Genomic DNA, 144,179 nt, shown 5'->3' on the forward strand with positions numbered 1-144,179 from the left:
ATTTATGTAGTTGACATGTTTACCAGGCTCCAGTTTACCTTATTCAGAATCGCAGTCACTCTTCTACTGCTCTCGCACTTTGTTTCAAAAACAAAATTTCTTTTTCAGTTTCAGGAGGATCCTGCGTTCCTTACTGCATAGAGCGTGGTCTCAAGAAATGATTATAGGCATAGACAATATTTTTTAAGAGTAGTTGACGCTGACGTGTCCCAATGGCAAGAACTGAAGACATACATGAATATTTAGGAAAATTTTACGATAACTGTTATTTGCAGTAAGTTTGTAATCTTATTCGGAGAACTTATAGATGAATAATATGTAAGGTGAATGTGCTTTTCCGTCAAAAAACATGAAATGTAAAGATCTATGGCAATTACGTGGAACATGATATAATTAACACCCAGCAGTCTCGGAATCTCCACGATGTCCCATATTTTTTGCTAACATGTAAAGCACGTGAAGAACGGCGAAAGCTACATTCTGATTGCGGCAATTAAGAAGTGCCTCGCTTTTACTGCTGTTCTTCCTGAATGCAGACAACGTTTAACGGATAAAACTGTAAATCAAAATCAGAATGTAAAATGCGTGAAATAAAGGTAAGTTTTAAAATGTTAAAAAATGAAATCATCAGTGGCCTGGGAATGTGAATAAATCATAGTAGCTTCAGAACAATTGGTAATTAGTTCCATTCATATAGTAATAATAGATACAGAAAGCAATACAATGGCCTCAACATGGAACGCGTGGCGCACTTCCATCACATAACAGAAAACTGAACAACGAAAAGTTCCACGTACGTCAGAAAATTCTGAAACATTTTAATAACAAAGAGCGTGATGTATTCGATAACACTGCAAGTCCAATCAATTAATGGAAATATGCTTATGCACTATGTGCACCGAAGGTTAACTATCTCAACGAGGAATAAAGGCATAAGTTTGAAAAGTAAGGATACATTAGAGAACTTAAAATCCTGCAAACAATATTGCGCCAAATTCTAGGATGCGAGCAGCAGTCTCAACATACACTTTGTGATCATAAGTACCCGGACACCCCCAAGAAACATACGTTTCTCATATTAGGTGGATTTTGATGCCACCTCCTGCCACGCACTCCATATCAGTGACCTAAGTAATCATTAGACATCATGAGAGAGTAGAATGGGGCGCACCGCGGAACTCACGGACTTTGGACGTGACCCGGTGATTGGGGGTCACTTGTGTCATACGTCTGTACGCGAGGTTTCCACACTACTAAACATCCCTAGGTCAACTGTTTCCGATGTGATAGTGAAGCGGAAACGTGAAGCGACACGTACAGCACAAAGGGGAACAGGCCGACCTCGTCTGTTGACTGACAGAGATCACCGACAGTTGAAGAGGGTCGTAATGTGTAATAGGCAGATATGCTACACAACTTAACCACAAAAGTAGTTTACTTTTTCTCTGCACGTGGTTTGATGGGACAACATTCAGTTTTAAAGGGCAGAGAGATTTTAGAAGGCCTTGAAGAATACTACTGCTTTATAGGTTAGGTGTCCTTGTCTGTGCCTTATGTGTGACTCCAAACATCCGAAGGAGAACTTTCACCGTTATAAAACAGTAGTAGTTTGCAGATAGAGAACGATGCCCTCCCCTTGGGTTGGCATCTTCTCAAATACTGTGGGATACTAAACAACGACACATTAGGTCAAACAGTATGAATTTAGCAACTTGGCATGGCTACACAATATCGTATCAAACTGGGGAAACAAGGACCATCTTGGTTCAGTCCTTTGCTATTAGGTCAGTTCTGTACACCTGTTTGAGAGTGGAAGGCTTGGAGGGTTCGCGACATTCTTCGAGTTGAATGCTGAGTTTCCCTTTACAAAACCACTAAAGAATGTTGCTTCCGTGACCTATTTTGCTTAACTTTATGCTAGTCTGCATTGACAATTAGTAGTCATGAAATGTATGCAACAATTTCGGAACTGTGGTGTGATGTCAAGTTTTATAAGCAAACAAAATAAACTGACGGGTAAAAACACCAAAACACTAAGAAGCAGTTGTGCGTCATCAACGAAACTTTGTGGGCGCTTTTCTTCATCTGAAATATGATGTACATGGTGATTACAATTAATGTTTAAAAACGCTGTAGAAATAACACCACTAGTCAGGATGACGCCAAATTGCAACGGAATATTATCGGAGAAGGGGGAAAACGTATTGCAAAAGAAAAAAAGTAGTGCAAAAATTTATGAATAGATGGCCTTGTATGTGTCAGAATACATAGTTGAAAACACCTGTCATGCTCACGACCTATTGAAATTGGTATGAATATGCCGGGTACAGGGTTTTTAGTCCTTCCGTGTCTGCTACGTTTGCCGTGACTGTCTCAATGCAGGATCGCGCTGTGCTTGTAAAGCTGTATTACAAGAATGATGACTCTTCAGACATCGCTCTGCAGAATTTCCGGACACTGAAGGGTTTGTAAAAAAGGCGTTGGTCCTATGACTGCCGTGGTTCTGGGGAAAATGATTCGGAAATTCGAAAAAAATGGGTGCTTTTGGTGGGCAACCTGGTAGAGGGAGGAAACCAACTGATTTGACGTCAGTGGAAGCAATGGCCACAGCAGTGCAGGAGGAGACGAGTGGTGGTGTGCAAACGTGTAGTGCACAGGGAAGTGTCTAAACATTGTACGTACCTGTCAGCACGGTGCGTAAAATCCTACGAAACATCCGTCTTTGCTATCCATTCAAAATTACCCATGTGCACGACTTGCTTGCTGTTGACCTGCCAGCTAGAAATACCTTTGCTTTAGAATTTCTTGCTCGCATGAAAGTGGACAATGACTGGCCGTGGAAGATTTTGTGGGCAGACGAAGCCCACTTCCATCTGACAGGATATGTCAGTACACAGAATTGCCAAATATGGGCAATGGAAAATTCACACGCAAACCAATTTACTACCACTTCATCCCGAAAAGGTCATTGTGTGGTGCGAATTTACGGCATCATTTATCAAAGGGCCATATTTTTTCGAAGAGACAGGTGCCAACGGTCCTGTTACCTTTACCGTCACTGGCAAGCGCTCTGTCTTTTGCGCGACCACGTCTTTCCAGCTCTACAACAGCGTGGATGTGTGGATGGGATCATTTTAATGCAAGATGGCGCACCTCCGCTCATTGAAAATCCAGTTAGACAGCTGCTGAAGCGCCATTTCGGAAATTCTAGAATTATCATCTGCCTTTTTCCTACAGCCTGGGCGTCCCGATCACCTGATCTTAATCCTTCTGGCTGTGGCGCTGTCTGAAAGATGTCGTGTTCAGTGTTCCGATTGCAAACTTAGCTGCATTGAAGGCACACATTGCGCAACACATTCTGAACGTGATCCCGGAGACATTTCGATCAGCTGTGGAACACGCTGTGTCTCGATTGATTTCAAATTGTTGCAGAAAACGTTGGACAGCATATTAAACATATTTTGTGCCAGTCACACGGATATTAATAATAAGATTTGATTTTCATTGATGCTACTTATGCGGTTTTTGGCCACAGGACAGCTAAAACGCGATGCGATTGATGCTCTTCATGCGGTTTTTGGCCCCAGTACAATTAAAAACCGATGTGAATGACGTTTTGATGCTGATTTTGGCCTAAGGACAATTAAAAACCGATAATTCTCATCTGATGTCATATGACCTTGCCGTGGTGGATGGGCTTAGTAACTAACAGTATATCACCTCTACACCCATGCACACTGAGTAGTAAGTTTGTTTAACATCTAACGTAAACCTTAAGCATTGCTGTATGATTCATTTGTCATTTTTAGTCGATCACTATTAAATTATGATGCTTACAGCCCCATCTGTTCTTACATTTTAAAACTGTTTATTTTTATTCTACCATACGTTTTCTCCCTTCTGGACAATATTCCGTTGCAGTTTCACGTTCTAACAATACCACCAGTCGCAAAGTAGGTTAGAGATAAGGTTAATAATGTTGCTCACGCAGTATATGTTTGCTTTATCGGGCAACAACAAAGTTGCTGACTGTGGATGGTATCGTCATAATGGAAATAATTAAGTCACTGTGAAAAAGTCATTAATTTTGGCACTTACCTTGAATGGATTCCCACGTAGGTTTCGTCGAAGTTGTTATGGCTCATCTTCTTGATTCTAGAGTGATTTCACTTTGACTGTTAGAAGGTCCAGATCTGTATTTTAGCAATATTTGAAGACCTAACAAATGCGTTTTTCAGGAAATTCTTAATGCTCAAACAATCCCAGATCAGAACAATGGTATGGTAGAAATAATTTTGACTTGGTGTTCACAATCCACATTTTTATTAAGCTTCTTGTAAATTCACATATACTTCTTCTTAATTGTCACATCATCAAGAAAACAGTTTTGTATCAGTCTTCATATATTTAATTTGCACTTTAACCAAACACAAGACTTGACTGTTCGTTTACAAAGCGAAATAACGACTTAACTTCTGCAAAGTGAAACAAATACTGCTGTGTGCGCTTTCGCGCCATAACTGTTACAAGTAAGTCAAAGATTATGACAGTATCACAGAAATGAATACACACAAGAACCATATCACTGTAATACACTCCTGGAAATTGAAATAAGAACACCGTGAATTCATTGTCCCAGGAAGGGGAAACTTTATTGACACATTCCTGGGGTCAGATACATCACATGATCACACTGACAGAACCACAGGCACATAGACACAGGCAACAGAGCATGCACAATGTCGGCACTAGTACAGTGTATATCCACCTTTCGCAGCAATGCAGGCTGCTATTCTCCCATGGAGACGATCGTAGAGATGCTGGATGTAGTCCTGTGGAACGGCTTGCCATGCCATTTCCACCTGGCGCCTCAGTTGGACCAGCGTTCGTGCTGGACGTGCAGACCGCGTGAGACGACGCTTCATCCAGTCCCAAACATGCTCAATGGGGGACAGATCCGGAGATCTTGCTGGCCAGGGTAGTTGACTTACACCTTCTAGAGCACGTTGGGTGGCACGGGATACATGCGGACGTGCATTGTCCTGTTAGAACAGCAAGTTCCCTTGCCGGTCTAGGAATGGTAGAACGATGGGTTCGATGACGGTTTGGATGTACCGTGCACTATTCAGTGTCCCCTCGACGATCACCAGTGGTGTACGGCCAGTGTAGGAGATCGCTCCCCACACCATGATGCCGGGTGTTGGCCCTGTGTGCCTCGGTCGTATGCAGTCCTGATTGTGGCGCTCACCTGCACGGCGCCAAACACGCATACGACCATCATTGGCACCAAGGCAGAAGCGACTCTCATCGCTGAAGACGACACGTCTCCATTCGTCCCTCCATTCACGCCTGTCGCGACACCACTGGAGGCGGGCTGCACGATGTTGGGGCGTGAGCGGAAGACGGCCTAACGGTGTGCGGGACCGTAGCCCAGCTTCATGGAGACGGTTGCGAATGGTCCTCGCCGATACCCCAGGAGCAACAGTGTCCCTAATTTGCTGGGAAGTGGCGGTGCGGTCCCCTACGGCACTGCGTAGGATCCTACGGTCTTGGCGTGCATCCGTGCGTCGCTGCGGTCCGGTCCCAGGTCGACGGGCACGTGCACGTTGCGCCGACCACTGGCGACAACATCGATGTACTGTGGAGACCTCACGCCCCACGTGTTGAGCAATTCGGCGGTACGTCCACCCGGCCTCCCGCATGCCCACTATACGCCCTCGCTCAAAGTCCGTCAACTGCACATACGGTTCACGTCCACGCTGTCGCGGCATGCTACCAGTGTTAAAGACTGCGATGGAGCTCCGTATGCCACGGCAAACTGGCTGACACTGACGGCGGCGGTGCACAAATGCTGCGCAGCTAGCGCCATTCGACGGCCAACACCGCGGTTCCTGGTGTGTCCGCTGTGCCGTGCGTGTGATCATTGCTTGTACAGCCCTCTCGCAGTGTCCGGAGCAAGTATGGTGGGTCTGACACACCGGTGTCAATGTGTTCTTTTTTCCATTTCCAGGAGTGTATATCGATACATCGGAGTACCTATACATTAATGAAACCAAATGTGAATATTGTCACAAAAATATGTCTGTTACTTCGCAGAAAAGTAGTTCGATATTACTGGTATCGAGAACTGGGGTCACGTAAATAAAGAACCATTACAACGTCATTCTGACCAGTGGTGTTAATTCTTCAGCGGTTTGAGAGTTTAATTATAATCACCCTGTATCCACTGTAATATATCGATACATCGGAGTACCTATACATTAATAAAACCAAATGTTAATATTGTCACAAAAATATGTGTGTTACTTCGCAGAAAAGTAGTACGATATTACTGGTATCGAGAACTGGGGTTGGAGTGCCGTAATGGTCACGTAAATAAAGAACCATTACAACGTCATTCTGACCAGTGGTGTTAATTCTTCAGCGGTTTGAGAGTTTAACTGTAATCACCCTGTATATTCAAATTTCATAACAGACGCGTAAGAGTGACGCCAGTAGTGCCACTAGGATGCAAATCAGGGTTGCCTTAAAAATACGCTGTAACGGCCGTGAGCGTTAGTTACCTTTCAGCTCAGACGTTGTGAGTCGATGTTGGTCAAGAGTGCGTTACGGCCACAAAGGCGCCACCATCAGTATCTCACTGAGTATTAACGAGCGAATGTAACAGGCCTAAGAGTATCTGGATGTTCCTTATCCGATAGTGCAAAAAGACTTGGCACATTACAGTACATGATAGCTGGAACTGGCGGTCACGAGAATGTACTATCTCAAGAAGACGGTCACGTGGAACTAGTAAAAAGATAAGACCATTGTATTCGGCGTATGGCTTTGCCGCATCGTACTGCATCTGCAGCAGCAATCTGAACAGGAGTTGCACCGCAGTGACACATGGAACTGTTACAAGTGGGTTACTTCAAGGACAGCTCCCAGCCAGAGGCGCTGTACCGTACATTCCACTTACTCCAAACCACCACCATTTGCGACTTTAGTGGTGTCAAGCGAGAACTCATAGGAGGACAAGGCGGAGGTCTGTTGTGTTTTCTGCTGAGAGCTGGTTCTGCCTCGGTGCAAGAGATGGCCACGTGTTGGTCAGAAAGAGGCCAGCTGAGGGCCGGCAACCACGGACAAGACACAATGGACCTGCAACTGGAGTTCAGATTTGGGGCGCTATTTCGTATGACAGCAGGGGTACTCTCGTGATTGTTCCACGTATCCTGACTGCAAAGCTGTACGTTAGTCTGGTGATTCGACCTGTTGTGCTGCCACTGATGAGCAGCATTTCCGGGGATGATTTCCAACAGGGTAGCGCACGTCTGCAAACCGCTTTTGTATCCCAGCATGCTTTACAGAAAGTCGACATGCAGCCTTGGTGTTCTCGGGCACCAAGTCAGTCCAGTACAGCACGTGTGGGATAGCATCGGACGGAATCTCCGGCTTCATCTTCAAAAGCATTAATCGTCCCCGTATTGATCGATCAAGTGAAAGAAAAATGGAACTCGATCCCACGAAGGGTCATCCGACACCTGTAAAACGCAACGCACGCAGAACTGCATGCTCGCATTGAACATTATGGACACCACACCAGTTATTAACGTGCCAGTATTTCCCATTTGCAATGGCTTATCTCGTGCTTACATTAATTTGTAATGTTGCAATGTGAATCACTTGAATACGTTATTTAAAAAGAAGTATATTTCCTGAAATTTCATTGCCCTACGTTAATTATTTTTTGTTGGTGCGATTTTTTCCCGTCAGTGTGTTCGATGGGTTGAAATGTTTATAAGTGAACCCCTACAGGTAATTTCCTGTTTCTCCACTTTCACTTGTATCGTTATAACAGTATTTTTTGTTGGTTAGTTATGGTGATGTCAGCAATATTTCCTTTATTTTTTTGACTCGTTTTGCTTTCAGTGCCATTATCACATTACTAGTGTACGATGACAGTACTTTTCTACCTCTGTCTTCAGAATCTTTCGCTACACTTGATTTAGTCAGAGGAGATTGTAATTTTATATTAATAATTCAGGGTGTATATTGAAAGAAGTTCTCGTCTTGTAGTCTGTCATCACGTGCTACCCTCGACGATATTTCGACTAAACATCTACCAGTCATCCTAAGGTGAGCCATCGAAGGCTGACGAAGGTATCCCCCGTTCTGGAATTAATCAGCGCACTGTGTCTGTTTCGTGCGTACGTTAAGATCGTGGTGACACACTGACCACACGACACAGGGGGCAGCGCCCTCGCTGGTGGAATTGCGGAATTCAGTTTTTTTCCTTTATTGTATTTCAATTCCCGAGCGGGGCGGGCTGGCAGCAGGCTATGCGCTGCTCTTCAGCAGAAGGACATAGAACAAATAGAACAAACAATAGAAGACATTTAAAAATATACAAAGGATAAAACATGGTGTACATAGGTATAACAATGGGGGAACATCATGGAAGACAATAGACAAAAATGGGGCGACTGTAAAATGGAGATTAAAAACCGTAAAAAAGTAGCGCACACAAAAAACCACACACTGGTCCAATTAAAAGAGCACAGGGCACATTATGACCGGAGCATAAAAGTATCGATGGATGGCGTAGCACACAACAAACAATGACAGTAACACTAAGTACACGGCCAGCACACAATTAAAATCACGCCTCTCGACACACAGGAGAAACAGCACTAAACACGACACTGACGTGGCACACTGACGATCACCAAAACGGAGGATCTGCCAGGCGCAAGCAGATGAGGGCAGAATTCAGTCGTACTCTGGTGTATTTATTTGGAAATGGCGGCGTTCCACGTGTTATAGAGGACAGCTGGAAGTTCCGAAATCCCACCAGCGACGGCGCTACCGTCCGGCTAGTCTGGTCAGTGTGTCAGCACTATCCTAAAACAAGAGCGGAATAGACTCAGTGCTCTGATTAATTGTTGTGTGCGGAAATCTTCGTGCCACATCCTATTAATTTCTCATTTTTTTATCGCAAACATTTTTAGGAGGATTACTGTTTTCATTTGTGCAGTCCATTGCCGGTGTTGTGTCTAGACCATACAGCCTAGACACAATGAGGTAGCTAGGGCACGCTAAACTAACGCAGACGGGCTTGAAGTTCTGGAACATGAGACTTATTAATGAATAAGAAGAAAAGTACGTTGATGTTACTTAACTTTTATTCTCTTGTTGGAATACATCTCTTGAATAGTAGTAAGCTATAAGCACTGATACAAATGGCGCCTTGCTAGGTAGTAGCTATGGACTAAGCTGAAGGCTATTCAATCTGTCTCTCGGCAAATGAGAGGAAAGCTTCGTACGTCTGGTCGCAAGCTATGTCGTCCGTACAACTGGGGCGAGGTCTAGTCCGTGTCTTGTGACCTGCCATGTGGTGGCGCTAGGATTGCGATTACACAGTGGCGACACGCGGGTCCGACATGTACTACAGGACCGCGGCCGATTTAAGTTACCACCTAGCAAGTGTGGTGTCTAGCGGTGACACCACAGCCGGAATATCTATACATAAAAACCAACTTACTGACTGACTGATGACTGACTCATTATCGCCCAGCCCAACACGCTAAGGATAGAAACTTGAAATTTTGGTGGATATTATACTTGAGGCGTCGTATAAGGAGACCTTTTTCGAAATTCCCACCCTATGAGGGCGAAATAATGGATGACGGGTTTTATTAATGTCGCTCTTAAGACTAGATCTACGAAAAGTTGTATTTGGTTTCTCGGTCAGAAGTAAAGAAATACATGTCATAGCATTTTTGGAAATCTTACCCTACGGGGGTGAAACAGTGGCTGAAAGCTCTTTTTTAAACGTATTGTTATTAAAGAACTACTAAATTATTTTTAAAGTTACATCTTTTCGGTTACAAGGGAAAAAATACGTGTTTCAGTATTCTTGGAAACTTAAACCCTAAGGGCGTGAAATAGGGTCAGACTGATTCACTGACTCACTATCGCCCAGCCCACCCGCCAAGGATAGAAGCTTGAAGTTTGGAAAGGGTGTGGATCTTACACTGTAGGCATCGCTTAAAAAGGGATTGTTCGATATTTCACTTCTATTGATATAGGGGATGAAAGGCGTTTTCGAAGTATGATGCTATTAAAGGAATTTTAAAGTTATAAATACAAGAACCCAGTCAGAAATTTTAAAAAAAAACTATGTGTTAACAACAATTTCGGAATTTCAACCAGTGGGTGAAAGTTTTTTTGAAAATAAACGTTTACTATAGATCTACTGAAGGATTTTTAAGGCTAAATGGTATTTGATGGTTAGAAATAAAAATAATACGTGTTTCCGTGTTTCTGGAAACACAAGCCTTAACGGACTGCAATAGGGGATGAACATTTTTAAGAAAATACTTCGTTACATTAAAAAAATCTTAAAGGTAAATTTATGAAAATTGATATTTTATATCTCAGTTAGATATAAAGAAATATTTGTTAGGAGATGATATTTGCTATGGTAACATCTCAATATGAACGCGAAAGAGATGATTAACAAAAACTTTGGACTCCAGCAACCAGAATCGCTTTTTGGTCAGAAGTATAAATGGAAAAGACCATGTTCATATGGCTTTAATTAGAGTGAAAAGCCAAGAAGGTGTTGCAGTTAGTGAAAAACATAAAAATTCTGTTGAATAAAAGCAAAAAAAAAAAAAAAAACCTGAAGGACTTACAGCCTACGCGAGAGAAGCAGCGGGCGCTTAGATACTCTAGAACAAAAATAAAGAAAAAACACTACTATCTATTACAGAAAATATAAAGCAAACACAATGTCTTCTGTTTAAACGAGTATGTTTTCTCACCGTTGTTTTTAATCTCTTGTTGTAGTGAATAGTAATGTTTTTTTCACACTTTTATTGTTGATTCTGGAGATGGCTGTTGTAAACTGTAGACGAAACCGTTGCCTTTGTTCAGAAAAGTATGTGATCAAGACAGTTATATAAAAACGATGTACAAAATACGATCACTTCACATATTGTCATTTTATGTCAAATTCCTCAACTCCTTCTCTTTTTGGATCACTATCGGACCAAATACATTAGCTGTAAAACTCAATACCGGCACCCCATATTCTACCCACTAATAACCAATCCTGTTATCCTGCTGTGACATTACATGTAAAACCCATCTTCCATGCACCTTAATGCTTATCCGTACATTCCTGACGCAATTTCAGCTAAATCCCTCTAATCAATACTGGAATCTGTCTCGACATACACTTTTCTCTCCAGCTCCAGTCACTACTGACCACCTCACATAACCCTTCCATTTTTCCTCGCTCCCCCTTCCCCTAACTCAATGACTTTCAGTCGCTCTCAAAACTTCCACAGGGCTCCAAAGTCACACTCATCATTCCATCTTCATTGCGACCAATTCCACACACCGCGACCACAATTATACAATAGCGACATTAAAATTACATTAGTTATTATATTTTAACACCAGTATAAAAACATCTAAATAATTTTAAAAAAATCGTAGAACTGGTGATGGGTGTATTTTTAAACACATTAGTTATTATTATTACATTTTATTTATTTAAACCTATTGTTAGTATCTATAACTTTTCCTTAAAGAGCGGTTTCTTCCGCTTCCAGCCCACCGCTTGGTGGGATGTTGAAACAAAATGTACAAAATAAAAATGATTCGTCAGTGTTCAGACGAAATATCGTGTAGGGTAATAAAGAACAACCAGCTGCAAGCCCAAAACATATCTTTGAATGTTCAGTTCATCAGAAAAAAATTTCAAATTCATAAAGAAATATTCTGGCCATTTTTGTAGTGGTCTTTAGTCAGAAGACTCGTTCGATGTAGCACTTGATGCTACTCTGTCCTGTGCGAGCCTCTTCATGTCCGAAGAATTACTACACCTACATCTTTCTTAATCTGCTGACTGTGTTCATATCTTGGTCACCCTCTACGATTTGTACCTTCCATACTTCCCTCTATTACCAAGTTTACGATCACTTGATGCCTCAGGATGTGTCCTATCAGCCAATCTCGTCTTTTGTTCGAGTTGTGTCTCAAAGTTCTTGTCTCCCCGGTTCTGGTCAGTACTCTCTCATTAGTTACAGGATTAGTCAACGTAACCTTCTTCATTCTTCTGTAGTATCATATTTCGAAACCTTCTATTTTCTTTTAATCCAAACTTCTTATCTTGTATACATGTATACACTCCAGACAAATGCTTTCCGAAAAGTCCTCGTAATACTTAAATCTATAATCGATCTTGACAAATTTCTCTTCTTCAGAACTTTTTTTTTTTTTGCCATTGCCTGTCTACATTTTATATCCTCTCTACTTCGACCATCATCAGTTATTTTTCTGCCCAAACCGAGAAACTCGTCCACTACTTTAAGAGTCTCGTTTCCTAATATGATTCCGTAACCATCAACTGATTTAATTCGACTACATTCCAGTATCCTTGTTTTGCTTTTGTTGCTGTCCATTCCGTTCAACTGCTCTTCCGTCCTTTCCTGTTTCTGACAGAATTACACCTTCGTATCTCTTCCCTGATCTTCAATTCCTACTCCAAATTTTTCTTTGGTTTCCCTTACTGCTTGTTCGATGTACATATTGATTAACATCGGAGATAGGCTGCAACCCTGCCTCACTCCATTTACAAGCGCTGCCTCCCTTTCATGCCCTTCGACTCTTGTAACTACCGTCTGGTTTCCGTACAGTTTGTAAATAGCCTTTCTCCTCGTGTATTTTACCCCTACTTCAGAGTTTCAATGACAGTATTCCAGTCAACATTGCCCAAGCTTTCTCTAAGTCCTGGGCATATGCTAATTGTGATGTCACCGCCAGACACCACACTTGCTAGGTGGTAGCTTTAAATCGGCCGCGGTCCATTAGTACATGTCGGACCCGCGTGTCGCCACTGTGTGATCGTAGACCGAGCGCCACCACACGGCAGGTCTAGAGAGACTGACTAGCACTCGCCCCAGTTGTACGACGACTTTGCTAGCGACTTCACTGACGAAGCCTTTCTCTCATTTGCCGAGAGACAGAATAGCCTTCAGCTAAGTCCATGGCTACGACCTAGCAAGGCGCCATTTGTACCATTGCATGTATCTCAAGATAGTCTCACTTGTATCATCAAGAATGCTGTATACCAATGGACGATATAAAAGTTAAGTGTTCTAGTAGCTACGTTCTTTTCTTTATCACATTCTTTATGAATCCTGTTCCAGACTTAACGCCAGTCGGCGTGTGTGTACGTGTGCCCTTTCGGCTACCCGTCTCTGTGGACTGGCTGCCTTGTCAGTCCACTACATTGGCGACGAGTCTCAAAAGGGACTTTAGCGTTCGTATTGTATTAATTTGCTTGTGTCATGGCTTCGCCACACTCTCCAGATGTACTGTCCGAATTTTATCGCTTGCAGAATCAGCAGACGCAGGCGTTGTTGGATGCCCTTCGACAGCTCGTCCAGGGTCAACGTGCACTGCCAACCGATGCGGCCGCCGCCGCTTCATCGCTACCACAGCCACAACACGCCGTTGCACCATCCTTCCGTAGTTTTGATTCAACCCAAGAAACATGGCCGGAATGGTCTCGACAATTTGGATTTCATCTCGCCGCCTACAGAATTCAAGGTAATGAGCGGCAGCCGTTTCTGCTTTCGTGTGTAGGTGTGTCCACCTACCGTGTGATAGTGAAATTGTTTCCCCGACGCGACGTAGCAACTCTGTCCTACGAAGAAATTTTGTCGGCTTTAGATGCCTATTTCAAGGAAACAGTCAATGTCGTTGCAAAACGGTATACGTTCTTTCGTACAAAACGTACGGCCGGTCAGACTAATAGGGAGTGGGTTGCAACGTTGCAAGGCCTTACTAGGGATTGTGCGTTTGAATGTGACTGTGGACTCCCTTATTCAGATACTATGGTGCGTGATGCAATAGCACAGAACGTTTCTGATGTTCGCATACGGGAACAGATTTTGAAACTCGTCAATCCCTCCCTTCAACAAGTGATAGACATATTAGATAGGCAAGACACACTTGACTTTGCTCAGGACTCATTTGCAACTTCGCCGGCCGTGTGTCACATTAACCGGCCCGCCGGGCCCGCTGCACGGAACGCTAACCTGCCCTCGCGCACGTCCGCGCAGCCACGTGTCCCGCGCAAGCAAGCAAATGCAGTGAAATCATGCCCGCGGTGTGCAACTAGACATTCGCGTGAGAATTGCCCGTCACGCCAAGCTATTTGCTTTTTCTGTCATAAGAAAGGGCATGTTCAAAGTGTTTGCCAGAAAAAGCTCAGATCCGACAATCACAACCATTCCAGGTCCTTTGCTTCGCGCCGGAATCGAACCAAGGACACTCAGGCTCGGCAACCTTCGCCCATGGACATTCATGTAGTTACTGCCACTCCGCCCAGTGTTCCTCTCGCTAACAGTGACTGTGTTCGTCCCACACAAAATGTGCGTCGACGTCGACGCAAATCCCGTCACGTCGCACGTGATACTGTACCAGTGTCTGTTCACGTTGCACAAAACAGTCGCTCTTGTCGTCCGCAGGACAATAAACTTTTTGTAGATTTTGACTTTGCCGGACAAGTGATACCATTCCAGCTCGATACCGGAGCTGCAGTTTCATTGCTCAATCACGCCACGTACAAACAACTGGGCGCACCTCCGTTGCGTGCAGCAAATATTCCGCTCACGAGTTATTCCGGACAAGCTATCCTTGTATTAGGACAGTGCACTCTTCTTGCAACATACAAGGGACAAAGAAAACTTGTGTCTTTTTACGTTCTTCGTTCTCCTTCGGCAGTGAACTTGTTTGGTTTAGATTTATTTCAGTTGTTTAACTTGTCAATCGTAAATCAGGTCCTATCAGTGAACGAGACTGTGCCTTCCGCCAGTGTTTCTCGTCTATGTGAAGAATTTGCGGACATTTTTGCACCGGGCCTTGGTTGCGCTAAGAACTATGACGCACATTTGGAACTGTAAGTGAACGCGCAACCGCAATTTTTCCAAGCACGCACTGTTCCCCACGCATTGCGTTATGAGGTCGCCAACCGCTACGATTTCTTGTATGGGTCCACTGCTAAGCACGGCAACGCTGATGCGTTGTCCCGTTTGCCTGTTGCTGAGGATAAAGCATTCGATTCTTCCGAACTGGCTTGCATGTTCATTGATTCGGAAACCGATGCCGTGGTCGAATCGTTTCCGATTGATTTTCGTCGTGTAGCTACGGCCACAGCTGCTGACCCTGTCCTTGCTACTGTTTTGCGTTTTGTTGCTACGCAATGGCCCTTGTCAAAGTCACGGATCGAGGATCAGTTGGTTCGCCGATTTTTTGCTCACAAGGAGAGACTTTTTGTACGACGTGGTGTTTTGTTGTTGCGTTCTGATAATGATCAGTCCAGAGTAGTGGTCCCACGTTCGTTACAGTCCTCTGTCTTACGGCTCCTTCACCAAGGACATTGGGGTATAGTGCGCACGAAACAACTTGCTCGTCAGCACTGTACTTGGTTCGGAATCGATGCTGCGATTACGAATATGTGCTCTTCTTGCATGGCGTGTGCCGAACAACAATCCGCACCGCCGCGGAAATTCTTTGCATGGCCGAAAGCCACTTCCCCTTGGCAACGTTTGCACATCGATTTTGCTGGTCCATTCTGGAATGCTCGATGGTTGGTTGTGGTAGATTCATTCAGTAATTTTTCCTTTTGTTGTCTGGATGTCTTCCACGACGTCATCTGCCACCATACAAGCGTTATCCGCTATTTTTTTGCGTTGAAGGTCTTCCGCAGACTATTGTTTCCGACAATGGCCCACAATTCATGTCCGCAGAATTTGTCATTCTGCAAGGCCAAGGGTATTCAACATCTGCCATCCGCGCCGTTCTCGCCTCAGTCAAACGGTGCCGCTGAACGGTTGGTCCGGACGTTCGAGTCACAGATGTTGAAGTTGAAAGAGTCGCATTCTCGGGAGGACGCGTTGTTGCTCTTTTTGTCCTCGTATCGCTCTCAGCCCCGCGATGGTCGCTCGCCGGCTGAGTTGCTCCACGGTCGTCCTCATCGAACCTTGATGTCTTTGCTGCATCCGCCGCATCAGGTTCCTGTGCAGCGGCAGACTCCTGCTTTTGCTCCTGGCGACGTTGTCTTCTATCGCACCTATCGCGGTTCACGGCGTTGGCTCGCAGGGCGCATTCTTCGCTGCCTCGGCCGCGCGATGTATTTGGTTTTGGGGGCCTCTGGTGAGGTGCGTCGGCATATCAATCAGCTGCGCCTCTGCCGTCGCCTGGGTTCTGCCGCTCCCCGTCTGCTTTCAGCAACGGTGCCGTCCGGTCAGCGCCCTGGGGACCCATCTACTGGCTCGCCTCATCCCCAGGTGTTACCGACGATGCCTTCCATTTTGCCCCATGGCGTCGCGTCGCCGCCGCAGCCGCCGCCGGCGCCGCCCGCAGTGGACGCTTCGCTGCAGCCGCCAAGCGCCTCCCTGGGTCACGCGCCGCCGCTCGCTTCCCGTGACCAGCTGTCCTCCGCCATGGAACTCTTGCCCGCTCGGGACCACATGGCATCATCGCGCGTCGGATACCCCGACGCAATGGAGGTCGCCCTTCGGCCCCTCCTGTCTCATCACGGGCGCATACACCACATGTTGACGTGCACCCTGGATTAGGTTTTCAGGCGTTTCCTAGCTCCCCTCGGACCGAATGGCCGGGTGCGGATGGCACAGCCTCGCCTGTTGTTAGGCTCCCCACCTCATCGCATACGTCAACATGGGGTCCTCCCCACGGCGGGCGGAAGCCTTATCACACGACCGTTCGCCGATTTGCGGGGGAGGAATGTGGTGTCACCGCTAGACACCACACTTGCTAGGTGGTAGCTTTAAATCGGCCGCGGTCCATTAGTACATGTCGGACCCGCGTGTCGCCACTATGTGATCGTAGACCGAGCGCCACCACACGGCAGGTCTAGAGAGACTGACTAGCACTCGCCCCAGTTGTACGACGACTTTGCTAGCGACTACACTGACGAAGCCTTTCTCTCATTTTCCGAGAGACAGTTAGAATAGCCTTCAGCTAAGTCCATGGCTACGACCTAGCAAGGCGCCATTAGTTACTTCATGAATCTAAAGAGTCTCACTTGTATCATCAAGAATGCTGTATAGCAAAGGACGATATAAAAGTTAAGTGTTCTAGTAGCTACGTTCTTTTCTTTATCACATTCATCACGTATCCTGACTTCGCGCCAGTCGGCGTGTGTGTACGTGTGCCCTTTCGGCTACCCGTCTCTGTGGACTGGCTGCCTTGTCAGTCCAATACACTAATGACATGTGATCACCTTATAGGTATCAAGGTAATCTACCTTCAAAACTACAGGGTGCTCTTCATTCCATATTACTCACTTCTAGCGGTTGCAAAGTGGGCTTAGTACATCAAGTTTTGCGTGGGAACCAACGTCCAGAAACGTTACCCAACGACAGAACGTCAAAGTTACAGATGCCGTGACCTATAAATGTATGTATGTGCAGAGGGATTCAGTGACGATGTAACACACTTTCAAGGATGATGGAAAAGGATAAATGTAACAGTTTGAGGTAACAGTCGCTGCTGCGTAAACGATGGAGTCGAATACTATAAGAGAAAACCATTCTGATACCTCTGACTGTGGAATACATGCACTGGTACTGTTGTCGCTAACGTTGTAGTGAAGGTAACTTTCCGACGTGAAAGTATAAATGAAAACAAGGACATAGGTCCAGTAAACATTGGCTCTAAAAATCATACCTTAAGAGCCATAAGTACTTGTTCAATAGACGAGATATGTTTCACAGTTTTTTTAGAGATTAAGTTAATTGCGTATTTTTTCCTGTCTTGATTAGTATTACCACCTCTGAAAGATACGTACGGTACATTTTTAGCTACAACAGTATCGGTACAAGTATCAGAACGAATTGCCGCTTGTAACTTTCAGCTTGTTCGTTACCGGAACAGGGATCCTTACTAAAATTGATACATTCATCCTTCTCCATCATCTTACAACATTTGTAACATCATCACGGAATCACCCCGTATACACATTAATAGGCGCCGGTGCCTGTAAATTTGACGCAATGTAGCGTCGTTGGATGAAGTTTCCGGATTTGGGTTCCTGTGTAAATTCTGATCTACTAACTCCCCTTTACGACCTCTAGCAGTGTGTAACATGAATTGTGAAACATTCTTTTTATGACTTGACAGTTAACGATTGGTTGAGGTAGTGCACTTCTTGTCAAATGTAGTTCTTGCCGCATAATACGTCTTCACATTAAACGAACCAGTTATATCAAACACGACAATTTCAGAAACTTGGCCTCTCTTTGATTAATTGGCGCAGACACGCATGATTATATGATTGTTACGTTTGCTGGCCTCTTACAAAAAAGTTGTTTAGAAATGAAGGGCACTGAATGTAGCTCCTTCCGATGCTTATTGTCCTTGCTGGAGACCCACGTAATGTCTTACCTACAAACTGTTGTTCCAAAACAAGAGCGGAGCGTGCAGAATAACGGGAGGCTCGACGCCCATGCGCCATAACGGTGATTTCCCACGACGTTATCACCCGGCAGCTCGTTCGAAAGGTCGCGCCGGGGGAAATCTGTGTTTCCGTGTGGAGTGGACGCTGCCATTGTTTGCGCAGCCCTCCACTGCATGGCGTCTCTCACGGGGTTAAACGAGAAGGTTCAGAGCCGCCATCACGTGACCAGATGCGCCAGCAGCAGAGGGTTCGTGCACGAATTATGAAACGCTGTGACGGACAAGGCCTGATGCCTGTCCGAGGTGCGAAGCGCGTTCAGTCGCTAAAAAGCCGGCGCGCCGGCTGTTGTGAATTAATTACCATCCAAATTAAGCAACTGCTATTCCGGCAGCGGCTCCCACACAAAACGGTTTTTTGTCCTTATTCTCCACGAGCTAACTGCCACGGAGAGCACACGTGGTTCACAAATGGCATTCAAATTTTCTCATATTTTGTTCGTGCACTTCTTCATTCCTGTAAGATGTGCGAACGTAATTCATTCAGGTTCCTGCTCGGGTATTCGATTCCTCCATTCACTGGAAATCACAATTCCTTAGAAGTTACCATATTTCTCCCCACTACAACCTCTGTTCCTACACTTTTACGGTGTTCCTTATACTCATTCTCTCTACCGGTATTTTATGGGAATTCATGTCCATCTTTTGGTGGTCATCTGTTGTCCATAGCTGCCCAAACGTGTTTCAGCAGCTTTGTGCGATCATCAGTGAGTACTTCTGTTCGGTTCTTTAAGGGAACATGGACGTCATGTTTTGTGGTTTTTACTAATATTTTGAAATTTAGTAACTCGAAAAGCTTAAATGATTTTGGAATGAAACTTCAACCGAGTAATTAGCATATTGTGACCTCCAAGTGAAACAGCTTTAAAACTGTGGAACACACAGTGAGTGAGTATTTATTTTTATCAAACGTGCTGAATTATATGCACAATTTATTTTAACTACACGGCATTTTTGCACTATTCAAAATTAAAGGTAAAAATGAAGTTTATTCTCTTAAATATTAACTTTTTGAAACAGTAAACCAGGATATTTACCAATTTGTTGTTTTGTGTACTAAAAATTATTTTAAGAATTTTTTCTCCTAATGTATAAGAGCATATAACATGCTACAGCTTTAAATATTTAAAACATTTTTGAATAATGTAGTTCACTGTGTAGGCAAACACTCTATTATTGTTCGTGCAAAATTTTGTTTTTGTACCTTTAATACAGGATGAGATAATGATATCGAAGTACGCCAAAACGTTGATTGGCGAAAGTGAACCTAAAGGTTTGCGTGTCATTTTCTTCTCAGTGATAACATGTCAAAATTTCGAGCTCCATAATCTTGTTGGATCTGAGTGTCCTTTTCATCTTCTTCAGTTTCCTTCCTGTTCTTTGTTTTTCTGGTCTCCTTTGTCGTGCTTTTGCGACACGCTACCTGTCAACGTGTAGCAGCCCACTCTTCGCGTTGTCCCCAGTTTTAATGACTACTCTGCTCATGTGTTTTAATCTAGTTACTCCATCATTAAAACGTATTACGCCAACCATCGCACAAATCGTATGTCAACAATAACAGTATGTAGCAAGCGTTCCCAAAAGCAGCTATTGAAGTTTTCGTTCGCATTCTGGGCTTTGCCATGTGAACATTTTTGTACAGTGGAATCTGACATATCTATATATGTATTGACTTTAGTTCTACCACAACAATTTAAGCCACTGGATTTGCATGTGTATGTTTTTGTCCATTTGCTTCACACGTGTTATATTTGCACCGTGAAGTGTTCACTTTGAGCAGAGGCCATGCTGTAGATACTCATCAGTGGAAATTTTGTGAAACATAGTTGCCCAAATTGCTTTTCTGATCTCCCTAACATTTTAGGTGTTTGTCCGGATGTCTAGGCTATAATATTCTGTTAAGATTCATGTTTCTGATTTGGTGAGTCTGACTTTTCCACCAATTGCTTTGCCATCAGACAGTGTTTTTTACTGTCATGTCCATGCAAAGTTTCCGAAGTCTTTCCCCCATTCTCTTCTGGTTACATCCTATACGTTGCACATTTTTTAACTTCACTTTCACCACATGGTTTAGCAGCCGCAACACTATAGAAGCTTTAAAGTCACCATCATCAAGGTAGTGAGTATATTGCAAACCACGTCTAGCAACTGACCTATTAAAAAAAGAAATTGTCCCCTTGCTTTCCATACCACCACTGAAACCTTCAAAGTTTTTGTCACATTTGTGTTCAATTACCTTATTGGGCTAAACTTGGCGCTCTTTTGTTAGATATTCCTAGTCCATCACTTTGCCTGTATCTACAGAGGCAACTTTGCCTACTCCAAGCAGCAATGTATGGTCTCTCTTCTGTCAAGAAGTCCAGTGCTGCAACACCACCAGTAAATTGACAAATATCTACAGTTTCTTTCGCTCTGCATAGAGGCTTCACTGACTTCTGCTAGGACATATGCAAACGTTTATAATACCTCTCAAATTTGACAAGTGCCAATAGGAGACCCATCACAGCACAGAAGGTCAGGGTTGTTTCTCATTCTTATCCAGTACACATGATGGCATAAGGAAGGCGAACATTGACTTCACTATATTAGTTGCATGTTACAGATGTCATTGTACATTTCTTTAATTTACATACTTGACGGTCCGCTACAATTTTGCTGGATAGGCCTCTTCTCTTACTTCTTTCCTCGCTGAATGTAAGGGATTTTCACCACAGGAGATGTCATTCTGCATTTTATTACTTTACACACTTTACGTTCTGCTACAATTTTTCTGGACAGGCTTCTTCTCTTACTTATGTCCACGCTGAACATGAAAGATTTTCCCTATTACAGTATTTGCTCTGGCAACAGACGAAAGCAATTCTGGAAACTTGCACTTACTAATGAAAACGTAACGGTTATTTTCATTATTTACGACACCAACATCTTGTTCAATTTCAGTTAGATATTTCAAATTGCGTTTCTAAGAACTGCCTGGTGACCTTTTAGGCCTAATCTCATTTCACTGCAGTGTAACAGTTTCTTCAATTTTACGATCTTCAACAACAACAAAAATGGCTCTGAGCAATATGGGTCATCAGTCCCCTAGAACTTCGAACTACTTAAACCTAACTAACCTAAGGACATCACACACATCCATGCCCGAGGCAGGATTCGAACCTGCGACCGTAGCGGTCGCGCGGTTCCAGATTGAAGCGCCTGGAATCGCTTGGCCACTCCGGCCGGCTCCAACAACAGGCGTGTGTTGATTACAGTAAAGTTCATTACTGCGACCAAACTTTTCGCGCTGTACGATGAAAAATGTGCAGTCACAACAATAAGTTTACAACACGAACGGACGCTAGAAACATAAGTCAGCACAAGTACTCCGTTGGAATTGACAGAAGGATGGAATGTAACAAATCACTGCACACAGGGCGGTCGACATGTTCTTCAAGAATATTAGACAAGCGCCGGCCAGAGTGGCCGGGCGGTTCTAGGCGCTACAGTCTGGAACCGCGCGACCGCTACGGACGCAAGTTCGAATCCTGCCTCGGGCATGGATGTGTGTGATGTCCTTAGGATAGTTAGGTTTAAGTAGTTCTAAGTTCTAGGGGACTGATGACCACAGCAGTTAAGTCCCATAGTGCTCAGAGCCATTTGAACAATTTTTATTAGACAAGCCAGTTGGTATGGAAATAGCGGTGCCAAAAGTAAACAAAGAGACACTGTAGATATGGTTTTGTGTTTAACAGTAGTGTGACAGCTAGACATTCACGCACCGCATCTGCTTTAGAAGTGCATTCAAGCGCGAAAACGATGAGGTACTATACATATGTTTTTTAACTAAGGATGAATAACATAATTTTATTAAATAAAAAATCAATTTCGTTGGTACTCATGACGATCAGGGCCCCTTAAAGCATAAATATGTTTTATCTATTACGACACACACAAACACACACACACAGACACACACACACACACACACACACACAGAGAGAGAGACAGAGAGAGAGAGAGAGAGAGAAAGAGGAATTGCGTTTCGTGAAATATAAATTGTAACTTAGGAGTGGAATTCCTCAGTAAAATGTACGATGCTCCACTGCGCACTTACACAACAAAGGGGCGTGCAGATGAGGACGGATTCTTCGCAAAAAAGCTGTAAGTGATGGCAGAATACTATCATGCAACAAAATTAAATTGATACATAAAATGATTTCCGACTTGCCGACCACATCAAAGTAAAAACATTTAGTTGCAGATTACAGAGGACGTATGTACAGTAATATAAGGAGGGCCCTACAAACGCAAGAATGTAGGAAATAAGGTAATAACCGCAAACGTTTTGAGACTTAATTTCATTGAATAATCATTGTTTACATCATTATATATTTTAGGCATTTGAATAAAAGTATCTACTAGTAATGGTATAAATCTGCTGAAATATGTTTGGGACATTTACACTGCTTAATAAGAAAGTGAAACTCCCGTAAGAAATGGTCGGTGGTCAATTTAACTTCGTACATATAGGTACCGTCGGCGGGTTTGTAAATGATTCGAGTTGCAGTACCATGTGACAGGTAGAACAGCCACCAGACTGCATTAGTGTTTCTCGCGTTTAGTGTAGTTATCATGCCTGACAGTATGTACAAGGAGCCGGAACAGCTTCAGATGTTCACTGATCAGTATGAAGGACGAGGAGATATGGCGCACTTATCCAACACAGAGTTATGGATGTTCCAGCAGTTCGTACTTAATATCCCTCAGTCACAGAGTTATATTTGTGGACACACACATTGTGTTGACAGATATTTTTAATAATATTCTATACCTATCATTATGTATTTCGCAGTCCATCTGTTTGTAAACACCAGTAACAGTCCATTTGCTCCCTCAGTAAGTAATTAACAAGAAAAAATTGCTAATAGCTGTCAGGCAACAGCAGCCATAATCTTGGCCACATCTGAATTCGGTCGCACCTTCCCCACAACCTGAAAATTTGGTTGTGGACTGTTTTCAAACCGACACCTCATTTGTGGGAATTTCCTTTGTCAATGACCCACATAAAATAAAGATCTGTGCTGTGCAACTATTTTCTAGTTTATCCATCCTAGTAAAGCAGAAATCGCGAATGTTTTAAGTAACTGTGTACGTGAAATTGTTCCACAGAATAAACAGACATTTGAAATGCGGTAAGAGATTCGTATATGAGCAAAACCTGGCATCACTGAGAAATGTCGGGGAATTTTCTCTTTGTATCTGATACGCTGGAGGTGGAAACAAATGGAACAGATATTGCTATATTTGTTGAAGGTCAGAACGAGCTACAGGTTATTACGAGAAACGTCATATTCCGAGTATATTCTGCAAGACATTTGCATTAAAAGTGGTGAAGGTGAGAATGGTTCAAGGACAAATGTACGAACTAAGGCGAATCGGTTCTTTCGTGGTTACGCTCATTCACTGTTACTAAGCCATGGACTTGCGCGTGACTGCGCAAAAGGTGAGTGCGGCGAGCTCTGCGCCTTTTACACGAATACCGGACTCGCGTGAATGAGTCTGGGACTGGCGGTAAAGAAGGAAATTTGCGAGTGGCAGAAAGAGGGCCGTCGCCATTCACAGTGGACAAGCGTAAACATCAGGCGCAGGTATCGTCGGATTGCGGTAGGAGTACCAGTAACCATTTGGAACAGCGCCTGTTCAACCAAAGGAACGAAACTTAGTGGTGAAGTTTCTGCTGCTCGACTCTCTGCGGGTTGCATCGTCGCTGTCGCTCGTCACACTCACCCGACACTTTCGCAATCATGTCCAGACGTGGAAAGGGAGGAAGAAGCAAGATTGCTGCCGTGGCCAACGTTTTGTTCAAGTTAGCTGGGGACGGCCGCCGCAGCAAGAAGAACAGGACGACGATGAACCAGGATCAGTGCTACCGTTGCCAAAAGATGGGGCACCTAGCCAAGACATGCAAGAATACAGTTGTGTGACTGAAGCGCGCAAGAGAGGAGTGGCTGCTACTTGCGCAAACAGCAGCGGCATGCACGCTGCTAACTCACGCTAGTGCAACTACGTGAAGACTTGGATGCCGCAGAATAGGGTCACCACACGAGAAGATGTGGCCCATGAAGACAAGGCGACCGCCCCGCCCTCATACCGAGGACGGGGAAGCGGGACGCGCCTCTCAGAACTGCCTTCGCGGAAGAGAGGGCAGTTCTGAAAGGTGAGGCGGAAAATGTACGCCGCCTGCTCGCGGAACTACGCGATGAGATGCGCGCTGCCAAAACGACTTTCTCTCTCCCCGCCCCGGCGACGCAGACAGAAGGCGCTGCGGCCCCGGCTGAGGCACCGGGGCTCTTGGAGGACGTCACGGAGATGAGGCCGCCTGCTGCTACGACTGCAAGTCAGGTTGACGACCGGCAGCCGCACGACGCTCCACTGGAAGTGACGCAAGAACCGGCGTTCACCGATGAGGAGGATGGATTAGAGGCAGTGCCGTCTTCGTCTGAGCCGGACAAGACAACCGTGCAGCAAGTGCTGGAGGTCATCGCACAAGCATTACGCGATAAAAAATTCCCATTTCACAACTATCCTTATACCCCACTAATATCGCCAAACATTCTCTTCCCCGTAAGACATACGTATTCGGCTCAGAAATCGCCAACTTGACAGCCATCATCCCCAAGGAGGACCTGTGCCTGATAAACAGGCATCCAATTTTCACAGAACGCGACTCGTGTCATATCATCGATTTAACGCCGAGAATCAAACAGAAGAAGAATAAAACATCTTCCTCATAAGCCCTATAGCCTCTAGCACTCCTAGAAATTCTTGTTGGTCAGACTAGTCCAATGACACTCCAATAGTCCCAGGGACCAAACGCAACCAGTACCTGTGGAGAAAATGTCCAAGGACAACAAACTCCAGCACATAGACAATCTCTAGGGAGGTTGCTATCACTAGAGCAGAGAGAGAGACTCTCTGGACGCCCTTAAGGTGCAGTCACCTTCCAACCCTGGTGAACGCTCAGCACAGTCACTGCACCAAACGTATTTTAAATGATTCAGTTCATATCACACACAAAGATAAGAGTCACATAGTCAATTACGTATCCAAATACATATGAGGAACAAGAGAGTGTGATGACCATATGTTCTCATTCGTGGCTCGATGAAATTGTAGGCTCGGGTTTACGGTAGAACTTTGCAAATCTGAACTATGTATGGGAAGGAAATAAATTGCTTTTAAGGAACACATTTGCTTCATTCTGGAATATTGCTCAGGAATTCGTGATTTGTATCACATCGAGTTAACAGACAAAATCGACAGTACACTGCGGAGTTATTTGTAAGAGGCATGCGTTGAGTTACTGAAGAAATGAACAGAAAAAATGGAAAATCTGAACACGCAGTTTCTCCAAAAGAGACGATATATATATGCCTGAAAATCTGCCTAGATATTTATAACATCCCGCTGTCTTTATAAACGGATAACTAGTTTCGGACCTTTTCAGCACATTTCCAAATCGTCCACAAAATAGAATGAAAAATTCGAAAACTAGTACTCAGTTGATAATGACAAACTTCTGTGAAACCTGGACTGGCTTTTATAATTTGTTGAACCAGTTCAAGTTGCTGCCTTGTTGCCATATATGCTAGTACACCACCAACCACAAGCAAGAGGGTTGCCATGCGCCACCGCCTCCGGCAGACATTTATGGTCTGAAGATGATCATATAATAAGATCGAAACCGGCCACCAGATTAAAAAAACTTTTGCGATCAAGACGGCTTCCAGTTTATTTGGAGAATGGAGCCCTAGGGTGCTAGCGGAAGTAGGCTGTGAGACAAATCACAGAGATAAATAGGACCAGATTTTAATGACAACTCGAATGCTCTCCTCGCATTTAAGGGTGAATTTTACAACAATTTCTGCACGAATTCTGCAACTATAGTCTAGAAAAGTATCTTTTTAGTGCATATAAATTCATATTTTAACCATATATTGTCAAACATCATATTTTGGTCAACTTTTGCAATAATAGGTCATATTGTGGCTAACGTTTACCAAAAGTAATTGTGTTTCTTATATCTTTAAGGACACAAGAGTACAAACATGGATATCTTCCACACACGACAGTGTTTCAATTGTATATTGTCACAAACAAATACCACCAGAGCTACAAAGATTTACTTATCGGTACCATAGACATGTAGCCTAACTCACTAGACGGTTCGCTGACGGAAGACGTTGTTGCTCGGAGTCGATATAAAGGTCTCGAAAGCCACAAAGGCGACTTCAGACTTAGTGAACATCACATACTATTTAGTTTCAATACAAACTCAGTCAGGGTCGACATGCCGAAAGTAAAGTGCTCCAACAACAAGAGGTTGCGAGATTTTTTTTTTCTTTGAGATTTTGGAAAGACATTCTTTCAGCACTGACGGGCAATATTTTTTTGATAATGTTGTAAAGCTGCTGCAGTAAGGCGCTTTAATATTCCGTAACACTGTAATACTACCAAACAAAGCATGTGTGCGAAGAGGGGTGCTGAAACGACAGCAGAGAAACACTGTTATTTCACATGCAGTTCCTTCTTCAAATATTCAATCAGTCTTCAAGAACTTGTGTGATTTGATGGCCTTTTGAAAATATCCCATTGAATAATCTGGAGAATCCACGTTCCTGACAGTTCTTTGAGATGTACACGACACTTTCAGTTCCAGATGAATCAGCACTGAGAAAAGAATTCTATAGTGCTTACCGGAAGTGCTCGACTAAATACGAAGTAATGCTCTGATCGAAAGGACTGGGTGTCCATACATGAAACCACCTACACAGGTGGACATTATGTTGCCAATGTTCTTGTTGGTGTTCTTAAAGTTGAAGGACCTGGAGAAATTTTCCTCCAAAAGTGTGAAGCGCTCGCGACAGTAAAGACGTCGACATCTACCATTGTGATTGACAGTAGGATCGTTGTTTTCTAATGTTGTGGTATTACCACGAAGACTAACCTTCATATTGTACAATTTTAAGGATTCCTCTGGATAACATTTTGAAATTAGTTGTTCGTTTTGCCAACCCCATGACGACGATTTATATCCAATTCACTCTGTCAGTTTTGTACGGTATCCAGTGATTTCACACTATTCCCTCGTACACATCTCCGCATCCGTCGCTCCCTGTCATCCATGGTTCATGGTGCACCACTGCCGCCAAGGCACTGTTTTCCCATCCACGGTATACTTCGACGACAGCGGCACGCGAACAGTTTACGAACTAAGCCTTTTCGGAAATACTTCCACCCCTGGCATCAATGATCGTGCCCCTGTGAACGTCAGGTAGATCACTTCATATGCTGCACTGCTTTCCACGCCCCCCCCCCCCCCCAAGCGTTTTATACTATATATCCTCCATCGATGGGGCTGCCACTTGCCGACTGTTACTGGTAACGGCACGTCGATTTCGAACTTAATAAATGGCTCTAAGCACTATGGGACTTAACATCTGAGGTCATCAGTCCCCTAGAATTAAAACTACTGAAACATAACCAACCTTAGCAAATCACACACATCTATGCCCGAGGCAGGATTCGAAACTGCGACCGCAGCAGCAGCACGGTTCCGGACTGAAGCACCTAGATCAGCTCGGCCACAATGCCCGGCATTTCGAACGTAAGAGATGGTTACGTTAATTTGAGTGAATCTTGTATGATGTAGCTGTATTATACCATTTCTCGAAGGAAATTTCGATTATGTGGCTTTGCATAACATGTTATTCAATGTTATTTCATGGAACTGCTGAATATGTAAAGTAATTTTAGCACTTTTGTTTTTCATTTGCAAAGTATATAGTGAAATATAATTGTGTTAACATGTAGTTTAATCATGGAATATTTCCCTTCGATAAAAATAAGAGTTTTGTGCAAGTGTTACTCATTTAGCGCAGGAGCAAATATAGTATACATTGTTATCCTTTGATACTGTAATAGAAATCTAATTCAGAAGTTGACCACACCGATATGTTTTAGATAAAAGTTTATAAAAATACCCGTCTTTTTCTCGATTTGCTAAAATTACAATATTTTCTCGTTCGCCTTCAATATTTAGGAACACCGAATCCATTGTTCCTGTAGACACAAATTCAGCTGAATTACATATATCTGCTGTCTTGGGGAGAATGCGCTAGTGGCACCAAGTGAACGGACCAGTTCCAAAATTTCCCGGGAATTATGTGTCGTCGATCTGACAGATTAGCGCAAGATGGAGAATGCACGCTTCAGCACATTTAGTCACAAAAGGCAGGAAGTTTAGGATTTTACGTGCTGTCGGTGACGAGGAGATCTGAGGTGGATCGTACACTCGAACTAGGGAGCCCTGCGGAAAGAACCACCACGGCACTGGCCTTCAGTAACTAAGAAAAAGCTACACTGATGAACTAAATGTACTGAACATTTGCTTTGTATAGTGTTCGGACTATGTTTGAAACGCTACACACTAGCGATTTCGCACAAGGAATCATCAAGTCCCTCGAACATTTTCGGAGGTATACGGCACCAGATGTCTAGGAACCGGCCAGATAATCCTGCAAAGTACGGGTCACTGGTTTATCGCCATGAAGCTGACGTCCTATAGCCTCCCACAAGTATTCCATGGGGTTCAGACGAGGCAAACGTTTGGCTCATATATCAACGTGAGTTCCTTACCAACCTCTGCAAACCACTGTAGCATGATTCAGGGCCTGTGACAACGAAGGTTATCTGCTGGAAGATGCCTTCTCCAGTATCGATGACATCAGGGTTGAAGGTATGCGAGTGGTCCTCACTACTTGAAATGTGGCTGCTATCTTCATTTCATTATTTCATTACGACGATACAACCGTTTCACGCACTTGTTTACTAGCGTGTATCGTCTACAAATCTGAGGGTCATGGTCGATATGTGACAGCCTCGCGCGGTACTGTTTCAGGCGCCACGCAGCCGGACGATTATAGACCTGTCTTTTTCGGGAGTGCTTCTCGTGCCGTGACAAAGAGCAGCCCGCAGATACAGTCGAGTTGCGGTAGATGTCGCTGTTGTTAGGTTGCACTATTTGGAGGTGCTGGACGAAGACCCCTTCGCCACGTTTACGCTTTTCTGTGGTGATATGTAGCCGTGATATGCATTGCAGCAGATACTTTTTATACTGCTAATTGGCTTCTTCATTTTAGTGCCTCGACGAGAGCGTGTTGACATACCATTCTTCGTAATGATCCCGATTTTGTGTGCGTTAATAATTTATAAATTCTCTGGTGGACACATGGATGCGTCACATATCAGTCGGAGTTCGCGATGCCGACGAGCGAGGACGATGCGCGCGCGGCCGGGGCAGCCGCCTCGGACGCGCTGGAGTCGGCCGGTGGTCGGTCGGTTGGGCCTGGCCCGCCGGACGCTCCAGCGGCCGCTCCACACAGGACGGATCCCAGGTTGACGACCCAGGCTACGGCACCGGTTCATGACAGGATAGAACAACGATCGACAGGCGCTATTCGACCGCAGAAAACTACACACCACACGACGAAACCGTATTCGGACGTCGGCCATACATCACATCACGACGGACGCAGCAATGAAGACGACCGCCAGGACTACGCCAGAAGACTCGATATATGTCGGGAGGAGGACAAAGAAACGCTGAAGGACATACAACGCCTTATCCGCTATTCACGGGAAACGCAAGAGCAGGATAACGACACCTGTCTGGCATCTCCATCTGTGGACTCAGATGTCGAATCACAGCACTCCCACCAAACGGTCGACGACGCGGAGATGGCAGCGGCCTTTCCAGCAGACAACGACAACGACTCCCTACACGCAGAGGGGGACTTTTCGCTCGTACACAACAAACGGCGCAGAAGCAACGCATTAGCCAAGGACTTAGCCAACCCGGCTAAGAGACGAACGGAGACCATCCCCACAACGAACCGATTCGCCCCACTGACACCTCAAGCTGCGCCTCCATCAACCACCAACAAGCCGCAGGCACAAACTTCTAATGCCGCAGAAGCCGTGGACAGAGAGAAGAATGTGCTTCGCAAAGTGCCCCCAGTCACAAATTATTACACAAAGGATTACGTTCACCTCAATGAAACGCTCAACGGACTTCTAGAGGGCAACCTTAAAGCTATATACCAAAAGGACCGCATCAAATACCACTTTGAGTCCTTCGAAGACCAAAGGCGTGCAATAAAATTCTTCACGAACCACAACTTCTCGTATTTTACTCATCAAGCACCAGACGACAGGGAACTGAAAGTAGTTGTCAAACGCCTTCCGGCGGAAGTTACCGAAGAACAACTTTACTATGCCCTCAAGGAAAAAGGCTTCAAAGTGCTACAAGTCTACCAATTTAAGGAACGCGACGAGAAGACGAAACAATTGATACCGCAACCTGTGTACCGAGTCACCCTCCCATCCGGAAAAGACAGTGACAAGATATATGATGTCAAATACCTGCTCTACACACGAGTGATAATCGAAACCTATAATAGTAAAGAAGGACCAGTCCAGTGCCGACATTGCCAACGTTTCGAGCATACAGCGAACTACTGCAGCATGCCAGCACGCTGCGTCCGCTGCGGTGGATCCCATAAATCATCGAATTGTACCCATCCTAGGACGGCGCCCCCAAAGTGCGCCAATTGTGAACAAGAACATCCAGCGACCTTCCGTGGTTGCCCCAAATTTCAAGAACTCCTACGGAAATATACTAGAAGGACACCAAAGAAGTCGACCCCACAACGGCCTATAATTTTTAAGAACTCGGCCATGGCAGCGATTCCGGCCACCCAACAACAAGCGGCACCTCTCCCTGTGGAAACAATCGCCTCTCGACCACAACCGGCACCCCGAGCGACTCTACGACAGACAAGACAACAGCGCTCGTACTCCGAAGCACTACATGCCCATCCGCCGACTCCAACACCAGCGGAGACGTCATCTGCCTGGTCGACCACCTTTACACCAGCGTTAACAGATATTCTTCAACTACTCACCGCCCTCCAGCAGAAGCTGACGTCTATCCTCTCGCTTGTAGAAAGCGTACTGACAGCTTTTCAAACACCCTAAATGGATAGACGGCATCACGCGAGGAATCTTAACTTCTGCATTTGGAAGGCCAACGGCCTGAAACTGAAGAAAATAGAATTGACAGACTTCTTACATCGCCACAAGATAGACGTAGCATTTGTCTCCGAAACACATCTCCGCGAGTCAACCGACCTCCGCTTGAGGAACATGCACATCTACCGGACGGACAGACGGGACCAACGGGGTGGAGGGACCGCAGTTCTGATCAAAAAATGTATTCGTCACCACCAAGAACGTTTACCCCCAACTCCAGACTTTAGAGGCCACGGCAGTAATAATCCACACGACGCTCGGAAACATTACCCGTATTGCGGCTTACCTTAGCCCAAAGAAGCCTCTCCACCCAGAAGATCTTTACTCCGTTACAGAGCGTTACGACAAGATCCTCCTTGGAGGGGATCTTAATAGTAAACATGTTGCCTGGAATTCCCGTAAGACTAACCCAAAAGGACATATGTTGTTTGCACTGGCTGAGAATTTACATGTTTCCGTCCATGGACCACGGGAACCGACGAGGATACCTTACGTCCAGACACAAGACGCTGATCTTCTAGACATCGCCATTATCGAGAACATCAACCCGAATCTCCATCTGCGGACGTTGGATGATCTTTCGTCGGACCACAGACCGGTGTTAGGACTCATAGAGAGGGCTACTTTGCAACTCCCACTGCCGACGACAAGAACTTACGACTGGCAGCAGTTCCAAGCGTACCTCAACAACAATGTGCGACCAACCCAGGTTGTTACTACCAGAGAAGCGATTGATGTGGCAGTCGCAGTACTCACGAAGAAGATTACCAGTGCGAAACAACGAGCACTCACGGAGCACCTGCACCCAGAAGTCAATTATGACGAGTTTCCACCACCACTGCAGTAGCTTAAGACAATGCTGTCGGAAACGATGGGTCCGTTACCGCCATCCGGACGATAGACGGGAAACTCACAGACTAACCCGAGAACTCCGGCGGAAGGTTCAGGACAGGAAGCAGCACACGTGGGAACTCAAAATGGACAACTTTCTATTACGCACCAAAGATGAATGGCGAATAGTTAAAAGTCTCAGACAGCAACAGCCCCCCAAAAGGGCAATTCGAGGACCCCATGGCCTCTTGTACGACTCACTGGCGCAGGCGGAGCTGTATGCGGATACATACCAACAACAGATGACTACGCCCCCCACGGAGGATGGAGATGATGCACTCCACCGTGCAGAGGAGGACACAGTGGCGGAATGGGAAGCTATTCGGGACGCCCCGACTAACACTATGCCCCGGCTGACAACGCCGGAGGAAATTCGGAGGATTATCAAGTATAGCAAACACACCTCACCTGGAGCAGATAGAATCAGCAATACGCAATTGAAACACCTCCCGAGAAAGCCTGTTGTGCTTCTCACCCGGATAGTGAACAGCTGCCTCAGGACTGGATACTTCCCAGAGGCATGGAAGATTGCCAGAATAGTACCAATACCAAAACCGGGCAAGGATCTCTCACACCCTGACAGCTACAGACCCAAAAGTTTACTGCCGACGCTGGGAAAGGTACTGGAACGTGTCCTACTGAAACGCATGCTGGACATCCTTGTGGCACACAACATCATCCGACCGGAGCAGTTTGGCTTCCAGGCGAAGCTATCGGCTGAGTTACAACTACTGCGCATCACGGAATCTATCCAAGACAATTTCAACAAGAAACGACATACTATTGGAGTCTTTCTCGATATAGAGAAGGCTTACGATAAAGTATGGCGACGCACCTTGATCGTCAAGCTCCGACGTACCACTCCCCTACCAGACTGCTATTTGAAACTTCTTGACAATTTTCTTCAGGATCGCAGATTATATGTTCGCATTGATGACAAGAATTCAACAACACGGCCTGTCCTTGAAGGACTTCCACAAGGATCGGTCATCTCTCCACTGCTGTTTAATTTATATATTAACGACCTCCCGACGGTGCCACATGTTACTGCCAGTTTCTATGCCGACGACACAGCGCTCCTGACTGCAGGCACCAGAATGGACCACCTCGTCACACGGATGCAGCGCCAACTAGATTTAGTGGACCACTGGACCCACATGAACAAAATAACGGTCAATGCAGAAAAAACCAAAGTTATTGTCTTCACACGTCGGAGACCCATCGTCAATGACCGCCTGCGGATATCAGACCAGCCACTCCCCTGGGCAACAACTGTAAAATACCTGGGAGTGCATCTAGACGCCAAACTGTTGTATAGTTATCACATTATGGAGAAGAAGTCTGGCCTCAAAATGCTGGGAGCTCTCCTCCCCTTTCTGAAAAGCTCATACCTCAGCCAACGCACGAAACTCCAGTTGTACCATGCCACAGTCGAACCATCTATTTTGTATGGATCGACCTCTTGGGGTACTACGTGTGCCACTAACTACAAGAAGTTACAGGTTGTACAAAGCAGATGCCTACGATGGATCACAGGAGCCCAATGGTGGATCCGAAATCATGACATTCATCGAGCCTTAAGCGAATCTTACCTCTCAGACAAGGTCAAGGAGAAGGCACGAACCTTATTTCGGAAGTTGGACATGATACGTGACAGTACACCACAACTCACCACAGTAGGTGCGGTAGAACCCTTACGCAACCACAAATATAAAGTACCGAAGGCGATAGTATTTGAGCCTCCGTAAATGATATCCCTACGTAATTCTCCATTATTTAAGGACATATCGTCCTTTAGCACTTCTACACACATGTTTTCAAACACACACCAAAAGCAGCGAGTTAAAGGACCCTTCTGTGTGCCCAAACTAAAGCTGAAATAAGAATAAATAAATAAAGAGAAAATTTGTACCCCTTCCATTCCCTACAGAAGTAAAAATGGACGAAGTTGATCAGACTTCAGCACCACCACACACAATTAAAAAAAAATTAACATGGATGCGTGTAGCCATTCGCTATTTGTCCACTAGCATTTGGATCTAGTCTTAATTGTTTTCTTTTCAGGTGATATTTTGTTGGGGTAATTTGTGTTTTTTGTGTCAAATTTGTTTCTGCCACACAAATAACTCTCCTGTAATTATGGTAACAGTTCTTAAGTATCCATTAGTAGAGGCAATGCCAGGTCGTGATTATTCTTCAGTTGAATTGTTTAACCTTTTCATGCTATCCTCTTCGTATTACAACCTTCTGCAGCAGAGGAGCGATATCTGTTAAGTGCTTAACAGCTGCGTCAAGGTAAACTTTTGGAGTTCTAATCGCGTGCAGTACGAGTTCTTTGAGTAAGTCTGGTGAGTCTGTATTAAGGATGTGTCAACACAATTACATCCATGCTTTCACTTTTCTCTGAACTCGAGTAAAAAAGGAATATTATTACTATGGTCAGACTTATAATACACATTTTATCAGTTATGAATACTCACACTCGTATTCTTCGGTTTGTAGACGGATGAGTGAGATATTGTTCTTGCAGTCAGATGTAAATACAATTTCTTGCCTGTCGTTCACAATAAATACCTCTAAGAAAACGGTTTACTGACACACAGTAAACATGAGTTCAGAAAACAAAGTTCTTGTGAAACACAACTAACTCTTTATTCGCATGAGGTGTTGACTGCTATTGAAAGGGATTACAGATCGATTCCGTATTTCTGGATTTTCGGAAGGCTTTTGACACTGTACCACACAAGCGGCTTATACTGAAACTGCGTGCTTATGGAATATCGTCTCAATTATGTGACTGAATTCGTGATTTCCTGTCAGAAAGGTCACAGTTCGTAGTTACTGACGGAAAGCCATCGAGTAAAACAGAAGTGATGTCCGGCCTTCCCCGAGGTAGTGTTATAGGCCCTTTGCTGCTCCTTATCTATATCAACGATTTGGGAAACAATCTGAGCAGCCGTGTTAGGTCGTTTGCAGATGACGATGTAATTTATCGACTCATAAAGTCATCAGAAGATCAAAACAAATTGCAAAACAATTTAGAAAAGATATCTGAATGTTGCGATAACTGGCAGTTGATCCTAAAAAACCAAAGGTTGGAGGTCATCCACATGAGTGCTAATAGGAACTCGTTAAACGTCGATTACACGATAAATCAGTCAAATATAAAGGCCGTAAATTCAACTAAATACCTAGGAATAACAATTACGAACAACTTAAATTGGAAGGAACGCATAGAAAATGTTGTGAGGAAGGCTAACCAAAGACTGCGTTATATTGGCGGGACACTTACAAAATGTAACAGACCTACTAAGGAGACTGCCTCTTTTAGAATACTGCTGCGCATTGTGGGATCCTTAGTAGATAGGACTGTTGGAGTACATCGAAAAAGTTCAAAGAATGGCAGTTCGTTTTGTACTATTTCGAAGTGTGGGAGAGAGTGTCACTGAAATGATACAGGATTTGGGCTGGCCATAATTAAAAAAGGCAACGGTAACTTCTCAAGACGTGCCAATCACCAACTTTCTCCTCCGAATGCGAAAATATTTTGTTGACACCGACCTACATAGGGAGAAACCATCACCACGATAAAATAAGGGAAATTAGAGTTCGTACGAAAAGATATAAAAGTTATAAAAGTTCGTTCTTTCCGCGTGCTATACGAGATTGGAACAATAGAGAATTGTGAAGGTGGCTGGATGAACCCTCTGTCAGGCACTTAAATGTGATTTACAAAGTCTTCATGTAGATGTAGATGTATTGCATACAGCAGAAACATGTTCCCTTTCCAGGTTATTTCTAAAATTTGATCAACATTATCACTAAGGGGTGATCAAACCGTACGTAATTCGAGCACTAGATCATTCCTACGACATGATCAATTCAGTGAAGAGCTCAGACAGTAATTTTTACATATTTTAGTTAGCAAGCAGTGTCACGATTAATCCTCAATCATTCTATTCAGTCACTATAATTTTTTACACACAAGATAAACTCTGCATATTCTTACAGCATTAGCAAAGCAACAAATTATTTATTAGGTTTATACAAACTCGTTTCATTTGACAACAACTGCAAGAACAGTTAACCAGTAAGGTTAAGCAGGTTAGTTCCATAAAGTTCACGTAGTCTACAGACATCATGGGGCACTCCATTACTTCCGCAGGTCCTTTGGGGAACACGGTGACTGTCCGCCATTGCGTGATACTGCCTCCAATGGCCTGCGTCTTCGGCTCGGTGCACGCATCAAGCTACCTTTCGCCTGGATGAGGGCGTTTCCGTTCATGACCGTCAACCTGGTGTAACAAGAAAAGTGCTGCACGTTTCCATTGATCCATAGTGCAGTGTCGGTGATCCCATGCCCAGGGCGATGAAAGTGTCGTTCGGTCATCGTAGGAACTAAAGAAAACAAAGATCAGGATTAAATGTCCTATCGATAAAGAGGTCATTAGGTACAGAACATAAGCTCGGATTATGGAAGAAAATTGTTAGTGCCGTTTCACAGAAACTACTTGGCTTTTGCCTTATGAGATTTAGAGGTATCAGGGGAAACCGAAATTTTACGGCCGGACTATGATACAAACCATCTTCCTCCCTAAGCTAGCTGAAATCCTAAATTGTACCTGATCTTGATATGGGCAACTGCGCTCACGGTCATTTTTAGCAAAAGGTGAGATACAAATTAACAATAGTCTTCCATTTAAGATAAAAATTACTTCATCTTTATCACTTTTTATAAAACACTTAGGTCATTCTTAGTTGATCGCTATTTCGATTCAACAGCAGTTTCTATAGAATATGTGAAATAAAAGACTAAACAAGAAAGTGCAAAACATCTTACTGTTAACAGCAGATGAAGCCTATCGAACACGCATACTCATGCGGGAGACGCCCTTCTTATTCATAACATCGGTTAGTATAGAACGTACTTGTATTAAACCAATAATAAAGTCACAGAACTCATACGCGAATGCAAGTTACAAAATTAATTAACAAAACGGTATGGGTGCAGTAAGAAGGGAACCTACAACAAATCAAACATCACTTTTTAATTCTGTATCTCTATTCATTAAGGTACACTAAACTTCAATGTTCTCAATGTTACTTTCTTCAGAAGGCTTTAATCGCAAGTATCTCATCAAATGACATTTAATTACAACAAAACTCAACAGAAGAACGAGTTTCTGCTAGTTCAACAATGTGCCTTTGTCTTCAAAATGCATACGTTCATAACACGCAAATTACAATTCAAAAATTATTTAGCCACCACCATAATTTTCCCGTGGGTAATGATAACAGTGATACCAATAGTTCAGTGAAAAGATTACCAAGTAACAAACAGAACACACGCGTGCAGTCGACGTGTATATAACATACCTCATCGTCCATTCGGGGTGTTTCATGAGGTGATGTTATATCTGCTCTCGCATAGTAGGGTAAACAGTAAATGTTTTCGCCCACAATCTATACCCGCATGGTGTGCTAACCACTGAAGAACGCCGTTTCGTGTGGACACCTTGAGGCCGTCTTTATGCAGAGCCTCATGTTCAAAGTTGCCTTGTATTCCAAATGGTGCCTGCAGTATCACATCGATTCCTATCTGAGCCGTGTGTGGGCTCTCAACGTATATCGCGCTGTAAAGATTGTTCTGAGTCCTTCCATTCCATCGTTAATTGATTCTTTCATATTTACCGTTATGCTGCTTACGATTCTGTTGAGATTCCCCTCTGGCGGCGTGTCTGGTCTTATCGATCTTCGAGTCGTTGCTTCCTGTTAGCCTTGTGTAAGGGGATAAGATCTTTGGGGGATGGACGGTTGGTTGCGTAGCGGTGACGAGTCGGTTGGTCGGTATTTTAAAATCTAGAATTAGAGAATGTCGTACAATGAGACCGCGTCGTGCGTGGCGGTGGAGAGTTGGCTGTGGTTCCGAGAAGCCGCGTGGTCTATTCTGGCGGTGCGAGACGAGTGGGGCGAGCTGACGGGACAAGGCTGTAAGCTCTTGATGTGAGCACCCGGGGGCCACGGCTGTGCTTCCGAGTCACTACTTCGTGGGAGTGGCAACGGATGTCTTTAAATTTTCCGTCTGGAGGCGGGAGTGATGGACTAGTAACTCGCCTAACCTGAGGAGTGGTATTTCGCCGCCGTGGGTGCAGAGAAGACGAGGGCTCCGGTGACAAGAGCGCGTGACTGCGTGACTGTGCCCAGTTGGGTACGCTGGCGACATGTACACGGTCGGGTGTGAGGAACCTTTGCATCGGTGTTCACCTGCTGTTACTCTGATAAACTGCAAGTTAATTAAAGGTTTAGATGTCAATGGAAGAATTTAGGTTTGTGCAACCAGCGTCTTTTCTGCCGTGTGGCCCCTGCGTTCGGGTTTCCTGTCCCTGTCGCCGGTGTATTTATAGACAGAGATCTTTTGGCTTCTTATTAATACTGCATGGGAGGAAGTGTATTTTTGGGCAGGGATTATAGTTCCTGATTTGATTCCTTCTCCTCCCCAGGCCTCGCGTGAGGTCGATGTGATGGCTGAATGTGAGGCGTTGTTGGTCTGTTAGTCCGCTTCTAGCCATAGCATCCTTCGGTTAATTATTTCTATCCCATGGTGGCAGGACATGGTATTAAAGTTGTTAGTTATTGCAAAATGTTAAATGGTTGTATTTTACTCTGTTTTTGGCCACCGTTTAAAAAGACTGAGTTTGCCTTTCATTGGTGGGTTTTTAAAATTACGTGGCTTTAAAATTGTTAGTTATTGTAAAAGGTGAATGGCTGTATCTATACTTTGATTGTTTTAATCTACTTGGCATCCTTTGAAAACAGTAGTTCTGCCTCCCTGTTAGCGAGCCCTTGTAATTTAATATCTTGTTGTGTCAAAGTTTAAAAGAAGTAGGCTCCCTACATGTTCGGTAGCGAAATTGTATGCAAATTGGTGGTTTTTTTGTTTCGTTACTTGGAAACATTTAATTTTGTTATTAAATTCTTTATCAACGTCTGTTTTAAGGCCCGCATCTCGTGGTCGTGCGGTAGCGTTCTCGCTTCCCACGCCCGGGTTCCCGGGTTCGATTCCCGGCGGGGTCAGGGATTTTCTCTGCCTCGTGATGGCTGGGTGTTGTGTGCTGTCCTTAGGTTAGTTAGGTTTAAGTAGTTCTAAGTTCTAGGGGACTGATGACCATAGATGTTAAGTCCCATAGTGCTCAGAGCCATTTGAACCATTTTTTTCTGTTTTAAGTAAAATGGCTTGGCTATTAATGCTAAAGTTTCTAATTTCATTGCTTAGAAAATTTTTATTTGTTTTCAAATGTTTTATCAAAGTCGGTTTTAAGTAAAATGGTTTGGCCGTTAACCGTAAAGTAAATTGTTTGGAAAAGGCACTCATGCCTAATAGCTTTTTTGGATCTGTTCCTGGTCAAATGATAAAGAAATGACTTAATGGTTGAAGTAATCAATAAAGAAATTTTAAATTGCAACTCGACAGTAATCAACTAATTTTCGCCCCGTTTCCCAACTGGGGGTTTTCCTTGATTAATCGTAACACCCCTCTCACTATCCCACTTTATAGAGCGGGAAAGCCTCTAACCCTCATGTTCTGTGACGAGGCGTCGAAGTCCAGCACTTTTTCACCTCCTTCATCGTCCTACAACCACTGTTTCCGAAGTTACTGTACCTAGTCGGCCCGACACAAATTCGTTCCTTTTGTGAAACTAAATTATATTGGTGAATGTCCTCCCTTGGGGCCTGTATCGTAAAAGCGACGATTTCCCAGTCACCTTCGCTGCGTTTACAATAGATCATTTTCGAATCGGTACAGCTTTCCACATGGCATCCTGAGTACCGTGATTATCTGGAAAATGGGTAGCTCATATTTGCTACAGAAGCCATTATCGACTAGCACGGATGTTTCCAGCAGCGGTTGTCTGACATCAGTGAATTAATGTACACAATTCTACGATGAACGACAACAACCGGTTGAATAGCCATATAGTCCACAGACAGCTCCTCGCCATGAGACACAAACGCTAGTAGACCATGGTGCTACATCGTAGCACAAAACAGAAAAATTGGAACCAGAGCAGAAACATCGCCAATCGAAGCATCATATGAGATCGATTGGAACACACCAATGGCAGGAAGAGAGAACGTCGAAAACCTCAGGTGGCGATGTATTCCACTTCCCAATAGGGCTGACGGCCATTGTGGCCTAGCGGTTCTAGGCGTTTCAGTCTGGAACCGCACGACCGCTACGATCGCAGGTTCAAATCCTGCCTCGGGCATGGATGTGTGTGATGTTCTTAGGTTAGTTAAGTTGTTATATGTTCTAGGGGACTGATGATCTCAGATGTTATGTCCCGTAGTGCTCAGAACCACTTGCACCATTTGAACCCAGTAGGGCATTATTCACTCGTGTACTGGTGAAATTCCCCAGTGGTGGTCAAACTGAACTTGTGGTATGTGTACCATCGTGGCCAAATGAGTTTCGTACTTCCGATCAGAGATAGCAGTTCGTCTACCTCCATCATGTTACAAGAGACTTATTCTTTCCATTAGTCAATACACCACCTCGCCGTCACATGACAAGGCTATAATTTGTCTGATATACCGTACAATAGGAAAAGCATCTACACTATGAAACTGAAAATCGCAACACGTTCCGCCCAGACAGCCGCTACAGCGCAGATCTGACGCCCCGTGTCTGGCTAGAGGGAGCATCTGTCGTTTCGAGAGCATCATCATAATCAGCAGTAGCAGTCACCGCTCCAAGATTTCCTGGGGTACAGCGACACAAATGAAGTAAGTTATCTCTGTCAGGGCAAACTGTCGACCTTTATTTAGTGGCCAGCTCCGCTGGCTGACGTGATGTCGGAAAGTTGGTCGGGAGCTATCCTGACTTAATTGCACCAGCGCAGATGGACAAAGAGTCGCTGACAGCCAGTGAGAGGACCTCGTCCTGAGCTAGCACCGGAGGCTGCTGTCGTAAAGGATGTTAACGTATGCCCCTTTTTGATGTGGACAACGTTTTCTTTTAAACAGATGTGTATTTCGCCAAATATTCCGACAAACAGCTTGAAATACCACACACGGTATAACGGATTAGAAACGAGACTTGTGTAGAGAACATCAAACAGGTGGATAAAGAATAATATTAATTTTATTTTTAGCCGTTGTTCACAGAATTTGTTTCAGCATAAGCACTGGTAACGCCAGTGACATACTGTACAGCGCCAGATTTTCACCAGTTGGCAAAAATTGGAACTAATTTTTTTCCAGCATAGATCGGTTCTGCATTAATGCATTAGCATATCTACCAATCATTCGCTACTATATTATAATTATAGCTCACATTGGACCTCCGTGAGTAGCTGCACTTTAATTATAAACAGGTGGTATTTTACTGAATTTTGAATTTTCATCTGTTGCAGAGATCGTGAGTCAGTCACTGTACATAACGATATGTTTTCTCTGTTGTGCTGCTTTTCTTTGTCTGTATATTAGATAGCTGTGTGCAGTCATATTCTCCTTGACCACTGATTGAGTAGTCGGTTGCTTCTGGTAGTTTTGTGGCAGTTAATCAAGTCTTAGTTTTACAGCGTGATTCCAATTGCCCTGTAGTAAAGCAATTATGGGCTGATATAGCGATATTTGTCTATTGATTGATGCTGTGTTGTGCCCGTTCCGACTGAGTAAGATTATTATTTAGGAATACTAGGTTCCCTTTAGATTGACTTTTCATTATAATTGTGTTGTGTCCATTAAGTAAGAATAATGTTTACTTCTGATTTTAACTGCTGTAGATACACTCCTGGAAATGGAAAAACGAACACATTGACACCGGTGTGTCAGACCCACCATACTTGCTCCGGACACTGCGAGAGGGCTGTACAAGCAATGATCACACGCACGGCACAGCGGACACACCAGGAACCGCGGTGTTGGCCGTCGAATGGCGCTAGCTGCGCAGCATTTGTGCACCGCCGCCGTCAGTGTCAGCCAGTTTGCCGTGGCATACGGAGCTCCATCGCAGTCTTTAACACTGGTAGCATGCCGCGACAGCGTGGACGTGAACCGTATGTGCAGTTGACGGACTTTGAGCGAGGGCGTATAGTGGGCATGCGGAAGGCCGGGTGGACGTACCGCCGAATTGCTCAACACGTGGGGCGTGAGGTCTCCACAGTACATCGATGTTGTCGCCAGTGGTCGGCGGAAGGTACACGTGCCCGTCGACTTGGGACCGGACCGCAGCGACGCACGGATGCACGCCAAGACCGTAGGATCCTACGCAGTGCCGTAGGGGACCGCACCGCCACTTCCCAGCAAATTAGGGACACTGTTGCTCCTGGGGTATCGGCGAGGACCATTCGCAACCGTCTCCATGAAGCTGGGCTACGGTCCCGCACACCGTTAGGCCGTCTTCCGCTCACGCCCCAACATCGTGCAGCCCGCCTCCAGTGGTGTCGCGACAGGCGTGAATGGAGGGACGAATGGAGACGTGTCGTCTTCAGCGATGAGAGTCGCTTCTGCCTTGGTGCCAATGATGGTCGTATGCGTGTTTGGCGCCGTGCAGGTGAGCGCCACAATCAGGACTGCATACGACCGAGGCACACAGGGCCAACACCCGGCATCATGGTGTGGGGAGCGATCTCCTACACTGGCCGTACACCACTGGTGATCGTCGAGGGGACACTGAATAGTGCACGGTACATCCAAACCGTCATCGAACCCATCGTTCTACCATTCCTAGACCGGCAAGGGAACTTGCTGTTCCAACAGGACAATGCACGTCCGCATGTATCCCGTGCCACCCAACGTGCTCTAGAAGGTGTAAGTCAACTACCCTGGCCAGCAAGATCTCCGGATCTGTCCCCCATTGAGCATGTTTGGGACTGGATGAAGCGTCGTCTCACGCGGTCTGCACGTCCAGCACGAACGCTGGTACAACTGAGGCGCCAGGTGGAAATGGCATGGCAAGCCGTTCCACAGGACTACATCCAGCATCTCTACGATCGTCTCCATGGGAGAATAGCAGCCTGCATTGCTGCGAAAGGTGGATATACACTGTACTGGTGCCGACATTGTGCATGCTCTGTTGCCTGTGTCTATGTGCCTGTGGTTCTGTCAGTGTGATCATGTGATTTATCTGACCCCAGGAATGTGTCAATAAAGTTTCCCCTTCCTGGGACGATGAATTCACGGTGTTCTTATTTCAATTTCCAGGAGTGTATTTCTGTTGAGACTGTTCAAGATTCCACCATATAATAAGTGGATCTAAATTAAAGTTAAATAAAATTAAGTCTACTTCCGTACATCCCCGAGCCCAAACCCCAGTTCATCCATATCCTGCGCTACAATACTACGAAATTTAATTTACTATAAAACTAGGCTAAAAACACACTGAAGAGCTAAAGAAATTGGTACACCTGCCTAATATCGTATACGGCACCCGCGATCACGAAGAAGTACCACAGCACGTCGTAGCATGGACTCGACTAATGTCTGAAGTAGTACTGGAGGGAACTGACAACATTAACCCTGCAGAGCTGTCCATAAACACGTAAGAGTACGAGGGTGTCGAGATCTCTTCTGAACAGCAAATTGCAAGGCATCCAAAATATGCTCAATAATGTTCATGCCTGGAGAGTTTGGAAAAGTGTTCCTGGAGCCACTCTGTAGCAATTCTGGATGTCTGGGGTGTCGCATCATCCTGCTGGAATTGCCCAAGTCCGTCGGAATGCATAATCGACATGAATTGATGCAGGTGATCAGAGGGCATGCTTACGTGTCACTTGCCAGAGTCGTATATAGATTATCAGGGGTCCCACATCAGTCCAACTGCACACGCCTCATATCATTACAGCGCCTCCACCAGCTTGAACAGACCCCTGCTGAAATGCAGGGTCCACGGATTCACTTGGTTGTGTCCATTCCCGTACACGTCCATCCGCTCGATACAATTTGAAACGAGACTCGTCCGACCAGACAAAATGTTTCCAGTCATCAACAGTCAAAAGTCGGGGTTCACAGGTCCAGGCGAGACGTAATGCTTTGTGCCATGTAGTCATCAAGGGTACACGTGTAGACCTTCGGCTCCGAAAGCCCAAATAGATGATATTTCTTAGCATGGTTACCACGCTGACACTTTTTGATGGAGCAGCATAGAAATCTGCAGAAATTTGTGGAAGGGTTGCACTTCTGTCACGGTGAACGATTCTCTTCAGTCGTCGTTGGTCCAGTTCTTGCAGGATCTTTCTCCAGCCGCAGCGATGTCGGAGATTTGATGTTTTACCGGATTCCTGATATTCAAGGTACACTCGTGAAATGGTCGTACTTGAAATTCCCCACTTCATCGGTACGTCGGAGATGCCGTGTGCCATCGCTCGTGCACCGACTATAACACCACTCACAAATTCACTTGAATTTTTATAACCAGCCATTGTAGCAGCAGTAACCGATCTAACAACTGCGCCAGACATTTGTTGTCTTGTATAGGCGTTGCGACCATATCGCCGAATTTTGCCTGTTTACATATCTCTGTATTTGAATACGTATGTCTATACCAGTTTCCTTGGCGCTTCAGTGTATATTAACAAATCACATTAAATTTCAGTATAGTTGGCCACAAGCTGCAGTTCTAAAATAATATTGTTATGTGCTGCAAAATGTATATTCACTAACTACGACATGGGAGATTATCATGTCACTATTAAGGCAATCGAAATAACGAAGCAAGTAATTGAGCCATGCTGCGGTTCGCGTTGGTGCCGTTTGTAGGTTTCCGTCCTCTGTTGGAGGCCAGACCATATCGTTTAGTTGACATGGTTGTCGTTGTTTGCCTTCTTCTCATGTTGACTGGTACCACTTGCTTTCGCAACCGTTGCCTGTCTGATAGTGGCAGCAGCGGCGGTTATCGATATGTAGTAACTGTGACTCTACCTTTCGGGTGACGTCGTGGTTCTTCCGGGTCGAGTCAGTAGGCAGTTCGGTTAGGGACTGAGAAGGAGCCAGGTCAGCGCAATGCAAGAGCACACCGGGACTGCTGGCGGCGTGCATGGGCTGCCGGATGGAAGGTCTGCAGTCACGAGGGTAAACTGGATCCTGCACTTGGATTGAAGTAGAGAAACCTCCACCATTGTGAGATCTTGCAATTCTCCAGTGACTTGGGTTCGTGTTGCTGCTCGTAATGTTGCTGAGGCGAAGAGCAGCGAGTGGAGTGCTTGGCGAAGGCGGATCTGATTAGCTTTCCTGGGCTTCTAATTACTATTTATTGTGTTCAGTTTGTTACTATTTGTTAAGTTCAACCAGAGGTTTTCTCCTGCCTCGTCGCCGCTAACGCCCCAGTTACCTGCCCTCGGGGTTAGTGTATGTAACGGCAGTGTACGTTTCCTCGCCTTGCCACTGCTGACCAGTGTGGCGTGTGTTTTTGACAGCTTTCTTGATTGTAGGTTGGTTGGCAATTCTTCTACTCTGGCAGTAGTGATTCCTTTCTTGTTCCGGACGCTCTAAGCACAGTATTCTGCGGGCGGAGTCCAGACCGCCGGTTCCGGCTTTGGCGTATTTTTACATTGCATTTGGTTTATTGGACGTCAGGTAGCCTCAGCCACATTATCATTAGTCATTCGTTAGACAGCTACTAGTCTGAATTACCATCTTGTGAAGTGAATGCAACTCTTGGCTCCCTATATCATCGAATACGAAAGTGTATTTTACCGGACCTAATCAGAGGTCGATTCCTGGTGCACCATCTGTGACTGACCCTTGTGTTTTACTATTGTATTTGCTGTTTCATTGAATGTTTCTATTTTTTTAACATAATTTCCATTCTTGGCGTTACAGCAGGTTTAAATCGTTGTGTTACCAAGTTTACCATCATTTTGTCTCAACCGTTTGGTGATCAGTTGCCTCTCTTTTTAAATTAACCTTGCTATTGCATTGCTGTTTTACAGTATGTTTGTTAATCTTTTTGTAATTGCCGTCCTTGGCGTTAAAGGCCTCCAGCCGTGACTGTGGTTACTTGCCTTAAAATTCTAATTGGGATCACATTGGCTTGTTTTTAAAACATTATTTGCTGTGTCTGTATTTTATGTTCATTTGGTAAATTGCAACGCACTGAAAGCACTATTAATTACACAGTTGTTCATTCCTTCATTAATAACGTGCGATATCTTTATTTATTGCTGAGTCTGGAATTACCTTTTTAAAATAAATGTGTGTAATTGCAAAAGGGAACCAACAGTAACTGATTACGGCCTCCTCCACACTCGTAACCGAAGCCAGTCTTCCCTTGACTATCACGTTTCTCTAATACACAATTAAATGGTTCACTAACACACAATTAAATGGTCAATTCTGAAGCTGGTTAACATTGACAGTTTCCCTGATTTACTTGTGCTTCTCGCATCTGCTACGTGAGTTCTTGTAACTAAGGGAGGAACCAATACAGCTCAAATGGAAAAACTCCACCTGTTAACCATGGAGGACGTAGAAGTAGACATCCGTGGCGTACAGAAGCGTCTGAAGGACTTGAAAACATATAAAACACCAGGTCCAGATTTAATCACAGTGTGATTTTACAGAGAGTATTCTCCGGCATTGGCCCTTTAACTAGCTTGCATTTATCGCGAATCTCTCGCCCACCCGCCCACCGCAAAGTCCCGAGTGCCTGGATAATACAGCAAGTAGCTCATGTACAGAGAAAAGTAAAAGAAAGGCCCCGTATCATCACAGAGCAATATACGAGGGCAGTTCAATAAGTAATGCAACACATTTTTTTTCTGAAACAGGGGTTGTTTTATTCAGCATTGAAATACACCAGGTTATTCCCCAATCTTTTAGCTACACAACACTATTTTTCAACGTAATCTCCATTCAATGCTACGGCCTTACGCCACCTTGAAATGAGGGCCTGTATGCCTGCACGGTACCATTCCACTGGTCGATGTCGGAGCCAACGTCGTACTGCATCAATAATTTCTTCATCATCCGCGTAGTGCGTCCCACGGATTGCGTCCTTCATTGGGCCAAACATATGCAAATCCGACTGTGCGAGATCGGGGCTGTAGGGTGCATTAGGAACAACAGTCCACTGAAGTTTTGTGCGCTCCTCTCGGGTGCGAAGACTTGTGTGAGGTCTTGCGTTGTCATGAAGAAGGAGAAGTTCGTTCTGATTTTTGTGCCTACGAACACGCTGAAGTCGTTTCTTCAATTTCTGAAGAGTAGCACAATACACTTCAGAGTTGATCGTTTGACCATGGGGAAGGACATCGAACAGAATAACCCCTTCAGCGTCCCAGAAGACTGTAACCATGACTTTACCGGCTGAGGGTATGGCTTTAAACTTTTTCTTGGTAGGGGAGTGGGTGTGGCGCCACTCCATTGATTGCCGTTTCGTTTCAGGTTCGAAGTGATGAACCCATGTTTCATCGCCTGTAACAATCTTTGACAAGATATTGTCACCCTCAGCCACATGACGAGCAAGCAATTCCGCACAGATGGTTCTCCTTTGCTCTTTATGGTGTTCGGTTAGACAACGAGGGACCCAGCGGGAACAAACCTTTGAATATCCCAACTGGTGAACAATTGTGACAGCACTACCAACAGAGATGTCAAGTTGAGCACTGAGTTGTTTGATGGTGATCCGTCGATCATCTAGAACGAGTGTGTTCGCACGCTCCGCCATTGCAGGAGTCACAGCTGTGCACGGCCGGCCCGCACGCGGGAGATCAGACAGTCTTGCTTGACCTTGCGGCGATGATGACACACGCTTTGCCCAACGACTCACCGTGCTTTTGTCCACTGCCAGATCACCGTAGACATTCTGTAAGCGCCTATGAATATCTGAGATGACCTGGTTTTCCGCCAAAAGAAACTCGATCACTGCCCGTTGTTTGCAACGCACATCCGTTACAGACGCCATTTTAACAGCTCCGTACAGCGCTGCCACCTGTCGGAAGTCAATGAAACTATACGAGACGAAGCGGGAATGTTTGAAAATATTCCACAAGAAATTTCCGGTTTTTTCAACCAAAATTGGCCGAGAAAAAAAATGTGTTGCATTACTTATTGAACTGCCCTCGTACATCACATCCATTTGATGCAGAAATCCTGAACACATTCTAAGTTCGGATACAAAAATTTCCTTTAGCCATGAAAGCTTCTGTCCAAAAATCACTGCGGAATGAGAAAGCATTGCTCGTGCAAAACTCATCTTGCCATTTTCGCTCGTCATATCTTACAAGTCGTGGATGGAGGGAAACAGGCAGCTCCCATATGGCAAAATATATCAACAAAAATACGGTCTTGGGATGGGTAACAGTTTGGCTGGTACGTTAGCAGACATTTTAATGAACGACTTCGAACGTACGTTCTTTGCTAAGTTTCCACAACTGAAAGATTATATGTTATAAACGTAATGTCGATAACATCTTGATACTGTTAAAGGGGGACGAGAATGAGGTTACCGCATTTGCTCAAGCCCTAGGCAGCATGCACCAGAAAATAGCGTTTACTACAGAAACAGCTGAAGAGGGCTCCATTACCTATTTAGACCTTACTATTAAGAAAGTTGATAACAGACATAAATTTTCGATTTTCAGAAAGCCTACATGTACAGAGACTATTATCGGTGCCTGTTAATGCCATCCGCCACGACATAAAAGGGCCTACATCAGGCTGAGAAGGGTCGCGCTCTCGACTTGTTGAAGATTTACAAGGCCAAAGAACATAAACCCACTAGGGTACTCAATGGACAACGCGTCTTTATACCCATCGCCAGCTTTGCTTTATTTGATAATATACTACGATAACCACGTTTTTTCCATTACTGAGTTTCGACTCCCCCCAAAGGGGGCAGGCTGGCAGCAGCTTAGTATGCCGCTCTTCAGCCAACAGAATTTTTTTTAAAAAAGTTGAAGATAATAAATAATAAAAGCAGGCGATAAAATCGGTGACTTAAATGGTAAAATGGGGAAAATCGTGGAACTTAAAACACAGAAAAAGAGTTGATGATGCTAATAAAATACATATGAAGCAGACAGGTAAAAGAATAGACAGTTAAAAAAAAAACATGGCGACAGTCAAGTTTCTGTTCGCAACAGATATAAAAATTACACCCAGCGACAGCATGGTTTCTGTTCGCAATGCTTTGGAAAGACGAATAACATTGAACATTCCCTTGAACACAGCACTACAAAATTGGCACAAATATGATATACCACAGCCGACGGAAGATGGGGGCAGGGGGAACCTGGACAGATGACGGGAAAGAAAAGGGGGCAGGAGAGGAAAAAACGAAGTGGGGAAGGGGGAAAGGAGCTGATGGAGGACGAGAACCCAGAAGAGGGGGCGGGTGCTGGGCAGATTCGACAGGGGAAAGGCAGAGGAAGGGTATACAAAAGGACTCAGCAGGGGGGGGGGGGAGAGTGGAGCAGAGAGAGGTTAGGTGGGGAGAAGGGAGAAAACAGGATGCTGGAGGGGGGAGAGGGAGCCTGGGGAAAGGACAGAGGAAAGGAGGACGGGGGATGAGGATCAGAGTTGATAGGAGGGGTAGGTGAAGGGACAGAGGGCATCTTCCAGGAGGGGGAGTTGACGGAACTCACCTTGGGAAAGGAGATGAAGGGAGTATAGATGGAGGGTAGGGGGGACACAACGGTAAAGGTGTGGCAGAGGGTGGGGATTGGAGAGGAGCAACCAGGGGATGAGGGGGATCGAGGCGGCGGGAGGAGTAGAGTATGCAGATATGTTCAAGGAATATGAGCAGATGGGGAAAAGGAATTAGGTCGTAGAGGATCCACATGGGGGATGGGGGGCGTATACGGAAGGTGAGGCAGAGTGCATGGCGCTCGAGGATCGGGAGGGACTTATAGAATTTGTGGGGGTGGGCGGCGGATATCCAGGAAGGACTGTGATGACAGAGGATGGGACGAATTGAGGATTTGTAGGTGTGGAGGATGGTGGAGGGGTGCAACCCTCAAGTCCGGCTAGAGAGGAGTTTCAGGAGTCGGAGGCAGTAGTGGGCTTTGGATTGGCTGGAGGGATCCAGGTGAGGTGACAGTCAAATAACCACTTTATGCCTCGCATATTTATACCTAGACTTCCTTGATGATTTATGTTGAGAACTGTGTGCATTTGCCATACATTCATACATTCGTCGGTCTATTCCTGTAACTGATTATATCCTACCTATTCATGGATTGTATGGCCAGTCTGTATAATTTTATATACATTCATACATTCGTCGCTCTATTCCTGTAACTGATCATATCCTGCCTATTCATGGATTATATGGCCAGTCTATATAATTGTATTTATTGAATGTTAATATTTTGTAAAAACGTTTTCTGTGGGAGACATATCACGGTGTATGAAAAGCCCTCTAGTCGTTAAGTTATTACGAACGCTGCGCGCCTACCTAACATCCTGGCGGCTGAGCCAACAGAGGGCGTTGATTATTGATCTGTCTTTTCTTCAGTTATTTTGTCGCATAGATATTTTAGGTTTCATAAGTAATTTATAGGTTTGCTACAGGCAATGTATTATGTATATTTAATTTTTGACTAAATTCACCATAAAAGTATCAGACCTATTATCTTCATACATAATTTCTTTTTAATAATTTTATATGGGTAACTGTTTTTATCTTTTGCTTTATCAAAATTGTTTTCAATACTAATTATCAAAAATGAAAAGTCTGCTACATGTATTTTATCTAATTTGTTTTTTATGTGCTTATGGTTCTTACGTAAATGATGACTACATATACTCCCAGAGTAACAACATCTATGAAGGATGTAGGCAAACAGTTTTTTGGTAGCTACTGCACTTCAGTAGGTTTCGTACAATAACGTCATTATCAAAATGACTGTGTGGACGATGTGGCATATTTTATACCGTATTTTAGATTGATGTGGCTGCTGAGTATATTTATACGTTTTGATGATGCTATTACATCCTTATCACATTAGGACATGTTGTAGAGCTGGTACGCTTGACCTTGTTTTATCTGTACGTTTCCCAGGTTGTATGATACTATATTGTGATATGAAATGTTGTATTGTGTTGAAAGATAGACTGCCCACTAGGTATATTTATTTTTTAATTTGTAGATCTGAAGACGGTCATTACTGACTGAAACCGGTCATCGTCAAAGGAATTAAATTGTGATCAAAGACTAGAATAAAAGAAAATACAGTATTGGATCACTGTTTATATTCGCGACTATGTCGCAGCTGGTGAAGAAAGGAAATGTCTGGTAGCGGTACGTGGTACCCTCCGCAACAAACCGTACGGTGGCTTGCGTAGTGTGCATATCGATGCAGATGTAGCAGTAGGCAATTATTATTTCTTTCTGCTTTAACCTGCTAGTTATCAGCACTTCCGTTGATGTGTATGTACTACTTTGTCAAAGACCAAATTGACGATACAAGCTGTAGCTCGATATCCACCAGTATATATCAGTATACATCAGATGTCATGCGTCGGTACAGGACGTATCTATGCCTCTTATGTAGTTCTTGAATGACTGGATGTCCCAGAAACAAATCGTTTATGAAGCTGATAATTAAAGAGAGTTTAACTGTAGTTCGTTGCTCTCATAGCCTTACCTCAACTACACATGAATTAGCAAAGCATTTTCTTAAATTTGGGCAGACGAAATACTCTGAGACTTCAAGAACTATGCTATAATTCCAAATTCAATGAAAGCAGGTGGTGACTGGTGTGGAAAACACTGAACTATCAGTGTAATAATAAGTAAGTCTTGTGAAACACTAACACTAAATATTTATAGAGAAACAGAAAACCTGGTTGAAGCTAACCTTGCTCAGAATCAGTTCGGGTTCCGGAGAAATACAGTAACACGCTATCCGATACTGGCCAAACGACGTATCTAGGAAGACAGGTTAACGAATGGCAAACCTTTGTTTATAGTAGATTTAGAGAAAACTTGGCACAATGTTGGCTTAGAGAAAACAGTTGCACAATGTTCGCTGAAATACAATCTTAGGAATTCTGCAACACCCGGGATAAAATAGAGAAACCAAAAGATTATTTACAACTTATACACAGACAAGACGACAGTTGTATGAAACGCAGGACGTGAAATGAATTATTGGTTGAAAAGCAAGTGGGTTAGGGTTGAAGCCGAAATCTAATGTTATTCGATTGGTAGACTGAACAAACAGTAGGAGACCTAAGAGAAATCTGAAGAGACAATTAAGATGCAGGTAAAAGAAATAAAAAGAAAAGTCATATTTGTCTATGACATTGTAATTCTGTCACAGTCAGCAATGGACTTGGACGAGCAGATTAATCGATGATGTTGCAAAGTGAACATCAAGAAAAGTAAAACTATGGCAATAGTAAGGATTGGAATTAAATCAGGTAATGCTGAGGGAATTAGATTAGGAAATGAGAACCTAAAATAGTTAATGTTTATTGATACTTGGGCTGCAAAACAACTGATGGCACCCGCAGCAAAAAGATATAAAATGCAGACTAGCTATTGCACGAGAAGTATTTCGGAAAATGTGAGTTTTTGTAATGTGGTGCTGCAGAAAAGTGTTGGAGAGTAGATGGGTGGATCGAACAACTAATGAGAAGGTACTGAATCGACATGTGTAAAACAAAAGTTTACCACACGACAAGACCAATTTCAAAGGAAAAAACTGAAAAAACAATAAAAAACCCCAGTTTTTGATCATTACACTTATGCAGTTGTATCAGTGACCTGAATACTCTATTTCCGTTTAAAAAACTAAAGGGTCTGCTGAATCATCTTCTCTCGGCTGAAAGGCAGTATATACCTTCCAGTCACCAGATCGCAGCATCTGTAAAATCCGCAGCAAGCCAAGCCCCATCTCAACACGAATATTCAGTGGTTTACGGATTTATGTTTCCAGACGTATTAAATTTATACTTTTGCTGTCAGAAATGTAAATATTTAGTATGGACTCCTTGTCTTGATATTCGTCCATCAGAAGTAAGCTAATATTCGTAATTCTAGAATAGCTTGTAACTGAGTTCTTTCTATAATGGTTAACCATCAGTACTTCCAGAGTGTGTTGGTAGAAGACTGCGTTCAAAAATTAATAGTACTTCTTTGCAAGAAGGTGGTGCTCTACAGGTCGTAAGTATTTAAGGACGTCATGATTTACCGCCGATAGCTGCTGTACATTTACAGGCGGCATTTATGGGCTGCGGTGTCCAAAAATTATATTTTTAGGTTAACTACACATGAGCTATTCATGTGTCGAACGAAGGTCAGTGCAACTTCATTGTAAGTTACCAGCAGAAACACCCTTAGCTGTTGTATCTCTATGACGTCGTATATCTACGACATCGCAGCTTCTAATTGGATATCGTTACGTTAGTCAGAAACTCATTTCCATCAAATTTGTAGAAAAATGTTGAAGTCACCAGATGCTTCCTCTATCAAGTTTTTTTCTTTCCAGCTATGTCACCTGGGCAGATTAGCAAGTCTTCAAATTTGATACCATTAAGATATTCAGAAACTTTCTTCCAGGGACTGGCAGAAAAAAGTGGAATTTACTGGGTACTTTCTGTATTTTCCTCCGTTTCCTGTTCGATTACCTGACCAGAGCAGCGCAGTGTTACATTTCCGTCTCAAGCTAAATGGGCAAAATTGTCTACAACTAACGTGTAGGTTACTTATGAATATATTGTTGAGAAAATCGCGCTGGTATTTGCTTACGCCTCTAGTTTTAGAAATGAGAGATATACGAAAGCAGCTGTAGAAAGAGAAAGGTAGAATGATAGGCAGCTGAGTAGAGATGAAATGTAAGGATGCGAAGCAACTACCTATTCATTTATAGACAAATTAGCGGTCGTCAAAAGTACCCTGGTGAAGGTTGGGAGTGTGTCCTCTGCTACTGGTTCCCTACAGTAATAACGGTGACATGCCGAGGGCCGTTAGGACACTGCTATGGGGCGGGATACGACCGCGGAGGTAATGAAGTGCCCAGAGCGATAACCGCGCCAGTACGAGCTACGACTGACGAGGAGTCCACGGCAAGGCGAACACAGGCACCGTATTGCCTGGCAGGTCCCAAGGCATCTGCGTCTCTCAGTTTATTAATTAAGTTGTATCCTTGATTCTGTGGTCAACGAACGTGAGACTGCTTCATATACTGTAGCATGAGCTGAGTCTAATTAATTTTGTTGATCAGTTGTTCCTCGTTATTTGCTGAATGTGAATTTCAAGCCGTCAGCTGCTATGGGAATAATGTATAATGTATTACTCATTGTGACATACGAAAATTTGTGACGGATGGGAACTCGGACGCGGCGCTTCCTGACCCGAACCAAACCTCCATATTTCATTGTTCACTTCCTCATATTGTAGTCTTAAGTAAGTTCCGATTTTCGTTGGTCACCCTGACTATCGCAGAAACGTCGAATCTCTTCTTACACCAGCCAAGAAGCCATTGCGTTTTACAGTGGAGGTACACCAGTTTTACTGACCACCTCACGAAGTGATGGATTAATTTGTATTAAAACAGAGATCGTACAGACAAATTAGAGGCTCGTTATTTTGTTTACCGGCCGTGAAACGAGGGAGTGACGTCAATATTGACTTGACATCGAAGACTACAAATTTATTCCACAAACGCAGGCAGTGTTTCCAACGTGACTTGTTGATGGAACAGACGGGGTTTTCGTCACCATCTAAGTTCCTTCTAATGATCTGTAAAGGAGTTTCTTTTATGAATGGGTCTACAGCCGCAGTAAATTTCGTGAAGGAAGTCACTTTCCTTAATATGCTTACAGCATGTTATGCTTCACACATGTCAGATGGGCGAAGGTAACATACGGTGGGGTTATTAATAAAATATTTTCGCATGATTACAGTAGGCACGGGAACAACAGTACCGGATGTGAAGTCCAGTAGTAGAACGGGAAAACATTAACTCTTGTGTAGGTATTCTCTATAAATAGTTCAAATAGCTCTAAGCACTATGAGACTTAACATCTGCGGCCATCATTCCCCTAGGCTTAGAACTACTTAAAATTAACTAACCTAACGACATCACACACAGACATTCCAGAGGCATTCCAGAGGTATTCTCTTTGTGCCAGCACACGTAACTCATTAAAATACGTGAGCATAACGAATTCAGATAATACGTGAGGTACTGAAATTCTTAATGGCTTCACTGAATCTCTGTCTTCTCGATCTTAACATAATAAGAATGGTGTTACCGAAAAAATAACGCACAATTTGTCCATGCTTTTAGCAGCATTGTTCCTCGCTGCATTATGAGACTGAGAAGAATTAAGGCAGCGAAACACGGACAGAAAAAAAGAAATATCTGCAGAAAGAGCGCAAGAGTTGTAGGTAGAAGGAATTTAGGGAACAAATCACCACCAAATGTAAACTATGCCTAAGATAGATTGATTTCTGTTTCGGATGTTTTGAAAATGATATAAAACCGTGTAGATTTAAATACAAAAATGAAGGTAAAAAGTTATCGGAAAAATCATGAGTTATAACCTTGCTTAAGCCGGACGCTATGTTCTTTGTCGTCGATTGTTATAGTCCCCTATTTGTTCTTGTTCCTATTACACCCGCTTTCTTCTGTGCTATTTATCAATTTTTTTGAGAATTTCAGCCATTTTCCAAACTTGTAGTTGCTCTTCTATATAGACATACCTTTTGAAGGTGCCTTGAATTTTCTTACATCTTGGACGATTTATCAAGCGCTATGTCAGACCTGTCTAACTGGTGACTTTATCTTTACTGAAGTTAGACAGGTCATGAACTAGTAGACTATAATATGTTTTAGTTTTGCATGATCAGTCTTCCAACTGGTTTAATGCGAACCGCCACGAATTCCTCTCCTGTGCCAAGCTCTTCTTTACAGAATAATACGTGCAACCAACGTCATCGATTATTTTCTGGATGTATTCCGATCTCTGCCTTCCGCTACAGATTTTGCCCTCTATAGTTCCTTTTAGTACCTTGTAGGTTACTCCACGATGACTTAACACATATCCTATCGTTCTGTCCGTCTTGTCAATGTTTTACGCATATTCCTACCATCGCTGATTCTGTGGAAAATGTGGCCAATCCTTATCTCATCAATGAACCTGATTTTCAACGTTCTTCCGTAGGACTATATCGCAAACAACTCTCTTATTTCATGTTTTGTCACTGACCATGATTCATTACCATAATGGGCTCTGCTCCAAACGTACATTCTCAGAACTTTCTTCATCAATTTACCTTCTATGTTTGACACTAGTAGGTTTATCTTCGCTAGGAATTCCTTTTCTGCCAGAACTAGTCTGCTTTTAATGTCCTCCTTGCTTCGTTCGTCATGGGTTATTTGGCTTTCAAGGGTAGCAGAATTCCTTAAGTTCGTCTACTTTGTAACCAACAATTTTAATACTAAGTTTCTAGATATTGTCATTTCTGCTACTTCTGATTTATTTTGTCTTTTTACGCCTTACTTTGAATCCATATTCTGTAGTCTGTGTGACTGTTCTTTCCGCTCTGCAAAGCTTCGGATAGCAAAGCCATTAGCGAATCTTTTTATTGATAGTTTTTCATAATGAATTTTAAGCCAACTCACATAACTTTCTTTTAGTACCGTCATTTTTCTTCAATGTACAGACTGAACAGAAGTAACGAAAGACTGCTTTCCCGTCTTACACTCTTTTTAGTTCGAACATTTCATTCTTTGTCTCCCAATCTCATTGTTCCCTCTTGCTTCCAGTAGATACTCCATATCATCCATATTTCCCTGCAGCCTCTCACAGTTTCTACCATGTTGCACCATTTCACTTGTTCAAGGTCCGTACTAGATCGATAGATCCTATGAGCTTGTCTTGACTTTTCTTCAGCTAAGATGATTATGCGACATTTTACGCTGCTATCTGCCATTGCTGTCATCGGAAACGTGTGGATGATATTTTTCCTAAGTTTGACGGTATGCCGCCGGTCTCATACATTCTACGCACGTACTTGATAGTTGTTTGGTTGATTTTTCCCCAAATGAGTTTAGAAATTCTGATTGAATATTACTTATCTCTTCTGCTTTATTTCACCTCAGGTCATCAAGAGCTCTTATAAATTGAGACTAACACTTAATCTCATTTGTCTTCCTCATCGACTCTTGTTTCTGCTTCTATCAAGTCATCAGGTAAATCCTGCCGTTCACAGAGGTCTTAACGTACTACATCTACCTATCTATTCTGTACTCTGTATTTCGTAGGGCAATTCATGTTGCACAGTTAATGTTACCACCCGTGCTTTTAATTTCACCGAAAGTTGTGTTGAGTTCCTATTTGCTGAGTCATTCTTTCCGACGATCATTTCTTTTTCCATTTGTTTCCATTTTCTTCCTGCAGCCATTTCGCCTTGGCATCCCTGCATTACTAATTACTTCATTCGTTAGAGATTTATGTTTCTGTTATCCTGTCTTTCACTGACTTTTTTGTACTTTCTCATTTCATCAGTCAGTTTATGTTCTATTACCCGTCGCTTCTTCGCAGGTAGTTTCCTTGTCTCACTGTCCAACATGTTCGATTGCATTTTTTGCAGATATCCACTTCTCCTGAACGTAAATGTCTATAGTGATATTTCTCGCCGCAGTACCCATATCTTTACCGAAATTCGAAAGATTTCATTATTCCTCAGTACGTCAGTATCACTTTCTTCCACAACGGTACTTCCTTACGATTCTCTTAAGCTTCAGTCTGCTCTTGTCATTACTAAATTACGATCTGAGTATATTTCTGATTCTGGGTACGCTCTACAATCCAATGTCTGATTTCGAAATCTCTGTCTGACGACGTATTCCAGCATGACTCTTCTCGCGTCTCCGGGTATTTTTCAAGTATACCTCCTCCTGTTGTGACTCTCGATCCGAATATTTGCTATTACATGTCAAATTTATTGCAGAACACAATTAGTCTTTCTCTTCTCTCATTCATTTCTTCTATTCCTTCTGCTACAATTACGTTCCTACCCCCCTGAGTTTTAGATTTTTATTCCAATTAAAATACGAATGTGCCCGTTAAGTATCCTCACATACATTCTCTACCTCTTCATCTTATTCTTTCAGTGTCGTCATTTATATCCGAACTGTCATTGTCGGCTTGGTTTGCTGTCGAATCTGATGGGAACAGCCTTATCTCTGAACTGCTCACAATAGCACACTGTCTGCCCTATTTTTCCCTATTCATAACGAATCGTACTCCTGTTATAACATTTTGTGCTGCTGTTGATATAATGGGCGATCAAAATGTGTCCATCCAAAGGCCGCAAAATCCAGAAACAGTACGCTAATCAGGAAAAATCTCCGTGAGCATTGAGGCAATTAGCTCAGCGACGCACCAGGTTGAAGTTACCTTTTGGCAAAACATCATGTACTGCTGCTTGAAGTATTCCGTAGCTGCTTGCTGCAAATCCCTGTTCGAAAGGAACCGTTGACCCCTCAAGGGCAATTTTAAGAGCCGAAAGTGCGGTAATCGCACGGGGAGGATTATGACTACAGGGCGGTTGCTCGAGTGTCTGCCAGATGAGCTGGCGTAACTTCTGCGTTACGACATTTGCAAAATGGTGACGTGGGTTATCACGAAGCAGCAACACTCCATGTCGCGCAACAGTGGATTTCCGTAGACATGGTCTTCCATACACGTTCTTCATTATCCGATAGATGTCTACTGTTGATTCTCCCACGGTAGCCAACAATAAATTAAAACTCTTTGGTTCTCTCTGGACGCATTTGGTAACAATGACGACTCCTCATTTACCGCACGCACCTCGCCGAGACACGAATTCTACAATAATACCTTGCCTACATATACCCGCGTCGTAATTGCGCTACGTTACATATATGCTGTAGCAATAACCTCAAATGGAAACTTTTTAACTAGCTCTTATTCAACCCAATAATTATCCGATCATAAATTCTTTTCTTCTTTCCACTCCGCTTCTCTAGAATTAGCATTTTCGTTTGCAAATTCTCTGGTTTTCCTACTACGTTATGACATATCCCGCTAAGACTCAGCAGACTGTTACCACTTCGCTGGCTATTTCTCACGGTCACCTCCACTTGGCAGTCACCTCCCGCAGATCCGGATGGGGGATTTACCTGGCATAAGCTTATTGTGCGATAATTGTCGCGCTTATCTGCCTTCGATTTAGTCGTAAATGACAGGGTGAAAGTGTCTTGGTAAGTCTCCAGTGTCAGAATCTGCACAATAACTTAAGTAGGTGTTAAGCTGCCACCTGCTCCCAATGATTTTACAAACTCTAAAGGAATATTATTTATGCCTTCCGACTTATTTGATCGCAAGGCTTCCTAACTCTGTCAGATTATGACTCAAGTCCTGATATTTTCTATCACTTCAGTAGGCAGTTCCTCCTCGTCCTACATGCTCCCAATATAGTGTATTGCCAGTAATTTTAAGATAATAAAAGCTTAAAGTCAATACAGTAATTTCTAGGAGTCCATGGAAGGACATTGCACAGATGTTGGCAGCAAGCGTGCTTAAAGGAGTGGGAAACTAGTGCTTTCACCAAGGAAATTATGGGTTTTCTTCCCCATTCTCCTTATGCCTGTTTTGGCGACCCATGCTGAGCTTTGCTATGAACTGGAAAGCGTGAAATAATTTATTTACCTGTGTAGCTAAGCAACCACACCTTCACGTCCCACTAGGAGCCTCATGAGGTCCACAGCGCCGACATAACGGCGTTGCACATGACTTCGCTCTTAGTCGTTTGCCGCCCACATCTGCACAATGGCACTCCGTGGTCAAGTTGTGTCACTTATTTGGCACATGGTTATTACGGGTACTTGCTGAAGTTCAATATAACTTTGAATACAACTGTGATTCCTTGTTCTACAAAATTTAGTGACCGAAAGGCCGTCGCTGGGATGTTGAGAAAGATGGATTTGGAAGTTTATCTGCTCTTTGTGTCTACAGAATTCACGGGAAAAGTGATACTAGGAGCTTTAGTCATTAGTAGTAGTTGGTTCAAAAAATGTGGAAATCGTAAGGGGAGAGATCGGGACTGTATGGAGACAGTGTACGTTTTTCCCAGCGAAAATTGTGCACCATAGTCGAATTATCTTTGACAAATGTGACCCACTGTTCTTGGACGAAGAGGTGTACGTCAGGACCCAGTATGGTCCCTTAGGCAAACCTAAACGTTTTTCCATGTAAGCATTGACATATTGTCTCACAGTGGGACAAATGTTATGGGTATTTGCTAAAGTTCAATACGACTTTGAATGGAAGTGAGATACCTTGTTCTACAAATTTTAATGGGCGAAAGGCAGTTGCTTTGGAAATAATAGACAGTTTACCTAGTTTTCTCTATCTGTCCCGTTTTCTTTTGACTGCCTCTTACACACTGCTACAATAGCTTACAGCACAATTGTTCGGGGCGAGCTATCTAGTTCCTGTCTCTCGGGTTTGAGACCTGTTGATAATTTATGAAAATTGTAAGTGCTGGTTGTATGTAATACACATTTTAGTCATCACTAATGTAAGTTCAGTTTTACTACCTGTTATTTAGTTTAACCCTGTGGGCGTCATTCATTAAATTTTATTTATACATTCTTGTACAGAGCCATTCTAAATTATGACAAGTTAAAACCAAGCTATGTACATTGATATATTCTCTCTTGAAAGGGATTAGCATTCCAGCTAATTCCCCATTTGAATATTCTGGCACGTTAATATTTGACGAGACAACGTCTACCTATTTATGACAGTTTTAAGTAATGTTTCTTTAGCCTGCATGAAGGCTACATTTCACAATGTATTTATGGCTGCTCACGGAATCTTGTGGCATGGTGTGCTTACAGGGGTTAACTAATGCGTTAGCTAAATGTTTATTGATGGTTGATGTATTATTTCCGATCATTTATTAGTTGAAATGTTTTTCAATCTGTTCTAGAAATACCTGAATTCATTCTGTACTTTACTGGAATGATACCGAACCACCTGATTATGGTCAAGTTTTACGCAGTGTCACGAATTGAAATCTGAAAATAATACCTATAAGTTTTGAGTTACTAATGTTTATTGCTGATTTTCTTGGATTGTTATAAATATCTGAATTAATCCGAGTTCGTTAAATACCACGCGTTAAAAAGAAGCTGATATAAGTTTGCTCAGCTTGATGGATAAAATCGATTTAATTTATTGGAGAAGTGCTATGTTTATCGTTGCCTAGCCCCCAATCTCCCCCAGTACCTCGCTAGTCAACGTTTTCTCTTGCAATTCATATTTTTCGACGTGTGCTTGAAAACAAATACAAGCATTTCTAATTCTATCTTACATTATCAGCTTCTTGAAAAGTGACGTACCAGGCTCAAAAATTGCAAAATTCTGTTGTCGACAACGGTTTCTGCGAAGATGGTTTTAATTATGGTTGTTTACTGTCACGTTGGACCACCACTTAGGCGACAGCCCGTGCTGCCTGCAAACAGCACGTACATCACGCCTCGGGAAGCGCCTGACGCGGTCGCCTATAGACTACACGCGCGACGCGATCGCGGATTAGGGGCGAGCTGGCGCCGTGCATCACGGGTGGCGCGCATTAAGGCGCCGCTGCTCGGGCCCTAATGGAACTGCGCAGCGCCGCGTAAGTCCCGCGTACATATATTTCCGCTCGCAATCCCGGCAGGGATCATAGCCGCCGCCTTTTATTCGGCTCCCGGCCCTGATCCAGTTCCCGGCGTGTTCCGCCGTGCGGGATAATGCGCTGCCTGCACAGTGCGACTCGCCCTGCGTGTCATTCGACGCGCATAATGTCGGGCTTTTAGGCGCCGTGTTCATTCTCTGAGAAGCCCCAATGCGAAACCTGCTGCGTAACGGGATTCTGCACATTCCTCCCAGCAGCTTATATCCGGAGGTCGTGTTCTTCCAGCCGCGGACGTTCATGTTCGGAGTGGCTCGAAGAGGTTAATAACCAAGCTTATGCAAAACGCTAATGCTTTGCCGACAATGGCGGACAAATCTTGTTCCTGACTAGTATGAAGCAAGTAAAGAGGAACCATGGATCACTACAGTCCCGGTGTACATATCTGAAAATTAGTTTCAAATTTTCTCTAGGTTTAGATGACAGCGTCTTCATTAGATACGCTGAGAAACTCCAGATCTACGATAAACTGAAGTGGGAATACATAGCTATAGGCCATTAGAAGTATAATTTTCGGCCATAGATAACTGTCTTCTGGAAATTAGCTGAAATCCTGAACAAATATTTTATATTTCCAGTTGTGGCCTTCTTATCACTGCACACTTTTGTTTTGATAAGTGTCTTGTGGTTACCTTGTGGCGGCTACTACCCCTATTTAGCGAGATCAAAACTGCTTGTCAGGTACACTATGAAGATATGCTCCGATCATCACAATAGTTTTTTGTGTTTTTCAGCTAAGATAGACTTCATATGGGTGCACATACAGTATTTTTGGCTTGTATGTGTCAGTAAGACAAATACCGTACGATTGAGAGCCTTTATTTTCGTTTTCCTTGCCCCAAAAGTTATGACTCGTATCGAAATTCAGTTATTAGTTTCAACTGACATATGGTCGTCTTACACTGTCTAAATGCACATTGTGCAACAGGTAACGAAAGATTACCGCTGTGATGTCAACACAAGTTCTTCCCATTCATTTCCGTTGGCAATATTGGCAATATAACGTCTATTTAGAACTAGCTGTACTCGGCATACGTTGCAGTGCCATGGAAAGGAAAAACAGTTCGGTTTTGTTTTCTGTTAATGGAAGTGCTTTTGGATAAACAATAATTTTAATTTTTCCGTCTGGTATGTACGCGAAAAAGTCAGGCGGTTTCCCGACGGGTGAGGACACGTACAGGTGCCGATCTAGGTAGCAAGGATTTTATAAATTGATCTGAAATTTAGTCAGCTCGCTGCACTGGAATATGCCCGTGGTGTTACATACTTCTTTTAATACGTTTTCGAAATTTGTTTCGAACAGCTATAGTGGTGAAGAAGTAAAAAAACTAACGTCATGACAAGTGGCAATTTCTCACTCATCTAATTTTTTATCACGTCACATCTCCTAAACTACATGATACATAGTGACATAAACTTGGCAGCACATTCAGTGATACATGTCGAAACTGTGTCCGAAACACTTTGGGAATAGAGCTAGTGCAATGAAGTAATGCATTAAAACGCCATGGCTGCTGCGGCAGTTTTAAGGCTGTGTAAGGGAGAAAATTTTTTATAAAGCGTTGAAATTATAAATTACGTAATGTTTGTTGCCAGTCGCAAGATGCTCTCGTTCTGAAATAGTGGCTGCATAAACATGGGTATTTTCGGGCGGTGGCATCCCACTGTTTATGACGTCATATGTCCTGAACTATGGGTTGCACTTTTTTTTCTTTTTTTGGCTACGAACGTTCGCGGGCATGCGGAGAATAACTTACCACAGGCTCACAGCAATCGGATGAATAATTTAGGAGCACATGGAGGACAAAAGTAAAAAGAAACATTTTTATTTCTATAGGTAAGAATTGAATTTGATATTGTTATTAATATGTGTAATATGAAACATCTGCAGGTTGAATCCACAATACGCTTTACGATGTGTGGCGGAGGGCACGTCTGCCTACGTGTGGTAATAACATCGCTTCACCATCTACTCTGACTGCCGGTCGCGGTGGTCTCGCGGTTCTAGGCGCTCAGTCCGGAACCGCGCGACTGCTACGGTCGCAGGTTCGAATCCTGCCTCGGGCATGGATGTGTGTTATGTCCTTAGGCTAGTTAGGTTTAAGTAGTTCTAAGTTCTAGGGGACTGATGACCACAGATGTTAAGTCCCATAGTGCTCAGAGCCATTTCAACCATTTTTCTACTCTGACTGAGTTAGCGAATGGTGCTTTGGAAGAACGTCTCTCCATTTCTTTAGCTGCAGAGGCTTCATGATCCCTTTTAGAACAGCGTATACATTTAAATTTTTCCACGAAATTATTACAGATTAAACTTTGTGATATTCTTTTTGTGGAAAGGAGCACCTGTTTCTTTGGTGGAAAGATAGTAATACAGGTTTAGGGCTTTTTTTTCAGATAATTTTTAAGAACGTCACATACTACTAAAAACGTGTCACAGCACCTGTCTACAAATTAATGCCTTGGGTATGAGTGGCCACTTGAGAGACTTGCTGAATCTTATTGTAACATTCCCTAGGCCGATGTATCACTTTCTAGCATCCCTTCTGCGGAATGACAAACCATAACGTACTGGAACCCTTGGGATGTCTGGCACGGTAAGCGGTAGATTTACAGGGGTGCGTAGCAGGTCCTCTTTGTGACTTACCTACGTGGTGGTAGCGTAGTTAGCCTCCACCCTTTCTCCACCTGTAATCTTACCTGCCAGTTCAGCCGCTCGTACGTTATTCGGACCCTGTGGATTCTGGACTTATCAAAAACGTAGAACTAAGGTTTCTGGAGAGGAATTTCGGTGCTACTAAATAATGCAACGTATCTCTGATAAAAGCAGTTATATTCTAGATACACGTTGGCCTCAAAATCCGTTGATACAATTTATTACAAACAAATTGCCAAATCGAAGATTACACGCTAGAATCCAGCCAGACGAATATGCCCCTCTAACTGGGTTCATGACCACTGCTGGATACCGATTGCATTTGCTTGTTGTCTCAGTCAGTCTAATCCCAATTGTGATCGCATCAATATAATTCACTCAGCTGCTTCGCTGGTCTTTTAATGCACAAAACCAGGATCTAGTATTACAGGACGCCACGGAACTCAGTCTTTACTTACACTTGATATCTCACATAAAAATAAGCATGATAATAACCTATTTGTCATAATGATCAGCGGCAGGAAACAAAAACAGAATTGCAAAAGCAGGAGCGAGAACAGCAGCTGACTTATCGTGTTCAATGACTGTCGTGTTGTTGCACGGAATAAGCTTTGCTCGATTGACTATTTGCGTATATGGCTTCGTAATTGTCACATACTAAGATAAACATTCATACACAGTCAAAATAACATCGCCACCTATACGAACGTTACTTTGTCGCGGTCTTATTCAGATTGAGCCAAAAAGCAAAGCTTAGTTTTTAACCTGGCGGGAGCGCAATTGCCGGCCGTCCATACTGCTTCCCGGTTGAACAGCTTGTCTCCAAGAATTGCGTGCTGTGCGCCCCTTCTCCCCCACTAAACCGCCTGTGACATCGGCCACCATCTTTTCCCTTACAACAGACTCATTTTATCTTATACTTTCCATTGCTTTCTGCGCCTATACAGTTTTGACTTACAAAATGGTTCAGACATCGGCCACCATCTTTTCCCTTACAACAGACACATTTTATCTTATACTTTCCGTTGCTTTCTGCGCCTATACACTTTTGACTTACAAAATGGTTCAGATGGCCCTCTGCTCTAATTTAAAATTTTATCTAACGAACTACTTTTTTTACCCTTTGACAGCTTCTGGTCAGACCAGTCCACCTTCTCCATCCCCAAGGGCTGTCCGCCTGTGGACACTGCATCGTATTTCTTGCAAGTAACCGTGCCGGCCTACTGCGCCTGACTCGGCTCTTAATGTAACCCTTCGGCACTCTACCACCACTGTGGACCTCCGCCTGTCTGCTATCCCTCTAGTTTCTTTCTAAAGCCACCTCATATTCCTAGCTATCGAATGAATTTCTTAAAACTATTGCTTATCTGAAGGGCGGTCATTTGTGCACAGCACATTGCCACGTGTCATTATGGTAAATCCCCTTTTCATGTTCTGGACGCTTGGTTCATAAAGCTTTTCCGTCCTTCGCTACCCCACCATCACGCTGTCGGCAGATGGTGTAATCAAATGGACGATCAAATTTTATAATTATCTTCCCATCGGCTTGAATGAGGCTGACGCCAATAGACAATATCTCTTGTAGGTTATTATAGCGTGAAATCACTAATAAAACACTTCACCATTTCACATAAACCTTTTAAACTAATTCCGTAATCCCTTCCTCTGTTCATATAATCCTGGCCTGCTAGTCTAAGATCTTGGCCAAGTTATGCAGTGACCCTTTTTGTGAGAAACTTGTGAACCATTAACAACACTTTGCTGCCGAGTATGGCTATCAGCATAAGTATTCAGAGAATGTGGAACAAAACGTCGTGAGTTCCAAAACCAGGATGACGCCGAGGAAGCCCTGAGAGTGGCGCAAGGGAATTTTACAAGCCTGACGAGAAGAGACTGCCAAATAGCTTGCCGAATTCAAAAGGCGAGGTGCCGCAGGTAGTGGTTCGACGTTTATGGAAAGGTTACTGTTGGCAAGGTTGGCTACAGGCAGATGGCAGATTGAAAAGTGTCTGTTTTCAGCGACTCGCAAATATTACACAGAACCGTGAATGTACATAATAAAGGAGGTCGTCAAATTGTGCATCTCAACGCCAGGAGGTCCATACAGAGTTGTACGCCAATACCGAGTGAAATTTATTTTTTCTGCTTTAGGATGAACGCTTTTCATTCTTTGTATTCGCACATTGTGTGAAGGTCACTTTTTGGTCTCATCGATCTGCAGTCACCCATCTGTCGGCTAGCACGATGCGTTTATAGGTAGAAATTGTAAGGTGTATCTTGATCTGACTAGTGAGCTCTAACAGGCTCATGCCAATCAAAATGCTGGGTGGCGTAATTCCTTTTTGAAAGCCTCATGGTCACAGAACAGAGGAAGCTTACTTCTAGTCCTAAGTGACGTGACTACTGCCCTTGCCAATGTACCACGTAGAACAGACGTTTCCCGTTGTGATATGAAGATGGGTGCATTCAACCGACTCCGTTTTTGATTATGGACAAGTTGTTGCCTGTTTCACATATCGGCGCTGCATATATGTGATTTTAAGTTACGAGTACGTAAGTTTTTGATTCGCTGCATTTCTGGTTTAAAACTGGCACATGGAGAGGTATTTTGAAAAGTATTTGAACAAGGCGAGGTACTGGGATATACCAGTTACTCATAACAATATCATATGGATTCTGAAAGCCGAATCACCAGCTGAGATTCTTGAAAAAATTATACATGCATTAGAAAAGACTATAGATTAATTTATGTCTGTTCTAGATCCAACTCATTTGATACAGTATGACATCATATTGAGAACTCGTCAATGTAATTTTCCGGTGCAAAGACCTACTTCACATAACGGTGTTGCAAATAACAATCATGCAGACGAAACGAATTTTACCCGTCCCATAAAGTTGTTGTTTGTCGTGGTCTTCAGTCCTGAGACTGGTTTGATGCAGCTCTCCATGCTACTCTATCATGTGCAAGCTTCTTCATCTCCCAGTACCTACTGCAACCTACATCCTTCTGAATCTGCTTAGTGTATTCATCTCTTGGCCTCCCTCTACGATTTTTACCCTCCATGCTGCCTTCCAATGCTAAATTTCTGATCCCTTGATGCCTCAAAACATGTCCTACCAACTGATCCCTTCTTCTAGTCAAGTTGTGCAACAAAATTCTCTTCTCCCCAATCCTATTCAATACCTCCTCATTAGTTACGTGATCTACCCACCTTATCTTCAGCATTCTTCTGTAGCACCACATTTCGAAAGCTTCTATTCTCTTCTTGTCGAAACTAGTTATCGTCCATGTTTCACTTCCATACATGGCTACACTCCATACAAATACTTTCAGAAACGTCTTCCTGTCACTTAAATCTATACTCGATGTTAACAAATTTCTCTTCTTCAGAAACGATTTCCTTGCCATTGCCAGTCTACATTTTATATCCTCTCTACTTCGACCATCATCAGTTATTTTGCTCCCTAAATAACAAAACTCCTTTACTACTTTAAGTGTCTCATTTCCTAATCTAATTCCCTCAGCATCACCCGATTTAATTTGACTACATTCCATTATCCTGCTTTTACTTTTGTTGATGTTCATCTTATATCCTCCTTTCAAGACACTGTCCATTCCGTTCAACTGCTCTTCCAAGTCCTTTGCTGTCTCTGACGGAATTACAATGTCATCGGCGAACCTCAAAGTTTTTACTTCTTCTCCATGAATTTTAATACCTACTCCGAATTTTTCTTTTGTTTCCTTTACTGCTTGCTCAATATACAGATTGAATAACATCGGGGAGAGGCTACAACCCTGTCTCACTCCTTTCCCAACCACTGCTTCCCTTTCAGGCCCCTCGACTCTTATAACTGCCATCTGGTTTCTGTAGAAATTGTAAATAGCCTTTCGCTCCCTGTATTTTACCCCTGCCATCTTCAGAATTTGAAAGAGAGTATTCCAGTTAACATTGTCAAAAGCTTTCTCTAAGTCTACAAATGCTAGAAACGTAGGTTTGCCTTTTCTTAATCTTTCTTCTAAGATAAGTCGTAAGGTTAGTATTGCCTCACGTGTTCCAACATTTCTACGGAATCCAAACTGATCTTCCCCGAGGTCCGCTTCTACCACCTTTTCCATTCGTCTGTAAAGAATTCGCGTTAGTATTTTGCAGCTGTGACTTATTAAACTGATAGTTCGGTAATTTTCACATCTGTCAACACCTGCTTTCTTTGGGATTGGAATTATTATATTCTTCTTGAAGTCTGAGGGTATTTCGCCTGTGTCATACATTTTGCTCACCAGATGGTAGAGTTTTGTCACGACAGGCTCTCCCAAGGCCATCAGTAGTTCTAATGGAATGTTGTCTACTCCCGGGGCCTTGTTTCGACTCAGGTCTTTCAGTGCTCTGTCAAACTCTTCACGCAGTATCTTATCTCCCAATTCGTCTTCATCTACAACCTCTTCCATTTCCATAATATTGTTCTCAAGTACATCGCCCTTGTATAAACCCTCTATATACTCCTTCCACCTTTCTGCCTTCCCTTCTTTGCTTAGAACTGTGTTGCCATCTGAGCTCTTGATATTCATACAAGTGGTTCTCTTCTCTCCAAAGGTCTCTTTAATTTTCCTGTAGGCAGTATCTATCTTACCCCTAGTGAGACAGGCCTCTACATCCTTACATTTGTCCTCTAGCCATCCCTGCTAAGCCATTTTGCACTTCCTGTCGATCTCATTTTTGGGCCGTTTGTAATCCTTTTTGCCTGCTTCATTTACTGCATTTTTATATTTTCTCCTTTCATCAATTAAATTCAATATTTCTTCTGTTACCCAAGGATTTCTATTAGCCCTCGTCTTTTTACCTACTTGATCGTCTGCTGCCTTCACTACTTCATCCCTCAGAGCTACCCATTCTTCTTCTACTGTATTTCTTTCCCCCATTCCTGTCAATTGTTCCATTATGCTCTCCCTGAAACTCTCTACAACTTTTGGTTCTTTCAATTTATCCAGGTCCCATCTCCGTAAATTCCCACCTTTTTGCAGTTTCTTCAGTTTCAATCTGCAGTTCATAACCAATAGATTGTGGTCAGAATCCACATCTGCCCCCGGAAGTGTCTTACAATTTAAAACCTGGTTCCCAAATCTCTGTCTTACCATTATATAATCTATCTGATACCTTTTAGTATCTCCCGGATTCTTCCAGGTATACAACCTTCTTTTATGATTCTTGAACCAAGTGTTAGCTATGATTAAGTTATGCTCTGTGCAAAATTCTACCAGGCGGCTTCCTCTTTCATTTCTTCCCCCCAATCCATATTCACCTACTATGTTTCTTTCTCTCCCTTTTCCTACTGACGAATTCCAGTCACCCATGACTATTAAATGTTCGTCTCCCTTCACTACCTGAATAATTTCTTTTATCTCGTCATACATTTCATCAATTTCTTCATCATCTGCAGAGCTAGTTGGCATATAAACTTGTACTACTGTAGTAGGCATGGGCTTTATGTCTATCTTGGCCACAATAATGCGTTCACTATGCTGTTTGTAGTATTTAAACCGCACTCCTATTTTTTTTATTCATTATTAAACCTACTCCTGCATTACCCCTATTTAATTTTGTATTTATAAATCTGTAATCACCTGACCAAAAGTCTTGTTCCTCCTGCCACCGAACTTCACTAATTCCCACTATATCTAACTTTAACCTATCCATTTCCCTTTTAAAATTTTCTAATCTACCTGCCCGATTAAGGGATCTGACATTCCACGCTCCGATCCGTAGAACGCCAGTTTTCTTTCTCCTGATAACGACGTCCTCTTGAGTAGTCCCCGCCGGGAGATCCGAATGGAGGACCATTTTACCTCCGGAATATTTTACCCAAGAGGACGCCATCATCATTTAATCATACAGTAAAGCTGCATGTCCTCGGGAAAAATTATGGCTGTAGTTTCCCCTTGCTTCCAGCCGTTCGCAGTACCAGCACAGCAAGGCCGTTTTGGTTAATGTTACAAGGCCAGATCAGTCAATCATCCAGACTGTTGCCCCTGCAACTACTGAAAAGGCTGCTGCCTCTCTTCAGGAACCACGTGTTTGTCTGGCCTCTCAACAGATACCCCTCCGTTGTGGTTGCACCTACGGTACGGCCATCTGTATCGCTGAGGCACGCAAGCCTCCCCACCAATGGCAAGGTCCATGGTTCATGGGGGGTCCCATAAAGTACAACTACAATAAAGGAAAAAAAAATTATCAACAGGATGGAAATAGAAAGAGCTTCCAACCTAACCGTGGACGACTAAATACATCAATTAGAAGATATAATCCAGTCCACAATTCCAATGTCATAACCAGCACTGGAATCAAACGAAACACAGTAATCATTAATGACAATTGGTAACTGGCGAGAGTAGCCACCAGTGATTAGGGAGGTGATAGATGACAGAGTTTTCTCTAGTGATTAGCGTCCGTTAAATTAGAGTGGACCGTACCGCGCCCCAGAGAAGTAGTCATGGTTTGGAATAGGGGCTACAGGCAAGAAGTCAACTTCTAAAGTTGTAATCATGATGTGGATATTACTGAGAAACTCTGTGCTGATGTTAATCCACGAGATAGACGGGATTCTGTTGCACCGATCTCAGCAATTAAAATGATGGTGGAGGATATTGCAGCTGTAGTGGTATTAGACACTCGAGATGTTGGTGAACGCTATTCGGTATAGCTTCTTCCAAAATGTGTTCCAGAAGACCAATATGCCTACTCCTGCGGTACAAGATAGTAAGGTATTAGGAGCTGTGGGTATGCGATCACAGAGTGATGGAATACAGACGCAGTTGATGGTTAAAATGGGAAATGTAGCCATAAAATACACATTCCTAGTTATAAAGAAATTGGCTGTGGACTGTATTCTGGGGCACTAAAGTTTCCGGGAGAGAGAAAGAAGAATGGACTTCCTATGGGATGGATAAATTTTCAGAACTGACAGAGCCATTGACGAAATTGGCTTATTACTGGATATCGTAGACACTTACTGCCAAGGAGCGTGTATACGTTTATTAATGATTAATAGTATGCGTCCGGTGAATGTGATGAATGTATTATGATTATCTGATCAAGTACAATAAAAATTAACGTAGCCACAACACGTAACTAAATAACAGTAAAAGCAGCCATTAGCTCTCCAGAATCACTCTAGCCAGTATTCTAAGAGGGACCACGAATTATCAAGGGATAGAATTGTAATCCAGTTGTTTTTGCGTTCAAAACATATTGCCATATCTTCTACCTTATACCCTGGAAACAGAAAGGCAATGAAGAAGAGAGCTGATAATGAGAAGAAAACATTGAGGATGCAATTGATCTAAATAAGAGAAAAGGGATTACTGAGCACGCATTCATTGCTTAGTAAGAAGAACAGGGTATGGCACTTATTGTGTACAGGGCCTTTCGAAACACTGAGCACGCCCCATCCAGAATCTTATCTGTTGGGATATCTGGGTACGTATCACATGAAAGGAATGTACAGCTTACTGTGGTTTTTTCCAAGAAATGTTAAGTGAAATAGTAATAAAGTTATAAATGATTAGCTACATGTGTATACATATGTGTATGTGTATTAATGAACTTTTGTTCCACAATGCGTTTTCTAAGTATTAATGGTAGCTGTGCATTACAACGCTTTTTCAAGTTCAGTGATTTCTAGGAAGATTTTCGGTGATGAGGTCTTCCCAACTGAAATGATTTGTATAAGGAGTACCTATTGAAGAGAAAGTCATTTAATCAATTTTTGGGATGATACTCTACTGCGAGTGAGTGCACTTCTCGAACGTAACTGACATTGTTATTTTTGGCATCTTTAAGGCAGATTTAGTTAACTCTTGTTTGCAGCTCAGACTGTGATGCCTTAAGTCACCTGTCTAATTAGTATCGAGCTGGTACAGATGATTTGAGTCTTGGTGTTTTCGCTATGTACTCTGCATTCAGAACGTCCAAAGTCATTTATTAGGTTCCAAAATTCGCTAATGGGCGTGGTGCAACTTGAGTTAAATCAATTCCGTTTCGGAGGTATCTGCAAATTTTAGTGGTCATATAATATGATTTGGACTGTTAAACTATCGATGCACAACTGCTCGAATGAAACTCATGGGTAATAAAGAGCCAGAAACGGCCTTCCCATGACGATTTAGTGTGGTTTGTTGACTAAAAGTGCACCCATTTAACGAGTGTGAATATTTATAGTGTCTTGAAATATAGAGTGAGTACGCTCAAACTGTGAATCCAGTGGACTCCGAAATGTTATTCAATCTTCGGCCTATATAGTGAAGTTCATTTTCGACGTGTGGTAAACAATCTACCGATCGAATTTCAGTGGCTAACGTGTGAAGGTATGATTGTACAAAAGACAACTTGTGACTCTTGATAATGTCGTCAAACGATCACTACCGGGATATGATACGAAGGAATGTGCATTTGAGAAATACTGAACAGTGATTCAAAGTGTATCCGATTTGTGTGCGATTTCTTCAGAATCACGGAACTGAGACCAGAGATCCGATGGTTTTCAGAGTTATAGAATACAATAAATACTCAAACTTCTCTGGGATGTTTTAATGGCGTGGCCCTATAAGTTTGTGATTCTGACTGTCTGTAGAGAGGAGTTTCTCGCTGTATACTAATGTCAAGAAGAACAGGGTATTGCAATAGTTACGAGTAATAAAACTTTATCGCAGAGTTTTTAAGCGATTGAATGTAACTCAATTTTTCCAAGCAACGAAAAGTACGATTACCGAAGTGCGAGTCAACAAGTACAAAGTAAAATGAAGTTAGCGTAATTTTCTTTACTTCTGTTCCCTTGTGAGAGATAGTATATTGTCACTTTGGGACAGATAGTGTACTTTCATTTGAATACAGTTAGGGTCTTGATAATTTATAATCGTCTTTTTTTATAATTCTCTTTCATTATCTTTGTTTAATGAGAATTTGCACGTGTTTAATACCTCCACGTGTATCTAATTAAGGCTTGTATTGCAACCCTACGTCACCGTACCAGTACCGGCGCCTAAAGGCAAGTCATAACGCGGGCACTATTAACAGCCGAATGCTGTACTGCACATTCTGAACATCATTCCTATAAAGTTGAGTACCCATACAGTTATCTAGGTAGCTCAATCAGCGAAATTTAATAAAACCACCTTTTAATAAGCGTACATAGATTAACGATTTCCGAAACTTATGGTAGACTCCCTAGAAGATGTTCGTCGTGACACATGTGAAGATCATTTTGAGACTACAAGGATACCATCAAAATAAGTATTTCAATTAACATAATGAAACAAAAATTTCTGTTGATAATAGGTTCCCTATAGGTTGAAATGTAAGAACAAGCAAAAATAAAGATTGTGTATTGATAGTGAACCAGTTTTGTAAGCAATCACTTTTATCGATGAAATGAGGCCTACAAACTTTTAGTGGAGGTTGAAATAAGGGATGAAGACTATTATTATTAGCGTTCGAAATGTCCAGAAATGTTGTTTGCCTTTTTCGATGAAGAATGATTATTTTGTATGTCGCTCTTTGCTTGCAACACATCTGTCTAATGGCACTTGTGGATGATCATGTATAAAGGACTGCAAGAATTCTCAGATGGAAGATAAGTATTTGTACTTGTCTTGATGTAATAAAACTCTTTAATACTACTTGTTTGATAGTTTGCCTAGCGAACCGAGTATGGACGATTCCTAGACACAACAATTTTCCGATCAGTGTACGTGCTTCTTTTGAACGGATTCGAAAAACAAGAAGTTAAACAATATAGCCAACTTACTGCAATATATTTTCGGCTAATTTATTTTTTATTCCTTTCTAGTAGATTTACGTATCAAATCTTCGCAATAATACTATTAGGCATACATATGAAAGGAAGTCTCAACCCTGGTGTCGGCCACTAGCAACAGTAGTCGAAATGTAGGTCGTCCACCCAAAGAAGTTCTGCTTCACATGCCTGGAGTGAATTTTACACTGTAACAATAACAGAAGTGTACATTTTCCAAAATTCATAGAAACGACACGGTACAACTTACTCGTTTCAAACCTGATCCTGTTACCACAGTAACTACTCGTTACAATAACTTCATTCGTGCTCCGCGAGTCGCATACAAATGTCGAGAAAATACTCATTCTCTTTCCCAAACATGTGTAACATGCGCGATTTGCTGCCATCGCAAGGATTGTATCAGAAGTGAGGCCAATACATCATCTAACGCTCTAAGAAGAATCCCAGTGGATTAACTCAGCCGTTCGCAGTGGTTATAAGTACCGCATGTCATCATCTGCCCCTACACGGACAAACCTCGTACAGCCAGAGCTGTATTTAGATCACGAAAGCCAAGTTGGAGTGAGACGGCGCACCACATTGTTACAAAACGAAGCTGTTGGAGCATTCTTGCAATATTGGCAGAAGCCAGAAGGAAAACTGATGTGTTCTCCCTCAAAAGGAGGGGACAGTAAATCTTCTTCATCGACACTTTGCAGAACACCTTGAACTTTGGTAGATCTTGTTTATGTTCGGTGGAGGAAGGGGCAGTTATGTTCTCCAAAAGCGAACATTTCTGTGAACCATTGCTTCTTGAGTAAATTTCAACCCATTGACGCAGCATTGTCAGTGTCAGTCCTCGCCATCTACTCGTTGCGGCGTAAACCTGGACCAACTGCAGTCCGTACATTTTCATGCGCAAGCATTTGCGCAGGATTGTTCGTGATTCCTGAAGCTCACGAGCTGCACAACTTGTGGATTTATGTGAGCTTGATTGAAATGCAGATCGAACGATATTCCTTTTAAATGGAGCCCTTCTATTCAAATTCTTTGTGTGTACTGGGCATAAATAGACAGTCTGTTGGCCATGCTGGTTCGTGGTGAAAGTTCATATGAAACCCTTTTTTCAGTTATATTGGTAATGACATTACGCCAAGATGTTTAAAGTGCTTTCTGCAGAACTCTTTTGGCGTCAATCGTACTAAACATCTGAAAATACATTTATATCCCGGGCAATTTCCCTAGAGCTGTACTCCAAAATGCAGATGAGAATGGAAGAAGAAAAACACGACTGGGACAACTACAGTTTCCTCACACCGTTCGTTAATTTACACAGTAAGGAAAGTTCACGAGCTACTTAGTTTGACTTATAATTTGTGTTTTCTTCCCTTGAGAATCTTTGGTCCCTGAACATTTCAAGTACGTTTAACGTTTTATTTCCATTTTTGGTTGCATTAACCTTGAAAATGGTTTCTCCTGTTTTCATTTATTAATACGGCACACAAGCCTTTTGGTTGTAGTGCAGTTGGCATTTTCTACAGTATTGCTATCTAATAGTTCCTGCTGACAACAAAGGAAAGGTTACGATAAGGGAAAAAGATTCCAGGGTTAATCTGTTAATAGGTTACGATTTGAAGCGAATAAGTAGTACCGTTACGTTTATATGACTTTTTGAATGTGTGAAGTTCTCCTGTGCTCATCTTGTTCACTTCTCAGGTTTCTGAAAATTTGATAAGCATTATTTGAAATACCGGGTGATCAAAAAGTCAGTATAAATTAGAAGACTTAATAAACTACGGAATAATGTAGATATAAAGGTAAAAATTGGCACACCTGCTTGGAATGACATCGGGTTTTATTAGAACCACCACCTATTGCTAGACGCGCGAAAGATCTCTTGCGCGCGTTGTTTGGTGATGATCGTGTGCTCAGCCGCCACTTTCGTCATGCTTGGCCTCCCAGGTTATTATTGGCTTTGGGGTTACCTGAAGTCACAAGTGTATCGTGATTGACCGACATCTCTAGGGATGCTGAAAGAAAACATCCGACGCCAATGCCTTACCATAACTCCGCACATGCTTCCCAGTGCTGTACGCAACATTATTCCTCGACTACAGCTATTGTTGAGGAACGATGGTGGACATGTTGAGCATTTCCTGCAAAGAACATCATCTTTGCTTTGTCTTACTTTCTTATGCTAATTATTGCTATTCTGAACAGATGAAGCGCCATCTGTCAAACATTTTTTGAACCTTAGTATTTATTTTGGTTCTAACAAAACCCCATGTCATTTCAAGCATGTGTGTCAATTTGTAACTATCTACATTATTCCGTGATTTATTTTTTCAAATATATACTGACTTTTTGATCACCCGGTACATAATAGTGCACGTGACCGTATGAAGATTCTGGTGGAAGTGTGAACCACAAGAGTAAAGTACAGCTAAAGGTTTCAGGGTGGCAGTAACGTGACTTGAAATAAGACAACTGCAAACTGTGTGGCGCGACGCAGTGGCAATACGTCCGCCGTCTGCGGGTGTCGCGTCGAGGCAACGGGGCAGCGGCGTAGTCTGCAACAGCCGCCCGGCCGCTTACGGCTGCGAGTGGACGGTGAGGGGGCGGACAGGGGCAGCGGGAGCAGAGCGCAACTTGCCTAAGTCGGCCGCGTGTCTGCGGCTGCCCGACACACAATTACAGCCGACTGCAGCCTGCGGCCCTCCAGCCCCGTGCCGCCACCACCTGCTCTGCCGCGCTTGTGCTGTGCGCGTCTGCTACCGAGCGAGCACTGTCTTGATCCCCGAGGGCTCTCACCGGATAATCCGAAAGATGACCTTCCCCCCCCCTCCTTTCTCTCTCTCTCTCTCTCTCTCTCTCTCTCTCTCTCTCTCTCTCTCTCTCTCTCGCCCTGTCTCACCGCTATCCGCTTTTCTATGCCACGGGTTCTTCGAAGTGCTAGTAAACTTGGTAGGGTCATAAATGCTGCACCAAAGGGACAAATAATGTTACTTATAATTTACATAAAATTTATTTGACGCAGCATGTGAAAGTTGTCGGATTTGGGCGGGTTACTCCTGTAACTGAAATATCAGATCTGAAGATGGTTCTGGATGAACCGAATCCGGTCATATGAATAAACAAATTTTGCAATAAAGACGGATTATAAGTAACATTATACAATCACTGATTGCTGCTATCCCATCAGACATTATGTCGGTTTTTGCAAAGGGACAAATGGTGGATGTACGACACTACGTCGTACAGGTGCCAGTCACCTGAACATAGTGTTAACTGATGCGCCAGTTGAGAGGATTAAATGGACCACAGCTCGACCTAATAGCTAACCTCGACCTTATCGCACCCTGAAGGGAGTTTCCTCATCCCGCCGTGGCTGTTGAACAAATATGGTGGGGAGAGGGATAATGGTAACGAAAAACTGACGGCAGGGAGGTCAGGACTACCAGTTCATTTCTTTTTTCTTTTCTGTTTTCAGTCTGCTGACTGGTTTGATTCTGATGTGCTCATGAATTCCTTTCTGTGACCACTTCTTCATACAACAGTAAAACTTCCAACCTACAACCTCAATTACTATTTCCATGTATTCCAATCTCTGTGTTCCTCTGCAGTTTTTACCCTCTACTCATCCCTCAACTACAATAAAGTTGTTTCCTAATGTCTTAACTCATTTCCTCTCTTCTTGTTTTGTCTTCTTGTCACTGTTTACCTAGTTTTCATTTCTTCCCCCATTCTGTGAAGAACCTCCTCGTTTCTAATTTTACCAGTACACCGAATATGCGACATCCTCTTCCAGCGCCACATCCTAAAAGATTCGATTCTCTTATTTTCCGGTGTCCCCACAGACCATGATCCACTACCATACGATATGTTTTGGAACATTATCCAAAACTGCTCCCGTAATCTAATTGATCACCCGCTATCCAAAGTGGACCACCCAAAATTAATGCAATAATAAGAAAAAACCGCATGTACGCGTATCTTGGCAATGCGGATGGCAAGTTGTTTATTACAAGTAGCAGTCGCGATTTTCTAAATTAATTCACACAGTGTGCTAGTTAAATTTAACATCAGCTTGACAAGGGTGTTGGTGCTTACTTTCATTTGTCTGATTAATATTATTTAGTGTATGGCCAATACAGACATATCATAAAATTAAATTACATATATATATGTACATATTTACACACAAGGAACTTAAATCTGGCTTTGCAACTGAATATCCTGTCCTTCAATCCAGCGGACTGCATCTGCAGTTGTTAGCAGGAAGTCCTCCTCAGCACCGTGATAGGCTCGAATCCTGCGTTCACTGACAATGTGATGAACAGTCTGGTATGGAGCCTCGAAGTCACAGGTTGGATTAGGCAGCTTCTTCCACTAAAAGAGAGCATCCCTGCATCAGCCATTGCCGGTACGGATACTGTTGAGAGTAGTCCAGGTCTTGCGTCGTAGGTCGAATCTCGAATCCACTTGGAAGTTTAGCACCTGAGAAGATGTTATGCAGGCGCACATCTGTCACTGCTTCCCACCGACCTTTCCATTCTTCAAGGAGTTTGACATCCTTAGTAACCATGTCAGCATCATCGCACAGAGTTGGATGGACTGATTTCAGTCTCTTACGATTTAAAGTGACAGGTCGCTATGAACGGGTAGGCAAGAATTCCTGGAGATCTTGTGGAATTCCCTAATAAGGGCAGTTCATCTGCGTAGATCAGGAGCATTATACCAGTTAACAGTGGAAGCCAATAAACTAGAGTAGATCTGATTGCGCCAGATATTATGCGCATTGTCGTATTCAGCTGGGTGTCAACAAGCCTTGTATGACGACTGTTCACCCAAACAATAGCATTGCTCACGTCTTTAGGTTTAACCTTAAAATAGCTTAGACGTGCCTCGTGGGTGGTACTAATTGAACAACATTGATTACAGAGCCAGAGTATCCATAGGATCTCCTAGCAATGACATATCAACTAAACAGCAGAAACAGTTCTGATGAGTAATTCTACAATCATTGAGGGTTTAGATGGAAATAGCTAATCGCAGCTATTCATATCAAATTTCACCGGCTTGTGCTGAGATCTTATCGTGCTCCTTTTAGGATTCGTTTGTGCCTTTTTACATTTTATTACTAATTACTCTTTGTATTGCAGTCCAATTGTTGTATCTTAGTAATAAATAAGATTTATAGTAATCTTTGGTTTCCTCTTCTAGTTTGGTGAAACCCTTTTCTCATCATACCTATTTGAGTTATAATATCCATAGTTCATGTTTAACTGAACCACCCCAGTTTCCGTTCATATGGTTATCTGCTCCCGCTGCGCGAGCTTTTGCGTAACTCTTCACATGACTTTATGGGCAGCGATCTTTTTACAGTGTAGGACAGACTTCAAATCTTGTTTTGCATCTCACAAGTATGTTAAATGCTCCACCGTAGTCTCACAAATACTATAATCCGAACTTTCATTCTAAGAAATTGGGATGTGTGTTCAGTAATACTACGGACTTTCAATAAGTAATGCAAAAAGTTCGTTTTAATTGGTATTCGAACATCCCATATTACACTCTTGGAAATGGAAAAAAGAACACATTGACGCCGGTGTGTCAGACCCACCATACTTGTTCCGGACACTGCGAGAGGGCTGTACAAGCAATGATCACACGCACGGCACAGCGGACACACCAGGAACCGCGGTGATGGCCGTCGAATGGCGCTAGCTGCGCAGCATTTGTGCACCGCCGCCGTCAGTGTCAGCCAGTTTGCCGTGGCATACGGAGCTCCATCGCAGTCTTTAACACTGGTAGCATGCCGCGACAGCGTGGACGTGAACCGTATGTGCAGTTGACGGACTTTGAGCGAGGGCGTATAGTGGGCATGCGGGAGGCCGGGTGGACGTACCGCCGAATTGCTCAACACGTGGGGCGTGAGGTCTCCACAGTACATCGATGTTGTCGCCAGTGGTCGGCGGATGGTGCACGTGCCCGTCGACCTGGGACCGGACCGCAGCGATGCACGGATGCACGCCAAGACCGTAGGATCCTACGCAGTGCCGTAGGGGACCGCACCGCCACTTCCCAGCAAATTAGGGACACTGTTGCTCCTGGGGTATCGGCGAGGACCATTCGCAACCGTCTCCATGAAGCTGGGCTACGGTCCCGCACACCGTTAGGCCGTCTTCCGCTCACGCCCCAACATCGTGCAGCCCGCCTCCAGTGGTGTCGCGACAGGCGTGAATAGAGGGACGAATGGAGACGTGTCGTCTTCAGCGATGAGAGTCGCTTCTGCCTTGGTGCCAATGATGGTCGTATGCGTGTTTGGCGCCGTGCAGGTGAGCGCCACAATCAGGACTGCATACGACCGAGGCACACAGGGCCAACACCCGGCATCATGGTGTGGGGAGCGATCTCCTACACTGGCCGTACACCACTGGTGATCGTCGAGGGGACACTGAATAGTGCACGGTACATCCAAACCGTCATCTAACCCATCGTTCTATCATTCCTAGACCGGCAAGGGAACTTGCTGTTCCAACAGGACAATGCACGTCCGCATGTATCCCGTGCCACCCAACATGCTCTAGAAGGTGTAAGTCAACTACCCTGGCCAGCAAGATCTCCGGATCTGTCACCCACTGAGCATGTTTGGGACTGGATGAAGCGTCGTCTCACGCGGTCTGCACGTCCAGCACGAACGCTGGTCCAACTGAGGCGCCAGGTGGAAATGGCATAGCAAGCCGTTCCACAGGACTACATCCAGCATCCCTACGATCGTCTCCATGGGAGAATAGCAGCCTGCATTGCTGCGAAAGGTGGATATACACTGTACTAGTGCCGACATTGTGCATGCTCTGTTGCCTGTGTCTATGTGCCTGTGGTTCTGTCAGTGTGATCATGTGATGTATCTGACCCCAGGAATGTGTCAATAAAGTTTCCCCTTCCTGGGACAATGAATTCACGGTGTTCTTATTTCAATTTCCAGGAGTGTATTCTCCACTCTTAACACGATCTGCGTTCAGTACGACGGCATTTCACCAACTTACTGCGACGGCCTGTATCTTCGAGTGGTACCGCTCCACTGGTTGACGTTGGAGCCAACGTCTTGCCTCGTCAGTAACCTCCCTATCTTCCACGTGCTGCTTCCCCGCTGCTAGCATCCTTCATTCGGCCAGACATATGGAGGCCCGAAGATGCTACATCCTGGCTGCAGTGTGGATGAGGAAGAACAGTCAAATGAAATTTTGTGAGCTCCTCTCACATGCGCACAATTGTGTAAGGCCTTTGATTGTCATGGAGAAGGAGAAATACGTCTGAACGTTTGTGGCGACGAAGATTTTGAAGTCGTTTATTTCAATTTCCTGACTGGCGCGACCCTGCGATGGAGACAGATGCCTCGCCCAATGACTCACAGTACTTTTGTCCACAGTTTTTCAAGTCTTCGTAGTAGTCTTGCAAACGGCTTTGAATATTTGCGATGTTCTGATTTTCCGTCAAATGAAACTCGGTTAAAGGTACCTGCTATAAATACATCTCCACTACAGTCGCCGTTTAGAAGGCTACTTAAAGCGCCCCACCCATTGGAACTTCATGAAATAATAGGAGCTTAAGCGGGAATACTCCACGATGTCCAACAACAAATTCCGAATTCTTTTCAACGGAAATTGGCCATGGAAAAGAAGTATTGCGTTACTCACTGAAAGCCGCTCGTAGTAGACGAATTTTACCCAGATATTTTTTCTTAGCCTATACTTTTATGCTTTTGGTACATTCATTGGTTAGTCCGTCATGTCTTATTTTGCTTCTAGCTAGCAGAATTCCTTCAATCCACCTACTGTGTGGTCACCAACTGTAATGTTAGTGAAATGACCCTAACAGAGGTAGATTATCTTCGCATTATGCGTTATGCCCCAAATTTATTTATACAACTTTTATTAATTACTGTATGGCCATAAATTAAGCAGATTTCTTTCTTTCACCATGGCTAAGAAATTACAAGAATCGTACAGATTTGAAACACACAGTTTACGAAATAGACTATAATGCTCAATTAAAAGTTTGATTACTGAGCAACTGCTTAGCCATCTTTTTGGTTACAAGGTAGAACAATTATCGAGTGGGAAATAAAGACCAATTCAGCTCAAAGGAATGACAATAACGTTCCCACAATAGTTAGTAGTAACGGCCCCTTTACAATTTAACAATCTTTTGAATTAAAGGTACAGGAGATGGAAGAATTCAAACCTCAAAACAGGCAATAAATTTATTCCCGAATATTAATACGAGATGCGGCTAGAAAAAAAAACGGACTGATGCTGGAAAAAACATTTATTTACAATTTTATGTTATCTCCTTCAATGTACTCTCCTCCTCGGTCTCTACACCGCTCCATACGAATTTTCCACTGTTCATAGCAATGCTGCAGATCATTTTCGGTAAGTCCATACATTACTTCCGTCGCTTTTTCTTTTACTACTTCTTCAGTCTCAAATCTAGTTCCTTTCAAAGCTGACTTGACTTTAGGGAAAAGAAAAAAGTCACAGGGGGCCAAATCAGGTGAGTAGGGTGGATGATCTAAAATGGGAATGTTGTGTTTTGCCAAAAACGTCTTCACTGACAACGCACTGTGAGCTGGGGCATTGTCTTGGTGAAGGATCCATGAATTTTTTCTCCACAAATCGTTCCGTTTTCTCCGTACTCGCTCACGTAGGGTAGCCAGGACGCTAATGTAGTAATGCTGATTCACTGTTTGTCCCTCTGGTACCCAATCAATGTGCACAATCCCTCTGATGTCAAAAAAAAAAGCAATCATCATTGCCTTGAATTTCGATTTTGACATTCGTGCTTTTTTTTTGTCGTGGAGAACCAGGAGTTTTCCAATGCATCGATTGGCGTTTAGTTTCGGGATCGTAAGTAAAAAACCACGATTCATCGCAAGTAATAACATTTTGTAAGAAGGTGGGATCACTTTCAATGTTTTCCAGGATGTCAGAACAAATCATTCTTCGGCGTTCCTTCTGTTCAATTGTGAGACACTTTGGAACCATTTTTGAACACACTTTGTTCATGTAGAAACTTTCATGAAGAATCTGCCTAACACTTTCCTTGTCAACTCCTGTTAACTCAGACACTGCTCTGATTGTTAAACGACGATCTTGTCGAACAAGTTTACCGATTTTTTCAATGTTTGCATCAGTTTTTGCTGACAATGGTCTGCCAGTGCGAGTGTCATCACTGGTGTCTTCGCGGCCATCTTTAAATCGTTTAAACCACTCAAACACTTGTGTTCGCGATAAACAATCATCGCCGTACACTTGTTGTAACATTACAAACGTTTCACTTGCAGATTTTCCTAGTTTGAAACAAAATTTGATGTTAACACGCTGTTCTTTCTGTACACTCAACCTTTTCCGACGCACAGACAAAACGTCAACTACTTAAAACAGACGCCACGGGCAGACTGAGTGCAGGAGGCAGATGAAACTCGAGCAGTAGGCGGAGCGAGAGTCACGTGACAGGCCACGCGACTTTCAGCCTTATTGTATTCGTTTTATTGTTTCACCAGTACTAGTCCGGTTTTTTTCTAGCCACACCTCGTACATACTACAAAACTTAGCAGTGGAATAACAGGCTTATACAGGCGCTGCAAGCAGCCTGACAGTAACATCTATCATAAAACATTCTCCCTACAAATACAGTACTGTCTAGGAACTTAGCCTGTCTCAAGGGCTGGCTAATTACGGCACCATTATGTACTTGACATGCTTGTACCTAAGCTCCACAAGAACATTAAAGAGTACAGGGCGCTTCTCTTCACACATAAACATGCTCTCATTAATCAAATGTCTCAGACCTGATCAAGGAACGGGAATTGGCCAGAGGCGACGTTCGGAAATCCTGGGTGAAAAGACAGAACCAGAAGGCTGTCGTTCCTCCCATTGGTAATATCGGCGCGTCTTATAAGAAATCTTCAACGTTCAAGTTAACATATCGCTCACTCCACATCGACTACCTCAGGAAACTAACATTTCATTTCTGCTACTCCTCAGTACTTTCGTCTTCGGTTTACTAAGAGTTCATATTCTCTACTCATTACATTGATTATATTCAACGCGGTTCCTTTTTTCATTATTTTTTTAATAGCGATGTCATCAGCGAATCTTGTCATTGGTACCCCTCCATCCAGAATTTAAATCTGGAGCCTTTCTTTTACTTCTGTCATTGGTTCTTCGGCACGTAAACTGAAGAGAACGGATTTAACACTACATCTCTGCCTATCACCATTTTTAATACGAGCACTCCGTTCTTGATCTTTCATTCTCATTGCTCCCTCTTGATTCTTGTGCATATTATATACAATACGTCCTTTACTGTAATTTATTCCTATATTTCTCAGCATTTCGGAAGATCTTTCATCAATTTACAGTGTGGAACGCTTTTTCTACGCCGATAAATCTAATGAACTTGAATGGAATCTTGCTTCGAATATCAGTAAGAATGTTATAAATGTGTATATTTTGATGCCTTTACAGTTCTGGAAGGTTGTACGTTGGTTTTCTAACTTATCTGCTCTTGCTGTCTTCGGAATTGTGTAGCAGATCTTATATCGTGTCTCATAGGTTCTACACAGCAACGTGAATAGTTTTAACCACTTTCCCCAATGATATTAGAAATTCCAAACCAATATTAGATGTCCCATCTGCCTAAATTGATCTGAAGTCTCTGAAAGGCTTGTTAACTTCTGACTCCAATAGTGTATCCCCTATGTCTTCCAAATCGACTCCTAGTTATTCTTAGTCACACCATATACAAGTCCTCACCCTGGTAGAGGCCTTGAGTATACACATCCAACCAATCCGCGTTCTCCTCTGCGATCAGCAGTGTAGTTACCGTTGCGCTCTTCGTTGACTTATTTTGCTTTCATTTGACCGAAGGTACTTTCACATCTTCTACATACTAAATCGGTTCTTGCTTTTCGAATGTTTCTCGACTTTCATTGATGTATTCCCGCCTTTCCCTGGCCATTATTTTAAGTCCTTCTTTCATGGCTGAATCTAAGTATTTCTTCTGTTGCTCAAGTATTTTGCGCGGTTCCGTTGCTCGTGGCTACGTTTGTCTAACTTCTGTGTTTGCCCTTCTTAGTGGTTTCCAGTCCTTTTCAGCTGCCTACTGTGGTAATCTTCTGACCCATCTCATAATCCCTCAGTACTTAAGTATAAAACTTCTTTCTACACTGACTCTTCTAGAATATTCTCTTAAACTACATTCTACCCTTCAATCCTACCTGAATTTCGGCACCTCATATATTCCAAACCTTCATTTCGGAATTTCTGTTTGGCCATGATGCAATTAACATGTTATCTTCCCGTGGCTCCAGATATTTTCCAAGTATACCTATTCCTATTTCTGTTCTCAAGCAGAGTATTCGCTATTAACACCTGAAATTTATTGCAGAACTGAATCAGTCTCTCTCCTCTCTCATACCTACTCTCAACCCCATTCTCTCCCTTACCCTGTCTTCTTTTCGTTCTGCTATACGATATTCCTGTTCCCCATGACATTTACATTACCATCTCCCTTTACAAGCAGAATTATTGGTTCGATAAAAACATATAAATTTATTTTCCCTTCAACGCCTACATCTGTAGGCGGAATGTATACCTGAATTGCTGTCGTTGGTGCTTCACTGCTGCCGATTCTGATGAGAACAAAGCTGTCACTGAACACCTCCAATGAATTTGAAATTTCGAATTAGAACTACCATCAGCTATAGAAGTGAATGACGACAGTGAAAATTTGTGCCGAATCGTGACTCGAACCCGGATTTCCCGCTTATCGCGAGCGGTCGCCTTACCATTTTTTAAAATCTCATTTAAGTTTTTTTATTACAAAGGTCAGCTAAACCCTTGCACCGAACACACTGAGCTGCCGTGCCGACAATACCATATGGTTATCTGTGGACGACTCACGGCCAAACCCAAACTTACATATGTCGTCAACCATGCGTCTACGACCTGTACTCGTACATCCATTATTTATATTCTCGTACAGGTCAGACGTTGTACTTGAAAGTCGTTTGCCTGGTTTCGGCAGATAAATACGATATTAGAGTGACTGTGTGATTCTGTTAACGATGCAAAGTTCCTTTGGACATGCATTTCACTGTTCATAGTAATTCACTCTCTCCTCTACCATCTATTCATACTGACTGCTACTCCTTTTATACTATTTTCTGCCGCTGTTGATGTTTCACTGTGATGATCTGTCCAAAAGTACATAGCTTCTTGCGATTTCACTTCTCAGAATTCCATTTCATATACCTAGAAAGGACCCTTTGTACTTTCCTTCCCTACCATGTCCGAACTTACGACATTCCACGATCCAGCTCGTAGAGTGTTACATTTTCGCCTTTTACACAACGAGATAGGAAATGTACGTGAATTCATTTCATAAATATTGTGGAGGAACTGTCTTGATGAGATAAATGAGGAAAAGGGAGTCGATGCGGAATATATAGCTCATCTAGTTTAGACTTTGAGTTTAATTGAGTTTTGGAAGTCTGACGATCAAACGAGGCGGAATGCGTAAATATCATTCTTTTGGAATTTTTAAAATCATTGGGGAAAATAGGAATCCAACGATTATTGAAATCGGTACGTAGAATGCATAAGGCTGGAGGCGTACCATAGACTATGGGATAAATTGTATTCACGAATTCTTGGAAACGGCAAAGGCAGATAAATGCGAGAACTATGTTACAATCAGTTTAACAGCTCATGCATGTACTATTCAATCTATGTATCGAAGAAGAAATGACGCAAACCAAGGAAACTTCGTGGAGTCAGAATAAAAATTAGAGTGAAATGACATCAAGATTCTTTGATGCTATTGCTGTGCTCTGTGGAAGTGAAGAAGAGTTAGACGACCTTTAGAATAGAATGAACAGTCTACTGAATATAGAAAACGGATTGTGGGTAAACCGAAGAAAGACGCATATGCAAGTAATGTGAAGGAATTATACTAAAAATAACACACCGCATGGCGGAGGACGCAAGTAGGTAATAAGAAGCAGACTGGCGCCACCGGAGGGAGAATTACCTGCCAAAATAAATCTACTATTACCAAATACCAGCCTTCATTTGAGGAAAAGCTAAGAAAGTAATTTTGAAGCACAGAACTTTATGGAACGAATCAAGGATCGTAGGAAAACGGGAAAAGAAGGCCATTGAGCAATGTGAGCTGCGGTACCATATGATGATAGTACACGTGTGAAGACAGCAGAAAGCAACTTCCATGGTACCATTCGGAGCTGTAGATGGTGCATACTATTGGGGAAAATAGAGATGGGGCTACACCCAACAAATAAGTTGAAGTGCTACTCTGAGACGAAGAGGCTGATACAAGAGAGGAAGTCTTAACAGCCCACATGACCCAACCATCGGTTGCTCCGCCACCTTCCCCCCCCCCCCCCCTCGTCACCACGCCACACCAACGGTCTGCTAAAGAAAAACGGTACGATAATAATGAAGTTTTCTGCTAAATTCAGTATAATTAGCTAACATATTTAGATTACCAGATTACGAAGACTTAAGTGAAGCTCCGACATGGAAATCTTCCGAACTATCTCGGCACAGACCACCCACTTAGCAGCAACAATGTGTCGGTATTTACACTACTGAAGCTGTGTGTATATTGTGATATGTCGTGTCTGTATTCCATAGAGCGCACTGAACGCTTGAGGCGTCTCGTCAGGTTTTGGTTGGCAGATGTATGTTTTATAGATGAAAGTAGTCTTCAAGAACTGTCTAATGTATGTTTCCTGACAAGACTTCCAATATGTCGAGAAACTACGGGTCCAGTTTCTCTGGTTTACGTCAAAGTCGTCTTAGTTCTATATTTAAGTCCTATCTGGCTTCTTTCAGTCAATTATGCTATTCTTTGTGGCGGCTATGTCAATGAGACATGCGTTCTTGGAAAAAGGGAGTTATGTAGTCTAATGTATTGTGTCTCCAGTGAATTTGATCAGAGGTTTCGGGAGGTATTACCAAACTTGCAACACAACTGCAAAGCCCAAACGGTTTTTCCGCATTATGAATTTGTGTGGTTCTGATGTAAAGTTAAGAATTCCTACCTACGTATCCTGTAAACATCATAAATGTCTTCTAGGAAAACCGAAATATACGACACACAGTCTGCTCCTCGTTATCGATTGTTTATCTAAACCGTATTAAACATTACTTTACTTTCAAACTATTAGTCTTCTGAATGTTTTTAACTCGTCGTCCATCTTGTTCCAACTTTCCAGCACACCGTATCTATTTCACAACGACCCTCAGTGTTTTTCATCTGCTTCCTGCACCACTTGCGCTGATTGTCTCCTCTAACCAGTCGTAATTGCCACGCTACCCTATTGTGGTAAGGGCTCTTCTCTGGTCTTTCACTACCCCATAACCTAATAACAGATACTCCCACTTCACTTTCAATATACTTCTTTAGTACAATGTATTAGATCTAAGAGAATACTGTGTTGCACATTTGACTGAAGTTCAGCTGCAGGTAAAACTTTCTTGTATTATAAATCATGGCTTTCCTCCTAACGCAAATCATTATAATAACACATTAAACACAGAAAATGAGATCAATTATCTCGATTTCGTGTTTTAACACTAGACGGACGCTTCTCAGTCGTGTAGTATTTTGATGTGTATCGGCGGACAGCTCATGCACATTCCAGTACAGCTGCAACTGTCCAGTTTTTAGTTGTCAAATGGATGTTTTGTCGATGACGATAGTCTTCAAGAACTGACTAAGGTTTTCTGACAAGACTCCCAGTATGACGAGAAGCTACTGGTCCAATTGCTCTGGTTTACGTCAAAGTCGTCTTAGTTCTATATTTAAGTCCTATCTGGCTTCTTTCAGTTAATTATGCTATTCCTTGTGGCGGCTATGTCAATGAGACACGCTTTCTTAGAAAAAGGAAGTTATGTATTCAAATGTATTGTGTCTATTCTGGAGGCGGAAGTCTCACAGAAATTTGGTATATTCGTTTTCGACTACTTTCTAGGTTGTGGCTCCATCAGTTCTTTGCAACTGGCAAATTTAGGTATTGTACTTTAGGCATGTGTTCCAGTGGATCACTTGTGCCTCTGCTAGTAGTGTATCTGAGATATCGTTTTGCAACAGCTCTATATGCTATCGATTGTTTCCTCGCTTTCTTTGCACAGTCTGCAGTTTCGGTCCCTTGCAGCAAAAATCAGTCCTTCAGCTTTCTTCTCTATGATACCGTTGGTCAACCTAGAAAAGGATGACTTTGCTATTGTAAAAGCGGAAAATGTAAATTCCGTACTTGACAATGGAGACTAAACGTAATGTATCTAAATTTCTGATGTAAGCAAGATGGCAGGTATGCGATTCACGACGCCGCTCTTAAGACTCTATAATGACTAAGTGATAAATCTAAGGGTAAAATATTCTACTTAATCTCTCTGTGGAAAATTAAATAAATTCTTAGTACAGTGGAGTATTTAGTAGGTTTGAGTGTTTACATGGTATGTTGATACCGCGAAAACTACGTCGAGAAGAGTATTCACTCTGTGACCGATCATTCTAGCAAGCCTGGACGTCATACCTAATTCAGAAATTTAGAAAAGGCAGCGACAGCGAAATGTAGCTTTACCAAAAACGACGTGACCTCTACTTCGAATTTACGAATAGCTTTTCGCATGCTTCGCCTTGCTGGGACTGTGTGATTAAAATGTTTTTAATGGATCTGGATTAGTAAATTGAACAGAGAAAGTGTTAGTGGAGCCTACAGCGGGACACTTGGCACGAAGCGTTCACAAATAATCCATACTCAAAACATGATCAACAGGATGTGGTCGTGTCACGGGCGAATTACGTCTTTCTGAGCAAGTAATTCTGACGCCGTGTCTGTTTTCCGAATTTGTTGCATGAAAATCACAATAAACGTATATTAAGTTGAACCGTTACTCTTACTAGTAAAGAGACACATAACGGCCGCAGCTTAAAATAACTTCTTTATGATAGAAATTATGAATTTAATGTTAAAAAGCCAACGCTTTCCTATTTTTCAGCAATGCAATATTTATTTCGTCACGAACCAGCGTTCGGCTACTTAGACCATCGTCAGGTGACAACGAATGTCGCAAACACAGAGAAAATGACGTTGACTTACGTTGATATTACTCGTACCAGTACCGCACTCGTACAAAAAACTGAGATGTAGACTGTTTACAAAGAACATTATTACACTTTCATATCACGTAGAAAAATTTACATTTAACTAAAAATCAAACTAAAGATTTTATGCGGATATCATTATGTTTAGCAACTGATGAAAAATAAAATTGAATTTATACTTTTAATGAAATATTTGTATCAATGAAACTTAATTTTAAGAAACGAGAAATAAGGAAACTGTGTTTGGTCATTTAAAACTAATATGGCACTCTGACTCTCATCTTCGTCGTTTTCAGGTTTCTCCAGCTTGGTCATAATAATTAGTTAAATGCAACTATTTCATTGTGACACAATAACGTAATAATTTCCATTGTGAACACGCTTTACCTCATATTTTTGTGTCTTCATTATCTGTACGAAAAATGTGTCATTATCTGTGTATACGACATTTCAGTTATCATCCGATGATGGCGTATGGAGCAGAAAACCCGTTCATGACGAAATAAAGAAAATTTTGCGGAACATTAAGAAAGTGTTCCCGTCTTAATATTATTCTTCTGTCAAGAACCAATGGAAAATTCACTTAATGTTGTTTGATGGTGAATATCTTGGACGGCAAGACTTTCAATACGAGAAAAGTTGTAGACGCTACCTCCTTTGATTTATGCTGAGGTCGCAGACTTCATGTTATTAAGCCAAGCTCTCTAAAATCATATTTTAGAAAGCAACTGTAACTTAACAAGCTATAACCTACTGTTACGTAGTGTTCTTGAATACTTTCTGTAAGTTATATTTCTTTTAGGTTGATAGTGCCTGAAATCAAATCAAGGTACAGTACTGTGTGATGGAGTTTCTGTACTGAAGGACAGGCCAGACCAGGAGTGGTTAAGAAACTTGAGTCGTTCGTTTAGGACGATCGGCGTCCTAGCCACCGTCCGGCAGTCCAGACATGTTTTGTTTCCCTAAACAGTTGAAGGGAAATCACGGTGAGCTTTATACGGAAAGGATACGACTGAGTCGCCACCATCCTCATGTAATCCTAACCTTGTCGTCTGTCCTCCTTTAATCCCAAGAGACTTTGGGTAGAGGAATTATTTGTATGTGTGCGAATCTGGACTAACACTAAATGTTAGTGTGAAACACGTCAAGGAAGCCTACCTATTGTCATTTGGTCATTTAGAGTCCTAAAAATACATATCTATCTGATAGCATTCACGTCATAACAAATCAACCATATCTCTCATTAGTCTGAAAATTGCCGTTAATTCAATACAGATGCGAACAGAACCGCTAATGCATGTCATGGTAGATGGATCTGAAAGTGAACACTAAATGTAGTTCTCAGCAGTGCATGGTTAATGATTGCGTCAGAATAAAGCCATGAATTCAGATTCGAACTGACAGAGAATTACGACTCCGAGAAAAATGTGGAAAAGGCAGTGTTAGTTTTCCGCCAAGTTCAGTTCGGTCTGACGTTTCATAACGATAGCGGCTGTCAAATTACTCTGAGTCCCGTCATATCACGGTCAGTGACTCCCCTGATCTCATTCATTATTCATCCATCATTACAGTCGGAGGTCCCCGACCGCCGAATGCTACGAATCGTGTCTTTCCATCACTGCTACTCTTTACACGTACTTTCATTAATTGATATAATACCTCATTAGTAACATACTCATATTTTTTTTTTGTTAAATGCAATGAACATTACTTGCAAGTGTAGGGTCTATCCTATTTGCTGCACAGAAGATCATTTATCTCTTTAAAAAAAAAATTCTATAAGGTCACATTTCTTTATAAAAGATTGCATGATTACAATATTTAACATCATCCATCAATCGATTGTAACAGTACAGAATTTCACCCTCTACTAGTACGTGTAAGCGAATAATGACAGAGAATTACCGCTGAAACATTTTCCAACAATACGTAAGCTAGAAGAAGGGACGACAACATGATAACAAGGTGTCGCATGTATCGCGGAACACGCGCAACGGCATTCAGTTGATATATTCCCGATATCTTTTACTAAATTCGCAGCGAAGGTAAAGTATACTTGTGTCTGCGTGAAGATTTGATACAATTTACTGCATTATTGTCACACAAGAGACCTTTAACTGAGGCATGGAATGTCAGAAGCTTGTACATGGTAGGGAAAATATCAAAACAGAAATGCAAAGGCTCAATCTAGATGTAGTAGGAGTCAGTGAAGTGAAGTGGAGAGAAGACAAGGATTTCTGGTCAGATAAGTGTAGGGTAATATCAACAGCAGCAGAAAATGGAATAACGGGAGTAAGATTCGTTATGAATAGGAAGGTTGGTCAGAGAGTGTGTTATTGTGAACAATTCAGTCACAGGGTTGTTCTTATCAGAATCGACAGCAAACCAACACCGACAACGCTAGTTCAGGTATACATGCCGACGTCACAAGCTGAAGGTGAAGAGATAGAGAATGTGTATGACGATTCTGGAAAGTGTAATAGAGAATGTAAAGGGGGATGAAAATGGTTCAAATGGCTCTGAGCACTATGGGACTCCACTGCTGAGGTCATTAGTCCCCTAGAACTTGTTAAACCTAACTAACCTAAGGACATCACAAACATCCATGCCCGAGGCAGGATTCGAACCTGCGACCGTAGCGGTCTTGCGGTTCCAGACTGCAGCGCCTTTAACCGCACGGCCACTTCGGCCGGCCTAAAGGGGGATGAAAATCTAATAGTCATGGGGGACTGCAATGCAGTTGTAGGGGAAGAAACAGAAGAAGAGATTACAGGAAAATATTAGCTTTGGACAAGGAATGAGAGGGGATAAAGATTAATTGTGTTCTGTAACAATTTTAAGCTAGTAATAACGAATACTCTGTTCAAGAATCACAAGAGGAGGAAGTACACTTGGAAAAGGCCGGGTAATTCGGGGAGATTTCAGTTAGATTACATCATGGTCAGTCAGAGGTACCGAAATCATAATGGATTATAACGTGTACACAGGAGCAGATATAGACTCAAATCACAGTATAGTAGTAATGAAGAGTAGGCTGAAGCTTAAGACATTAGTCAGGAAGTTTCAATACTCAAAGAAGTGGAATAGGCAAGTTTTAAGGAATGATGAGATACGGTTGAAGTTCTCTAAAGCTATAGATACAGCAATAAGTAACAGCTCATCAGGCAGTACAGTTGAAGATAAATGGACATCTATAAAAGGGCCATCAGAGAAGTTGGGAAGGAAAACATTGATTATTTGTCGTTCGATGAAAGGAGGAAGTACAAAAATGTTCAGGGCAACTCAGGAATACAGAAATACAAGTTGCTGAGAAATGCAATAGAAAGAAAGTGCAGAGAAAGTGCAGAGTAGCTAAGACGAATTGGCTGCAGGAAAAATGTGAAGACATCGAAAACGAAATGATGATCGGAAGGACAGACGCCGCATACAGCGAAGTCAAAGCAACCTTCGGTGACATTAAAAGCAAGGGTGATAACATTAAGAGGGCAACGGGAATTTCACTGTTAAATGCAGAGGAGAGAGCAGATAGGTGGAAAGAATACATTGAAAGCCTCTATCAGCTGGAAGATTTGTCAGATGTGATAGAAGAAGAAACAGATTTCGATTTAGAAGAGATCCAGTATTAGAATCCGAATTAAAAAAAACTTTGGAGGTCAAATAAGGCAAATAAAGAAGGTACTTCTAAAATCATTGGGGGAAGTAGGAAGAAAACGACTATTCACGTTGGTGTGTAGAAAGTATCAGTCTGACGACTTACCATATGAATTTCTGAAAAGCGGCAGCCACACAATTCCGAAGACGGCAAAAGCTTACAAGTGTGAGAATTATCGCTCAATCAGCTAAACAACTTATGCATCCAAGTTGCTTACAAGAATAATACACTACTGGCCATTAAAATTGCTACACCACGAGGGTGACGTGTTACAGACGCGAAATTTAACCGACAGGAAGAAGATGCTGTGATATGCAAATGATTAGCTTTTCAGAGCATTCACACAAGACTGGCGCCGGTGGCGACACCTACAACGGGGTGACATGAGGAAAGTTTCCAACCGATTTCTCATACACAAACAGCAGTTGACTGGCGTTGCCTGGTGAAACGTTGTTGTGATGCCGCGTGTAAGGAGGAGGAATGTGTACCATCGCGTTTCCGACTTTGATAAAGGTCGTATTGTAGCCTATCGCGATAGCGGTTTATCGTATCGCAACATTGCTGCTCGCGTTGGTCGAGATCCAATGACTGTTAGCAGAATATGGAATCGGTGGGTTCAGGAGGGTAATACGGAACGCCGTGCTGGATCCCAACGGCCTCGTATCACTAGTAGTCGAGATGACAGGCATCTTATCCGCATGGCTGTAAAGGATCGTGCAGCCACGTCTCGATCCCTGAGTCAACAGATGGGGACGTTTGCAAGACAACAACCATCTGCACGAACAGCTCGACGAAGTTCGCAGCAGCATGGACTATCAGCTCGGACACCATGGCTGCGGTTACCCGTGACGCTGCATCACAGGCAGGAGCGCCTGCGACGGTGTACTCAAAGACGAACCTTGGTGCACGAATGGCAAAACGTCATCTTTTCGGATGAATCCAGGTTCTGTTTATAGCATCATGATGGTCGCATCCATGTTTGGCGATATCGCGGTGAACGCACATTGGAACCGTGTATTCGTCATCGCCATACTGGCGTATCACCTGGAGTGATGGTATGGGGTGCCATTGGTTACACGTATCGGTCACCTCTTGTTCGCATTAACGGCACTTTCAACAGTGGAAGTTACATTTCAGATGTGTTACGACCTGTGGCTCTACCCTTCATTAGATCCCTGCGAAACTCTACATTTCAGCAGGATAATGCACGACCGCATGTCGCAGGTCCTGTACGTGCCTTTCAGGATACAGAAAATGTTCGAATGCTGCCCTGGCTAGCACATTCTCCAGATCTCGCACCAATTGAAAACCTCTGGTCAATGGTGGCTGAGCAACTAGCTCGTACAATACGCCAGTCACTACTCTTGATGAACTGTGGTATCGTGTTGAAGCTGCATGGGCAGCTGTACCTGTACACGCCATCCAAGCTCTGTTTGACTCAATGCCCAGGCGTATCGAGGCCGTTATTACGGCCAGATGTGTTGTTCTGGGTACTGATTTCTCAGGATCTATGCACCCAAATTGTGTGAAAATGTAGTCATATGTCAGTTCTAGTATAATATACGTATTTGTCCAATGAATACCCGTTTATCATCTGCATTTCTTCGTGGAGTCGCAATTTTAATGGCCAGTAGTGTATACACATGAATAAAAACAAAATTGAGGAAGCGCTAGATGACGATCAGTAAGGGTTTAGGATACGTCAAGATTTGAAAGAGGCAATCCTGACGTTGCGGTTAATAATGGAAGCAAGACTAAAGAAAAATCAAGACACGTTCGTAGCATTTTTCGACTTGGAAAAAGCGTCCGACAATGTAAAACGGTGCAAATGTTCGAAACTCTGAGAAAAATAGGGGTCACCTATAGGGAGAGACGGGTCATATACAATATGTACAACAGCCAAGACGGAATTAGAGTGGATGATCAAGAAGGAAGCGCTCGTTTTAAAAAGGGTGTAAGACAAGAATGTAGTCTTTCGCCCCTACTGTTCAGTCTGTACATCGAGGAAGCAATGATGGAAATAAAAGAAAGTTTCAGGAGCGGCATTAAAATTCAGGGTAAAAGGATATCACTGATATGATTCGTAGATGACATTGCCATCCTGAGTGAAAGTGGGGAAGAATTACATGATGTGATGAGCGGAATGAACACTCTAATGAGTACAGAGAATGGACTGAGAGTAAATCGAAGAAAGACGAATGTAATAAGAAGTAGTAGAGAAGAGAACAGCTAGAAACTTAAAATAAGGATCGATGGTCATGAAGTATATGAAGTTAAGGAATTCTACTTCCTAGGCAGAAAAAATAACGAGTGGCGGACCGAGCAAGGAGGACACTAATATCAAATATCGGCCTTAGTTTGAGGAAGAAATTTCTGAGAATGCACGTCTGGAGTACAGCATTCTATGGTGGTGGAACATGGATTGAGGGAAAACTGGAGGAGAAGAGAATCGAAGCATATGAGGTATAGTGCTACAGACGAATGTTGAAAATTAGGTGGACTGGTAAGGTAAGGAGTGAGGGGGTACTGCGCAGAATCGGAAAGGAAGGGAATATGTGGAAAACACTGATAAGGAGAAGTGACAGGATCATAGGATATCTGCTAAGACATGAGGGAATGACTTCCATGGTACTAGAGGGAGCTGCAGAAGGCAAAAATTTTAGAGGAAGACAGAGAATGAAATACATCTAGCAAATAATAGAGGATGTAGGTTGCAAGTGCTAGTCTGAGATGAAGATGTTAGCACAGGAGAGGAATTCGTTGCGTGCCGCATCTAACCAGTCAGAAGATTGATGACAAAAAAGTGATCTTACTGAGAGATCGAAGTGTTTCTGATTGCTATGCTTCACGTTGGACACGAAAGGAATGTAAGAGAATAGACGCCGTGGTGTACTAGTACTCACTTTCGGTTTGACCGTTAGCCGCGAGAAACTTCATGTAAACCAATCAACCTGGTGGCGCTGGACCATCAGTTTCCTACGAACGTGCCTCTGTGCTCCACCAGACTATGTGGAGGACGAGTGTCGAGGGAGCCACAAAAGAAACAAGACTCCTTAACAAATCTATAATACTTCGGTTAAGAATTCCGAGCTAATGGCCTTTGGTATGAGTGTATAACTATCCACTGACGTTTCGATCCCATCTATGGCTGACAGATTGGGAGATACAATCATGTCCAGAAACTAAGACTAGACGGGCAATATATTCAGGAAAAATGTACAAATTGATGGATGTAGATCAAAGACTATTTCTCAACGTAGTTTCCACCGCTCTAGATGCAATGCCGAGGAATGAGCTGCCTGATAAACTCGCCAAACAAGATTTCCGTCGCTTCTTCTGCCCATTGTTTGATGGCACTCTGGATGTCTTCTTGAGACGGTAACCTTTTTTCATCCATAAACAGATTCAGATAAGTAAAACGATGGAAAACTGAAGGTGGCAAATCGGGGCTGTGTGTGGGTTCCAACAGAAAGATTCCCATAACCTTTTCGTGAAGCTGGTTGTTCTTTTGTACTGCATCGCCTTGAGTGCAAAAATACAATGAAGTGAATCCCTTACAGTCCCTAAAGGAAGGCAGCAGGATTTTTCGGGGTGAAACAACGATTCTAAAATATTTCGCTGATTTTGAGGAGAGATGTCGCCACCACACTGATTTCCTTTTCGACTCATTTTAGTGCGCCAACCACGTTTAGTTGTGTGTCGCTATAAAGGAATTGTTTCCACGGTCCCGTTCGAAGCTCTCGACAAATGATGCAATTTTTTGGCTTTGTATTGATCTGTTTTGATACACACCTATCACACGGTTTTTGAAAGACAGATGTTTCCTTAACGATTGCATGCAGATGTCGAGATTTCTGGAAACATTGTATTTTTATCGAGTCTCGTCAACTATCAGTCGACGGTCACCACGAATCACTTGTTCGCTCTTGCTTATCTCATGAGTCACAGTTCAGAGACAAGCATTCACCTGTTCACCTTTAACATTCCTTCAGCCAGATACAGACTGATTCCACTTCTACGAATTAGTATTATTAATTACACAATTCCGTAAGCGGTTATGTAGAACGACCCTTTTCCCTTTCAGGAAGGAGCCAGATTATGCTCCTCACCTTGCAGCTGTCGACATTCGGAATAGTCACATCAAAACGACCGTCCCAACGAAAGTTTTCAACCAACTCGGCCAAACGTGGGTGCGTTCTACTGCGAACACCGTCTCCCTAAAGATAAACCTACGTCGTCGAAAAGAATCCCATTGAGCGTAAGAGGCTTATTACTCTTACTTTTGGGACATGTCACGCAAATTTTTAACTCTGTGAAGATGCCTCCCGCAACTGGGAACGAAACTATAGTAAACAACTTTAAATATCAATTGCGACGTCTCAGTTCGGATGTTTTAACTTACGTGATCGCTGACCGAAGTGATCTACAATTTTCATGTAGCACGCACATCAAACGTCTTTCAGCCTTTCATTAACTTTGTGACTGTACGATCCTGTGGAAACTGGTGGACTGTGATATGCTTTGAACAGCTCAAACACACTTTACTGACTTTTTACCTTCACTTCTGTGCCCAGTCATTAAACGGTCGCACCCATTACACGCCATATAACATGTTAAATAACATCAGATGAAGTATAGCGTCAAGGTCGCCATTTTGTGTGTGTGTGAGCGTACGTACATGTAAAATACATCCAGAGTAAATAATTCAAAAACACATGTACCAAATACAATAATAGATACATGTTGTTGTTGAGGTCTTCAGTCCAGAGACTGGTTTGATGCAGCTCTCCATGCTGTGGCATCCCGTCAAAGCCTCTTTATCTCCGAATAACAACTGCAACTTACCTGTAAATCCTTCTGAATCTGCTTAGTATATTCATCTCTTGGACTCCTCCTACGATTTTTACCCTCCGCGCTTCGCTCCAATACTGAATTTGTGATCCGTTGATGCCTCAGAACGTGCCCTAAAATCCGGTCACTTTTCTAATTAAGTTGAACCACAAATTCCTCTTCTCCCCAATTCCCATTAGTTATATGACCAACGCAACTAATTTACAGTATTCTTCTGTAACACCACATTTCGAAAGATTCTGTTCTCTTCTGGCCTAAATTATTTACCGTCCATCTTTCACTTCCATACTTGGCTACACTCCATACCAATACTTTCAGAAAATACTTCCTGACAATTCAATCTATACCCAATGTTAACAAGTTTACCTTGGAAACGCTTACGTTGCCCTTGCGTGTACATCTTATATCCTTACTACTTACACCACCATCAGTTAGTTCGCTCCACAAACAGCAATACTCATCTACTACTTTAAGTGCCTCTTTTCCAAATCTAATTCCCCAGCATCACATGGTTTAATTCTATTACATTCCATTATCTTAGTTTTCGTTCTGTTGATGTTCATCTTACATCATCCTTCCAAGACACTGTCCATTAAGTTCACCTGCTCCTCCAGGTTTGTTTCTGTCGCTCACAGAATTACAATGTCGTCTGCAAACCACTAAGTTTTTTTTTCTTCTTCTTCATTGATTTTAATTCCTACTCCAATTTTTTCTTTCGTTTCTTTTACTGCTTGCTCAGTATACAGATTGAGAGTGAATTACATCGGGGATAGACTAAATACCTGTCTCACTCCGTTCCCAACCACTGATTCCCTTTCGTGCCCCTCATTTCTTATAACTGCTATCTGGTTTCTGTACAAACAGTGAATAGCCTTTTGCTCCCTATATTTTACCCCTGCCACCTTCAGAATTTGAAAGACAGTGTTCTAGTCAACATTGTCAAGCCTTTCTCTAAGTCTGTAAATGCTAGAAACGTAGGTTTATCTTTTCTTAACCTTCTAAGATGAAGTCGTAGGGCCACTAATGCCTTGCGTGTTCCAACATTTCTACGGAGTCCAAACTGATCTTCCCCTAGATCGGCTACTTTCAATTTCTGCATTCGTCTGTAAAGAATTCATGTTATCATTTTGCAACCGTGACTTATTAAACTGATAGTTCGGTAATTTTCACGCCTGTCATCACCTTCTTTCTTCCGGACTGGAATTATTATATTCTTCTTGAAGTCTAAGGGTACCGCACCTGTGTCATACACCTTGCTCACCACATGGAAAATTTTTGTAATGGCTGGCTCTCCAAGGTTGTCAGTAACCCCAATGGAATGTTGTCTGCTTGTCTCGACTTCTTCACGCAGTATCGTACCTCTTATTTCATCTTCATCTATGTCCTCTTCCAGTGCTACAATACTGCCATCAAGTATATCGCCCATGTATGGACCCTCTATATACACCTTCTGCCTTTCTGATTTCCCTTGTTTGCTTAGGACTGGTTTTCCATGTGAGCTTCTCATACTCATATAGGTGGTTCTCTTTTCTCCAAAATTCTCTTTAATTTTCCTGTAGGCAGTATCACCCCTAGTGGTATATGCTTCTATATCCTTGCATTTGTCCTCTAGCCGTCCATCCTTAGCCATTTTGCACTTCCTGACGATCTCATTTTTGAGATGTTTGTATTACTTTTCGCTTGCTTGATTTACTGATCTTTTATATTTTCTCCTTCCTTCAGTTTCATTTAAGACCTATCTTGTTACCCAAGGATTTGTACTAGCCCTTGTCTTTTTATCTACTTGATACTGTGTTGCCTTCACTATCTCATCTCCCAAAGGTACCCATTGTTCTTCTACTGTATCTCTTTCCTCTGTTCTAGTCAAACTTTTCATAATGCTCTTTCTGAAACTCTCTTCAACCTCTGGTTCTTTCAGTTTATCCAACTCCTATCTACTTTAATTCCTATCTTTTGTTTTAATCCCGGTTCATAACCAATTAATTGTGATCAGAGTCCACAACTGTCCCTAGAAATGTTTTACAATTTAAAACCTGGTTCCTAAATCTCTGTCTTACCATTATATAATCTATGTAAAACCTTCCAGTATCTCCAGGCCTCTTCCGTGTATGCAGCATTGCTTCATGATTTTTAAACCATGCGTTAGCTATGATTGCATTATGCTCTGTGCAAAATTGTACTAGGCGGCTTCCTCTTTCATTCCTTACCCCAGTCCATTTTCACCTACTACTTTTCATTCTCTTCCTTTTCCTACTATCGAATTCTAGTCTCCGATGACTATTAAATTTGCATCTCACTTAACTATGTGAATAACTTCTTTTATCACATTATGCAGTTCTTCAATTTCTTCATCATCTGCGGACCTAATTGGCATATAAACTGGTACTACTGTAGTAGTTGTGCGCTTCGTGTCTATCTTGGCTGCCATAATGCGTTCAGTAAGCTGTTCATGGTAGCTTATGCGCTCCTATTTTTTATTCATTATTAAGCCTATTCCAGCATTAACCTCATTTTATTTTGTATTTATAACTCTGTATTCACCTGACTATAAGTCTTGTTCCTTCTGCCATCGAAATTCACTAATTACCACTATACCCATACACCACAAGGAAAACATGTAAGAACGAAGAACACATAGCGACAACTGGCAGGACTACACACAGTATATAAACCAAACCACAGTGTTTAACATAAGTCTGGTGCTGAGTCACAATATATACAAGAAACGCCGAAAATCGGACATCTTAGATAAGCAAACTACCTAAGTAATTACGTCTTTAGGACGGCACATATGTACTAATAATACTACAAATTGTAACCAGAGACTAATAGTAATAAAGTCTCAGGAAACTTGTGCTACAAAATGTCGGTTCACACATAATAACATAAATCTGTAATGCAGTAACAAGCTACAACGTGCATAAAAGCACTTTAAGGCAAACCAGCCGTTCGATCCACTTAAATACTTAGAGATGTCTTTATCGCAATTTTATTATTCCAGTACGGCCTACGCGTTTCTGTTTCTCTCATTATCTATGTCTGTAAGAAATATTAAGACAAAAGTGGTATCAGTATAAATAAAATACATGTTACATTTTGACCATTAAGTGAATCCATGGTGTAGAAAGTAACATGTAGTACACGGTTTACCAAATACTCAGTGGAAACTTCTCCAAATGGATACATAATTTCTAATAAACATCCCTTAAGAACAGAAAAGTAAGAAGTGCCTTGAAAGATCAAGTATAATTGCAACCTACGTTACGTATATTTCATTACACATTTACTTTATAGTCTTTAACAATTATTTAGGAGCCAATGGAATTTCAAATATGTAATATATGGAAATGTAAACCAATTACGATACGTTTCGCAAATGTTCTGTGTCATTATTGTTATTTATTAATTTCAACTAGTTCTGTATGACGTAATCTAAATGGCTTTTATTATACTCTTTTTTAAATTGACGTATTGCATTCTCAAAGCTTACGTCCTGGGGAACAATTTTGGTTTCAGACATAGCTTCCGCGTATAGCGCTTATCTGTTTTTTCCGTGATTTATTAAATTTTTCTCCTAATACCGTACATACCAATATACAAAAACCATCGGTTCTTCAACATAATTACTGCGTTTTACGACTAGTATTCGCTTTCTGTAAAATTATATAGAAGATTTTATGTACTTTTCACTGACGCAATTACTTATACGATGCAACTGGTTCAATCACTTACTTTTTTCAAATAAAACACTTCTTTCTTTTAAACAGGACCCCGTATTGTATACGAAAACAAACGTGTGTTCCAGGCCACTGAAGATGCTTCACAAGCAGAAGAAACGAAATGTGAATGGTACTGCAAGAACAACTTTCCATTTAATTGCATTAGACCCGGGATAGTCAATCTCTTTCACCAAAATCTACATCTACATATATACTCCGCTAGCCAACAAGTGGCGTGTGGCGGAGGGCACAATTCGCGCCAAAGTCATACTACACCCCCTCTGTTCCACTCGCGGATCACGCGAGGGAAAAACGACAGTCTGAACACCTCAGTACGCGCTCTTATTTCCCTTATCTTTGAATGGTGATCATTACGCGATTTGAAAGTTGGTGGTAATAATATATGCTCTACATCCTCGGTGAAGATTGGATTTCGGAATTTAGTGAGCAGCCCCTTCTGTTTAGCGCGTCGTCTATCTGCAAGTGTGGCCCACTTCAAACTTTCTGTGGGATTTGTAACGCTCTTGCGATGGCTAAACGTATCAATCACGAATCTTGCCACTCTTCTTTGCACCTGCTCAATCTCTTGAATCAGACTCAACTGGTAAGGGTCCCATACAGTAGAACAATACTCTAAGACTGGACGAACTAACGTATCGTAAGCTATTTCCTTTGTTGAAGGACTGCATCGCTTCAGGATTCGACCAATAAACCGCAATCTAGAGTTCGCCTTACCCGTTACTTGTGTAATCTGATCATTCCATTGAGATCATTTCGAATAGTCACATCCAGATAATTGACTGATGTTACCGCTTCCAAAGACTAATCATTTATTTTGTACTCATACATTATTGGGGATTTTCGCTTTACGCAGTAGGTTACACTTACTAATACTGAGAGATAACTGCCAGTCATTACACCACGCATTTATTTTCTGCAAATCCTCCAAACCCAGACGTTTCTTCTTGAACAAGTATTATGCCCTCCAGCGGCCGCAGGTGCTGGAGAAACAGTTTCGTCTCCTCACCAGCTAGCGCCATGAATGTTTGTACCTCATAATGAGTGGCCAGACATTCCTCTTTGTTGATTTTGTTTTAACGTGATTTGCCATATTTGTGTCTTTAAAAAAAGCAGTTGAATCGTTCAAGATGACGCTGCAGGACGATGATCCTCTTCGTCTATTTGTGCTGAATTTAAGACACATAATGAATGTGAACGCAGGGCTGGCGCACGATGATTAATTTTGGCAGACAAGGACGTTCTTTAGGTGCACAAATGTAGCTTTTTCTGGTATGTACAACATCCTACTTATGGACCACAACAATTTTTTGAGTGCAAACACATGGCTGTCTGACTTGCTATGTATTCTGTTGCATAATAAACAAATATGAGTAATGTTTTCGAACATTACTTTGTTGTGACGAAATGTATATCATGAAATTCAAACTACTTTGAGAAATTTCGAAAGGACGAAGAGTGATGAAGACTTCCATGCTTGACTGCTTCTGCAATCATGATGAGAAGCTTCTATAAAACTTATAAGCTCTGGAGATAGTGATTTTACATATATTTAATAAAAGTAAATGTGAAACGAAATATAGTGAATTACTTTTTCCCATGAAGTGTAACTGTAAAAGAGACAGATGGTTTTAAAAATGTATATCTAACATACAAAGAAAAGGTCATGTGTTCTGCCAAATTATTTCTCTAACAGTAAGGAATAAAATAGATTAGAAGAACATTACTTTGAATCGCCTTTGAATCATTCTAGAATTAGAGTACGGCGTACGATGCTGCGCGTTGTACATAAAAGTATTCTCTGGTGATATTTAAAATTCTAAGACTCTAAATTAAACACTGAACTTGAAATTTTCAATTGACGCCTTACTTGCTGTACACGATTTTGAGCATCATTCAAGACACTTATAATGTTTCATTAATCTGTTTTATTTCATACTTTTAGATAAATAATTTCACAAAACATTTGAGCCTTCTTTTGTCATTTTGTTTAGTTGAAAAGGATTATTTGTAACAGTTAAAAGCGAGACCAGAGTAACTTCTTGTGCTCAAAATCCTCAGCCTTGCAGACCTAAACTTTCAGGCTCTTCATTTACCTAGCTATCTGCTGCTGTTGCTGAAATATTTCTTTTTTCCCTTTTATATCAGCAAATCTAGACCCTGATGCCATATTTGTTCACTTCCCTGTCTTCGTTCGGCATAAAAGTACGGCCAAATGTCTATTGCGTAGTTTGTAGGCCGTCTTGTTGGACTGTAGGCGCATAACTACTGTCCACTAGCGCCCCATATGTGTGTCATAGAGTTCAGGTCCGACAAAGGTGATGGTCAAGAAATCAACATGAGTTCACTATCATGCTCTTCAAACCACTGAACTACGATTATGGCCTCGTAACACGGTCTTCTCACTGAAAGAGCTGTCGCGTCACGGAAGGCAATGGTTATAAACGGATTACCGCGGTCCGCCATGAATTCACATAGTCCTCAGATGTAACGGTGCCTTCGACTACTAATACTGCTACTGCTACTACTACTATTACTGTTACTACTATTATTACTACTACCTCACGGAAGCGCTGCGCAATAACTCAGCGCCACCAGATAGTATTTAATATCGCGGTGGACGGTGGTCATAATGTTTAAGTTCATCAGTGTATGTCCAGTTACTGGTGTTCACCTGAAGTGTCCGAACCAATGCAGACCACAGACTTCTGTGCTAGCTCCTTTCGTTGTTGAAGTCATTTCTCTTAGAGCTTTCCTACAGTTCCATCATGTTTACATTCTTACTGATTGCCCACAATCACTAGATGGTTAGATTATAATGGAACATACTGCGACGCAGGCACTCTGTTTCGGGTCACAAACAAGTAGTCGTCAATATGTTATGAAAGTACTTCATTAGACGAGCAGTTAATTTTCCTATTTCTCATTATATATTTACTCTGCCCAGCCCCCCTCCCCTCCAACCTCCACTCCGAGAATCATACACTTTACAGAGGTGCAGTGGCTGGTGTATCTCAACGATACACATACCTGTATCATTGGTGCAACAACAACGGAGAAGTATCTGTGTACAGGACGGACTAGCCGCACGATTCTGAAGAGAGGCAGCAAATTTTCCGGTAGTTACGGTAGTTAAACCGTCAAGGATCTTAATGTTTGACTGGCCCGGACTTGCAAAATTGGCCTACACGACACTGCAATGCAGGCACTGCAAACGGCTGAAAGCAAGAGGAAACTGCTTCCATTATTTTTATACCCGACTTCATACTTGGCTTAATGATGATGAAATGTTCTTGGGTAAAATATTGAGGGGTAAAGTAGTCTCCAGACGCGAACCGCTCAGGAGTATGCCCTTAAGGAAAACAAAACTGGCGTTCTACAGGTGAGATCGTCGAATGTTCGATCCTCTAACCGGTTTCTGTATATTATCAGTCAGATGTAGTGGGAATTCGTAACTTCTGTTGCAGGAAGAAAAAACTAGATATTACCTTATCAAATCAAAATCACATATGGGTAACAGACACAAAGCCAACACTCACCATTGTAGTGAGAGTTTATGCGCCAACTAGTTCAGCACATGACTGATGTGGATGAAAGAGTATGGGATGGGATAAAAGAAATTGATCAGATAGGATAAGAAAAATTAAATGCGATCGGTGACTGGAAGTCGAAAGTAGGAAAAATAAGTGAATGATAAATAGTATGGAAGTTTGGACTGGAGGTAATAAATGAAACAGGAAACCGCCTGGGAGAATTTTACACTGAGCGTAATTTAACCATTGGTTTATGAACCTTGAAATAAGATGTACACGTGGAAGAGACCTAGAGACACTGATTTCTAAATGATTGTACGGTGGTAAGACAGATATTTAGAAACCATATTTCAAACATTTCCAGGGACAGATGTAGACCATCACCACTATTAATTGCTTGTGAACTGCATAGTAAATCTAAAGTAATGGCAGCAAAATAAGAATTTACAGAGACGGGTCCTGGATAAATTAAAGGAACCCAGGACTTTTGAGAGTTCCAAAGAAAATGTTAGGCAACGTTGGACTAAAATATAGGAACAGAAAACAATAGAAGGAAAACGAGTAGCTTTGCAAAAGGAAATTCTTATAGTAGCATTTATTTTTTTTTTTTTTTTTTTTTTTTGTGTCCACCCGCCACCAATTCCTCTCTTGTGCTAACCTCTTCATCTCAGAGTGGCACATGCAACCTACGTTCTCAATTATTTACTGGATGTATTCCAGTCTCTGTCTTCCTCTATAGTTTTTGCCCCCTGCAGCTCCCTCTAGTACCATGGAAGTCATTCACCCATGTCTTAACAGACATCGTATCGGCATTTCGCTTCCCGAATTAGTGTTTTCCACATGTTCCATTCCTCTCAGATTCTGCGCAGAACCTCTTCATTCCTTGCCTTATCAGTCCACCCAATTTTCAACATTCGTATGTAGCACCGCATCTCAAATGCTTCGATTCTCTTCAGATCCGGTTTACCCACAGTGGTTCTAGGCGCTTCAGTCCGGAACCATACTACTGCTAGGTCGGAGGTTCGAATCGTACCTTGGTCATGGATGTGTATGATGTCCGTAGATTATTTAGGTTTAAGTAGTTCTAAGTTTAGGGGACTGATGACCTCAGATAAGTCCCGTAGTGTTTAGAGCCATTTGAACCATTTTTTTCCCCACAGTCCATGTTTCACTACCATACAATGCTGTACTCCAGAAGTAAATTCTCAGAAATATCTTACTCAAATTAAGGCCCATATTGAACATTAGTAGACTGGTCTTGGCCAGTAATGCCCTTTTTGCCATTGCTTGGCTGCTTTTGATGACCTCCTTGCTCCGTCCCTCATTGGTTATTTTAGTACCTGGGCAGCAGAATTCCTTAACTTCATCTGCTTCATCAATCCTGATGCAAAGTTTCTCGCTGTTATCATTTCTACTACTTGTCATTCCATTCGCTTTCTTCGATTTATTCTCGATCCATACTATGTAATCATTAGACTGCTCATTCCGTTCAGCAGATCATGTAATCCTTCTTCACTTTCATTCACGATAGCAATGTCATCAGCGAATGGCATAATCGATATCCTTTCGCCTTGAATTTGTATTCAGAACCTTTCTGTTATTTCCACCATTCCTCTTTCGGTGTACAGACAAAACAGAAGGGGGGGGGGGGGAGGCTACATCCTAGTCTTACACCCTTTTCAATACGAGGACTTCGTTCTTGGTCGTCCACTCTTATTATACCCTCTTGGTTGTTGTACATATCGTATATGACCCGTCCCTCCCTATAGCTTAAGACTACTTTTTCAGAATTTCGAACATCTTCCACCATTTTACATTGATTACTACTCTAAAATGACTAGACCTAGCTGAAGTCCTTGGATAACGAAGGAGATTTTGAATTTCATTGAAGGAAGGACAACTATAGTAATGCAGCAAATGAAACAGGTGAAACGTAGTCCTGAGCAATGACGCTTATCGATAATGCAAATTAGCTAAGTGGGAATGGCTCGACGATAGAGGTAAGGCGGTAAAATATGCACTTACAGGAAACGTAAAGATACTATCGGAGCATAGAGAAACAACTACATGAACATCAGGAACTCAGGTGGTAAGACGGCACTAAGCAAAGAAGGTAAATCTGAATGGTGGAAGGAGTGTATAGAGGGCCTATACTAGGTAACAGGTATGAGGACAATACTATAGAAAGAATAGGAACAGTAGGTGAGGGCGGGATGGGATATCAGAGCAGAATTTAACAGAGAAGTAAAAGCCCTAAGAAAAAATAGGCCCCTGGAGTAGGCACACATACTTGTTGAGATCCTTAGTAAAGCAAACCACGACAGAATCGTTCGAGTATTTCATGAGATTCATGAGATGAAAATACCGTCAGTCTACTCGGAGAATGTAATAGTTCTCATTCCAAAGAATACAAATGGTGACAAGTTTTATTACTACTGAACCATCAGTTTCGTAAACTGTGATTGTAAAACATTGACAACAAGTATTTACGGAAGAATAGAAAACCTGGTGGCAGCTGGTATGAAGGTCAGTTTTGCCGAGATGCAGGCACAAGCGAAGCAATACCTGCCCCACATTTTATATGAGAAGAAAGTATGAAGAAAGGCTAACAATCATTTACAGCTTTCGTAGAATTAGAAATACCCTTTGACAATGTTTACTGTACTACTCTCTTTGATGTTTTGGAAGTAGCACAGACAAAATACAGGGAGCAGAAGATCATTTATAACATGCACAAAATTCGAACTGCATTTGTAATACTCGGAAGTGATAAAGGGAAGCAGTAGTGCAGAAGGGAGTGAGATAGGGTTGTAACATATTTCTAGCCTATTTGCAGGTTTTATTCAGCCAGTACACTGAGCAAGTAATGAATGAAACCAATGACAAATGTGGAAAGGGAATTAAAGCTCAATAAAACAAAATGAAATTAGTCAGTTTTGTGGAAGTCACTGTAATTGATTCAGAAACGACAATGGACTCGGAAGAGAAGTTAAACGGAGCGGAAAGTGTCTTGAAAAGATATTAAAAGATGAATATTATCAAAAGTGGAGCAAGGGAAATTGAATTTAGTCGAATTACTCGCATATCAGACCATGGCGAGGGAATTAGAATAGGAACAGGGGTACTAAAATAAATAAACGGGTTTTAGTATTTGTGCAGCAAAAGTAACTGATGATGGCTGAAGTAAAGGAGATATAACAGGCAGACGGTCTGTAGCAACAAAAGTATTCCTGAAACAGAGGAGTTTTTGACATTTAAGCGCTAGTAAATCCCTGAAAGTATTTGTATGTGGTGTTGCCTTGCATGAAAGTGAAATATAGAGGATATGCAACGCACACAAGAAGTGAATAGAATCATCTGAAATGTTGTGCTGCAGAAGAACGCTGAAGATTGGGTGGGCAGAGGTAATAAATAAGATGAGATACTAAACAGAAATGGAGAAAAATAGAAATTTAAGGCACACCTTGACTGAAATAAAGGATCGGTTTATGGGTCATGTCCTAATGCATCAAGGTGGGTCATGTCCTGATGCATCAAGGAACAATTAGTTTGGTAATACAGGGAAATATGAGGCTTAAAAAGTTTTAGAGGGAGATATAATCTGGAATACCGTAAGCAGGTTTGTATGGGTGTCGATTGAGCAGTCATTCCAAGATTGTGGCTTCCATAGGCTCCAGTAGAGCAATATATGAACTGTACTTCCTCCCGATTATAGTGCTGATGGCAGTTATATTAGTAGACTGACGTGACTTAAAGGGGATAAAATGTTATCTATTCAGACCTGTTACTTTCTGTTGGTATATTTTAACTGTAACGAGCTGGAAAGCATTCCGCTGGAAACTTTTGAAAGTCTCATTTTTTATAATTCCAAGCGTTGCAACATGAGATGGGAGGAGCATGCATTGGTAGAGCGGTGTAGTAGATCGTTAGCAGACAAATTAGCCAATCACAGACTCGGTGGTCCCCTTAAGTAAGACCATCAATTAATCGTGAAAGGCAAGCATGAGAGAAAAGAGGAAGGTGAAGGAAGGAAACGGGGGAAATCGAGAGGAATGAGCCGGGGAGAGGGAGAGATTAGGTGGGGGAGGGGGCGGGAGGCGGACGGTGCAGGTCCTTGTTGCCATCAATCGTGGGTCCAGTGGACCGTCATCCTGTCAAGGAGCCAGACAGAAGTGGCGTGCGACTGGCGGAGAACGCAAGTGCCCACGATGGGTGTTCCATCAGAGACAGTAGCAGCAGAGCTGCGAATCCTCTGGCTTTGTAAACGACGGCACTGTGACTCTGGCATTCTGCTTCTTCGAATAAACTACCCCCTTAGTTAATCTTCCAACAGTAAATGCGGAATTAATGCAAAAAAAAACACAATTTTAATTGATCATGCAAAAAGAAACACAATTTTGATTAATCTATTGAACAAAAACCTGAAGAATGAGAAAGAAACAAATGTAACTCGTAATACGTCAGAAGCGTTTAATGCTGGAATAACTACAAAATTAGTTATTAAACTGGCTGTTGCCAGAATTTACCGAATGGTAGTCTTACAGATCGTGGAGTAATCATTAATACTCATCATCACAAGCAAACAAGTTGCCTCAATGTCTCTAGAATACTGCCATATGTTAAAGTATTTACGTAAACAAACGTTCCTCGGCACGAAACTATCGAATTTAAAGCCTTCCCGCTATCTAAATACTCTACAATGAAAGCTCACCTGCTCTGCTGCGATTGCTTGGAGATAACTGGATTAATGGTGCCCACTTTACTACGCGAATATTTTTCTAGTACTTTGAGAGGAATATTTTATAAACCACTGCCGAATATTCCCAAACATATAAGAGGAAAATCAAAACGAAGAAATAGTTCAAAAGTCAATATGTGCATGAAATTAAAAACAAAATAAAACACAATACTTCTTATTACTGGAGCAAGAATGTGTAACGAAAAAACTTCTAAGAGAATTAAACGTAGACAGATTCTATTTGTATTAATATTTTATTTTGAAAAGCGTTACATAATGAATTCAGTATTAACGCAGTATTTGATATTACTGGAAGAATATGTCACAAGAATTGTTAGTTAATAATAATAAATTCCTCTCCCCATGAACCAAGGACCTTGCCGTTGGTTGGGAGGCTTGCGTGCCTCAGCGATACAGATGGCCGTACCGTAGGTGGAACCACAATGGAGGGGTATGTGTTGAGAGGCCAGACAAATATGTGATTACTGAAGAGGGGCAGCAGCCTTTTCAGTAGTTGCAGGGGCAACAGTCTGGATGATTGACTGATCTGGCCTTGTAACATTAACCAAAACGGCCTTGCTGTGCTGGTACAGCGAACGACTGAAAGCAAGGGGAAACTACAGCCGTAATTTTTTCCGAGGACATGCAGCTTTACTGTATGATTAAATGATGATGGCGTCCTCTTGGGTAAAATATTCCGGAGGTAAAATAGTCCCCCATTCGGATCTCCGGGCGGGGACTACTCAAGAGGACGTCGTTATCAGGAGAAAGAAAACTGGCATTCTACGGATCGGAGCGTGGAATGTCAGATCCCTTAATCGGGCAGGTAGGTTAGAAAATTTAAAAAGGGAAATGGATAGGTTAAAGTTAGATATAGTGGGAATTAGTGAAGTTCGGTGGCAGGAGGAACAAGACTTTTGGTCAGGTGAATACAGGGTTATAAATAAAAATCAATCAGGGGTAATGCAGGAGTAGGTTTAATAATGAATAGAAAAAATAGGAGTCCGGGTTAGCTTCTAGAAACAGCATAATGAACGCATTATTGTGGCCAAGATAGACACAAAGCCCATGCCTACTACAGTAGTACAAGTTTATATGCCAACTAGCTCTGCAGATGATGAAAAATTGATGAAATGTATGACGAGATAAAAGAAATTATTCAGGTAGTGAAGGGAGACGAACATTTAATAGTCATGGGTGACTGGAATTCGTCAGTAGGAAAAGGGAGAGAAGGAAACATAGTAGGTGAATATGGATTGGGGGGAAGAAATGAAAGAGGAAGCCGCCATGTAGAATTTTGTACAGAGCATAGCTTAATCATAGCTAACACTTGGTTCAAGAATCATAAAAGAAGGTTGTATACCTGGAAGAATCCTGGAGATACCAAAAGGTATCAGATAGATTATATAATGGTAAGACAGAGATTTAGGAACCAGGTATTAAATTGTAAGACATTTCCAGGGGCAGATGTGGATTCTGACCACAATCTATTGGTTATGAACTGCAGATTGAAACTGAAGAAACTGCAAAAAGGTGGGAATTTAAGGAGATGGGACCTGAATAAACTGAAAGAACCAGAGGTTGTAGAGAGTTTCAGGGAGAGCATAAGGGAACAATTGACAGGAATGGGGGAAAGAAATACAGTAGAAGAAGAATGGGTAGCTCTGAGGGATGAAGTAGTGAAGGCAGCAGAGGATCAAGTAGGTAAAAAGACGAGGGCTAATAGAAATCCTTGGGTAACAGAAGAAATATTGAATTTAATTGATGAAAGGAGAAAATATAAAAATGCAGTAAATGAAGCAGGCAAAAAGGAATACAAACGTCTCAAAAATGAGATCGACAGGAAGTGCAAAATGGCTAAGCAGGGATGGCTAGAGGACAGATGTAAGGATGTAGAGGCTTGTCTCACTAGGGGTAAGATAGATACTGCCTACAGGAAAATTAAAGAGACCTTTGGAGAGAAGAGAACCACTTGTATGAATATCAAGAGCTCAGATGGCAACACAGTTCTAAGCAAAGAAGGGAAGCAGAAAGGTGGAAGGAGTATATGGAGGGTTTATACAAGGGCGATGTACTTGAGGACAATATTATGGAAATGGAAGAGGATTTGGATGAAGATGAAATGGGAGATAAGATACTCCGTGAAGAGTTTGACAGAGCACTGAAAGACCTGAGTCGAAACAAGGCCCCGGGAGTAGACAACATTCCATTAGAACTACTGATGGCCTTGGGAGAGCCAGTCATGACAAAACTCTACCATCTGGTGAGCAAGATGTATGAGACAGGCGAAATACCCACAGACTTCAAGAAGAATATAATAATTCCAATCCCAAAGAAATCAGGTGTTGACAGATGTGAAAATTACCGAACTATCAGTTTAATAAGTCACAGCTGCAAAATACTAACGCGAATTCTTTACATACGAATGGAAAAACTGGTAGAAGCGGACCTCGGGTAAGATCAGTTTGGATTCCGTAGAAATGTTGGAACACGTGAGGTAATACTAACCTTACGACTTATCTTAGAAGAAAGATTAAGAAAAGGCAAACCTACGTTTCTAGCATTTGTAGACTTAGAGAAAGCTTTTGACAACGTTAACTGGAATACTCTCTTTCAAATTCTGAAGGTGGCAGGGGTAAAATACAGGGAGCGAAAGGCTATGTGCAATTTGTACAGAAACCAGATGGCAGTTATAAGAGTCGAGGAGCATTAAAGGGAAGCAGTGGTTGGGAAAGGAGTGAGACAGGGTTGTAGCCTCTCCCCAATGTTATTCAATCTGTATATTGAGCAAGCAGTAAAGGAAACAAAAGAAAAATTCGGAGTAGGTATTAAAATCCATGGAGAAGAAGTAAAAACTTTGAGGTTCGCCGATGACATTGTAATTCTGTCAGAGACAGCAAAGGACTTGGAAGAGCAGTTGAACGGAATGGACAGTGTCTTGAAAGGAGGATATAAGATGAACATCAACAAAAGCAAAACGAGGATAACGGAATGTAGTCAAATTAAATCGGGTGATGCTGAGGGGATTAGATTAGGAAATGAGACACTTAAAGTAGTAAAGGAGTTTTGCTATTTAGGGAGCAAAATAACTGATGATGGTCGAAGTAGAGAGGATATAAAATGTAGACTGGCAATGGCAAGGAAATCGTTTCTGAAGAAGAGAAATTTGTTAACATCGAATATAGATTTATGTGTCAGGAAGTCGTTTCTCAAAGTATTTGTATGGAGTGTAGCCATGTATGGAAGTGAAACATGGACGATAACCAGTTTGGACAGGAAGAGAATAGAAGCTTTTGAAATGTGGTGCTCCAGAAGAATGCTGAAGATAATGTGGGTAGATCACGTAACTAATGAGGAGGTATTGAATAGGATTGGGGAGAAGAGAAGTTTGTGGCAAAACTTGACTAGAAGAAGGGATCGGTTGGTAGGACATGTTTTGAGGCATAAAGGGATCACAAATTTAGCATTGGAGGGTAAAAATCGTAGAGGGAGACCAAGAGATCAATACCCTAAGCAGATTCAGAAGGATGTAGGTTGCAGTAGGTACTGGGAGATTAAGAAGCTTGCACAGGATAGAGTAGCATGGAGAGCTGCATCAAACCAGTCTCAGGACTGAAGACCACAACAACAACAATAATAAATTGCATACCAACAGAGAAACATTAATTTTTTTCCTTATTCAAAAATTAGTTGAAAAAATTTTCAGTAAATGATGTATACAGACAATTTGTTGCATAAAGTTTATCGTAATAAGACTTTTCCAGGTTTCAGTACCACTATGGGGATCTTCTTCAGAAGCAATAAAGTCACATAACCTACATTACATTAAAATTATAAGCATAAATTACAAGCATGTTGAGTTTTTATCACTAGTGGTATTGAAATGTGGTCAAAGGTTAGTAGAATAAATTTTGGCAACCGATTAGTTGCATACATCATTTATTAAAAGATTATTTACGGTTGCTCCTGTCAGCCATGCTTAGTATTGTGTCATTTCAAAACCGCAAATACGCGAGTAGGGTTCATTTAACGGTACGCAATAATATTCAACGAAAGAAACTTAGCTGTAGAAAACGACGAGTCGTTTCCCCTTGGTAACGCACAAACGAATTCCAGTAACTGTCATCCTTATTAGATAATTGTGCCGCAGTTTTTCTCTTGAAGATGATATTTGGTAAGAAGATGCAGTAAAAGTCGTGTACCGTCTTCTAGTTGGTAGAAGCATTGGTGGTCGAAGATGCGGAACACATATAATCTGTAGTGAACGACGTAATGTTTGCTAATGTCCCTCGGTGTAATAAGCTCTCGTAACTGCTGTTGTAATACACACACATAAAAAAATTGCATCACCGCGGTTTCAAGAACTCATGAACATAGACGATGACTGTGGTTATTGTATCACAGAGACAGTCCTTTTGACTGTTCAGAGATGTCACTAACCCCCCCCCCCCCCCAAAGGTGAGCAACACCTATTAGCCGGAGGGGGTCCGACAACCGATCTGTTCCAGTCATTCTACCAGGGAGGAGGTACACGGCTCGTGTTGTCTGTAGTTCAACCATGCCTAGACAGTTAATACCGCCTCGCTCAGGCCGCCCAAGGGCTAACACTGCAGCGGATGATCACTAACTACGGATTATAGCTCGGAGGAACCCGACAGCAACGCAATAGGCTGCATGATGCGCAGCTTCACTTCTGACGTCCATCTTTGCAACCACGACACCATGCAGAGCGGTACAGATAAGCGCAGCAACATGCCAAATGCCAAATGGACCTCTCGGGATTGGCATCACGTTTTCTTCAGCGATGAGTGTCATATATGCCTTCAACCAGATAATCGTGGGAGTCGTTTTTTGGAGGCAACCTGGTCAGACTGAACACCTTAGACACAATGTCCAGCTTGCAGCAGGGTGGAGGTACCTTGCTGTTTTGTGGTGGCATAATGTGGACCGACGTAGGCCAATGGTGGTCATGGAAGGCGCCGTAACAGCTGTACGATACGTGAATGCCACCCTCCGACCGATAGTACAACCATATTGGCAGCATATTGGCAAAGCATCTAGTGAATGACTTCCTTCAGGATTACGGCATAGGTCGACTAGAGTGGCCAGCAAGTTCTCCAGACGTGAACCCTATCGAACATGCGTGGGATAGATTGAAAAGGGATGTTCATGGACGATGTGACCCACAAACCACTCTGAGGGATGCACGCCGAATCGCCGTTGAGGAATGGGACAATCTGGACCAACAGTGCCTTGATGAACTTGTGGATAGTATGCCACGACGAATACAGGCATGCATCTATGCAGGAGGACATTCTACTGGCTATTAGAGGAACCGGTGTGTACATCAATCTGGACCACCACCACTGAAGGTCTCACCATATGGTGGTCCTACTTACAATATGTGGTTTTCATGAGAAATAAAAAGGATGGAAATGATGTTTATGATGATCACTATTCTAATTTCCTGTTCAGGTTCCGGAACTCTTGGAACCGAGGTGATGCAAAACTTTTTTTGTGTGTGTAGTAGGTCTTTTATATGACGCGCAGTTCCTGGATGTGCTCAATATTGATATCTGTTCCCTCCATAAACCTGTGTTTTTACTAGATTCATACTGGTCCACGACGCATTAGTTCACGAAAAAACACATGTTGACACTGGTACAAATTTCGGAGTACATTCTCAATACTGATGGCACTTCACTCGGTTAACCAGTCTTTAATTACTGCACGAAGTATTACTGTATAATAAGTCCTCACTATAGCTCGATACAAGATCCGTTAATAGACATTTTTCTGCACCATTCACTTCACCCTCACAGTGTTTTACACAATTGCGTGGTACATTAATCTGCACCATTGTTCAGTTTACAGTGAACTAACTCATGCTGTCACCAACAAGCAACTTTCATCAATAGCCGTCCTCGGACTGTTGTTGTCACTAAATGTAACTGGGTTTTCTCTTTTGATGCAAGTCAATTGTCAGGATGAGCATTCTAAAGCATTCTGTCAGGGTGAAAATATTAAATAAATTAACTTTTCTCTCTTAACAACATGTGGGCAGGGTGGGTTCTTCCTTGGCTCGGGTATGAGGTCGAATGAAACATCATTTTTACATAAGAATAACTTTTATTGAAGATTTGTACAACTGTATCTTACGGAATGTTCTGGTTCGGAGAGCGGCAGCTGTGTCGTTTGTGAAGTCTTCTGCTGCGGCAGCGGCGGCGGCGGCGGCGGCGGCGTCTGATTACGCGTAGCGGTGTGTATCTCGCGTCGCTGTCTCGCTCAGTTGACTGGAGAAGCGCAGCGCGAGGTGGCCCGTTTAATTATTGCGAGCGAATCGTGCATCGGATGATACCTTGGGTGTCGCGTCCCAGTGTTTCTCTTCTCTATGCGGCCGCGTGTGTTGTGCGTCGACCAGCGGAGCGGCGCGGCGGGGGAAGGCCAGTGTCCCGGGCTCGAACCACGGACTCCCGCTTGCCAGTCTTCGGCTGTCAGGTCTTCATCCCAGCTCACAGGTGACTACTGATGTGAGGCCGTCTCCTTCCCGTCCTCACGAGTCACCCGGGTATGTAAAAACCAGACTTCAAATACCTTTTAACTTCTGTCTTCTGGCGCTGCGGCTGCTGTTTGCTATTCCATTACAGCGGCGGACTTGGTGCGTCTGTGCATGATGCAGTCTCTTCTTGCATGACGGTCTTCAGCACCGAAACTGACTGAAAACTTCTTCGTCTTCTTCGTCTCTTCTCTCCGTCTCCGTCTTCGTCTCCGTCTCCGTCTCCGTCTTCATCTGACTTCATCTCCCTGGCCCACTGCGTCTCGCGTATTTATTCACTTCAGTTTACTGGAGGTGAACGACTTCACGGTCATTGCCTCGTCTGTCACGTTGAAAAGCTTCTCGAAGAATCTTCTTAACGTCGGTCGTTGGCTCTTGGAATGTAGGTGAGGGCTTTTGATCCCATGTGACGACTGAGAAACACGTGAGCCGGTCATTGCCTCTTCTGTCACGTTGAATAGCTTCTCGAAGAATCTTCTTTACGTCGGTCATTGGCTCTTGGGATGTAGGCGAGGGCCTTTGCTCACATACGACAACTGAGAAACACGTGAGCCGGTCGGGCGATGCCCTGACGGCTGAATCGACAGCGCCCGCTATGTGGAAGTTGCTGACTTCATGGTCATTGTCTCTTCTGTTCTGCTGTTCGGCCCGCTGCTTGCGAGTATGTAACTCTCTAAACTAAACCAAGTTTTTCATTTATATCCTAATTTCTAGTTCACTTTGATTTCACTAATTTATTTATTTAAGTACCACTCAACATTGTATCAAAGCTCGTTACCTGTTGACGTGCATCTAATAAATGGCTTTGAGCACTATGGGACATAACTTCTGAGGTCATCAGTCCTCTATAATTTAGAACTACTTAAACCTAACTAATCTCAGGACATCACACACACCTATGCTCGAGGCAGGACTCGAACCTGTGACCGTAGCGGTCGCACGGTTGTAGACTGTAGCGCCTAGAACCTCTCGGCTACAACGGCCGGCAGACACGCATCTAAATTCTCCCTCTTACAGAATAGTACTACAATTACATATTACTAAACTTTCTTTGCCGGCCGGGATGGCCGAATGGTTCTAAGCGCTACAGTCTGGAACCGCGCCACCACTACGGTCGCAGGTTCGAATCCTGCCTCAGGCATGGGTGTGTGTGATATCCTTAGGTTAGTAAGGTTTAAGTAGTTATAAGTTATAGGGGACTGATGACCTCAGAAGTTAAGTCCTATAGTGCTCAGAGCCAAACTTTCTTCGGTTTGAACAATACGAACGATTTTAAAATTAATAAAAAATATGCAATAGAAAACAGTAAATTGTATAAATAGAACGCGTTCACTCTCTGACAAAGGATACACGCCAGTTGCCTCGTCCGGCACACATGGTGAATGCTCGACTATCTCCGGGTTCAGGTGGGAAATCATTACATCAATGAAAAGGAATCTAATAAAGTGCTGAACTTTGTCATGCGTTACCGAGGTGGTGAGTCTATTTAAACGCACATCTAACTATTAAAGTGGTCTCAAACCGCAACTCGCGCCCCAGAGGCAATGATCGCTGCAACTCGTAAGACCTGTAGTGTGACGGACTGTGACCTATGCCAAAGGATTCGTTGGCCCTGATGCGCAAGCTGTGACGTATTGCACCATACAAAAATATTAGTATGCGGATTAAATGCATGTAGATATTTGGGTTTACAGCGTTATCCTTACACGTTAAATACGAAGGGTACAATTTTGTAGGTTATTTCTGAAAAAATGCTCTCCACTGTCTGTAAATCAATAATTTCTATGAAGCAGAAAGCATCGCTGCATAACCACATCGTATTTCAAGACAGATTTGTAGTTCTGTATTGTGTTATTCTTACATTTTTCGCTTCAGCTCATAACCAGAACTCGTGATTTCGACAACATTTGCTATAATCTTCACCAGGAAAGAAACTGACTTTGAAAGAAATAACGTTATCATACAGATGTAACTTCTATAATAGCACCCACTTCAACCAGACGTCAAAGTTGAAACGCAATACACGTCTTTCGTTCCACCTACGTACATAAAATGGGACATACTGCTGACATCAAACAACTACTACAAGAGATTCCTAAGTGTAACTCTAGTAGATATGTTTGACAGAAACAATAAGTTTAAGTCACCTCAATTCTGAGTCCTATCAGTATAAGGTAGAGTGTAGTGGGTAATCTGTGTCCACCCTATGAAGAATTTGTGGTTATTTTTAAACCTGTGCAGCAAATGTTTCTTTACTTGATATGTGGTGACGTTTGGAACAGCTTTGAGATATGTAGGAATTTATAGTCTCACATACATATTGCAGATTCACAGTGGACGTCATTACATCGGTTACATTTGTGCGATTTATTTCCTTCTTAAACAGTCAAGTATTATTGCAAGAATCTCGGATGTTCAAGAAGAATTAAATCGGCAAGGCCACCGAAAACATATAGTACAGAATCGTCACATGCTTCCGATGCTTTTGTTTCTGTGGAGACATCGGCAGAAGCCATGCGGTGTCTGTTTTGTTGGAGATGATACCCAAACTGTCAACACTGTTGCTTAGGTTAACCACTGTATACTCGAAGTTTCACAGTTTCTATTACAGGTCGCTAGGGATTGTAGAAGGGTGTATAAAATTTCTCTGAGGAAGCCATGTGCGGAAATGTACCGTCTTGTACAAAAAAGGTTTTGAGATCTGCTCACTTCACAGTATGGTATTCAATAGCTGAGCTACATAATTCATGTATCGAGAACGTTTTCTGGATCGCCTGTCCATCACGTACCTCCGCCGTCCGACTATAACAACGGCTGTGAGAAACCGGTACGTTTTCAACTAGGAGGGTAGCCTGTGGTGTTCAACGGACGCGCACCGACGTTTGTGGACCGTATGCATTAGAGCATGTGTCGCAGATACACTCTGCTGACCGAACAGCACGTCGGAGATGTGCAGCAAGTGTACAGCTACTTGTATCCGCTGTGTGCGTACCTCGAAGCTGGAGATTCGAAAGTTATCCGATCTTCAAACTCTAATTTTAAATCCAAATGATAGAGTTTCCGATATGGGTCGCTTGACAAAACTGTATCTACTAAGCCCGTCTCCAGACGATAGAAGCTGTAACAACAACGACATTGTACTATTGTACATATAAGTAATTCTTTTTTCTTCTGATTTTCGATAAATTAGTGTAATCAATGTTCTGATTTCATTTCTTTTTTGTTTCATGCCATTATATTAAAGAAAACTGTAAACAAATTCCGATGTGAATATTAATGTTTATGTCAAATTTCAAGCAATATTATAACAGAATTGAAATGTAAGAAACGTTGAAATTATTGTAACATGTTTAAAATTGTAACTGTGCGTCTGGTCTATACGTAGGCAATGTATTAGGATATGTAGAATGCAAAACCTCGGGTGAATACACGGCTTGTAAGGGAGCGGTAAAAGGTGGATCGCAGGCGAGCGCGGGAAAATGCACACGGGCGCTGCACGGTATAACGGGCTCAGCAGTAGTAGTCGGAGTTGGGCATTGGTCTGAGCAACACGTCCTGGATCGAGGAGGCTCTCCTGGAAGACGTAGTTTCATTGAGCCTCGGATATGCCGTTCCGACGCCTATACAGCATGGCGAAATTCCATAGGCACTAAATGGAAAAGTATTGCGACGCTATGAAGAAGTAAAGTGCCGATACATCAAGAGCCATTGCTGTGGTTGTATGTGTGCTCTGTGCCTCGCCATCTCGCCGCCCGCCAACCGCCACATCGATACAAACAGGTTGAAACTTTTAGTACTGTATTCGTGTGGACCAGTGTTACTTTTGTTCCATACTGTTCAATAACAACTTAAATTTTACCAGAACTGTCCCATCATTTAATTATCCTCACAACTAACCTAGACAGGGTCCTTTCCAAATGTTGTGCAATCCGAGTGTCCCGAAATGAAAAATTAAAGTTTGTGTTAATAATACAGTAATTACCTGCAGCCCTAGCTATGTTAGAACGATGTTTAAAGAACTTTTTTTGTTAATGAACTAATAGACGAATAACAAAGGTCTGACAAAGTTCGAAGATAATTTTGATATCGATTAAGAAATGAAGTTTAAATATTTTGAGGCAGATATAATGGTATTTAAATGAGCAGGAAATAAGAAAAAAAAGAGTAGTAAATCATATATTGGAAATCTTGAGGGCATAATGATTTCAGTAATTGTTTTAATACAGTGATCATAACAGTTTCAGGGTCCCCCCCCTCTCTTTTTTCATTCATTTGAATTCTGAAGTGTTCTAAACTGATTTGACCAGCAAAGTTAAAGTCAATATAAAAGCCAAAATTTATCAGTGTTTTATCTTTATCAAAATTGACATTGTGTGTGTGTTTCGAAAGTGCTATTTCTAGGGTAACCTATGCCCGATTTTAATCAGATCAATAGACAGTACGAAGTTTTGTAGTAAACATTATACTATAATGTTATGTATTTATGGTTTATTCATATCAGTATAGAAAGTGAATTTATCAGTTCAGTAGATTTTCTGGTTCTAAAATTTACCATTCATCTTGCCGGTGGAGTGTTGTTATTTTCCGCACGCTTACTTGTAGATCAAAGTTATTATTTTATTTCACCTCCTGATCCGTGCATCTCCTGTATCTGTTAGAACCTTTCGGTCTGCTCGCCTCCATCACCAATTTATCGTCAAGTTGAGGCAGTCCCACCTTAAGATGACTTCATACGTTATTATTGTGCTGAATGTATTATAATCCTGTTAATTTGTCAGAAATCTTAAGACCAATTTAGGAAAGATCTGAGCTTATTGGACTTAATGTATCCCCTTAATTAGGGAAGTAGTTTTAGAGTTTTGATGTGGATTATATGAAAAACAGTTTAAGTGTAAGTTATGAAGCTTTTGATGTTAGTTATGACAATTATATTTTATTAATAATGGTTTTATTAATATTGTTTTATTTAATAAAAGTTTGTTAAACAAATATTAAAAAATCGGGGTTTGTCAGGCGTAATGCATTTTTTTAGCTGTTCGAAGTATTCAGAGCCCTGATGTGACTCACGTGAGAAAAAGTTCCATCTAAGTCATGAAATTTTGTGATTTGGTTCACTCAGTCATATTTGATTAACGATGTTTTTATGAACATTGTTTTAATTAATGAAGTCTGGTTGAGACAATTTTGAAGAAATGGGGTTCTATAATCGTTGCTACTGTTAATTTGATAAGTGCAATATGTTTGGAATAAAGAAGTGTGTGGCAACTACAAACTGGTTATGTGTTTAATTTAGATGTGTTGAAAGAGTCCCACATATCAGTAACTTTGCTCACAACAGAAATTAGAACCGTTTGCCACCGAATGCAGTACAGACCGTTTCTGCAACACAGTGAGTGAAACTTCGAGTTTTAGAGTAATACTTCCATGGCACGCTCTTGCAGCTGCACAAAGATTTGCATTCCTAATAGTTTCGTCAAAGATTTTTTTTTTCAAAATTAAACAAAGGCAGATAAATTGGTGAAAAGAAAAACACCCAACTTTAATAATACCCGTCAAAAAATCTGTCACCCGTCAAAACTAAATTTTCCTCGTCACATAGCATGAAATTCCGTCAAATTTGACGGGCAATCCGTCAAGTTGGCAACGCTGACCCGCGCTGCTGGCTTTGTAGGGCCCCCGTTAGCGCCGATAGGCTGACGCGACGGGCCTATCCTAAGCGCTTTGGCGGCACGGGGCTTTGGCGGCGACAGCAGGGCTCGCAGGATATAGGGAGCCACCTAGCAGCAGTTGTCTAGGTCCATGCCTTCTGGCAGGTAGCCCAAATTGTCGGACCGGGATACCAGAAAGGGACTGTTATGTATCGTTTTTATAAATCCATAAAAGGGCGCTGAAAAATGAGGATAACATAGCTGTCAGCAACGAGCGGTCCCTGATATACTGCCACGAATAAGCTGCTCAGCAGCTTAACGTAACTTAAATAGCATTAAACAATCATGCGGAAAATCTTTAAATATCGGTGCAGCCACTGCATAATATAACTGGGTATGGTTCGTGTTCTGTAAAGAACGAAGCCGTCTACGCCGTCAGAACATTTCAAAGGTATAAATGTGTCAGATTCAACTAACTTTAAAATTTTTAGCTAGTGTGTTGTTTCTCGTAATTCTGGAGCAGTTGGAGACAGAATATTACGACGCCATGCTGAAAAGTAATGCCTCCGAATTTTTGTATTCTGTTCTCAATATCTGTTCATGTACTACATGTCATGCATATTACTAAGTCAATTTACAGCATCGCTGACGCAGGTTGCAACCCTCAATATGTAACATGGCGATGGGTAACAATGTCAGTGCGTGAGGAGCCGTTGTGATGTCATCGAGTTTCTAAACGTAGAAAAGTGCCTTCAGTTGAAATCCATTGGTGGATGACAGCTGTGTGCGGCGCTGACTGTACGGACATGAGTAATGTGCGACGTTGGGTTGTTCGTTCTCGATATGAAGGGAACGGTGACGTTAATCTCAGCGTTTGTAACAGAGCAGGAAGTGGACGATCGCGTGCAGCAACCCACTAGACTCGTTGTAGTTTGGCTGATGAACGTCTCAGAGGAAATTGTTGGATAACAAAGACACAGCTCCTAGATAAGTGTGGCGTGTAAAGGCCATCATTTCAGAACTACAGTACAGAGAACTGCCTGTACGGTGGGTGCCTGTAATCCTCTTGACATGAAACAAAGAAGACTGGACATCTCGCGAAGAGACCATGAGGAGTATATCTCGCGAAGAGACCATGAGGACAAAAGCAGAGAGATTAGGGCCCACACAGAAGCATACCGACAATCCTTCTTTCCACGAACAATACGAGACTGGAATAGAAGGGAGAACCGATAGAGGTACTCAGGGTACCCTCCGCCACACGCCGTCAGGTGGCTTGCGGAGTATGGGTGTATATGTAGATCTGTCAACAACTCCTTTTGCTTTTTGAGCGCAAGGACGCTCGGTTCCTTAACGAAATTGTGACAGGTAATGAAAGCTGCGTTCACCATTCTGACCCCGAAAACGAGAAAACATCAATGGAGTTCCACCACGAAAGATCACCGCCAAGAAAAAATACTCAAAACAATTCCATCAGCAGGCAAAGTGATGCTCACATTCTGGAATGCTCAAGGAATGGTGCCTCTGTAATTCATTCGCCCACCATAGAAACTGCAAGGTACTGCAAGACTCCCAGGAAACTGAAAGCACCATTTCCGGGAACACGTAAAGCACTCTCTTCTTCACAACAAAGTCACACGTTCAACAGTGACTGTATCAACAAATGGGTCTCTCATTGGAAGAAATGTGTTCGTTACCAGGGTATGTCGAGAAATAAATTTCTAGACGTGAGCAATAAAGCTGGGGGATGTTAATAAGTTTTGTTTTATTTAAAAAGCCTTAAGAGTTTTCACTTGAAAAATGTCGGATGCATTGCTTTTCAGACGACTTCGGACAATGGAATAGGAGAAGAGCAGTAAAGCTTATTTGATTTGACAGTGGACTGACGGTAATTCTACCCTAAAATAAGGTGGAAATATAGTACTGTGTCAAGTGAGCGAAAAATACGAAAGTTTATTATTGTATTTGCAAAATACTTTAAAAATAAATGTGATTTTCGATTTAGTGATTTTTGTTTTTATTTAATCAAAGTGAACTCAGTTTACATCATTATCTTTCTATCATTAATTTCCGAGGAATCGAGCTTTAACGCTTCTTCATGGATGTGTCTAAGGTGCTACAACGATAAAAAAAAGGCAACATAATTCTTATATAGTAAGTGGCATAGCCTCTTTTCGGCACTGTAGTGTAACTTCATGTGAAGTAGCCACGTCCTTCTCTTCCCATAAAAAGAGTCTACATGACAGAAGGAAATCGTATCATCCAGCAAACTGTGAAATATTTTAACTACTTACTGCAATAGAAACAGCTAATGATAAAATAGGTAGTGAAAGAGAGCAGGATGGAGACAGAGAGCAATAAAAATATTAATTTTGTTAATAACTGAGTTTTTAGAATAAATTTAGAATTCGATATTTCGTCAGGATAAATAAACATGAGGAAGCTGAACAGATGTAATTTATGAACATACGTACCGAAGTTTTAGTGCCTAGATGCTTGCATATATTCACATAATGTAACGCATAAAAAGCCAGCGTACATTCATATAACATAGTGCATAAGAAGCTCTAGTTATCACATTTTGACGTAAATCTGTGCAATGAGAAGGATTGTATGTAGCCCATAAAAAGTCGGCCAACTTCGTGGAATTCATTGTTCAGTTCTCCCAGTTACTTGTGCACAAACCACCTCGTGCAAATTTAGATAAATGGTTTTAGGTCATTTAAAGTGAACAGACCATTACACAGTAAATTTCCATATCCAACTTTCGCGGGTTTACACTGGGGTTCTCTTGACATCCATTTAAATCCTTTCTCTGCAATCCGCTACTGGTCGATTTGATATCACAAATATATCTTTATTGCGTTTTTTAATTATTTCTATATCATTCTATATATACTGCCTCGTATCAAGACCACTCATATTGTGTTTTTCCCAATTTCTCCTTGGTTTCCTTCTCAGCTTGCTCAACGTAGAGATAGAATAACATGGCGCGTTGACTGTAACCCCACCTCAGTTCGATCTCAACTGATGCTGCCTTTTCTTTTACTTTGACTATATTAACTGAAGTTTTGTATCTGTACAAGTTGTAGATAAGCTTTTGCATCTTCCACTGTATCCCTGCTACATTTTGTCTTCCAAGCAACACTGTAAAATTCTTTCTCTAAAGTTACCATACATGTAGGTTAGTGTTACTTAAGCCTATCGTCTTAGATACGTCGTATGAAGATGTTATTACACACTGGTAACTTTTTTTTCCTTTTTCGTTCCTTTTTCGTTATTTTTTCCGTTGTTGTCATATCAAAGATAATTGCTATGTTACTGGTTTTGTGTATCTTTTTATATACGTTGTGTAAATACCGTCTGTGCAATTGTTATTGTTAATATTCTGCTGTTGTGTGCAGTTAAAATATTTCTACGAGCATGCGTTGTTGTATTAATGTAAAATATTGTTGTAATAAGTTACGAGAGAGACGAGGTTTGAAATGCAATCCAGAGGTCGCTTTACAAAGCGGTGACAAAGCAGTCTGGAAAAAAAAATGTAGAGACTGATTATTGTCAAGTGTGAATGAGAGAATTGTGTGTTTATATCAACAACTCTGTATTGTTTTCTCTATTTATAACGCGGACTATTTTCAGTAGACATCGTGGACTGTGAGGCATAAGTAAAAATATCGTCGTTGTGATGGACTAATATTTCAGAAAGTAAATCGAAAGCCACGACAGTTCGACAATGGAGTAACGTGTTTTCTAAGTGGACTGTTTCTTACACTGAACACGTGCTGTGAATTGTAGATACATACATGAAGCATGTTCGGTCTACATCGCCGATTGCAGAATCTTCAATAACGAGGAGGCTGTATTAAATCATTTATTGCTGCATGGCTAAACAAGCGATCCTGTTCCAAGAGGACAATTATAGAGACAATTCTTAATAAGGAGCACACTAACATAGCCCAGGGGCCGCCAACTTGGGATGAAGTGACGCTATTTCCCGAAACTGTTTCCTCATACAACTTTATGAATGTTAGGGAGTTGTTCTCACTAAAATTTGTTGAAAAAAACTTTCGTGATAAACACGTTTTTGCTAAAATTACGTTTACAACACTGATTGTTGTTACCTATCACTCATAACTTAATGCCCAAGCACCTTGATTCATACTTTCTTTAATATAAAAACGCTGAACTGAAACTAACTCCTTTTATTAAATGCATCTCCATCGCATCTTTTTTTTTTTTTTGTATTGCGCATATTTCCCCTTGTAACATCGTTTTCATTTTGGCAGTATTTACACGTGTTATACAGTCATCTGCAGTCAGACCAAAATTGTAACTTTTATGTTTTCTTCCTTTCTTTATTACACTTACATTTTTATTTGCAGTGGTTGTGAGTGTTATTCCTTTCTTTTGCATGTTCATCCAAATTACGTGACGAATTATGCGATTTTTTTTCCAGTAAAATACGCACGCTGTTTAGTATTCACCATTAAGCAAGCTTGGTACCACCTATCAAGAAAGAGTAGATAGATTTTTATTGTGGGAATATTTGGATCTTTAAATCTGACAAATGCGTTTTGGCTGGCACTTGTTTACGTTTCAGATCTACTATTCCAAAGCAGTTGTGTGACCTTTCTTACCCGCTTTGTTGAATGTCAATAACTGTTACGGACCAAGTGAATGTAACATCCAGTAAATTCTGAGAGTATACAAATTTTTTTTAATTTTAGTTATTCCAAGATTATATATTAGAGATACTCATTTCATTATAAACGGATGACGTTTCCTTCACTTTTACTACTTCTTGGTGCAATTCTGCAAATAAACGACGCATCACGAAGAAATCATCGTAATGGGACGGAAATGGGTATAGGTGGTGTACATGTACAGACAAATTTAAGAACATTTTGGTGACTTGTTCAAGAGAAAGAGTCACAAACTAAGCAAGTCAATAATGCGCTGGTCCACATCTGGTCCTTATGAAAGGAGTTGTTCGACTTGGCATTGATTGATAGAGTTGTTAGACGTCCTCCTGGGGGATATCGTGCCACATTCTGTGCAACTGACGCGTTAAACCGTGAAAGCACCGAGATGGTTGTAGGGTCCTGCCCATAATGCTTCTAACGTTCTCATTTGGGGAGAGATTCGGTGACTTTTCTGGCCAAGGTAGGGTTTGTTTGGCAAGAAGACAAGCAGTTGAAAGTGTCTGCTTGTATGGGAGGAAATTATATAGCTGAAATGTAAGCCGAGGATGGGTTGCCATGAATGAACACTAAACATCGACGTGCCGCTGTGGTGACACGGATGACAACCAAAGAGATCATACCATGAAATAAAATGGCGTCTCCAGACAGGTCTTCGCTCGTTATCGCGATTCATTATGAAGCGAGACTCATCTCTGAAGAAAATTTTTCCCCAGTCAATAGGAATCCAGGCCGAAAGTGTGCTATACCACTGCAGACAAACTTGTTGGTGTACAGAGTCAATGGTAGTCGGCGCAGTTGGCACCGCGAGCTCAGACCCCTCTCTCTGAGTAGCATTTTAATGGTTCTTGTATTCACTGAAGCAGCTCTTGCTCGTCGGATCACGATAAGGACGAATCCTAGGCTCTGAGTTCCTCTGTAACGATTGCTCGATCTTCGGATTCAGTCGCTTCGATCTTGACGCTGTGTTCGGCCATGGTTCACCCATTACTGTCGACATCGTCGAGTAGTAAAATCGCTTCTGTTCAAATATCGAGCGATTGGCCGATTACTTAAACTGGTTTCTTAAAGCCCAGCTACACATCCTGTTTCAAACGCTGACAACTACATACGAGAGTGTTTAAACGCCGGTCTTCGAAGAATAGTTACCGCTGTAGTGAGTACACAGGATGGTATTCGAAAAGGTTTTGAGCCCTGGTATCGACATATTCCCTGTAGACTACCCTTGCCAACGGTGCTGTGAAATTGCACTGCAGCGTCACACATTTATCGGCAACCAAAGTTTACAGTTTTGCATTTTACATCGATACCTGTACGAAAATTAATTTGTGACAAATTTCCTTAGCTCATTCTTGGTGTGGCGTTGCAATATTTTTGTCTTGGCTCCCGTTCCGTTACAGCCCTGTAGGCTGTATCGCTTTGTGTATTTCTGCGGAACCCAAACGGATAACTACGAAGCTGGTTTCTGCTAGACCTTGCAGCTTTTTGTCGTGCTGGTGCAATGAATTTGCCGTTTCTGGCTATCCCAAGAGTCTCAATAATTTTGAGGCCATCTCGTCTACTGCCGGCCTATGTGACCGAGTGGTTCTAGGCACTTCAGTCCGAAACCGCGCAGCTGCTACTGTCGCAGGTTCAAATCCTGCCTCGGGCATGGATGTGTGTGATGTCCTTAGGTTAGTTAGGTTTAAGTAGTTCTAAGTCTAGGGGTCTGATGACCATAGATGTTAAGTCCCATAGTGCTTAGAGCCATCTGAATCGTCTACTCTAGTGACATTCTTCCGACTTGCATGATTCAGTGCTCTGTCTACTCAATAGTAATAGAATTCCAATCTCTTCTTCATTGACTCCCTCTTCCGTCTCTATAATTATGTGCTGATGTTAGCTTCCCGCGTATGATAGCTCACGTTATAAGGTCGGGTAGTTCATCAGTATGCCAGGCGGCATGTTTTTCTGTCTTGAGAACCTGCAGCTAATCCATAACAACGGTTCACTACAGCACGAAAATAAAGTAACAGTTCGCGGCCGAGGAACTGTTTTTCCATTCAAACTGTGGATACCAGAATCGACCACTGGGGAGTCCCTGAAAAGAAAGAGATTATTAGTGTAACAGTGTTTCATGTGGTCAGCAAAATTACTTGACTACCCTTTGGTGAATTCTTGTGCTCATAAAATTTCTGCAGTAAGCTCCTTACCTTCAGCCACTCAGAGCTGACGCGAGCTGCACTCACTGGCAATATAGCGAGTGCATGAGAGAGACGTGGCTCTTACGCGCTGCCGCGTCAGTGGGAAGTACCGCGGTTCCAGGCTGGGGAAAATTACTAATATCGGTGAGAGGGGAATCCGCGGCGCAAATGAAAGGCTGCCAGCGGGCGCCGCCGCGGCCTGGACGAGCTGTAAAGCGGCCGCCCAGACGCGGGCTGGCACTGTGCGCGCTGCCCGCCGCGCCCGGCCACTGTGCGGGCGGTATCCGCGTCGTAACTCGGCCGCCTCTGCCCCGCCAGTGATGTAATATCAGATACACGGCCGGCCGCCGCCTGCCGCCCTTTCTTTTTACGAGTGGCATCAGTCGAAATTGAATTCCCTTCCTCGCCCCCTCCTGTTCTCTCAATAGACGTGTGAGCTCTCGCCGTTCACGGGGGTCGGCCATCCACCCCAAGACTGGCACGCAGTCTCTACCACTCTCCCATCTTCCCCTATGTGTTGTGCCGTTGGGCTCGACATGTTGCGGGTGTTGGTGTTATCTTAGAGACAGCCCAACGGTTAGGGTCATAACTATAAGGCTGCTATTTACATGTACATCTTTAATCAGTAAGACACCTTCGATTGTCTGTCGGAGTGCACTTTGTGCAGACCATCCTAATGCAATCGCGAGCGGTTAGCGAGAAGTACCGGGTGATCAAAAAGTCAGTATAAATTTGAAAACTGAATAAGTCACGGAATAATGTACATAGAGAGGTACAAATTGACACACATGCTTGGAATGACATGGGGTTTTATTAGAACCAAAAAATACAAACGTTCAAAAAATGTCAACAGATGGCGCTTCATCTGATCAGAATAGCAATAATTAGCACAACTAAGTAAGATAAAGCAACGACGATGTTCTTTACAGGAAATGCTCAATATGTCCACAATTATTCCTCAACAATAGCTGTAGTCGAGGAATAATGTTGTGAACAGCACTGTAAAGCATGTCCGGAGTTATGGTGAGGCACTGGCGTCGGATGTTGTCTTTCAGCATCCCTAGAGATGTCGATCGATCACGATACACTTGCGACTTCAGGTAACCCCAAAGCCAATAATCGCACGGACTGAGGTCTGGGGACCTGGGAGGCCAAGCATGACGAAAGTGGCGGCTGAGCACACGATCATCACCAAACGAGGCGCGCAAGAGATGTTTCAGGTGTTTAGAAATACTTTTTTTTTTTTTGTTCTAATAGAACCCCATGTCATTCCAAGCATGTGTGTCAATTTTTACCTCTCTGTCTACATTATTCCGTGGTTTATTAAGTTTTCAAATTTATACTGACTTTTTGATCACCCGGTACGACAGCTATTAACACTCCATGTGTGCTCAAAACCAACACTACATCCATGGCCTATTTGCGAGATACACCGAGGAGTAAGGAATATAATGGTTGACTCTTTTACGGAGATATACAGTAGGAAGTGTAATAGTAAGTCTCACAGTGATTCACAATGCCGCTCTTTCAATGTCTGTGACTGCAGTTGAATGGACATACTTGTGATGCTTTCCAACTTCCTAAATAAACCTTTAACGAAACGCGCTATTCTCCTTTGAATTCTCACTATTTCCTCTCACTCATATCTCGTACGGATTCCAGATATTACTTTGTTAAGTGCATCTAGCAGCAGTTGTAGACTCTGATCACCGTTTGGTAATGATGAAGAGTAGGATGAAGTTTAAGATACTAGACTGGAGGAATCAATCCGCAAAGAAGTAGAATGCGGAAGTAATACGGAGCGAAGATGCGTGAAGTTAGCTGGCACTGTAGATGCTGAGATAATTTATAGCTCAGTAGGAATCCAAATGAAGAGTTTTCACAGAATTTGGAAAGAAAAAAGGGGGTACAAGGAAGGTAACTGCGAAGAAATCGTGGGTAACAGAAGAAATAAGCTGAGCGACTAAAGGAGGAAGTACAAAAAGCGATCAGGGATATTCAGGAATACAGAAATACATAGAGAGTTCAGGGAAATAAAGGCGAAATTGCAGCAGCATAGATGTGAAGACCTCCTAAAAGAAGTGATTGTCGTGAGGACTCACTCAGCGTACAGTAAATACAATCTTCGGTGAAATAAAAAGCAAGGACAGTAGCATTAAGTGTGGAATGAGAATTCCACTGTTAAATGCAGAGGAGAGAGCGGATAGGTGGAAAGAATACACTGAAGGCTTCTATGAGAGGGAGGAATTGTCTGATGCCACGACAGATGAATTGACAGGAGTCGACACGGAACAGTCAGGGGTTTCAGTATTTAAATCAGAATTTAAAAGAGGTATGGTGGTATAAGATCAAATAAGGCAGAAGGGACCGGTAACATCAGAGTTTCTAAAATCATCGGCGAAGTGGCAACAGAACTAGTCACGTTGGTTTGTAGAATGCATGAGGCTGGTGATATACCGTCAGTCTTTCGGAAAAACATCTTCCACAAAATTGTGGCATAAGCAAGAGACGAAAAGTGCGAGAATCATCGTACTATCAGCATAGCCGTTCATGATTCCATTTTGCTGACAAGAATAATATGCAGAAGAATGGAAAAGAGATCTGAGGATGTGTTAGATGACGATCAGTTTCGCTTTAACAAAGGTAAAGGCACTTGAGAGGCAGTTCTGACGTTGTGGTTTATAGTGCAAGCAAGACTTCAGAAAAATCAAGATGCGTTCAAAGATTAGTCGATCTGGAAAAGGGTTCGGCAATGTAAAATGATGCTAGATTGAAAGTGTGAGAAAAGGTGAGGGTACAGAAAATGATATACGTTATGAACGGGAACTAAGAGGGAACTATAAGGCAAAGAAGAAATTAACGAAATGCTTGGACTGAAAAGGAGTATGAAAGGGATGTCGTCTTCCGCTCCTACTTTTCAATCTGTACATCGAAGAAGCAATGACGGATTAAAATTGAAGGTGAAATAAAATCAAACGTAAGATCCGCTGATGACATTGCTATCCTTAGTGAAACTAGAGAACAAAAACAGGATGGATTGAATGGAATGAACAATCTTATGAGTATTGATTATTGACTGACAATAAATCGAAGGCAGACGTATTTAATGAGAAGTAGCTGAAATAAGAATTCCGAGAAAATTAATATCACAATTGGGGATCACAAAGTAGACGAAATTAACGAATTCTGATACCTACGCATCATCATCCTAACATAATAACCTACGAAGGGTGGAGCGAGGAGGACATAAAAAGTAGACTAGTAGTGGCAAAAAGTGCATTCGTGACCAAGAGAAATTTGCTAGTATCAAACATACGCTTTAATTTGAGAAAGAAATCTCGGAAAATGTACGTTTGGAGCAGAAAGGAATATATGGAAAACACTGATAAGAAAATGGGACACGAGGATAGGACGTCTAAGTATGAGGGACTAATTTCTCTCGTACTAGAGGTAGCTGTAGAGGATAAAAGCTTTTGAGGAAGGCAATAATTGTAATATATCCACCACCAAATAATTGACGACGTGTTTTGCAAGTGCTACCCAGAGGTGAGAAGCTTGACTGAGTGAAGGAATTCTTGGTGGCCCCGCATCAAACCAGTCTTATCACAAGAAATATTTAGGTAGTATTCTAACGAATGATATCCAACCAAACTTCTTTGTGGGTGCACGACACTTCCTAAAGTGCCTTCCAACCAATCTCAGTCTAACATATGGACGGTGATAGCTATACTGCAAGGAAAGACAACACTGTCGTTTACAGTCTTGTTAAGGAGGAAAATACAGGAAACTAAACACGTGATGTGCGGCTCATAATGTTATAAGGGTCGTAAGTTGCCCCACTTTTTGTATCAGTTAGCTGATCGTTAACTCCTCCGCCCTTCCGTCCCCATCCTTATTGAAGTCCCCATCCTACATTGCACACACGTGTGGCTCATATCCAGGAGGGGCGTGCAAGTCCGAATGTTCAGTCCGTAAATCAGATACCTAAAGGATAGAAGAAAGACAGCCGTACAGTGGACTGTGCGCCCATTGGTTCAAGGACTGAGGCAGAATGGTTCATGCTTACGTTGTGTGGGAGATAGGTCATCGTCATATGTATCAGATCCTGCTTTCTATTCATTTGATGCATCTGAATCACTTGATCTGCTGTTTTTACTTGAAAGAAATCTACGTTCTCAGCCTCCCAGTATCACTTCATAGGTCTACAAGTCGTCAATCTGTAGTAACGGAAAGCAGCCCTGATATAAAGTATCGGTCGACCTCCGAATTTTTCGTATTTCACGTTCTTTTTGGCCCAAATTGTCGTAATATATTTTTGCATTGCTAGTCTGCTTATGATGTCCTCCTTGCTCCGTCCGTAAATCGTTATTTTAGTGCCTTGGCAGCACAATCCCTTACATTCGTACACTTCGTGACCATCGATCCTGAAATTAGGTTTGTCGCTGTTCTCATTTCTACTACTTCTCATTTCCTAGGTCTTCCTTCGATTTATTCTCAATCTGTAGTCTGTACTCATTAGAGTATTCATTCCATTCAGCAGATCATGTAATCCTTATTCACTTCCACTCAGGATAGCAATGTCATCAGCGAATCGTATCATTGATACCCTTTCATCTTGAATGTTAATTCCGTTCCTGATCCTTTCTTTTATTTCTATCATTGCTTCTTCGATGTACAGATTGAACAGTAGGGACGAAAGACTACATCCTTCTCTTACACCCTTTTTAATACGAGCGCTTCGTCCTTAGTCGTCCACTCTTATTATTCTCTCTTGGCTGTTATACATATTGTATATGATTCGTCACACCCCATAGCTAACACCTACTTTTTTCTGGATTTCGAACATCTTGCAGCATTTTACATTGTTGAACGCTTTTTCCAGGTCGACAAAATCTAAGAAAGTGTTTTGATTTAACTTTTGTCTTGCTTCCATTGTTAACCGCAAAGTCAGAATCGCTTCTCTTGTGCCTTGACCCTTCCTAAGGCCAAACTAATCGTCATCTAGTGCAAACGTCAATTTTCTTCTGTATATTATTCTCGTAAGCTACTTGGGTGCATGAGTTGTTAAACCAATTTTGCGATAATCCTCGCACTTGTCAGCTCTAGCCATCTTCGGAATTGTATGGTTGAAGCTTTTCCGAAAGTCAGGTGGTATGTCGCCAGACTCATACATTCTACACACCAACGTGAATAGTCATTTTATACAGTCATTTATTTCCAAGTCCCCCATGATTTTAGAAGGTCTGATTGAATTTTATGTATCCCCTTCCTTATTTGACCTTAAGTACTCCAAAGCTCTTTTAAATTATGATTCTAATACTGGATCCCCTATCTCACCTAGATTGACTCCTGTATCATCATCTACCACATCAGACAAATCTTCCTGCTGATAGTAGCTTTCAATGTATTCTTTCCATCTATCCGCTACCTTCTCTGCATTTAACAATGGAATTCCCTTTGCACTCTTAATGTTACCACAGTTGCTTTTAATGTCACCGGAGGTTGTTTTGACTTTCCCATATGTTGCGTCTGTCCTTCCGATCATCATTTCTTTTCGATGTCTTCACATTTTTTCCTGCAGCCACTTCGTCTTCGTTTCCCTGCACTTCCAATTTATTTCATTCCTCGGCGACTTGTATCTCTGTATTCCTAAGTTCCCGGAACATTTTTGTACTTCCTCCTTTCATCAATCAACTGAAGTATTTCTTCTGTTACCCATGGTTTCTTTGGAATTACCTTCTTTGTACCTATGTTTCCCTCCCCCACTTCTGTGATGGCCCTCTTTAGAGATGTCCATTCCTCTTCAACTGTACTGTCTACTGAGCTATTTCTTAATGCTATATCTATAGCCTTAGAGAACTTCAAGCGTATGGCGTCAATCCTTAGCACTTCCATATCCAGCATCTTCGCGTATGGATTCTTCCTCACTAATGTCTTAAACTTCAGCCTACTGTTCATCACTACTATATAGTAATGTGTGTCTATATCTGCTCCTGGGTACGCCTTACAATCCAGTATCTGATTTCAGAATCGCTGTCTGACCATGACTTAATTTAATTGAAATCTTCCCGTATCATCCAGCGTTTTCCAAGTATACCTCCTCCTCTTGCGAACGGAATATTCGCCGTTACTAGCTGAAACTTGTTACAGAACTCATTTTGTCATTCTCCTCTCTCATTCCTTGTCCGAAGCCTATTTTCTCCTGTAACAGTTTCTTCTGCTCATTCCGCTACAACTGCATTCCAGTCCCCCATAACTATTAAATTTTCATCCCCCTTTACATACTGTATTACCCTTTCAATATCCTCGTACACTTTCTCTATCTCTTCATTTTCAGGTTGCAACGTCGGAATGTGTACCTGAACTATCGTTGTCGGTGTTGGTTTGCTGTCGATTCTGATAAGACCGACCGCGTCACTGAACTGTTAAAATAAACGCACTCTCAGCCCTACCTTCCTATTCATAACAAATCCTGTTATACTATTTTCTGCCGCTGTTGATATTACCTTATACTCATCTAACCAGAAATCCTGGTCTTCTTTCCACTTCACTGACCCCTAGTATATCTGGAGTGAGCCTTTGCATTTCTCCTTTCAGAGTTTCTAGTTTCCCTACCTCATTCAAGCTTCTGACATTCCACGCCACGTCTAGTACAACGTTACTTTTCCGTTGATTACTGAATATTTTTCTCATGGTAACCTCCCCCTTGGCAGTCCCCTCCCGGAGATCCGAAGGGGGTACTATTCCGGAATCTCTTCCAACGGAGAGACTATCATGACACTTCTTCAATTACAGGTGACATGTCCTGAGGATACACGTTCCGTGTCCTTAATGCTGAGGTTTGCATTGCCTTCTGCACCCTCATGCCGTTGGTAATTGCTGATTCATCCGCCTTTAGGGGCAGTTTCCCACCCCTAAGGCAAGAGAGTGCCCTGAACCTCTGTCCGCTCCTACGCCCTCTTTGACAAGGCCGCTGGCATAATGAGGGCGACTTCTTATGCCGGAAGTCTTCGGCCCCCAATACTGATTTTTAATCAAAATTTTAACTGCGGCGGTATTCGAACCAGTGACCGTGGACCTCTTTCCTTTTTTTTCGGTAATGTTCGTTGCGTTTGGTCTGGGCGGACGTCATAGGACACACGTTCAAATTGACCGTTGATTCCTTTTCTCAGTTTTTTTATTACAGAGGGCCAGCGCCTCTCTGACCGAACACGCTGAGCTGCCGTGCCGGCCCCCCCTAGACCACGTGTGTTTTACATCCCCATAAATGATGAAAGGTGACGGTAGCGTATACTCCTTTCATGTTTGTGGATCGCGAGAAGGGGTGGGGGGGGGGAGGGGGGATTAGGGCTATCGGAAACCCTCATGGGGAAAAAAATACTGCACACACGTTGACCGAGCAGCTACAGTGAAACTGTCTGAACGTTGCGGCTGATGTCATAATACGGAATACTACAACTTTTGACGCTAGGTATCTACCAGAAGTATCTTCAAATTGACACCAAGGACAAAGGGTAACAACTGCTGTTTATATTAAACATTGTAGATATATTGTTTTGATTATAAGAAATTATCTTTTGAAAATCTAAATTTCAGAGTAATATTTGTAACAATAATTTCTCATAGTAACTGTTAATGAGTTGTAACAAAATCGAAACTTGTGATTCTTTATGCTTAGGGAGTGCAGATGGAAGGCGGAAGGGAAGCAGGAGGGAAGCGTATTCTATGGCTGAAGAGGTGCATTCCGACACCAAAAATTTTAGAAATTAAGCCTGCATGTGTTTGGATGCGTTTTCCTTCGTCCTTCGTTGCTCAGCACGTTCATTTTACGCCAGGAGCGAAAATGAATAGAAACCCAGTAACGCTCTTTCGTTCCAGCAGAGTGAACAAGCGAACTCGTCAGCGGGCGTTAAGAGGGAGATACGGTACTCTGGGAATCAAATTGGCTATTTGTGCTCATAAACATCAGGGTGCGACATACAGATAATAGCCATTCAACACAAAGAATTTCGTTTCAGTTTACAATCCTGATAACATCCCATTCAAATAAAATGACATGTATTAATTAATAATGACACATTGAACACAATCAGGTAACTTATAGGAGCCTCACATTTAGTTTCCAATAGCAATCACGAATACTCAGTGAACGGTCGTTTGGTTGAAGGCAGAGTGTCTGTTCATGAGTTCCAACCACATCCACTCCTAAATTTCTGATCTCTTCAGAACCGCACTTTCCTAAAATTCTCCAGTAAACCGAAATCGAACATTAGCCTTCACTACTGTAGTCCTTACATGCTCATTCCGTTACATATTGTTGTGCAACGTCACGCCTAGATACACTACTGGCCATTAAAACTGCTACACCACGAAGATGACGTGCTACAGACGCGAAATGTAACCGACAGGAAGAAGATGCTGTGATAAGAAAATGATTAGCTTTTCAGAGCATTCACTCAAGGTTGGCGCCGGTGGCACCACCTACAACGTGCTGACATGAGGAAAGTGTCCAACCGATTTCTCATACACAACCAACAGTTGATCGGCGTTGCCTGGTGAAACGTTGTTGTGATGCCTCGTGTAAGGAGGAGAAATGCGTACCATCACGTTTCCGACTTTGATAAAGGTCGGATTGTAGCCTATCGCGATTGCGGTTTATCGTATCGCGACATTGCTGCTCGCGTTGGTCGAGATCCAATGACTGTTAGCAGAAAATGTAATCGGTGGGTTCAGGAGGGTAATACGGAACTGAATCCCAACGGCCTCGTATCACTAGCAGTCGAGATGACAGGCATCTTATCCGCATGGCTGTAACAGATCAAATTCGTAAAATCTTACACTGGAAAAACTGAAATGACAAAATTCCATCGGGAATTATATTGATCGAGTTTTCGGAAGACTGCTTTACAGCCGTGCGGAGTGGCCGCGAGGTTTGGGGCGCCATCTCACGAATTGCACGGCCACTCCCGCCAAAGGTTCGAGTCCTCCCTCGGGCATGGGTGGTGTGTTGTTCGTAACGTAAGTTAATTTAATTAGTGTGTAAGTCTAGGGTCCGATGACCTCAGCAGTTTGATCCCTTAGAAATTCACATGCATGGGAACTGCTTTATATTGTCAAAAATTACTTTGTCGAGAAGCTGAATCACACGGATCGTGCAGCCACGTCTCGATCCCTGAGTCAACAGATGGGGACATGTGCAAGACAACATCCAACTGCACGAACAGCTCGACGACGTTTGCAGCAGCATGGACTATCAGCTCGGAGACCATGCCTGCGGTTACTCTTGACGCTGCATCACAGACAGGATCACCTGCGATGGTGTACTCAACGACGAACCTGGGTGCACGAATGGCAAAACGTCATTTCCTCGGATAAATCCAGGTTCTGTTTACAGCATCGTGATGGTCGCATCCGTGTTTGGCGACATCACGGTGAACGCACATTGGAAGCGTGTATTCGTCATCACCCTACTGGCGTATCACCCGGCTTATTGGTATGTTGTGCCATTGGTTACCCGTCTTGGTCACCACTTGTTCGCACTGGCGGCACTTTGAACAGTGGACGTTACATTTCAGATGTGTTACGACCCGTGGCTCTACCCTTCATTCGATTTCTGCGAAACCCTATATCTCAGGAGGATAAAGCACGACCGCATGTTGCATGTCCTGTACGGGCCTTTCTGGATACAGGAAATGTTCGAGTGTTGCCATGGCCCGCACATTCTCCAGATCTCTCACCAATTGAAAACGTCTGGTCAATGGTGGCTGAGCAACTGGCTCGTCACAAAACGCCAGTCATTACTCTTGATGAACTGAGGCATCGTGTTAAAGCTGCATGGGTAGCTGTACCTGTACACGCCATCTAAGCTCTGTTTGACTCATTGCCCAGGCGTATCAAGGCCGTTATTACGGCCAGAGGTGGTTGTTCTGGGTACTGATTTCTCTGGATCTATGCACTCAAATTGCGTGAAAATGTAATCACACGTCAGTTCTAGTATAATATATTTGTCCAATGAATACCCGTTTATCATCTGCATTTCTTCTTGGTGTAGCAATTTTAATGGCCAATAGTGTACTTAAGCGACGTGACTGTGTCGAGTAGTACATTACTAATGCTGTATTAAAACATTAAGCATTTGTTTCTACCACTGATCTGCATTAACTTACATTTTTGTATATTTAGAGCCAGCTGCCATTAATCACACTAACTATAAATTTTCTCTAAGTCATCTTCTTTCCTCCTACAGTCACTCAACGACGTTACCTTCCCATACACCAACTGCAAACACACGCAGACTGCTACCTACCAGATCATTTAAGACTTGACTCCGCCCGAACAGGTCATGAAGACCCTATGGTACCGACGGTAAAGACAGGCCGCTTGTCGTCCTCAACCGATATGCATCACTGGCGGCGGATATGCATGGGCGTGCCGTCAGCACACCTCTCTCCAGGCCGTATATCAGTTTACGAGACCGGAGTCGCTACTTCTCACTCAAGTAGCTTCTCAGGTCGCCTCACAAAGGCTGAGGGCATCCTGCATGCCAACAGCGCTCGACGGAACGGATGGTCCCCCAACCAAGTGCTAGCCCAGCCCAACAGCGCTTAACTCCGGTGATGTGACGAAACCTGTGTCAACACTGCGGCAAAGCCGTTGGACACCAGATCATTTACGTATATAGAAAATAACGGTGGTCCTATCACACTCCCCTGGGTCACTCCTGACGATACCATTGTCTCTGATAAACACTCGCCATCGAGGACATCATATTGTGTTCTGTTACTTAAGAAGTATTTTAGCCACTCGCATTTCTGCGAACATATTCCGTATGCTTGCACCTTCGGTAACATTCGCCAGTTTTCCACCATGTCAAATGCTTTGGAGATGCTGTAAAGGGAATTAGCGCATTCAAGTCGGGATGTTGACAGAGAGGGTGAATATGTATCCAGAAGATGAACGCACGACTGTTATGCAGACGAGTCGACAGCGACGTCCGTTCTATATCGAACTGCCATGAGTGTCAGTTCCTTAGGTATTGTGGTACGTAGCAGTAGCATCATCACGATTCCCTCTAGGTTACAGGAAGTGCTCGAATGTCTTAGTGTCTTTCGAACGTGGCGAGCTCGTTACTTGGCATATTATCGTCGACCCAGATTATAGCTTCAGCGTAGCGTATGTATTGAACGATGTATTTAATACTCCACCAAATGTGAATTAATTTACTTCACATTAACATTGTACATTATGTGGAGCCCTCATCTTAATGAGGATAAAGAATATTCAACTGTAGACCCAGCATAACTCAATTCTACGTCACAGCACCAACACAGACTTTTGCCAAAAATTTAATGAACAAAATATGAGCTGACGGAATATCAGATCACCTTTGTAAGTGTGCTCATGTACCGTTCTCAACGCTGCGGAATTGGGAGATGAAAATCTTCAAGAGCACTGCAAAGGAGCGACAGTATTAGTAAAAACGGCCAATTTTCTTTAATAAGACATTGTGTTCTGATATCAACTCATGGATATCTTGACTTTCTGATCTGACACTGGTCCACTGAGCGGAATGTGCAGCTGCTGTTTCAGCAGCGTGGGAGTCACACGTCGTCACGCCGCCTGGAGCCCTGGGAAGCGGTGCGGCCTGACGGACACGTGTGCGCAGGCAGGACACGTCCTTGACTGCCGCAAACGTAATCTGCTGACACGGGTGACCTGCAGTCTAAGCAGTGGCATATCTGCTGGTACTCTGCGCTGCGTCATTCTGCTTCAGGGAACTCGTGTGAAAAGTGAGTCGTAAAGAAATTATTACATAGCTCTACATTTCCTTATTACAATTTTCCTGTCGTGTGCAACGGACGCCGCCTAAACTACTTTTGGTAGTTTTATTCATCCATTGATCTCTCTTACAGGGATGTTGGACATGTCATGGTATTACAGGTCAAGATCAAAGACAATATATATTTCATATAATACGAGGTGATATGAGTCATGAGATTCCTTGTAATAGCGTGTCGCACCTTGTTTTTCTCGTCCTAGTGCAGAAACTCGAAGTTGGATGCACTCAGCAAACCGTTGGAAGCCCCTGCAGAAATATCGAGCCATGCTACCTTTACAGCAGTCCATTATTGCGAAAGTGTTGCCGGTGCTGGATTTTCTACACGAACCGACATCTCGATTATGTACCATAAATGCTTGATGTGATTCATGTCGAACCATCTGCGTGGCAAAATCAATCACTCGAAGCGAACAACTGTGACCCGGTGACATGGTGCATTGCCATCCATAAAAACTTCATCCTTGTTTGGAAACTTGCAGTCCATGAATGGGAACAAATGGTTTCCAAGCAACCGAATACCACCATTTCAAAGATCAGTCACTTAGACCAGAGGACCCAGTCCATTCCATGTAAACATAGCCCACACCATTAATTGGTTGAACCACCAGTTAGCACACAGCCTTATTGAAACTTGGGTCCGTGGCACTAGTATCAGCACTTACCAACTGAAATTTGGACTGGTATGAACAGGTCATAGTTTTTCAGTCGTCTAGGGTCCAACACATCTGGTCATACGTCCTACAGAGCCCCTGCAGTCGAGATCACGCTGTTAGTCTAGGGACTCGCGTCGGTCGTCTGCTGCTGTAGCCCATTAAAGCCAGATTTGACTGCACTGTCCTAACGGAATCGTTCGTCGTACGACCTACATTGACTTTTGCTGTTATTTCATGCACTGACGCTTGTCTGTTAGGACCGACAACTCTACAAGACGTCACTGCTCTCGGCCGTTAAGTGAAGGCATTCCCTAACAATGTCCGCAACGGAATGTTCCATGCGTCTAGCTCTAACTTCCGTGTTCAGATTCTGTTAATTCACGTCGTGCGGCCATAATAACTTCGGAAAACTTTTCACATCAATCATCTGAGTATAAATGATAGCTCCACCAACACCCTTTTATACGTTGTGCAAATTAACCATGGACCTTGCCGTTGGTGGGGAGGCTTGCGTGCCTCAGCGATACAGATAGCCGTACCGTAGGTGCAACCACAACGGAGGGGTATCTGTTGAGAGGCCAGACAAACGTGTGGTTCCTGAAGAGGGGCAGCAGCCCTTTCAGTAGTTGCAGGGGCAACAGTCTGGATGAGTGACTGATCTGGCCCTGTAACATTAACCAAAACGGCCTTGCTGTTTTGGTACTGCAAACGGCTGAAAGCAAGGGGAAACTACAGCCGTAATTTTTCCCGAGGGCATGCAGCTTTACTGTATGATTAAATGATAATGGCGTCCTCTTGGGTAAAATATTCCGGAGGTAAAATAGCCCCCTTTCGGATCTCCGTACGGGGACTACTCAAGAGGACATCGTTATCAGGAGAAAGAAAACTGGCATTCTACGGATCGGAGCGTGGAATGTCAGATCCCTTAATCGGGCAGGTAGGTTAGAAAATTTAAAAAGGGAAATGGATAGGTTAAAGTTAGATATAGTGGGAATTAGTGAAGTTCGGTGGCAGGAGGAACAAGACTTTTGGTCAGGTAATTACAGGGTTATAAATACAAAATCAAATAGGGCTAATGCAGGAGTAGGTTTATTAATGAATAAAAAAATAGGAATGCGGGTAAGCTACTACAAACAGCATAGTGAACGCATTATTGTGGCCAAGATAGACACGAAGCCCACACCTACTACAGTAGTAAAAGTTTATATGCCAAGTAGCTC

The sequence above is a fragment of the Schistocerca nitens genome, chromosome 1 (assembly GCF_023898315.1).
Source record: "Schistocerca nitens isolate TAMUIC-IGC-003100 chromosome 1, iqSchNite1.1, whole genome shotgun sequence".
NCBI classification, from domain to species: domain Eukaryota; kingdom Metazoa; phylum Arthropoda; class Insecta; order Orthoptera; family Acrididae; genus Schistocerca; species Schistocerca nitens.